This window comes from Vanessa cardui, chromosome 17 (assembly GCF_905220365.1).
Source record: "Vanessa cardui chromosome 17, ilVanCard2.1, whole genome shotgun sequence".
Taxonomy (NCBI): domain Eukaryota; kingdom Metazoa; phylum Arthropoda; class Insecta; order Lepidoptera; family Nymphalidae; genus Vanessa; species Vanessa cardui.
The window spans coordinates 12,657,017-12,801,195 of NC_061139.1; the positions used below are offsets into that span (position 1 = coordinate 12,657,017).

The 144,179-nt window shown below is 33.7% G+C and overlaps 8 protein-coding genes across 10 annotated transcripts in view; 5 read left to right on the forward strand and 3 right to left on the reverse strand.

The window, feature by feature from the left end:
- LOC124537107 (probable 3-hydroxyacyl-CoA dehydrogenase B0272.3) overlaps nt 1–3,417 on the forward strand; it is a 6,093-nt gene extending 2,676 nt beyond the window's left edge. Inside the window, exon 5 of one of the 2 annotated variants that reach the window (XM_047113834.1) lies at nt 3,120–3,417. In XM_047113834.1, coding sequence (XP_046969790.1) covers nt 3,120–3,355 — 236 coding nt within the window. In that variant the 3' untranslated portion in view covers nt 3,356–3,417. Of the gene's footprint in view, nt 1–394; nt 679–3,119 lie in introns of those variants that run through there. The other variant, XM_047113833.1, reaches the window with a different exon arrangement.
- Nucleotides 1–9,366, forward strand: part of LOC124537072 (inositol polyphosphate multikinase) — a 12,212-nt gene extending 2,846 nt beyond the window's left edge. Inside the window, exons 2-7 of the mRNA XM_047113786.1 lie at nt 4,800–4,875; nt 5,429–5,567; nt 6,422–6,667; nt 7,276–7,464; nt 8,048–8,231; nt 8,883–9,366. Coding sequence (XP_046969742.1) covers nt 4,810–4,875; nt 5,429–5,567; nt 6,422–6,667; nt 7,276–7,464; nt 8,048–8,231; nt 8,883–9,366 — 1,308 coding nt within the window. The 5' untranslated portion in view covers nt 4,800–4,809. The remainder of the gene's footprint in view (nt 1–4,799; nt 4,876–5,428; nt 5,568–6,421; nt 6,668–7,275; nt 7,465–8,047; nt 8,232–8,882) is intronic.
- Nucleotides 9,367–12,174: 2,808 nt separating this feature from the next.
- On the reverse strand, nt 12,175–17,899 carry LOC124537108 (AN1-type zinc finger protein 4-like). The gene is made up of 7 exons (XM_047113836.1): nt 17,429–17,899; nt 15,424–15,628; nt 14,004–14,125; nt 13,366–13,524; nt 13,081–13,286; nt 12,872–12,992; nt 12,175–12,699 (listed from the first exon to the last, which is right to left on the reverse strand). The coding sequence occupies exons 1-7, from the start codon at nt 17,607–17,609 to the stop codon at nt 12,206–12,208; spliced, it is 1,488 nt and encodes a 495-aa protein (XP_046969792.1). The 5' UTR covers nt 17,610–17,899; the 3' UTR covers nt 12,175–12,205.
- A 264-nt stretch (nt 17,900–18,163) lies between these two features.
- LOC124536846 (40S ribosomal protein S26) lies at nt 18,164–19,227 on the forward strand. The gene is made up of 3 exons (XM_047113484.1): nt 18,164–18,314; nt 18,516–18,693; nt 19,030–19,227. The coding sequence occupies exons 1-3, from the start codon at nt 18,219–18,221 to the stop codon at nt 19,194–19,196; spliced, it is 441 nt and encodes a 146-aa protein (XP_046969440.1). The 5' UTR covers nt 18,164–18,218; the 3' UTR covers nt 19,197–19,227.
- A 345-nt stretch (nt 19,228–19,572) lies between these two features.
- LOC124536845 (PEST proteolytic signal-containing nuclear protein-like) lies at nt 19,573–21,517 on the reverse strand. The gene is made up of 4 exons (XM_047113483.1): nt 21,347–21,517; nt 21,067–21,234; nt 20,531–20,786; nt 19,573–20,436 (listed from the first exon to the last, which is right to left on the reverse strand). The coding sequence occupies exons 1-4, from the start codon at nt 21,372–21,374 to the stop codon at nt 20,274–20,276; spliced, it is 615 nt and encodes a 204-aa protein (XP_046969439.1). The 5' UTR covers nt 21,375–21,517; the 3' UTR covers nt 19,573–20,273.
- A 340-nt stretch (nt 21,518–21,857) lies between these two features.
- LOC124536948 (mitochondrial tRNA methylthiotransferase CDK5RAP1) lies at nt 21,858–29,936 on the forward strand. The gene is made up of 7 exons (XM_047113617.1): nt 21,858–22,501; nt 23,455–23,605; nt 24,277–24,491; nt 24,572–24,702; nt 28,061–28,217; nt 28,833–28,960; nt 29,524–29,936. Exons 1-7 carry the CDS (start codon nt 21,967–21,969, stop codon nt 29,911–29,913), a joined length of 1,707 nt encoding a protein of 568 aa, XP_046969573.1. The 5' UTR covers nt 21,858–21,966; the 3' UTR covers nt 29,914–29,936.
- A 590-nt stretch (nt 29,937–30,526) lies between these two features.
- LOC124536778 lies at nt 30,527–121,399 on the reverse strand. 2 transcript variants are annotated; one of them, XM_047113371.1, is made up of 5 exons: nt 121,208–121,399; nt 51,481–51,594; nt 34,650–34,748; nt 34,090–34,284; nt 30,527–33,932 (listed from the first exon to the last, which is right to left on the reverse strand). In XM_047113371.1, the coding sequence occupies exons 2-5, from the start codon at nt 51,577–51,579 to the stop codon at nt 31,269–31,271; spliced, it is 3,057 nt and encodes a 1,018-aa protein (XP_046969327.1). In that variant the 5' UTR covers nt 51,580–51,594; nt 121,208–121,399; the 3' UTR covers nt 30,527–31,268. The 2 variants fall into 2 exon arrangements, with proteins under 2 accessions (XP_046969327.1, XP_046969326.1); XM_047113370.1 differs by having other exon boundaries at nt 34,647–34,748.
- Nucleotides 97,899–99,108, forward strand: LOC124536779 (3-oxoacyl-[acyl-carrier-protein] reductase FabG-like). Its single transcript, XM_047113372.1, has one exon. The coding sequence runs from the start codon at nt 98,013–98,015 to the stop codon at nt 98,772–98,774; it is 762 nt and encodes a 253-aa protein (XP_046969328.1). The 5' UTR covers nt 97,899–98,012; the 3' UTR covers nt 98,775–99,108.
- Nucleotides 121,400–144,179: the final 22,780 nt, after the last annotated feature.

Here is a 144,179-nt window from a genome sequence, read left to right on the forward strand (position 1 = left end):
CTCATTGCTTGAATGGTATGCTTTTTTCTGCGTACAAGTTTTACCTGCACATAACATAATATGGGTAGATCAGACAATTTGCAAACAATACCAGTGGCTTTGGTGTGTATTTTATACAGATACAGGATTATACTACAAAAATTATAATATGTATATATGTATAATGTAAGTATATATTATGTAGTTCATTTGGATTTGGGGCTTTGGTTGAGTGATTTAAAAAATATATATGAATGCATGATTCCAAATAAATATTATATAATGTAAGTATATTTATTACTATTGTTTTGTATTGGTCACTTATACATAACATATAAACATCAATTTATATTTATATTTTAATAAAATATTGGAATATATAATTTTTAACATTTTATTGTATTTGTTTTCCCAGGTGATGCGTCGAAAGAGGATATAGATATTGGTATGAAGCTAGGTGCATCATTGCCTATGGGCCCACTTGAGTTAGCAGATTACACAGGCTTGGATACTAACAAATTTGTCCTGCAAGTTCTGTACGAGAAGACAAACAACCCCGTGTTCAAACCGATAGACCTGTTAGAGAAGATGGTCGCTGATGGAAAACTTGGAATCAAAACTGGGGAGGGTTTCTATAAATATACGAAATGATTGCGATATTTGTAATTTTTATCATAAACCTATTTTTATATTGAGATATTTATAATGTATTTTTTTTCGTTAAAGATTTATATATTTTTTATCTTTGTTTTTTTTTTTATTATTAATTTAGCAAAATCCCCTTAGTTTTCGTGTTAGTTAAGTGTGTTATATGTGTACTGCGATTAAAATAGCACCATCAATAGATGGTAAGAACGACTCGCCAACAAATCAACGTAGTAGTAATTTCAGACACAGTGAGACATACTTTGGGCTAAATCATTTACCATGTTTGCCAACGGAAGTGATGACAATGCAAGTTCGTAGTAACGCAACCGCGTTTTTAGCTCTACGACCACATTCTGAGATGTGATTTCAAGTGCAGTCTCTTGAGATAACAAATTTAAAGCTTCGAAATATGACACTATAAAAGTGAATAGGGTAATCAATATTAAGCATAAACAATCAGAAAACCGACACGCAGTTTCCTTACCTTACATAGTATTTTTTTTTATTTCGGTAGAATTTTAGCTTTCATTTATTGGTGAAAAAATTTAAATTATCGTTTACTACCCACGGGTGTAATACTGATTCTAAATATACTACAGAATTTGTTTATTTACGACATAACATTAGAAACTTCTGAAATTATCAGTGTTTCTTTACTATATTGTCCATGCATTATAAACAAAAACCTTCCTCCCGAATCACTCTATCTATTAAAACCGCATCAAAATCCGTTGCGTAATTTAAAAGATTTAAGCATACATAGAGTCGAGATGGCCCAGTGGTCAGAACGCGTGCATCTTAACCGATGATTGCAGGTTCAAACCCAGGCAAGCACCGCTGATTCATGTGCTTAATTTGTCTTTATAATTCATCTCGTGCTCAGCGGTTAAGGAAAACATCGTGAGGAAACCTGCACGTGACAAATTTCATAGAAATTCTGCCGCATTGGAACAGCGTGGTGGAATATGTTCCAAACCTTCTCCTCTAAGGGAGAGGAGGCCTTTAGCCCAGCAGTGGGAATTTACAGGCTGTTGTTGTAAGCATACATACGGACGGATAGCGAAAAGCGACTTTGTTTTATACTATGTAGTGATACACATCATCACATGATATCAAGTTAGTTGAACTTTTATAGCCACAAGGGATAATGTCCCTTCATAAGGATTTCATACAATGTAGGTGTTGGTGACCACTTGCCGTCAGGTGGCACCTCACATGATTTAGAAATTTTAAATTTAAAAAAGTGCTTAAGTATATTATGTAATTATCGCACCTAAACGTAAATAAATAAAATAAATTCGGTTGTTTTATCACCGTTTTTATCTGACCTTGTGCATTTTAAATAATTTGTTTCATCGTTTGTCTTATCGTGACGTAATTATATATTTGCCTTTATATTAAACATATTTTAATTACATGCTGGCATTATATATGTATAATGACAGTAAATGTGTATATCTAACTAACAATTAAATCCAGTTTATTAATTTTAAAATGTTTTTGATAAATAAAATTATGCGACGCACGACCGTTATCTAGGTTGGTATATTAGTCTATTAATAATGCATGATTGAATTAAATTAATGAATAACAATTGTAGCATTCATATTGTAACAGTAATTCAGTAACTGTTACTTTTGCTAAGAATCCAAAAAAAAGTTCTACGACTATACATTGTTATTGCGTTCGGTTTTCCAGGGTGAGTGACTCAGTTTAATTCGGGGCGTAAGGAAAAAGCGTTGTTTGGTGGTAAAAAACGCGGAGATTATTAAAAAAAAGTCTCACGTGTATAAGAAACGATTAATATCCAGAAATAAATAATATTTTAATATTGATTTTGAAGGATGAAAATGATAATGAATTTAGATGATGATCAGTCTTTATAAAAGGAATTAGTCTGTTGTAACAGATAATTTATGTCGGAAATACGAAAATAACATTGCGTATGCAACAATTTTAAAATATATCTGATAAACAAGTTTCTTTTCAAATGTTGGTATCATTTAATATGATTGAACAATCAAACATCACAGTTTTTGTAATTTGTTTAGATTATTATGGTAACACTGATTAAAAGTATTAAAATGAGTAGAATAGCTCGTATTTTTTCATTGTATTATCTTTAGGTTCGTCCGTGTGTAAGATTATTATTGGGTGGGCTATGTTATGGCTGATTGTTTTACCTATGTACAATTATATATTACACATAAATAAAAATAATAAAAATATACTTTATAAGTATATAGTGTAAGATTTACCTATAATAAAAGGTAATATGGCCAATGACTTTTCTATATTGTTCATGTTGTACGTTAAGTCCTTTTCGTAATTTAAATTTGTATGTTGATTTGTAAGTACTATGTGCATTTATTATCCACGGTAATTAATAAGTATGGAAAATAATCATAAAAAAATGCTTTAACATTTTTCTTAAAAGTTATTCCAGGCAAGTATTTATTAATTAATTAACCTAAACCATAAATATATTTCAGGTGATGCCTCAGCCCGTGATATTGATACAGCTATGAAGTTAGGTGCAGGTTATCCTATGGGTCCATTGGAATTAGCTGACTTCACTGGCTTAGACAACAAGAAATCTATTTTAGCTGTAATGTTTGAGAAAACTGGCAACCCCGTGTTTAGACAAGTTATGCTTCTAGATAAATTGGTTAGCGAAGGAAAATATGGAAGAAAGACTGGGGAAGGAATTTATAAATACAATAATTAATTGATTTTGTTTCTAAGCTCAGGCTGATTAAATCCATTGCATTACATTTTGGGACCAGTATTAAAAAAAAAAAACATTTTATTTGTAATATATTTTTTAACTTAAGTATATTATTTAAACCTTGTAATTGATTAACGAATGAAAAAAATGTATATGATTTTATTTAGCTATATTAATAAATATGCATTTGATGGAATAGTCTTTTATTTATAAGGCAAATTTAAATACAGATTTTTACTTTTAGTAGTAGCATTATAAAATAAGTGATACTAATGCTAGACTTCGTAGTTCCGCTACATTTTTTTTGACTCTTGATGCCAATGTCACAACTGGAAAAGTTACAAAAATGTAAATCGTACGAATAGTTTCCGTATCATTACGTGAGATAAAAACATTTATACGATGAGTACTAAAGTTCTGTTAAGTACTTTATTATTTATATCGATAAGAGTTTACAATATTAACTGGTTATATTCATTATTATAGATTAGATTTAATTCGTGGAATTTTAAATACATAAGAGGAAAATTGAAGAAAATTCTATAAACGTACGTGGTATATCAAACAATGCGTTACTTTTTCATATTTTTTAATAACAATTATTGTAATATAGATAATTAAAATACATATAGTCCACACAATACTTCATGGCCATACTTCCCACCAGATTAGTCATTTCCTTTGATCTCTTATAAAGAAATACTTATTCCAAATATTTGAAGATGATGTTGATAAAAAAATCAGTAAGACACGGTAGATACATTTCAGAATTTCTATAAAATATCCTGTTATCGATGAGCGAATTATAAAACCGATAAATTTCCGACAACGTTGATTTATTGCAGATTAGATAAAAAATATATATCATTCGTTTATCAGTCAGTTTTATAAAAGAAAACAATCAAAAGTGTCTAAAAAATAGTAAATTCAACGTTTATAATAAGGTATATCGTTACTTTGAGTTATTTCTATTTTTTAAACTGTAACTGTGTAATACGACTCATATTTGATTTAGCGATATTTTAAATATTATAAATTATTTTGTATAATTAATATAAGGTACTTTATTTTACTAAATAACCTTCATTTAAATAAATAAATGCCAAACATATATTTTTAATACATCTATCAATTCTAAAGTTTTTTTTAATGTATAGAGACTGTGGGTCGAATTTCACCTGACCGTTACAGTACTTTATTTTTTAATTCTAAAATCGACAATGTATCATGACATCATCATTATTATAACTCATATGTATTAGTGAATATTATCACAAATAAAACCTAACAACATACTCATCGATAAACATTTTTAACTTCTACCTACCCGAATTTTATGGAATGTTATGAAATTATATTTTGCACACTTTTTTTTACTCTATTCATTAAACTGTGTTTGACAGAAAAAATAAACGTTATTTATATTTTAACGTGTTAATTACAGAAAGAAATAAATGAGTGATGTGGGCGAAAGACCGAAGGCTCGAAGACCGGTGCGAAGGCAAAGGTCTATTTATCAGGTGACTACAGTTTTTTTTTTAATTTATGTTTATAAGGCACTTTATACTAAATAATTTATTCTAATGAAACTTAACATATCACATAGTTATAAAAAATAATAATTTTGTATTTGATAGAAGGAATCCCAAACGAGAATCGAAAAGTAGGAAAGTTATTATTAATGTATATTTTTAGGAGATTATTGTTAAATGTACCGTTACGATAAATTAACGAGTGAGGTGAATTTGAAAGAATGACATTGACAAGGAATTCTAAAATACGTGATACCGTAACTAACTCGCTTTTGAATTGACCTCTTTTGGTATTATGTAGGTTTGACAATAAATAGAAGAACATCACAATAGTTTTCTAGAAAAAAAGAAATATTAAGTAAAAAAATATTTTATAAACATTTATATCATAAATATAATTTGTTCCGAAGTAAACTTGGTCAAGATTAGAGTAAAAAAGTTAATTGAAAAACGCTTTAGAAATCCAACACATTTCTGGCGCAAAAAGTGGTTTCACTTCAGTCACGAGTGTTGCTCGTATTAAAAATGAAATATTTCTCAGGTGCATTACAGTCTCCGCCCAAGAGACGACGAGATGATGGCCAAGCCGCTCGCCATGCCGTCGGGCCCGCTGCAGGTGCAAGCCTACGAGCTGCAAGTGGCTGGGCACCAGAATGACAAGTCCGACACGCGGTACATGGGTAACGACTTTTTTTTTGAACAGTTCTAGCATTGTCTATATCGAGGAGTTATTAATATTCCTGATAAAACCACCAGTTAAGCGTAAAAATGTAGGGGTAGGAATACAGGAGTGGAGCAGACAAGGGTTAGGTGTTAGGGTTGTCATAAATGAGCATCGCATTTGCGGGTTTCGTGGCGTTGAATCGGAAAATTGTAATTGTCACTAAAAGATTGAACCAACCTTATTTTAGTTTCCTTTTAAAAAAGTACATAATAAATTATATTTTTTTTATGGTATAGGTTGGCGGACGAGCATATAGGCCACCTGATGGTAAGTGGTCACCATCACCCTTAGACGATGACGCTGTAAGAAATATTAACTATTCTTTACATCCTCAATGTGTCACCAAGCTTGGGAACAAATATGTTATGCCCCTTGTGCCTGTAGTTCACTGGCTCAATCACCCTTCAAACCGGAACACAACAATACTGAGTACTGTTATTTGGCGGAAGAATAACTGATGTGTGGGTGGTACCTGAGCAGACGGGCTAGCACAAAGAAAGAAAAATAATGAATATGTATTACTTTTATATAGGCCCTTAAGACCTTCACCATTGGTGGCTTTAATGTACCGCACTGTTTTTCCCTGTGGTAGCTACTTCAATGTTTGAGGATTTAACGGAAATTATATAAGTATGAATAAACGATTGTAAAATTGACACGACTTAGGAGGTTCTTAAAATTTCTTCTAGTTATTATTTGAAATTGTTTATAACTTTTAAATAGGCAATCTATTTGCCTAGTAATAAATCAAGTATTAATAAAAAACCTCATAACTATATAATGTAAAAAGAACAATATAATATCACGCAGGATTACTCCAATGTAGCAACGGCAGAGTCCTCAAACCGATTATAAAGGAATGCCAGAAGCGAGAAGTGGAATTCTATTCCCGGGTGTGGTCTTCCAATGATCCAGATCTGGTGGAACTTAGGAAGTTCATCCCAAAGTATTACGGCTGCAAGAAGTTCACTTACAATGGATACGAACAGGAGTACATCATGCTAGAAGACTTAACAGAAAGGATGCTGGAACCGTGTATTATGGATGTGAAAATTGGTAAATATTCCTATGTCAGCAATAAGAATATATTATAAAGTAACGTAAGATTACAGCCTGGGCGGATGATCTTCGTCGAAGATGGCCGTCGTAGGGTTTAATGGATATTTTTAGGGTACCCCATGCAGGTTCACTCCCCAATCAACCTGGATATTGTTCTGAAGGTTCTACTGGTTAATAAATAGATTATGTACAAATATAAATAGACGCAAAAGTCCTCATGATTTTTCCCTTCATCGCCAAATATAAAAATATATTAAATTCATGACAGCTTACTGGTGTTTACTTTAGTTTGGACAAAAACTCGTATTAGACAGTATTGACACCTGCATTGAAAGTGAAGTCATCCGGTTAGGTAGAACTGGAGTGAAATTCAGTTGCTCAATAACATTTTAGATATAATGTTTCAAGAACAGTTTGGCCGGCAAAATAAAGGCATAATAAATACCTCAGTTTATTGTGATTTCATATTGATAATTTAATCTTATAGGAAAATACGCAACGAAAAACTTCTTAGTCTTATCTACATTTATGGTCTCAATAAACAAACTTTGTCATACTAGAAAAGATTAACGTTATAATATAAATCATATCTGATAAAACTATAGGCAGAAGAACTTGGGATCCGCTCGCAACGGAAGAGAAGATTAAGAAGGAGCAAAGCAAGTACAAGCAGTGTAAAGAAGAGTACGGTTTCTGCATACCCGGCTACCAAGTGTACAAGCTGGCCACGGGCAAGCTGCAGAAGTACAACAAGGACTACGGGAAAAAGTTACATGGGCCCATGGTGAGGACAGGTGAGTCCGGAAACGAATAGGTGGATCATTGGTCCTATTTTTGGACCTTGCGAGGAAAGCCTGCATGGACCGTTACGAAGTAGAGAGTTAGGTAGCAGGCTCGTATTAGCAACGTTCATACGTTGGACTGGGAGGGAAAACATATTATATCGAGGCCATCCGAAACAGAAATCATACAAATAGAAGTGGTCTATGAATCCTTGCTGGATCTTCTGGTATTTCTCCCCGGCAGCCTAATAATTCGAGCACAGGTTTTCTTTTTTATGGTATAGGTTGGCGGACGAGCATATGGGCCACCTGATGGTAAGTGGTCACCATCACCCATAGACAATGACGCTGTGAGAAATATTAACTATTCCTTACATCGTCACTGCGCCACTAACCTTGGGAACTAAGATGTTATGTCCCTTGTGCCTGTAGTTACACTGGCTCACTCACCCTTCAAACCGGAACACAACAATACTGGCTACTGTTATTTGGCGGTAGAATAACCGATGAGTGGGTGGTACCTACCCAGACGGGCTCGCAAAAGAACGCTCGTGCGTAGCTCGTGCAACGTGAACTAACGGTTCTGTGGGCGCAGCCGTGCGCAACTTCCTGAACGGCGTGGGCGCGCCCGTGTGCCGCGCGCTGCTGCTGCAGCAGCTGGCGGCGCTGTGGGCGCTGCAGCGCTGGGCGGCGCGCGCGCGCCCGCTGTCGCTGTTCGCCGCGTCGCTGCTGCTCGTGTACGACGCCGCGCGCCTGCGCGCCTGCTGCGAGCCGCCGCCGTGAGTGCCGCCTGTACCGCACTCGACGGCCCGGCCGACTCGTTCACAAATCAAATCAAATCAATTTTATTCAAGTAAACTTCACAATCAATGGCGTAACTATCGTAGGGCAGGCGGTGCAGTGCACCAGGGCCCCCGAGCTCAGGGGGGCCCTCTAAACTAAATCTTAAGCTTCTTTAAGGGTAATTATTAGTTAGAGAGGGATGGGAAAGAGGGGGTGAAGGCCTGATTCTTTTTCTGTGCACCGGGGCCTTTCCTCAACCAGCTACGCCACTGTTCACAATGAAGCGTTTTTGAATCGTCAATAATCAAAAACTACCACCGTTTCGGGAAGCAGCTTCTAGCGAGAAGAAACGGCAAGAAACTCGCATAGTTGCTCTTTTCAAATGAACACATTTACAATGCTGTTATTGACAGTAATTAGCGTCCTATGATGGAACCCGAGCCTAACTCCAGGCGTTTCTTTCTAAAAAGTACTCTTTTAATGAATAGTATGATTTATTTATTAATTTAGTCTTAATAATATTTTTAAATTTTGAAAATGGTATATTGATTATATTTTCCGGTATCTTATTATATATGCGTATACCATTGCCCAAAAACGTTCTATTTACCGTATGCAAACGGAAACGCAGGAGTTTATTGTTTCAGGTCGCGTATGCAGTGCCGCCCACCGTCGATACCTCGAAGGAAGTCCATTCATTCCATGCACAGCCCCGTGACGGGGTCCAACTTCAGCGGCCAGATCTCCTCGAAGGGGCCCGTTTACAGAAAAGTCAGCTCGGTCCCGATATCTCCCATGAGTCTCGCTCGTGAGACGTTCTCCTCGCCCCCCCCAATCAGGTCGCCCTGGACCGAGGCCCTGGAGAAGCTGAACAGCAGCCACTCCTTCGAGCATAACTACGAGGACAAATTGTCGAAGATCAAGATGAATTACAGGGCGACGCTGGACCAGCTGTCGAGCGACTCCCCGACCCCGAACCCGTGGGGGACGGTCAAGATAATAGACTTCGTGCACGCCTTCTTCAACGACGAGGACGAACCGAAGGTTGACACTAATTTTAGGGATGGAGTGGACAGTCTGGTTGAAATTTTTGAATCTTTGTTGAGGGAAACCGATGATCAAGTTTTCTGATAATTATTTTCCTTTTTACCGATTTTTCGGGACGAAGGGTGATGCCATGATATTTACTTAGTGGCAATAAAATATCTCTGATATGCTCATAAATGACATAACCGACAGGTTTTGTGTTCCAAGCCTTAAATAGTAATGTATATTAAACCTTATCAAAATAATTTTAGGGTCATTTTTCATAATGTGATAATCAAGTTATCTGTGCTCCAAGATATATTCGAATAATGGTTTATTTTAAACGTCTTCGTTGTGCCAAATTTGTTTGTACAGTATTGTTCGAAGAAATCCTATAAATGAAAAATTTGTGCCAATTTTATTCATACAATTTCTAACGACCGAGAAATGTCTCTCAGATTATATTTTATAATTGTTATTTTATTATATTAAGTTGTATTACTTTGTAAATTTTAATATTTAATAATTAAGCCATCGTTTCTCAAACTTTTACTTTAAAATGTGACCATGACATTCTGCCACATGTGTATCCACTTAAACAAGATGAGGTTAGGTGGTGAAACATTTATTGGCAAAAACTTATGGCTCTTATAGAATGGGAGCCTACGATGCTAAATGGGGATTTACTTTAGCGTATAATCCATTGGTTTTTTTAAGATTAGGCGGATAGAAAATAAAAGGTTATATTATGTATATATATTTTTTTACTATTCTGGCCAGCTGTTTTTTGTTTATAAGATTTCCAGTGCGTTAATCTCGCTTTTTCGAGGTAATACCAAATTTGAACATCCCCAGTATAATTTTATAGACATTTGCTTGACAATGAGTTTGAGAAACGATGAATTAAGGTGTATGACGTCATTATTTAAATAAAACAATTGTATATTTATAAAAATCAGTACTTAATATTGTAAATTGTTTTAATAAAAGAGGTGATATTTCGCTTTCGCATTTAAAATATTTATTTTCGAAATCAGCCAAAACTATTATTCAAATAAAATGTATAAACATAAAATACCGTCTAGAATGAAACCGTGGCGCCGAACGGTCTAAAATGAACTCTATGCATATGCAATAAGGGTCATTCAATACAAGGTATTAGACGATTCCTACACATCAATATACGAATATTATCTGTAGAGATAAACAATCCTTAACGGAAAAACAGTACGGTGTTATATCGAATTTATTTAAAAAAATATATTCGTATAATTCATGACTTATATTGATACATTTAGGGTTGCCATCTTAGTTTTTTTTTAAATATTTTGAGTTCCTTAAAAACATGCGTCAAAGTAAGTCTTTTGATAGCAAATAGTAATAAAATTTAATTATTTCGAATTCTAAAGATAAATAATTCAGTAACAACCAAAGATAGAACTGCAAAGTATAATCAAATGATCTCTAAAAATTAATACTATTATCACTTTATAAGATTCTTTAATCTCTTATCTATTTATAAGCGAAAGAAACGTTAAGTTTCCGCAAAACCTACATTATAGTTCCACTGACTGACTGAGTAACTTTTACTCTGACATTAATTAAAATTGAACATATGTTGATTTATTTAATAAAATAAAAAAAATTTATTACAACTTAAAGTTTTTTTTCATTTAAGTATTTAAACATTCCAAGATAGTATTTTATTGTAACGATTTTGAAAAATACTCTACTGTAAATCTTGTAAGCGGCATATTAAAAAAAACAAAAAAATAATATGACAACTAAAACAAAAAGATGGCAACCCTATAAATGCTTGAAACAAGTACGTAAAGTAACATGTTATCTTAAATAGGATTTTAAGTAATTTTAAGTTTAGGAATAGTCGAATGCCCCGTACATAAAATATTATAAATTGTACATTTGTCAACAGTCTTGTTACATTAAATCGTGAAAATTCAATATTTAAACAACAGTAAATTCTTTCGTAATACCATCAAACATGTATTCGTCGTGTGGACAATTTAGTTATGAAATAGGAACTTTTTTGTTGCCTTATTAGGAAAAGCATATTGTGTTGAAAAAGAAAAAAACGTTTTGTAACTAGGTGTACGATTCAAAATATATTTTTATATATAAAATATATTTTTAATAACAGCAACCTTCAAGCATGACAATTTATAGATTTGATTTCGTCATTTATAATGGTTAGTGAAAACGATACTATAATACACATTACAAAAATAAATTTCCTAAATACGATAAAGTAAAGATTCTAAATTAATACAAATCATGAAATTTCTAATAATAATAATAATAATTAAAAAAATAACCACAAAAGTATACCACAGATAATAATAAATTTGGCCCATTCGGCACCCGCGGAGCGACCGGCCGCCGGCCGCGACTGGCGCGGACGTTCCGCTACACGCAAAAATTATAATCGTTACAAGCAATTAATCTAACATTACATTTAATATACAACAAAATAGAAATCAGTGTTCTAGCACAAACGAAGCACCTCCATCAACTAAGGGCGACACGGAGGATTTGTAACATTAATTTTCTATTTATATAATTTTTTTTGATAATTTTTCTCAATTACATTTCATTACGAAAAAACACACATGGCAGATGATTCTTTAACATTTTTTTAATCTTAATTTAGGTCAATTATATCACAATTCGTTCAACTCCCACGGACTCGCTGCAAATTTTAAATATAAAATCGAGCGAGTGTCCGTCCGAAGCCCGACTCAAATCAGTTCAGACACACTCAAATGTTCGAGAAGGACGCTCAAAGTGTACAGGCCGGGTACGCCGACTCGCCGCCTCCCAAAAGTTACATGAAGATGATTTACAACGAAAATGTTACGCGGCGACGGCCCGCGGGGCGGGGGGGCGCGCGGGGCGGGGGGGCGCGCGGGGCGCGGGGGGACGGCGCCTAGATCTTGGGCAGCTTGGGCGCGCTCACGAGCGGGTTGTCGCGGCGCAGGTGGCGCGGCGCGTCCGCCTTGTAGTCGTACGCGCAGCCGTGCACCTCGGCGTAGCGGTGCGGCGCGCAGAACTGCGCCCCGCAGCGGCAGCGGTGCTCCGTGGCCACGCTCAGGCGCTTGCGGCACAGCCCGCAGCGCGCGCGCGCCGCCTTGCGCGGGGACGCGGGCGCGGCGGGCGCGGCGGGGGGCGCGGGGGCGGTGGGTGCGGGCGTGGCGGGCGCGCGTCGCGCGGGGCGCAGGTCGAGCCCGTCGTCGCTGAGGTGCAGGTGCTCGCGGTTGCGGTGGCGGCTCAGCGCCGGCAGCATCCTGTTGCGCTTGAGCTGCTCGAGGTCGGACGTGGAGGACGAGAAGCGCGCGTGTCGCGGCGCGGCGGGCGGCGGCGCGCCGGCCAGCGCGCAGCTCGAGCCGAAGCCGCGCGCGCGCCACGCGCCGCCTGTCGCGCCTGCGGGGGCACAGCGGGATCTTAGTGACGAGGCTTTTACTTTGGCACCGCCGACGCACCGAGGGTGCCCCTCGTTGATTTTTATAAATCAATTTTTGAATCCAGTTTGAAATAAATACAAGGTAGCTCAGCACTGGAGGTGTTTCACAGGGTCTATGAGTGTAGGGCTCACCGTATTCGGAGGGCAGGTCCGCAGCGAGCGGCTCCGGGTCGTCGCACTCCTCTAGTATGGCGGGCTCGTCCTCGCGCGCCTTCACCAGTATCGAGCCCGCCAGAGCCTCCGACAGCGACGCCTGCGACCACGGACGAGTCGTTACGTAAAAACATTAAAATGACGATCATGATGACTCATCGAGGGTGGAATCGCTGGGCGCTACGCACCTCGACGACGGAGTCCTGGATGGACTGGTCGGAGTCGGCGCGCGTGGCGATGGGCGGCAGCAGCGTGTAGCGGTCGGCGAACGAGCAGTCGTAGTCGTAGCGCGTGTAGCGGCCGTCGTAGAGCGGCGCGTAGTGCGCGTCCTCCAGCAGCGACGGCGCCGACAGCGTCTCCTCGCTCCGCGTCTTCTGAATGTCGTGCGGCTCGCCTGCGGGTGCGACGTGCGGATTAGGTTAGGTTAGGTTAGGCCGCAGTCGCAGCCCCCGACCGGAGCCCGGAGCACTGACCGTGGCGGTGGTCGGCGCGGCGGCGCACGGAGAGCGTCTCCATGCGTCTCCGCAGCTCCAGCATCTTGCCGAGCGTCACGGCGTTGTCCCGCAGCGCGCCGCCCTCGCCCCCGCCGCTGGTCGCGCCGCTCGCGCTCGGTCGGTTCGGGGACGACGAATCTGTGACGAGCACATTATAAGTATTATTATTATTATATATTCATATAGTGTTACATATCCCTGATCATTATTAAATGATTGTTATAAGTCCTAAAGTAAAAAAAGTAAAGTAACAGCCTGTAAATTTCCCACTGCTGAGATAAGGCCTCCTCTTCCATTAAGAAGAGAGATTGGAACATATTCCACCACGGTGTTCCAATGCGGGTTGGTGGAATGCACATGTGACAGAATTTCGATGAAATTAGACACATGCAGGTTTCCTCACGATGTTTTCCATCACCGCCGAGCACGAGATGAATTATAAACACAATTAAGCACATATATATAGTGGTGTTTGCCTGGGTTTGAACCCGCGATCATCGGTTAAGATGCACGCGTTCTAACCATTGGGCCATCTCAGCTCAATTATATATTAGTAGTATAAGTTATAAGTCCTATTCTTTTCAAAATATACAAAAAAATAGTAGTAATCGACTCACACTTGGCGCGCTCGAGCGGCGAGTAGGTGCCGTCGCGGTTTTCGCGCACGCGCACGAGGTTGACGCGCTCGCCCTCACGGAACACGAGCACTGTGGCCTTGCAGCCGCGCTCGCCCTCCTCTCTGAAGAGATACAAGGTATACAGTCACATATGTTGTATGATATATACTTGGGGCCAAGCCACTCATCAGGTATGAGCGAGTCAGGCAGTTTAACTACAGGCATGAGCTAAGTATTTTTTGGTCTTAGAATAACGGTTTTGTTAAGTCCAGGAAAAGCAGTTCATTACAAAATTTAAATAGCATCACATATGTTGTATGATATACACTTGGGCCCAAGCCACTCATTAGGTATGAGCGAGTGAGGCAGTTTAACTAGAGACATAAACTAAGTATTTTTTTTTGTCTTAGAATAACTAGAATAACGGTTTGGCACAAAGTCCAGGAAAAGCAGTTCATTAGAAAATTTAAATAGCAGTCACGACCTGTAAACGTTAAGAATTATAGACCAGGAAACTGTGGCGGTCAGATAGTTTTTTGGTCGAAATCAATTGAATTCTTACGATATAAAAAAAATGCAATGACTTTAATGTTAAGTCATCCACACAGCTTACTGTGCACACAAATAAAACATCCATTGTGTTGTATATTCATCAACAGGAAGTAGTAGATTCATTCTATTTCACCGATAAAATTGGTGAAGAATTAAATTAATTGTTCCTCTATTTATCGTTATATACTACAAGTTGATGTTATATGCAGCCAGGGGCAGTTGTAGGTAACTTACATGCCAATCTCATTAGATATGAGTTCAAATAGAAGACCTATACATACATATTAGTCAGTTGACATTTATGTCATCTGTGGGTTTTTTACTTGCTCTTAAAGAAACCAAATGTGATTTTGAATTCACAAATAGTTTATAAATGCTGTAAACATTTTTGTCTATGGTCTACTTTCAAAGGGTTTCAATGTGACGTTTGTTTTTAAATTTCAATATATCCTGTAGCACTTAGGAATAATAAGGCTTTCAAGCAGTGTTTTTTTTAGGATTATTAGAACCAAAAAATACCCCCTACATTACAAACCAAATTTTAAGAAACAAACAAGTGTTTTAACATTTCGGTTTTATTACAAGTTGTAACAAGATCTTAAATAATACTATAAATGTGAAAGTAACACAGGTGTGTGTCATCATGACTAATCAACCAAACATAATAATGTAATATGATATTAAGGAGGCCACAGGCTTGGTTAGACATAGTCAGATATATACGAAAAACTAACCTTGAGAAACAGCAAATAAAAAGAAGAAAACTTCTAAATAAATATAATTCAATGTATACATATATATAGTACATCTGTCGGCTATCATATGTGTCATTACATTTGAATGATGTGATCAAGTGTTGGAAACTCACTCATCTGATCTGTTGGGGTAGAGGAAGCGCTCGATGTCGCGCAGCGGGTCGGCGGGCGGCAGGCGGCGCGTGGAGACGGGCCCGCCACGCAGGCCCAGCACGAGGCGCAGGCGCGCGCCGTCGCCCACCGCGTGCTCCCGCAGCGAGCGCGCGTCGTCCAGCTCGCGCAAGTTGTACAACAGGTGCTGCTGCGACACCGGGATGCCTGCAACCACCACAGGGAACGCTCAGACTTCATCAACAACTTTTACTGACTTGACCCAAATTAGACCTAGTGCAGCAATGTTAGCCAGTTAGTAGACACAGTACAAAATATTAACAAATATATGCAGCTAAAAAAGAAAATAAAGTACTTCAAATAAATAACTTATTCGTTTCATATTATATCTGTCAACATCATTCAATCATTTATCATACACAAAACATTCTACCACATAACAAGAAAGCAATGAGGAAATAAATCCGAATGAATCATTGACTCACATCTGTCATTCATATTATTATATTGTTTCAATATGGTTTTACACATATTAAATAAATATAAATAACAACACTATATATATCTTTATAGCTTCAGGTTGATAAACTATAGTTTATTGATATATAAACTTAAATTATATTTGTTCATACTTTATATAGCTTGTTTGCCTGCAGCTTCATTTAAAAATATTACAAATACTAGTATTTATATTAAGAACAAATATTTTCGTTTCCTAGTGGTGTACAATTTGAAACAGGTGAATTGGCACTCATTCAATCTTGTAAAAATAAGGCATGAAATCACAGTGACCTTTATATAAAAAGTCATGAACAAAAAATAAAAAAATCGAAAACCAATTACCAATCATCACTATTTGATAATCAATTAACTTTTACTGTTAAGTTTGTTTCATAAAACATATTATGAATCAAACAAATGTTGTAGGATATATGTTAAGCAATGAAGAGAAGTGCTCTTATAAGTAGATTGAATCTGCCTAATAACTATAAAGAGCTCAATTGTCACCACACGGATGGCCAATTTCATTAATTTAGCAATTGAATTTGACTTCATGTATTTGGCTAAAACACACAGAATTCAATTGCCAATCTCTTTAATCTTGTGTGGTGTAAGCTTAAGACTGTTTATTGCAGGTGGTAACATTATAATTTTGTCTCTTTTTATTTTAATATTAAAGGGAAAACAATAAATAGGGGAAACTAGCAATTAACAATTAAATTCAACGTGAACAACAAAATGAGGAGAATTTAAAATAAAATTTTAGTATCTTTATTATTTGAGTAAGTTTTTTACTACAGTAACTAAACATAACATTATAGCTTTCTTAGTATAACAAATTTATGAATATAGAGAGTATTTTCGTTTCAAAATGTTTAAAAAATTAATTGAGTATTTGTAAGACATTCATTTATAGAACACCAGTAGTTTTAAGCCATTCTTTTCATGTGCTATCAGATATCATTTACAATATATGACAATATGAGTTGGGACATATGACAACAATTTGCACGAGTAAAAAATTTTAATTGTGTTCATTTAATACTGCAATCAGGAGTTTTAGTATCATAAGCTTGAGAGTAATTATTGAAACTTACTGTGCAGAAGTTATCCAATACAAAATAACACTAATAACAATTATTAATATTTAAAAAAAGAACACCATTAAAATATGTTTAAAATATTATCTGTTATCAGCTATTGTTTTTTTTTTTAATAATAGTAATATGATGTTACTATCTTAAATGTAATTAATGACATTTTTTTCAAGATTTCCAAGAAATTAAAAATAAAATGAAACTCTGCTATTGTATTGGAAACATCTGGACTTATGTAGAAAACATTAAGTTTCTGAGGCAATAAACAAACACATCAAATATGATTTGAAAATTTGTTTGTTTAAATTTACGCAGCACAAAGCCATCCTTTGTTGGAATGACGCATAATAAACAAGTCGTTTTCTTACCTAGAAATAAGATTGTGTAATACTAATATGCTAAAACCCACCTTCTACTCTAAATATCTTGGACTTAATCGCGAAAATGGTATCTGAAGGCGATACGGTCATTTCAAAAGCGGTGCCAGTGAGGGTTTCGACCAAAACTTCCATCGTGGGCTGGCTCGTCCCATCTTCCTGAAAGCCCTTCGATCTATTCGAAAGTCTCTCCGGGCATCCATGTTGTGACATTTCACACGCGGTTATTAATATTAACTACCTGCGCCACATCGCAATTTAAAGAATTTTTATAGCACTGATTATGATAAAATGGATATGCACTCAGATGATCACTCAATGACGACACACAAATATTTTTGCACAGCTTTAAAATTCGAAGTGAAACTATTAGTAATATTATTCGAAATTCGAGAAAAAGCTAAACAAATATAATTTATACAAATCTAGCTCTATTTAGCAACAAAAATAATATTACATGCAACGACTGAATGAAATATTTTTTTAATGAAATGACGACAGAATATACAAAAACGTAAAATAAAAAGTAAAAAGAACAGATAACTTATAATTTTCGCAGTTCATAAGTAGAATGAACGAATGGTTTAGCATTTAAAACTTCATTACCTCATAACACGTATTAAAAAGTATTGTAAAATTAAATCAATGTCGTGTTATAAAAATACATTAATTGTGATAATTTTAATCTAATTCATCAGCATGTTATCATTATAGTCTAACGTTAATATTACAATATTTAAAAAGCTTTTGTATGTATAATAATGCTAATGGAGTGATAGACAAACTTTATAGACATAGACAACTTACAACCAATAGAACTCTATGACCGGAAATTTGACATCGTTCATTTGCAATTGTCTTTGTCAAAAGATTCTTTTCCGTCGTTCTTCGTTTACCGTATCGGAGGTTATAAAAATGGTGCGTAACTTTTTATATAAAATATTAATATATTGCCGATAAATTATCTTTAAAAAGCTTATTAACTAAATGGAATTTTAATATTAATAGCGTCTAGTGGAAATTAATAAGAAATTGTAGTGATATTGATAAAATATTGAACGCGTGGAGGTTGTCGTGTACTAAAGACATGTGGCTACAAGGAAGAAATTTTGTTTTCAGACTCGCAAACGCCGTAACGGAGGACGGGCCAAACACGGGCGTGGGCACGTTAAGGCTGTAAGATGTACCAACTGCGCGCGTTGCGTACCAAAGGACAAGGCTATCAAAAAGTTTGTGATCAGAAACATTGTTGAAGCGGCTGCTGTCAGAGACATCAACGAGGCCTCCGTTTATGCTTGTAAGTATAAAAATGATCTACTGTAATTATTAACGTCAGATTGATGTAGTATATATAGACTAATTCTTAATGAACATTCTTTAAAATAGTATATTTTCTTAGTGATCATATTTTAATTAATATTTCAAACAAAAATCAGCGGCAATAAAACGATAGTTGTTTGAATTAAAATCTGAGGCTGTAATTCTCATTTATTATCATTAGTGCTTAATACATATAGTAGGATAACCTAACAATGAATAAACACAACATTAGTTATAACTCTTTCTACAACTGATATAATGTATAGATATCATATATTTATAATTTTTCTATAACAATAACTTTTGCTTTCAGCATTCCAGCTCCCTAAGCTGTATGCAAAGTTGCATTATTGCGTGTCATGCGCTATCCACAGTAAGGTAGTCCGTAACAGGTCTAAGAAGGACAGGCGTATCCGTACACCACCCAAGAGTAACTTCCCAAGGGACATGGCGAGACCGCAAAATGTGCAGAGGAAGTAAATTTTAATTAAAAAATTAATGTAAAACCCAAGCAATTTGTTTTATTTTTACTTGAAACAAATCTCGCACTTACTATTAGTGCAACATATCAAATTTATATCTGATACATAATTAGTATTAGTGAAAAATCCCGTTCTTTTTAAGACTTCTTGTAATTTATTCACTGCACAATATACAATAAGTAATTTTAACTTAAAAATAGTAAAAACTTGTAATTACACATTTACTTAAACAATTCCTCACATTGAGTACTGAGGAGACTAACAAGTTCTACCCTAATGAGTTTTAGAAACTAAAAACATTTCTCTTCTCAAAAGTCAAAACAATGAGTAGGAAATATAAATCATGAATTGGGTAAAACAAATAAAAGACGGTATTCATTTAGAGTCTTATAATGAGTCAGAATTTCAAATAATATACAATAATGCTTACAGAATAACCATTGCTTTCCAAATTTTACTGTTTTTTAATTCCTGTTTCAAAATGATTGAAGTACTTAAAATATGTATTTATTTTATAATAACTAACAGGCAATTGCTTTACTATTTCTACACTTAATATTGAAATGTTTAATTGGTGCATAATAGTTAAAAATTATAAGATTTCAATTCAATACACAACTCCTCAATTTTAGCTTCAATTTAAAATATTAATACTTTATCCATTATACAGAAAAACTATATTTAATGCTACATTGTAAATGGTTTGATTATCTCTTTAAAATAAAATATTGGGTTTATTTTTTGCAAACAGAAGGAATTCTTTCAAGATATTAAGATAAATTATTGACAAAGCTCTATAAAAATCAATGTAATTTTTAAAATAAAAAAAGGAATGTAATAACATGATTGCAGGTAGGATTTTCCAGAAATAGATCCCTTAAAATTATTTTATGAATAATCATATTCTTGAATGATTCTGCTAATTCATCGGAGACTGATTTGCGCTAAGTTCCTAGTATGTCGTTGAAATAAGGGTGTTTTTTTAGTCAGAAATATATATTATTAAAATGATTACATTCTAATGAATAAGATGAACAAATTATATAAATTCTACATACAGACTATAAATTAATTATCATGGCCCTTTAATCTTATAGATTGTCTGAGGAAACTTGATTTGTGGTTTATCTGCAGTTTCTAATGCCTGTTTCAGGTTCTTCTCAAACACTTTCTTGGCATCGCAGAAGCCTTGTTTGGTTTTTCCAAATGAGTTAGGGCCCGCTGAAGTTGGTGTCTCTCTGTGGATATTATATTTTGAGTACAAATTTGAGTTAAAATTAGTTAATAAAAATAAAATATTCTCATTAAGTTAGCACTTGAAGAAATACAAACCTTCCAATATTTCTCATCCTCATCTTTGCTTCAGCTGGCATTTCCTCAGGTTCATCATCATCATCAGCATTAAACACAGACGCTACTGTTGCCTTTGGTTTATCAATGGGCTTTGATGATGCACCAAGAGTCATCTTAATTGGTGCTTTAGATTTAGAAAAACCAATGGAAATTTTGCTGATACGAGGAGGAGGCGGCGGCGCTGGTACTTCTTCATCAGATTCTTCCCAAGTGTCATCAGAGTATCGTCTCTTGTCTATAATAATAAATTTGGTCATTATAATCTGAATTTTATACCTTTTACATTATTCAATTAAATTGTGTGGAGGTAAAAATAGGATAAAACCTTTTGACTATAAATATAAACTTCAATTACAGTGAATTTCTTCTTTTCATAGAAAGAAATACTTCACAATTTATAAATAAAACTTTAAAGTTCTTTAAAATTCACACTTAAAAACTATTGTCTTGATTCTATTGAATCATTCTAACTTAATAATTCATTTAAACAAAAAGATAAATTGATAATATCGTACCTTCATATTCTATGCCTCTGTCGCGACTTTTGCTAGGTCTTTCAGATATATTTTTGTAGGCAGGTGGCGGCGAACGGTTTCGCCTAGGAGACCTCGATCTGGACTTCGACCGCTTCTCATCTTTCTCCTTGTACTTTCTATAATCATCACGCGTTGATCGCGAAGACCCTGCCAATGCGAAAACACTGGCAAAGATAAATAAAAATATATATATTTAAGTAAAAGAACTAGTGAAAGGTTGCTTTAATTTTTACATTTTACAACATCTACATTCGAATACCTTTGTGTTCTTTGTAGCGACTGCTCATCTTAATTATCCTTCTTATTTTTCAATCATTAAAGAAAAAGAAACAGATTGGTATTTGCATTTTCTACACAACGCAAATAAAGATTACAGATTGATAACTCAACAAACGGCCATTTTGTTTTTTATTTTTAATGCGTTTTACATGACATGAAAGTTGCATGTTTTTATTGATTTTTTGTAAATATTACAAAATAACTCTGACCTCTTATTTAATTATACAAATACATTATTTTGCTTAAATTTTATTAATTTTACTATCAATGAAAATATAATATACAATACAGAGAAATATTATTATTTCGCCTTAAATTTATTTAATTAATTTGACGACCTTATATTAATTCGTAGACTATTATTTAACACATATGTGAAAATATTATAAGTAAGTAAGAAAATAAATGAAATTAGTTTTATATCAAAAAAGATTATGCGTTGAGTGTAAATACTTATGACATAATATATCAATTCTTGTATTAAGTGTCAATGTCAGCTGTTATGGTTTTAGGTTATTTTGATTAATACTTTTTGTAATACTTTTTATAGAATAAAGGACACAAATATAATCACGTATTTGTTTGAATACACAAACCACCATGTTATTTTTGCAAAATGGAAAGCGACTTTTAAGATACGTTAGGGCATCATATAAATGTCGGTGCAAATCCGATGCACCACTTAGTACTTTGAAAAATAAGTTAAAACAAGGCCCTGGATTGAAAGAATTTATTGTAAATTCAAGTGAAGTTCCAGAAGTGATTACATATCCACCCCATATACCTTATTTGCCGGATAGCATTCAAAATACTTCTAAACGAAAGGTTTATTTTGATGTTTACGGTTGTCAAATGAATTTGAACGACACTGAAATCGTTTGGTCTATATTAAAAAATGAAGGATTTGAGAAGACTGAAGTAGAAGAGGAGGCAGATATATTCCTAGTAATGACTTGTGCTATCAGAGAAGGAGCTGAGACTAAGATATGGCACCGCTTAGACCATTTGAGGGGTTTTAAGAATAGACGTGCCTTATCCAAAAATCGAAACAACCCTGTGAAGATTGGGATTCTGGGCTGTATGGCAGAGAGATTGAAGGAAAAGTTAATTGAAAAAGAAAAGGCTGTGGATGTGGGTATGTTTCTCTTTTCAGGTATTATTGTTTCATCACGGCAATATATCATAGTACCATAGAAACTATATAGATTTTAATAATTCCACAAACTCAATTTAGCTATATGTTATACAAAGTTATATTAGCTAATTGTATTTAGCTCATATAACTTTTATATGATATTAAATTTTATTCTAGTTTTTCTGGGTAGAGTCTACAAACTAGTTGTAGCTTTACTTAACAGAGTTTTGTAAAATGGTGATTTAAAAGTGCATGTAAATGCCTTCTCCAATAACAAACAAATCTTAGATTTATGTATTCTGTAAATTGCTTATAACTCAGCTATATTGTGCGGTGCAGGCCGTTTTTGATGATTATATCTCAATTTATAAGACTCACATATATAATCAATTTAATTTAATTCTTAAGTTCCCATAAAAAAATAACATTTAAAATGCCATTGTTTCCCTCAAATTTTTTATTCAGACTGTTAGTTAGAAGTGCTAATTATTCAGGGTATTATTCAGGATATTTTATTAACAATAAGTTATTTCAACCAGATGAGAGCTGAGATGGCCCAGTGATTAGAATGTGTGCATCTTAACTGATGATTGTGGGTTCAAACCCAGGCAATCACCATTATATATATATGTGCTTAATTTTTGTTTATAATTCATCTTGTGCTTGGCGGTGAAGGAAAACATTGTGAGGAAACCTGCATGTGTCTAATTTCATTGAAATTCTGCCACATGTGCATTAAACCAACCCGCATTGGAACAGCTTGGTGGAATATGTTCCAAACCCTCTCCTTAATGGAAGAAGAGGCCTTATCCCAGCAGTGGGAAATTTACAGGCTGTTACATTAGTTTTTTACTTTACTTCAACCATATAAAATCATACATTATTGTTATGATACGTAGATAGTAAGTATTTTGCATTATTTCTATGTTCTATATATATTTGTTTATTTTTAGTTGCGGGACCAGACAGTTACAGAGATCTGCCACGCTTGTTAGCATTGACTGAGAGTGGACAAACGGCAGTCAATGTGCTCTTGTCGTTAGATGAAACCTATGCTGATGTTGTTCCCGTTAGATTGAATCAAGATAACATTTCTGCTTTTATGTATGTTGTTCTATATTTATAAAACCTCTAGTTACTTTTACATGTTACACTACCCACAGTACACTGATCAATCTTTATCTATAGTAAGTAGTTTATTCTTCCCCAGGATTCAAACTATCTCCATACCAAATTTTATCTGAATTGGTTCATCAGTTTTTATGAAATGAGTAAAGATTTGTCAAACTATTATATCTAGAAAGATGATATATGGATGTAAGATTTTTCACCAACTTTTATGAAAGACTTTATGGGCGAAGAGTGACTATATATGTATTTTACACATATAAAGTAGGAATAAGAAGTGTTGGAATAATACAAAAAGTCTCCTCACAATCAATACTTCATCTCTCCTGAAGTGGTTCACGATCCTTCCAATTCGACGATTAAAGTAAGAATGACCATTTCTAGGCTTACTCCTAGTATTTAATGTTTACACGCCCCTCCTCCGACTGTAGCAACATCCGGTTTCGATCCATTTTAAAAACAATTTAGTTTAGTCAAAACTGGATGTTGACAATCAACGCAAATTGTAACAACTATTTAAATCGAATTATTTATGCTGATAATACTTTAATACATTAAAACAATAAAATATGATCATATTAAAATAAATGTGCTAACAGAAGTATGAGTTAAATAAATATTGTTATATTTTTTCATATATATTTCAGCTCAATAATGCGTGGCTGTGACAATATGTGCACATACTGCATCGTGCCGTTTACTCGCGGCCGGGAGCGATCGCGTCCCGTGTCCTCCATAGTGGACGAAGTGAGACATCTCTCCGAGAGCGGAGTGAAGGAGGTCACCCTCCTGGGTCAGAATGTGAACAGTTACAGGGACATCACCCAACCTACTGAGAAATTTGACACTCACTTAGCTGAAGGTAAAAAATCTTACTTAAAGTGAAAATATAGAGTAACTATGGAATCCCATTTATATTAAAAACATTTATTATTTTGTCAGGTTTCAAAACAGTGTACAAACACAAGAAAGGAGGGCTCAGGTTTGCGGATTTATTAGATAAAGTTGCATCAGTTGATCCAGAAATGAGAATAAGATTTACCGCTGCACATCCCAAAGATTTTCCTGATGAGGTAAGTTTGATTCATGTATGCATTATGAATATAAAGCCATACTGGATGCGCACTGTCATTTATTTTCCTCTCATTACTGATTAATCAATCGCAACAAGAGTACAAAGTATTGTGTAGCTTTTAAGTCGTGTTTTTTTGTCATACATAGGTAGGTAGAATTGGTTTTGGGTCACATGATGCCACGTGATCTACACTGTCTGTTTACATTTTAATTAATATCAACCAATTTTCAAACTATTAACATGCACATGTCCCTGATGTATAATTATTCTGTTGGTTTCTTGTGACTTTTATATTTTCATATAAGTGATATACAACCGATAGTCCAGTCATTATAGACATTCGAAATCGAAAATTTTACTATAATTCCAAAAGTTTTCAAACTTCGGTCAAGTAAATGGTACATTGGGACGACAATAAATCTCATTTTGCAACCTTGTCCGCAGTCCGAAACATTGTTAAAATCGCCATTAAATTAATGTTTGCTGTATGGTCATGAAAAAATTCCAAAAGTTCTGCAAACTTGGGGAAATTTTCGATATAATATTTCTTATCACATATTTAATTTGCAACCAATCTAAGCGTGTTATTGAAAATTAATGTTTTTTTTTATTAAACTGAATGAAAACGTTCCAAAAGTTTTGCAAACTTAACACATATGTCGAAAAAATATACCGAACAGTTGTATAAATTTGCAACCTTTTTCGTGGTTGTTTGTTTATTTATAATTCTTTTTAATTCGTGGTAATTTTTTCGAGTAAGGTGGTCACGGAATAATTACAAAAGTTTTGAAACTTGTTTGCAAACTTCGAAAACATCTATTCTGATGCATTTACAAATTTGCAACTTCAAACGCGATCCGGAACTTTATGCAATTTGCAAAAATGTAATTTTGTAATTTTTTCACCTTCAAGAAAATTTCAAAAGTTCTGCAAATCGATTGGACTGTTTAATTTTGGGATTAATGTCAGGATTTGAATTTGCAACCTCTCACGCAATCCGGAATATTGTGTGATGTCGGAAATTTAACTTTATGGCATTTTTCATTTTCGAAAAAATTTCAAAAGTTTTGCAAATCGATTGTTTCTTTGAGGTGCATGTCAATATTAAATCAATATCAAGTATCATCAACCATGGCGGTTGGTCCGGGATGAATGCCGAGACAACATCTAAAACTATGTTGAATAAGAACGGGCTAAGAGCCGAGCCCTGGTGGACCCCTACAGTGATCGGGAAAGGCTTAGTATCCCCAACCACGGAAGTTGAGCTGCGGTATATGTCCATGAGAATGTCAATTTAGCCCTCAGGCACACCTTTGAACCGCAACGCTCCCCAGATACATTGACGAGGCACACAGTCAAAAGCTTTCTGCAGGTCTAAGAATGCTCTATGCAGAGCTCTTACTTTGTCCCTGTAAGCCTCGACCAAAGTTCTAAGGGAGAAAATGGCTTCCATGGTGCTGGATCCCGGCTGAAATAATACTGACACCCAGAGACAGTAAACTCTTGGCCGAGCCTGAGGTGATTGACCTCAGGCTCGGCCAAGAGTGACCACACGCTCGAAGAGCTTCATGGTGTGACACATGATCTTGATCTCTCTATAACTACCACAATCCTGAACACTGCCCCTGCCTTTTATAAAGGTGTAATGTAATTGGAACGTTACTGGTTAGACATGCTTCCAGTATTCAAGATACAGTTAAAGAGATCAGTAAGTAAGCGCACACCAAGAGAGCCCAACGATATCCACGCTTCGATCGGTATGTCGTCAGGTCTAACCGCTTTATGTTTCTTCATGCGGCTAAGACCCAACATTGATTGCGGCAACAAGTCCGAGGGTAGGGGGCGGTTCGGGTAGCATTATCGGTGATAAAGTGCTTTCTTTTGGAAGAACGTGTTCACGATGGCCAGAACAGACGCAATACAGCTTGTTAAATGTGTGCTACCTCTGCATTACGGTGACCATATCCGAAACCACCGTGGACACGATCATACCCGTCGTCAGGGAAAAACCAGGATAGGGATATAGAGTCAAGAAGGAAAGAAGGAAGGAAAGGTCAGGAAGGGGGATCGGTAGAGAGGGACACCACTTCCATGGACTGGGAGAAAGTGCCCTGGAACATCGTATCGTATCGGACAGATACTTGGCAGGTCACCCTCTGAGTGTCTATTTTGCGTGAATGTGTGAAAAAATATTTCCGTATTCCGGATATGGTTGCAGTTCCGAATCGCGTATGAGGTTGCAAATTTGCAAATGCATCAGAATCGATGTTTTGTTTGCAACCAAGTTTGAAAACTTTTGTAATTACTCCGAGACCACCTTATTCGAAAAATTACCACTAAGTAAAAAGAATTATAAACAAACATGTTCCGTTCAACGTAAAATGTTGCAAATTTATACAATCGTTCGGTATATTTTTCCGATATATCTGTCAAATTTGCAGAATTTTTGGAACGTTTTCCTTCAGTTTAATAAAGAAAAACATTCTTTTTTTAAAAACTGAGCAAATTATCATTTATTGCATTTTTAACATGTTCCGGACCGCAGAACAGGTTGCAAAATTTTATAGTTCGTTTTAATACCATTTCCGACCTTACATCAAAATATGAAAACTTTTGGAATTATAATGAATTAATTCTCTTGACTGAATACGAATCAGCTTTCATATCTCCTAGAAATACTAAGGGAAGCGGATAAAATATAATATCAAGAGCTATCATGCCCGGTTTTATAAGAATCAGTCAGCGGTTTCTTGATATTTAACCCTATATTGCAGAGTTCCCATTTTGTACTATATATTTGGGAAATACACCAGCGAACAAACTACACTAAATGGTTACATGATGCAAAGCCAATCGAAAGTTGTAGAGTTTCGAAATGGCATCTAGAATTCTGGATATGTCTGATGGCATTAATGTTTCGCTACCTTTTAAGTTACTTCGAACACAAGCGTCTGAGAAATCGTACAAATTGAATTGTTGATTGATAATTATAATTTCAATCACTAAACGGGAATTAAATAACGTAAACGGGATTACTAACTTTGACATTCAAGATAATCTGCGGATCATGTAGCTCAACTCTTTTCTTGAGTCTTACCCTTTAGGGTGCGATTAGTTCGGTCGTATATTTTTAATATCCGCTAATGTGTTCCTTAAACCGGTCGAGTATGTTTAGGCCAATACACAAACATCAACAGTTCATCTCATATACGTCCGATGTAAACGTCCCTTTGGTATAAAGAAACACTTCACAATAATTGTCAGATATACGTCAAACCCACTCGGTTTGACGTATAACCCGGGCAGTGCGGCATGTAGTCTGCACCCTCGTGCGGTAGTGTAGCGTGTGCGCGCAGGTGCTGCAGGTAGTGCGCGAGCGCACCAACGTGTGCAAGAGCTTGCACCTGCCGGCGCAGTCGGGCAGCAGCGCCGTGCTGGCGCGCATGCGGCGCGGCTACGCGCGCGACGCCTACCTGCGCCTCGTGCAGCGCGTGCGCGCCGCCATCCCCGGCGGTACGTGCCCACCCTAGCCCCGCCTTCCAGCTTCCAATGCCGAGCCAGACAAATCTCGTCCGTATTACCGCAGCATAAAGAAAAGCTACCAGTGGACAAAGGCCGCTTTTCGTCGCTACCGCAGAATTGTCACATTTATGAATAATCTGTTATAAATTTTGGATAACCCCTGACGACATGTCCCAGGCGTCTCGTCCGTATTACTGCAGCTTAAACAGGAACTACCACTGCTACTACTAGTGGGCCATCGCTTTGAATTTTCAGCAAAAGGCTGCTTTTCGCCGCAGCGTTGTCACGTTTGCTAATAATTTGTTATGATAAATTTATGATGATGACTCCTGACAACATGTCCCAGGCTAGAGTTAGACGACCTGGTCTCGCTACCCGTGGAGCCCTCGCGATTGCCCTGTCTAGACGAGATCGTTGGCCCACTGGCAATTTTTTTTAAGCTGCGGTATAATACTCCTCACCTCTAGAAGCACATTAATGGCTTTCATATACCTGTTCATCTCAGGTCGTTTGAATTGCCATCCCATATCAAGTTAATTATGAAGGTTTCTCCGGCATCTAAAATATATTCACATAATGTAACTAATGTTTAAAATCAATTGTCAGTTGGTTTATCCACGGACATGATCTGTGGGTTCTGCGGCGAGACGGACGAAGAGTTTGAAGAAACGCTCTCGTTGATGGACATCGTCGAATATAACGTGGCGTTTTTATTCCCTTACAGCATGAGAGAGGTAACTATATTATTTAATAAGCAAATACGTGTATAACTTTACCTGTCAGAATATAGTCACAAGTGGTTACTACTTACATAAAAAAGGGGGCAGAAACGAGCAAAATGTTGCATATTCAACTATTTTTAGAAATTTAGATAAGGACGTCAAAATGTAACGGTATTATGATACTTTTAAAGTCAAGTTGGATCTATAAATCTTGATCTAGGATGGGATGGAATTGAAATCCTAGGTCGAGCTACTAAAAAGTTTTGCTTTTTTTTTTAAATTGAATCGACCATTGGCGTGCCTTGGGGTTTTATCTTGACGGCATCTCTCTTATGCCAACTTTCCTATGTTTACTCCATATTTAAGCTGGTGGTCCTTTATTGTAAACAGCCAATAACCATCTATTTCGAATTTTCGTAAAGTTCTGCATTTTTCTTAAAGATAAATAGAGAGAGCTGTACATTCATGCAGTATAACTCTTTAAATATGGGCATCATAGCCATTATTATTATCTAATTTGTCATTGGTACCTAAAATCAATAAGACTAAAACTACCGACACTTTTATATTTTCAGAAAACAACAGCGTATCGGCGTTATAAAGACGACGTGCCGGAGGCTGTAAAGAAGGAAAGACACAGTCGAATGATCGAATTGTACCGGCGGAAGTGTCAGAAATTAAACGACGCGGAAATAGGGAACGTTCACTTAGTTCTAGTCGAAGGGGTTGTACCGAAGACGGGACAAATCATGGGCAGGAATGAATACTACATAAAAGTGGTTTTCGATCAGACCGAAATACCATCGGAGGAAGGTCTGAGGCGTGCGAAGCCTGGGGATTACGTCGGGGTCAGAATCGTCTCAGCGAAGTGCTCGGTTTTAACAGGCGTGCCGCTATATCACACGAGTATTAGGGAGTTTTATAAGGAATATAGTTGGGGGGAGCGAGCTGCTTTAAGAGTATAATTATAATGCTATATTTTAGGTATACTAAATCAATATCATGTAAATATTTCCTGTAAATAAATAATTTAGAACTACAGTGTTTTTTTTTAATGTATATTTCCTTGTTTCAGTAAAAATCCGTGTATGTATTAATATTTAACTCAGGCAATAATACTATATACTAATTTGAACACTCAGAATGCAGGTAATTCAAATGTTGCCATTTCCACTGTGATTTCATATTTTGGCGGTATTTATGTACTCTTTGGTTAGTATGGAGTACGGGTATGCGATTGACGATACTTGCGCTTAATTTATATATTGCTGTCTGAAACTATACTCTTAAAAATGCCCTCGGACTTTTAAAGTAAAATTTTATCAGAAAAGAAACAAACTTAATTACCCAAATTTTTGTTTGAATTATATGAAATGAAAAAATTGAGTTAAACCCTATTTTCAAGATGGCGCGAAATACATAAGGAAATATTGGTCGAGATTTTGAAGATCAGCTTTTCCAGTCAACCAAAGCTAAATTTTGGATACCACACGTAGTATCCAAAATTTAGCTTTCGGTTCAAATTTCTAAATGTATTTAATGACGGGAATAAGAACATAAAAAAAGCATAAATTCCAGATGTGTCACTCAAAGTGCATTTATTAAAATAAAATCAGTACAAACATTCACAGATAATATAATAAATATAAGTATACACAAAAGCCAAACACTTAAAATGGTTGTCGTCGATTTCAAGAGAATCTGTACAACTTATAAATTTAGATTTCTAATCTATGAAAATATTTTTTTGTCGATGGTAGGCTGTCACCTATAGACGGTCTCCAATCTGTATAATCGATTTCAGGTTCCGTTGTCGACATAAATAGCGAAATTTAAGACGCAACGAAGGAAACGATACCATAAAATTTGTTGTTTCAACGTCTATTCGCAATCTTTTATTATTAGTTATTTTTTTAAATCTGAACATATTGAAGTGATTTGGAATTTAAATTGTTCAAATTCCTTTGAAATTCGAGAAACAAATTGACGTACAAAACAATAATTATTTTACATTTTTTTACAAAACGTATAAGTCACTATACCTACTTATTATATTAATTAACTTAACAAAGTATTGTGAAACATGGCATCTCTCGTTTCTAATTAAAATTTGTACTTTAGTTAAAATTATATAAAAAAATGACGTTTTTTTAGTAATTTCAAATTTTTTAATTTCATTGTATTAGTATATGTCACTAATTAAAATGTGCGCGTGCGATAAAAATGGTTGAATTTATATTTTTTTATATTTAAAAATAACAAATGTATTTTTTCAATATGGCCGGCTCAGACTCTAACATTACGTATATAATTTTGTCTTTTAGACTAAGCTCGAAGCACCCAGTTGTCCGCCATCTTTATTAGGCAGAACGCTAATTCGCTGCCCTGATAAGTTGTCGTCCACGTGACCAGATAGACTTGGGGACGGTCCCTGTGAACTGCCATAAACTTTCGTGCTGTATCCAGAATCGTTATGAGACTCTCTGTCAGTTTGACTTTGTGTTTCCGTCAAATGTGTATTTATGGCCAGAGATTGAAGACGGCTATGCAACAAGTTATGATCTGGTGCTGGTTTTCTCAGACCATGTGGATTTCCTCTAAATCCTGGGTACATTGGCGGACGGTTATCGTAGTAATTACCGCGAAAGTGATCATTCTGGTTAGCAATCTCCACCTCTGTATTCTGATCTAAGTGGTCACTATAACAATGTGGTATTCGTTCTATTTCCCGCATTATGTGGTCTTGCATCATCGCGTTGAAGACTCCTGTCTGGGGATGGTATATGGGATTTCTATTTCGACTTTGGACTTGATTTTGTTGTACTCCGGGTTCACTGTACTCGTACTGATTCTGACAAGGGTATTGTTGGTACGGTAGACCATTTTCGATATCTCTGTAAGGCATCTGATGGTGTACAGGCCTGTTCGATATGTCGTGGAAATAAGCGTCTTTTGGAATCATCCTAACGTCATGCGGATAACTTTGAGGTTGTGCTTGAGGAGCCGGTGATTGAGAATTTGTAGACATAGTCTCGTAGTTCGGTAGAGGTAGAGTTTGGAGTAGGTTAGTGTTTCTCATGGGACCGGGTTGATTTGTACTTCTAATTGGATTGTCTTCATCGTCGCTACTTTCCGAGTTGTTCCCATTTTCCTTGGGTGGCGTTTGGAAAGTTTTTCTCGTTGGGAATGGTATGAGGTTATGTAGGCTAAATCTTTTGGATTTCGGTGGTTTTTCTTTCAATACAGGTGCCGGTCGCATTGGTTGTTGAGGCATTTTTAAGACACTTGGCTGAGCAACCTGCATTGGTATCTCTTTTTCAATAACTTTTCTTTGTAAGGGCAGACGTTCTGGTGAAGTGCACCTCTGTTGATGTTCTACTTGTGCTACTAGCTCTTGCACCGATTTACGAGGTTCTTTTTCAACGTTACTTTCTTCTCGATAATCGGGTTGTTTTGGAAATTTTATGTATCCATCTTGAGATATGTCCAATGTCTTTGTATGTCTTGATAGCACATCTGCCATTTCTTTTTCGAGAATCACCCTTTTACGGATATCATCCGCAGTCCTCTGTAATACTTGACTTTTCCATGTAGTTTCATTACGGGTTTCTGATTGCTGATTTAATTTGGGATCGTCATCAGGATCGTTAGCTTTGTATTCCGAATATCGGTTGCTGCTACTCGGCGATATTGTGACAGATTGTCGACAAGGAGCAATGTATCTGTCATTATAAATTGGCACGTCTGATACCGGAGATTGTGAAAGTGAAACTTTATTTGATTTGACGTGTATTTCCGCTGTAATATTATGAGATAAGTCTTGGCTGCAATTTGCATACGGTGTAAGGTTGTATGGAGATCTGGAGCAGCCGCTAGATCCTGCATCTAACTGATCACTACTTTTTGAATTTTTCAGCAAATGCTTCCGTCTTGGACTGGGTGGCGACCTACTGTCAAGTCCATCTGAGCTCTTAGAAGTTGGTTTTTGATCCAGGTCTTTGGCAATACTTTCACATTGTTCTACATTTTCGTTAAAACTCTGAATAATTCTATTAACATCATTCCATTCTTCGTTATTTGCATCTAAGAGTTCTAAGCTTCTTGTTCTTTTTATCGGTGGTATATCTACAGAGCCTTTTGGACTAAAATCTAACTTCTTAACTCTCTCCGATGCTCTAAACATCATCCCTCTTGTCAACCACTGCTCTAGGTGTTTATGTCTTTCTTTACACATAGCTCTTTCTGCAGCTACAAATCTAGTCAATTCAGATATCTGCCCTTGAGTTTTCATTTCCAAATCTGTCACTTTTTGGTCTAATTTCTCATGAGCTCTATCTATATGGCGTTTCAAATCTTTCTTGTCTTCATTTAGTTTTTCTTCCATGTGCCTGAAAAACGGTGCACAGTAACAAGTATACCCAGCTCCGATTGGGCCTTTTTTGATATTACCCGCTAAGTCCAAATAGTATTGCTCGCCTTTTTTTAACGGTTCGGTGGGTAACGAGCTTAACTTCGGCTTCGGGAAATATTTAGGATCCGGGTAGTAATGACAGCCGTACGGAGACCAATGAACTTGGGCCGGATTCTCGAAGTGAACGTTCTTTTTCTTTTTATCTTTACTCTTGTCCCTTTTCTTCGCATCATCCGGTTCATCAATTGTCCTTTCTTTGCTTTTGTCTCTATGCCTCTCTTTCTTTTTGGGCTGCTTCGCTACAGGCGTGTTAAGTATGTTGATGATTTCTTCCAGCCCTTTTCTTGCAGCGATGTCTCTAGCGGTTTCGCCCTGATGGTTTCTTAGGGACTTGTCGCAACCGGCCTCGAGGAGTATTCGAGTTAGTTTTCGCCTTCCCATTGCTGCGGCTATATGCAAGGCTGTATCCCCGTTTTTGTTTTGCTCGGATACGCGGCATTGTGCAGAGATGAGGATACGAGTGACTCCAGCGTGGCCGTAGCGTGCCGCGGTATGGAGAGACGTGTCACCGTACTGTAACGTGAGAAATATATCTTTAGAAGTTTCAGATGTTTAATCATATCTGACGAACTTTATAGGTAATTTGGAGCCTATTTATAAGAATTATTTTTATGTAACATAATCTTTTAATGATATAATACTTTATAATCAAGATTATATGATGACTTACGTTGTTCTGCAAATCCGGCGGCGCGCCCGCCAGCAGGATCTCCCTGGCGGATTGGTTGTGGCCGTTCTGAGTTGCGAGGTGCAGTGGCACGAAGCCGGCCGCGTTGCGCACGCCCAGTTCCCCGCGCCGCGCCAGTAGCGCTACCGTACGAGAGTAACCCTTCCATGCCGCCTCGTGCGCTGCAGTGTTGCCGTGCTGAGAATATGTAAAGCTTAAATTTATAAGTGCTTCATTTTGGCCCAACATTGCCCATTATCCACTTATTTCGAATTATGATCCTTATTTCGAAACTTAATTGGCAATTGACATGAAAAAAATTTAGTCATTAATTACGATTTTACTAAGCTAAGATAGATAATTAATAACTGTCTGCCTTGTGTATCAGTCAAAAATGTTCCGTAATAAATAGTTCTACAGTACAATCTCACGATGTATGCACAACATGTTTTTAGTCTGTTGATAAATTCATATTTCAAAATATTGTGTGTATCTATCTATCTAATAAAATAGGCATCGTTTACAAAGCATTTCCAAAATTGTTACAATGTTCGACTTACTACGTTATCCTGTTTGTTGGGATCTGCACCACTTTCCAGCAGAACACGCACGACGTCCACATGCCCGTCAGCCGCGGCACGCTGCAACGCGCTGCATCCATTCTGTGAAACACGAAGAAGTATTTATTAGTCTATAGTGTTTAACATTAAAACCTCTTTGCTTAAAAATTAATCTTTAGCTCTTTTTACATTTAGTAAAAAAAAACTCGGATTAAATTGACGTGATTGGTCCTAGGATTCACAAAAACAAAATGGCGTTTTAAAATTAAAGTGATATATTATACTATATTTTATAGTAGGTATAAAATTAAATGTGATAATATAGAAGAGCTAATAGAAAAACGCATGGACTATATTGACGTAAGATTTGTTTATATTTATAAATTTGTTTTTATTTTTAAACTTTTTAGTATATACGGTGCTAATAATAGCCTTATCAAATGTGCCTGATATTGTTTAAATATCCATAAAGGTTATAGTAATTTTTATTCGTTTTTTTACTTTACATAATGGACACCTTGCGTAATTATTACATAGCTGAGAAAACGTTACGAAATGTCATTAATACGATGTTGTTGGTAGTAAAAAACAAAATGGCGTTTTAAAACAGTTGATCTATTGGCGGGAGCTTTTCGAATTGTTTTTATTATTTTACTGTTTTGAAGTTTACTTCAATAAATATTGTGTACCGTTTTAAACATGTGAATATGTATTTCGCAACCGTTATTTTATGTTGTAAAGTTAAATAATTGTAATGTTAAAAAAGAGTTTAGTGCATATCACAGATTATAAAACAATAGATGGTGCGCTTGGGACGTTAAAATAGAGTAAGATGATCAAAAGCGAATAATTTTAATTTTAATTTTAGAAAGAAACAATTACAATGTATTAAAAATACGATGTTTCGCACTAAATTACTATTTTAGATTTTCTTGGTTCACTTAAATGTTTCGTGCGTGTCATCTACCTTTAGTTTAATACTATTTTTGGTTGAGAAAAGCAGACAAATATGCCACCGAATAGTAAGACCGTCAATAAACTCGGGAACTAAAGATAGTAATGGAAAATTACTTCTTGAACCGTTAACTTGATGTGCCTGTAATTACACTGGCTCACTCATTCTTTAAATTGGTAAAGTATACGTAGTGTTATTGTTTGATGGTAATTGACAAGGTATTCATCGAGACCAGTCTGCTCGAACCCGTCTGTATACATAATTATAATACAATAATAAGTCATGGTAAATTGACTAATGATAAATAATTTTAAAGCACGAATATTACGATTATTTAATGAGGTTAGGTATTAAATTATTATATTTTAATAAACATAGATATTAAAATAATAGGATTTTATACACATCAATTATATGTAGTATGACTAATTTTATTGTCGGCCTGTTGCCTAATGTATCTTTACTGAGCAAATGCCTCCACTCTTAAGAACGTTTGGAGCTTATGTTCTAGCTTAGAATATATATGTATATATATTTAATTTAAAAGCATCTTTATATCAAAGATGCTTTTAAATTATATATCAATTTGTTTTTATATTTTGTAATTTTAAAATGTACAAACGAACGTAAACTTACAATACAATATTACATTGATAAAAATGATGAAATGTATCGATACCATTCAAATCATATAAAATAATGGAATTGTATACTTTCGTTAGTAAATTATCAAATTAAAATTACAAAAAAGCAACAGCAATGTTTATTAGCATTACATTTGATCCCAAACTGCAATGCGGCTCCCATGTTAATGGATTAGCGAGACTGCTCTGCAGCATTCGCGGTTAAAAAAGGCTATTTACGAAGTGGATACGGCTTGCCTGGTATTTTTCAGTTTCTTTCATGGTATAATACTGTACTTATTTTATTATAATATTGTTCGTGCCTAGGGACTCCATTATCAAGGGCCCCCGAAAGCCATTACTGACAAAAAAAATTTGTAATGTTTCTGACGGTGCTGCTTAATTTCCCCGTCTGGAAAGGGTTTGAGTGAAGAAAGGTCGTCCAGTAATGAGCCCATGCCCTAAGGCTCCGGAATGGGCTATGACGTCCCTAGTATGATTTCTTGTTTTTATGAGATATTATATTATTAGTGTGTATATAATTATATGAACAGTCATTGTTTATTACTATGAAGATGGGTGCAAACCAGCCAATCGCCAACTGGAGGTGATGCCAGTCGTGACTACGCATCTATAAACCTACTGATTTTATGAAAAATATGTCTTGTTGTTTAGGAGGAATTCTCTACGTACATGTATACTCGTATAGAAGATGTATATATATATAGATAGTTGGGGCCAAGTCGTTAGTGAGTAATGTAATAAAATTACGCTCTAAACAATATTTGCAATTTTCAAAGTAATAAGTTCCATCCATGAGTCGTTGAACTACCGTTAGAGTTAGACTCATCTCGGAATCACATTTGCTGTAATAATCTATAGTAATATTTATACAGGGTGGTCCCGTAGAAAGATTTGATCTGCAAATGTTATCGCGGATTTGAAACATTATCCAATATTTTAATTAAATGATTTCTGTTCATGAGCGATATATTGCTTAACGGTGACGTATACTAGTAATCTCCATGTTAAAATTCAAGAGGAGTGAAACTTGTATTGTAGTGAGCCTTGTACTTAGTTACTAAAACAACAAACAACAATAACAACAACAACAGCCTGTAAATTCCCACTGCTGGGCTAAAGGCCTCCTATCCACCACACTATTCCAATGCGTGTTGGTGGAATACACATGTGGCAGAATTTCTATGAAATTTGTGACATGCAGGTTTCCTCACGATGTTTTCCTTCACCGCTGAGCACAAGATGAATTATAAAGACAAATTAAGCACATGAAACAGCGGTGCTTGCCTGGGTTTGAATCCGCAATCATCGGTTAAGATGCACGTGTTCTAACCACTGGGCCATCTCGACTCTTAGTTACTAAGTAAGGATAAAAGCAATGATGATATTTTCTTTACTAAGGCTATGTATACAAGGTGCTGCAGCCACACCTGGGATAGATCTCATAATATAGTAAGTGTGTTATGAATAACGGAACGCGAACGGAACCTAGAGATAATTATGATGTCATCTCAGGAACGTGGCGCCCTATTCTCGTTGGAGCCGGACCGCCAGCTTATAAAATATGAATAAAATTATTAAGAAATAGTATCGTATGGCACGCTTACCGACTCGAAATGTACATTCAATAACACCTGAATCTAACATTGAAAAAAGGGGGCCTTTGGTTTCAAGAAATTTTAGTTTTGGAGAGAATGGATTTTGGAGAAGTGGTAGAGATATATAATAATAAAAATATATAATAGTATACACTATTGGATTTCCTTTTCTCAATTGATTTATGGTACTGCGATCGCAAGTGATAGCGAATGGACTCAATAGACTCTTTAATCAAGCTATCAATTGCTATACAGCGTAGTAACTCAGTCAGTTTGGTAGCTTCCTCTTTTCAAGTCTGCTAAGAGTGTTAAGTGTTCATGTTTTAGACTCACTTGTGTCCTAAGTATTAGATTCCTGTCCCATCAACTGTGAAAGATGGCATACATTGCATTAGTATTCTACAAAATCAACCTCCTGTGGAATTGTCTAATTTTCTTCTGGATTTTCAAGGATTACGTTTTTCATCGTAGTTCTTCAGTCTGATTACTAATTCTACTTACTTATAACGGTTATCTTATATTATCGATTCTATTCCAGTTCAATTTCTGACCACAACTGGATCGAATTGTTACTAGAATAGAAAACAACAATATTTGCGTTACATTTCGACTGGTATATCAATTATTATAACTTGTTAGTAGAATTTCCCCCTGATAACTTCAAATGAACGTTTATTTTTTATTAATTAATGGTAAATTAGTATGACTGTGATACTGAAGTGACTATAATTAATTATTTAGGGATCAGCTGTTCTGATTTAAAATATGAGTTAGCCAGTGTTACTACAGGCATAAGGGACATTTTTTTTTTTTTTTTTATGAGATAACATCACATACATTACTCTGATCCCAATGTAAGTAGCTGAAGCACTTGTGTTATGGAAATCAGAAGTAACGACGGTACCACTAACACCCAGACCCAAGACAACATAGAAAACTTATGGTAATCTACATCGACTCGGTCGGGAATCGAACCCAGGACCTCAGAGTGGCGTACACATGAAAACCGGTGTACACACCACTCGACCATGGAGGTCGTCAAGACAGACATCAGACATTAAATCTCAGTTCCCAAGGTTGGTAACATGCAGGCTGCCTATCTGCCAGTGCTTACTACTTATATAAAATAAAGAATGACTCGAGATAGAGTCGTAGGTTATAGCACTGTAGAGTGTACATAATATATTCAAACGCTTCGTATAGCGATTCGTTTCAATGGACAGCCGGCTTAATCGTACTTTGCATATTATGTTTTATAAATTAAAACACGTCTGTACAAAACGCCGCTCCGTTAATTAAGGTGACATAAAAAGTACGAAACTCGCTTATAACATTTCTTGCTGTTTCGATTCGCATTTGTAACGAGCGCGAACCTGTTATCTGATTATGATTTTAAATAACTTAATGATTATTGTGTTGGTAAATTAGCCTGTATTTGTGTGTATTAGCGTGTATTTGTGTGTATGGTTTGGTTTTTAGTGAGTGACGTTTTAAGAGAATTTTGAGATATTTGTAAAATAATATCGACTTGTTTTTTGCACTGGTGATTCATATTTTAAGTATTTTAAATATATGTAAGACCGTATCTCTTTTTATCAGAGTAGATAATAACCTCGTTTCTCCCATGGTTGTCGTTCAGAATTTATCAAACTAGTAGTCGCACGCGGCTGCGCTCGAGTTCAAGGGTGTTGATTGTCATGTGTTAGGCAAAAAAGTATATATACATTACTTTCTTGCATATCAAGTTTGCTTTGTACCAAATTTCATCAAATTCGGTTGAGCGGTTTGGTCGTGAAGAAGCGAGAGACAGACACACAGAAAGAGTTGCATTCACATTTATAATATTAATATAGATTAGTAAAAAATATCATCCTTCTGTGGAATTATCTAAATAATAAATACTTACGACTGCTTACTTTGTTTAAAAAAAAGTAAAAAATATTTAAAATTATTTAAAATTCTATGTCTCTTATTATCTTTGATCAATTGTAAATGGAAATAATTAAGAGCTGATACGGCCCAGTGGTGAGAACCAACCGACCCGCATTGAAAAAGCGTGGTGGAATCTGTTCCAAACCCTCTCCTTAATGGAAGAGGAGGCCTTACCTCAGCAGTGGGAAATTTACAGGCTGTTACTTTACTTACTTTAAATGGAAATTACACAAAGGCTCACATAAAGTTTTATGTAAATTTCTGAATGATTTTTCTAGTTTTGGAAAAAACTTTAATTCCAATAATGATCATTATGTTTAACTTTGGATTTGTCATTGCAAGTCATGTGCTTTTAGGGGAAACTTATGTATGCTAGATCCCCTTGAATGTAACACTAACAATATACTAAGTGCTTAGCATCTTATATTCTACCGCCAAACAGCAGTTTTATATCATACGTGCATCCACAAACCTGTTCCAATCTTCAGACCCTCAGCTTTGAATTGAGACATAGAAACATAAGATAGGTTTACGATTTTTATTTTAAAATAAACTTAGTAGTAAATTTAACTGCCGTCAGTTATCAAGAATCCGTTGAGTTGTGAAAAAGCGTTTAAATTTAAAAACGATTTAGTGAAGCTTCATTAAATTCTCGCCTTTTTTATTAAAGTTTTAAATTATATAAATTAAATATGAATGTTAAATTTCGTAGCTGTTAATATAGTCGTAATACTTTCGATTTCTCGTTTAGAAGCGTGAACGGGAAGTCCGACTGACCAGTGAATTATAGCAGAGTATAGCGTTCATATAGAATATATTTAGGAAAATATTGTATGAATTAAAAGATAATTTGATGAGATTGAAATAACTTTTTTCAACTATTGATAGTTTTCTATTATTTAATTATAATGTGACATGCTCAAGGAAGTTGATTAAAACGGTACAATTATGACGATTAAGTAAGCATAAGTATATGTTTTAAGAAAATTGCAAAAAATTAAATATGTAAACAATGCCATCTTAATCCATTCTGGAAACGTAGGTTACATGGAATTGTAGGGTCCCAGCAACGATATATTTATTTCTTGTTCTATGTTACTTCAAGAAATATAATTCTTTCGAGGGGCCTGTGGACGCGCCCGATATACCCATAAGTTGCGGACGGTAATGCATGAAAAAGGCGGGAAATAAAAAAGTAATCTCTACCAGAAGCCACAGAAAGATAGTTGTGAAACATAGCGGGCGAGTGATATTTAAATATTATAATAATATATCATTAATGATTCTCATAAGAAGAGTCGAGATTGTCCAGTGGTTAGAACGCCTGCATTTTAACCGATGATTGCGGGTTCAAACCCAGGCAAGCACCGCTGTTTCATGTGCTTAATTTGTCTTTATAATTCATCTAGTGCTCAGCGGTGAAGGAAAACATCGTGAAAAAACCTGCATGAGACAAATTTCATAGAAATTCTGCCACATGTGTATTCCACCAACACGCATTGGAACAGCGTGGTGAAATATGTTCCAAACCTTCTCCTCAAAGGGAGAGGAGGCCTTTAGTCCAGCAGTGGGAGTTTACAGGTTGTTGTTGTTGTTTGTTGTTGTTGTTGATTCTCATAAAAATAAGGAATGTTGTAGATTATGGTAATATTGTAGATTATGGTAATATTATCTTAATGTGACAAACAATAATAGTTACGTTGCGCACAGCTATCGATGGATGTTTAGCCTAAAGACATAATTCATAAAGATAACTTCATAAGAGCGACACCACTAATCTAATAATATGGGTACAAATTGAGTTTTTATTAAAAAAAGTAATTGAATTCGTCTAGAAACGAAACTAGTTTATGCCATCTTAATTAAGTGGCAATTACAGGCGTATTTGTAACGCTCCAGAATAACAAAGACGTCTGTGGCATATCGAAATATAAATTATTTTTCGCATCTATAACTGGTAGGACTATACTAGTTTTAATTAATTTAATATTACTGAAAGGAATTATATTGCATTGATATTAATGAATGTAAATTTTACGCGTTTTTTATCATCTATATATATCGATTATATTATCTGTTAGGCTTTTTTTGTGGTCTTGTTTTTAAATACCAATGCCTGGCAACTCTAGAAAAAGTAATTTGGTATACAAGCAGTATTTCCAGTGTTTTTACTGTTCGAAAATTAAATTAACATTTATCATAATTATTAATAGAATTATTGAGGATGTAAATTTTACTCGAAATATTGCAATGGTTATTTTTTATATAATCATTATGGTTATTATTACTGAATTATAATTCTGAAGAAGTATTCGTTTTTATTATTGAACGGCTCAATGCATACTTGTAAGATTGACTCATTAGTGTTTCACACACACTCACTCACACTCGCATACACACAAACGAAAGTTCACAAATATGAAAGAGTACGTCCATATTCAAATGCACAAATTATTATTTTTAACACGCTTTTATAAGCTTGGGCTGTATGTAACTATGTAACGGAATCTTTGAGGGCGATTTTCAACTATTTCCAGAAGTCTTATTAATTCGAAACTTTGGATAAGTATTAAGTGCCAATAACAATGCAATTAGCATGTTTTTTTTTACTTTTTTTTTTAAACTATTATTATTTAATTCCATAATCTTAAAAAGTATTTCTTTAGTCTTCCTCCTATTTACTGTAAATAAATAAAGAAGTTCTTAAGCTAGAAGTTGAGCAAGAAGACTTGAGACAAGGAGACTAGTTTAACTACAGAGAAACCTAAGGCACATGCCTCTCACACACAATTATAGTCATTAAAATATTTAATAAAAGAAAGATGTAAACTGTAATGTTTGTAACTCATATTATTTATACATTCTCATTTATCTGATTGCATTTTATTACATACTTATTTCTGTTTCTTATTAAATAAAGATTGATACTTTATTGTGTACCTAGTTACACTATAATAATGTTTTTGTTTGGTTTCCTTTTTTTTATTGAATATCTAGAAGAACAGGGGGGCGTCCATCAAGCAATGGGTCACTAATACTCCTAGAAATTAGTGGAGTATTATAATCATTTTACATAACCAAATTGCAACCAACATAGATAATTAACATTTAGTAACGCTGGCTGGCTAACTCGCCTTTGAAAATGAAGTAGAAGCAGAAGCTGTACTAAGTGAAATAATTTAAATGTACTTTATATGAGAATAAAGGTTATTCAACCATTTAACCGATGGTCTTGGCAATTAGTAAATATACACGGGCTGGAAAACGTCTGCCGGGTTCTACTAGTTTACTATAAAATATAACGTTACTGAATCGAGGGTTAGCGCACGCCTTACTATATATATTTTTAATTGCAATACAAATATTGACAGGACTATGATTATAAGGTACACCCTACACTTCAGTGGTTTTCTATTCCGGTATGATTTATGAAGGAGTGAGCCAGTGTAATTAGAGGTGCATGATACATAGCATATAAGATCCTATTGGTGATAACAGGGAACAAAATAGACTATAGTAGTTAGTAGATGTAATTATTTATAATTCATGCAGTGGTTGGTTTTTGAGCGAAGCTACCATCACCACGTAAATCAGTGGCCTTATTTCTTGGCTTGCAAAAATATTAAAGAAATTTTATGTTTAACAAGTTATACCGTTTAAAAAATAATTGTTCTAACGTTACTAATGGTTTTAAAGCAATTAAATAATCTTCCAGGAATCTACATAATAAATTACGTTTTTACCCCTTTAAAATAAAAAAAAATGTTGATCGGCATTTACTATAGTTTATTTGTACGAAACGAATTTTAATTGATCAATTTTACATTTGAATTCTAATTTTAAATTGTATTTTTTGTTTATAATTACGGCTCGTATCGACAATATTTATGTTTGAATCTGTGGTTAGTTTTAAAGTAGTTTAAAATATTAAAAAGTTATCCGAATAAAACTGGCTATAAATATAGATTTTTGAATCTGTCATATTGCATAATAAATTATACGTGTACTTATATAATATTTTGTTTATAAAATGTTCGTAGCACTTATAATAAGAGCTACAGAACAAATACTCAAAGAAAAAAAAAAACAGGATTGTAAAAAGTATTTCATAAATTTATACTTTATTCACAAATGAATGCATACAAAAATAAATTTAAAAGTGCCTTAAGCTCTAGTGAAATTGACTAGCACGAAATGTGTCAGTCGCTGGTTAAATCCTTCTTTATTTCTACCTGGCACTTAAACCTATAGTTAGGGTTACCGTATTCCACCATATTCATTATGAAAGATGTATATATTGGAAACAAATTAAAAATATTCAATTTTATACCACAGTCAAATTATTAAAAAAAAAGTTTGACGTTTTACGAATAAGTTAGTGACATAATTTGAAAATTCACACGTGCCATTTGTGTATTAATAATCTGTGCTTTTTGACATAAACAACAGCCAAAAATAATAAATTATTTGAAAATGTGTTAAGTTCGGCTGTGAGTTTGGTAGCCCTAGCGTCAATACAAGAAAAAGTTTAACAAGAGTCAAACCGGTCAGCGTTACTGAACTAGTTTTTTTAATGATCCCGGTCCCCCTGATATGGTCTCAGTTGCGCCTAGATGACATATGATAACATTTCCGATATCGAATAAATAAACGTAACGTGGTTTTGAACGAAAATCGTTACCTTTTTTGATGATTGCAATCATGTACAAAGCTTATTTGATTTCAGAAAAACATTTAACCTGTTTAGTTATCGATTGTCAGAATTTAAAATGAATAATCAAATCAAATCAAAATAAACTTTATTCAAGTAGGCTTTTACAAGCACTTCTGAATCGTCATTTTACAATTAAGTGAAGCTACTACCGGTTCGGAAAGTAGATTCTACCGAGAAGAACCGGCAAGAAACTCAGTAGTCAGTAATATAATTACGAGATAATCGATATTTATACGGCCGTGTAAGTTTGTGTATGTGCATAATATTTTTGACATATTTTTTTTTAATCTGCGCAATAATACTATTTCAAAAAATGAAAATATTAAAATAATTGTAATTGCATGAGAGGACATTAAAAAGTTTTATTTATAAATTTCAAACGAATATATAATTAATCGAAGATAAATTATATTTTTACTATGTATAAAAAACACAGCAATAAAATATTTTTAGTCTGTTCTAAAACATGAATTCCACAGATTCAATATCGACAATCGCAACTAAATCTGAAAGTTAACGACGGTGTAGGCTAGAAAGTAGAAATATCAACAAGTTTCTTATGCAATCAAATAAAATTATTATTTTTGATGGACGTCAAATAAATATTTTGTAACGTAATCTGTTCATAAAGAGCAGGAAACAGGAACTGCGTATAAAACATCCATCTTCTGCGATATATAGATATTTTTATTAAGGGATTAGCTAATTAGATTAGCTAATTATGCATGATTAAATTTACCGCCTAATATAAATACTTGGATTAACTGTATTCCGATTTTCAGGGTGAGTAAGTCAGTTTAATTAAAATAATACTAAACAAAAATCAAAAAATTAAAATTGACGGCACATTGATATTGTAAGTAGTTAATCTCCTTTCGTAATCAAAATAAAATATATTTTATTCATGTAGGTTTTTTACAAGTACATTTGATTCGTCATTAAGCTACCACCAGTTCGGAATGTAGATTCTACTGAAAAGAACCGACTATAAACTTAGTAGCTACTCTTTGCTGCAGATAAATACGACATCACGTTAGGTAAAAAATATTTATGTGTATAATATATCCTGCCTGGACTTTTCATGCGTAATATCGGCGGGCGATATAGGATGACAGCTAACCTAAATGTGAAAGTAACTCTGTCAGTCTATTTGTCGCTCTTTCACTTTAAAACTCCTGAACCGAATTTGATGGAATTTGGTATGAAGCAAATTTGTACTCTCAGGAAAGACATGCTACTTTTTTTGTGTAACACATGACAAACAAACCGTAAAACGCGAGTGGACCCGCAGGCGACAGCTAGTAAAGTATATTAAAACAACAAGGTTCAATTATGTTAATAAGAGGCACTTGAAAGCTTCGATATATCTAAATTGATACATATAATCAAAATCCATTTGAATAGCCATCATCAAAGTAAAGTGAAAGTTAATCTCGATTCGACGAATTTTAAATTAAATCATGTGATATGCAAATTATTTCGATATAATTGTAGTGTTTTGCCGCCGTATATTACATGGCCATCACAATTTGTCGACAGCGCGCCATTAATTATGTTAGGAAATTGTTGTCGTTAGTTGTTAAAAATATTTATATTCAATATTTTATTTGTTTATGAATTAAATTAATATTAATGATATTAGAGTAGTTCTTTAATAAGGCAATATATCATTTTAACAACACTGCTAAACTTTCTAATTATAAAATATATATATATTATTAAACAATAAATTATTTTTAATGTAATTTTTGACGATCGTTTCGAGAGCTTCTCTTCACGGATTTTTTGTCGAATCAAGTTTTACGAAATACCATTTTACCAAAGTTATTTTATCTATAAATTACTAATTAAATAAAGGCGTTGTATTTTTTAGAAACGAAGATCTAAAGTTCCATTTATTATATTTTATGTTTAAAAAAGGAACAATCGAATTATTTTAAATTATCTGTAGTCGACAGTTCTTATTTATGGCTTTGAATATATTTGAACGATGGCAACACAGCGCTTGTAAGCGTCGACTTAATGATTGATGAGGAACCCGCCATGGGAAAAATGAGCGACCGACAATTATAGATCAACAATTAACTTTGTTTATTTTTGTAATAACCATCCCGAGTTTCTCAGTCAGTCACGGTCTATTAATATAGCTAGTATTTTTTTGACTCCGTGTGTCCGCCTGGACAGGTTTCATTCGCTCATCAAATATTCCTTGAGACAACAGCATCTCAGCATCAGGATTCAATCTGGATGTATTTTCTTAGCTACTGGTGTGAAAGTGTTACAAATATTTTATTGTTTAGAGCTATGTAAATGTTGTTAAAATAAATGATTTTTTTTTTAATATTATTTTTCCAGATCACACTATTTTTTTGTAACTGGTTTGAACTTCCAAAGGCTTACCAGTGAAAAGCTCGTCATTTGAGCCGGAATGATTGGTAAAATTTTGAAATACTTTTTTTGTTATTCCAAATTAAAATATCTGTTTTCGCATATGAAGATATGTGTTATTTTACTGATATGTTAAAATATAAATACCTGTTGACTTCCAAGCAGGATATATTAATTTAAATAATTGTATTTAACTAACATGACTTTGTATTTGTTAAATGTTAAAAAAGAGTAACTACTGAGTTTCTTGCCGGTTTTTCTCGGTAGAATCTACTTTCCGAACCGGTAGCTTCATTTAATTGTAAAACAACGATTCAAAAGTGCTTGTAAAAGCCTAGTTGAATAAAGTTTATTTTGATTTGAAATACAAGCAGTATTTTCATATCCAACACGGATAGTTTTAAGCATGTTATAAAGATATATATGTAATCATTTGCCACTATTGTTCTTTTTTCATAACACGAAAATTACCCGATCTAAGAATTTTTTTCAGGCTGTAGTTAATAGTTGATACTGGTATACAAAATATACTACACGTTATTCGTTATAGTACATGTAATAAGTTAAATCTTATGTACATAACTCGATAACTTACATTATTAAGAAGAAGCTTATTTAAATACATGTAAAATCAAATTGGTTCAGACCAATGTTTCGCCCCGAGGTTACATTTGATCGGAGCTTCTTTTCATTCTCACGAGCGTATTCTAGGTTTCATCCACTACGTGGTTGATTTATTCATTGCAAATATAAACTATAATGCTTTTACGAACTTAATAAATGAAACGTCTTTGCAATTGCCTTTCAGATTCAGTCCAGGAATTCATTTTTACAATTGTAGCATAATATTGTTTTATTTAATCTTATATAGTTTGTTTGATTTTATTTTATATAACTTTAGACGTAAAAAAATAGTGTAACCAATCCCATTTTTGGACAGATTCTTAATCATTTCCATTTATTAAGATTAGTAGTTTGTTTTATTAATTGTTACTACTTTTGTTGCCTGTAATTTACATGGATATTAAATCATATTAGAACATGTGTTCAAAGATGCATGGAAATTGAATAGATGTATAAAATTAGTCACGTTAACATTATGACGTCATAAAGTTTATTCTCCGTGACAATTTTATTAAATCAGTTGAAGTGTATTGTGGAATTTTTCTGAAACTTAAAAAATCATCATCTTGATTTCTCTGCACATCCCTAAAAGATTAAAATAATGGTTTGCAATTGTAGTCTTTAAAGCAGAGCTTATAAAATAGATTTTGTGATATATATTCGAATGCAAGACTATAAAACTCATTCGCCACGGGGCGTCTGTGCATTAAACATGTATATTGCTACTAGGTAATTGGTTTTGAGGCATCTGACAAAGCAGAATTCAGAGTAACATCTCGTTTTATTACATGTGGCAAATTATATGTGGTAATAAGATTCATGGACATGTTTTGATGTGGTTTTTTTATTCACTCTTTATATTTCGATGAAAGGATTAATATGGCGTATGCGTTTCTTTCTGTAATGCTCATTATGGTAATAATACTTTTGTTTATTAAACATGAACCTTTACGATTGCAACTATGTTGCAAATTTTGCTGTTTGTGTAGTTGTGAGAGCCTGTGAAAATTGTTTCAATATATATTTTTTTTTTTTCCATGAAATACATTGTCAGTTTATTTAGAGGTCCGGCAAACAGCTAATGAAACTTAGCGTATTTTTTTACTTCTAATATGTCAACAGTTTAGAAATTAGATTAGCAATAATTATTGAACGACTGTTCGCCTACGAAAGCAAACTAAAGCCAAAATCGGCAAATGAGTATATTTGCACAAGTGTGCAATGTGCTCCTTAAAGCGGCGGGCCGGTTAGATCAAAGCTCTGTCTCACAATCGCGCGCTCGAAGCATCCATGCAGAGATGCGGAGACGTAAGTACAGTCGGGGTAAGAAAAGATTCGTCACTTTTAAGATCAATGTTCCTGTGCTCAGTATGAGCGATAATCTGCTTTAAAAATCGAGAATGACATTGCGTCGCAATGATTTAATACTAAGAGTCTAAGACTTGATAAAGGAATGAACGTTTTCTTATTCTGACAGTACCTATAACCTATTCCAAAGGCGTAAAAGATAAACACACCTTGGCTTTCATATTCCATACGATTTTGTAACAGATCCTCTATGATATGTACTATAACTGTTATTGATCAATATATCTGTATACATAAAATGTTGACTTAAAAATATTACCGTCAAATAGCTATTCTCTTAAGATAGTAATTATTTAATTACAATATTTTCTTTTTATAGTTAAAACAGTTATGTTGTCAGTGTAAATCACGAAATAAATTGACTTGCTTTAAAAAACCTGTATTACCAATGTTTAACAGAACATGTCGCCACTCAAATAATTACTATATATTCTTTAATTTTACTTCCAAATTTTCGATGATAATTCCACCGACTTAAATTTTTTTTGCGCGTTCATAGTGAAAACCAAAGACTATTCCAGATCTTGACCAATGCGAATGCGTCAATCAAATGTCAAAATTGTTTATTTTCCTTTACTCCTGTAGTTCGAATGTACTCTGTAAGAACTCACTATAAATATCTATCATATCTCATGTTAAAAATAGCTTTACAATAATACCTTAGCAATTTTGATGCGTGTAGCTCTAATATTATGTTATATTTATTGTTGTCAATGTCGCATATTACTTTTTGCACTTGACGATGTTATTCTTTGGTGTATTTTTAGTTTGTGCATTGTGTTGCTTTATTGTGTAAGCCTACTCGACGCCGTTCATTGTGAGAAACGCGCTGGCTTCCAATCTAACTACGTCAATGAGGCAGAAAGCGGTGGCAAAGGTCAAGCGTTTCAATTGTAAGCTGAACAATGATATAATTAGGAATAAGAGAAGATATTTACGCCGTTTCTTCGCAACGACTTTTTCGTTACGGTTCCGACCTTTGAGATTGTTTTCCTGATATATATTGTTTATATACTAGTTGTTGACCGCGGATTCGCTGGCGTTTTAGGGGTTTGGATGGATGTGTGAGCTAAGAGTATCTGTCATCGGTAATTCATTAAGAACGTATAATAAAAACGCCATAAGTGTCATCATCCATTTCTTTTTTTTGTCTGTTCGCTTTACGACTCTACCTTGAAATGTTTTTTTATCGTTATGTGGTTCGATGGGAGTTTTCTCTTCATACGCTGATGTCACTCTTGACTTAGCACGAATTGTATCATTATTTGTGTCATAAATATGTCACTATTTATCGCCCACGGCTTCGCTTGCGTTTCACGGGATTGATTGTCATGTGTTAGGCAAAAAAGTAGCCTATATCCTTTCTTACAGTTCAAGTTTGCTTCATACCGAATTTCAACAAATTCGGTTGGGTGGTTTGGTAGTAAAAGAGGGACAGACAGAAAAACAGACAGAGTTACTTTTACATTAGTATAGATTTTGTGAAGTTAATCTATATAGCTTACGACGATACATGTATTATAGAGTACATTAGAATATAGCCAGGCCGTCTATACTTTTGAGTTTATCTTGAGAAGTACTGAATAGGCTTTGATCTAGATTAACTAAAGAACGCGCCATTTATAGATAGAGGTGTGTTTGCGCTATCAATTTGCACGCCATTCGAAGAATGCGGCATTTAAAGTAAGTCTATATGTCTGACTTTCGATGGAGTTCGTGATGATTAAAAAATACATAACATAAGATCATTCTTATGTTATGTATTTTTACAATAGTAATATAATTTTTACAGTAGTATGTTATGTATTCGTACAATAGTACGTTGATTGAGAGAACAAATATTCATATATTTGTTCTCTCAATCAACGTACTACTGTGGTTTAAATTTGGAGATAAGTTGGTTTGGACGGTCGTAATTTAAGAAATTAGAGGATTTTGATTAATTGCTTTGGTGTTTTATAGATTTTATATCCCAATGGAATACGGACGGTACAGAATGTGAATCAAGAACTTACAGACTACTTTCTTCTTTACTAGCCTTATTTCGTTTATTCGTATTTAATTGCTCGCTGCGACCAAAGACTAATTAATACATAGGATTATTTAAAAGGTCGGATTTTTCCCATAATATTGAAACGTCAATAGAGCAATGTTTTATGGGTTGCCAAGCGATGTAAAGGTAGCAGGATCGATCCCGACCTTTTGGGATATTGTCGTCCCCACACATACAAGTGATATGCTCAAAATTGTAAATAGGAATATAAGTAATTGTAAAAGTAAAAACTTAATTAATTTGGGGCATTCCTACTATTCTCTCCTATTTATATATTAGATGGAAAATCTATTGAATGGTACAGTCGGGGTAAGAAAAGGTTCGTCACATTAAGATCTATTTTCGTGTGCTCAGTATGTGTGATAATCTGCTTTACCGATCGAGAATGACATATTGCTTCGCATAGATTTGATGTTTAGTTTCAAAAGGTACTAAGAGTTTAAAACTTGATAAAGGAATGAATTTGAAAACTGACGAAGGTTTTCTTACTCTGACTATACATAGTTAATATGGGAATTGTGTGTATTGTCTTGTAATGTATAGGATTTAATGGCTTACCTCGTCAGTCGCATCGACGTCAGCGCCGGAGCGGATCAGACTGGCGACGCGGCCCGCGTCTCCGCGCGCAGCCGCCTCGAGCAGCGCGCCCCCTCCCATGCGGTCACGCCATCACTGAAACAATCATATTAATGTTATTTAAATTATCTTACCTTATTATTATTGATTAAATATCACATGACTTAATCTTAAATGAATATTATCTAATATTTAAATGGAAATAGAAAAAATGGCACACCCGACTTTGTGAACTAAAAAACTATCAGTGTACAATATGTGTAAAATAATGATAGTCTAGTATTGTTAAGTATTTGATTATTCTCCATTAAATCCAATCCCGAGAATCGATTGTCACTAGGTACGTTTATTTTAAGCTATATTTTCAAACTGATAAACTACATTATTGGACGAAACCCAGGTCGGGCCGTACATAATGATGCATGTTTTCTTTGTGTGTCAATCACGTGATTTACTACCCGTATCGGTATGGGACTATGACCAATAGATTCGGGAGCGTCTTTAGGCCGTTCCGTTGTTCCTTCTCGTTCTTTTTTTCATTTAATACCCAGCGAGTTAGTAATATATTAGACTAGTAGTGCGCGGCATCGGTAGCGTTTTAGGGAGTTGGTTGTCATGTGTTAGGAAAAAAAGTATGTTCTTCCTTGGAATTCAAGCCTACTTCATACCAAATTTCGGGTTCAGTGGTTTGGCCGTAAAAGAGCTAAATACAGACAGACAGACAGAGTTACTTTCACATTTATACGATAGATTTACTGGTACTCGCTCGTCAAATATCTACACAACATACATTTGTTATAATTTGTATCGTTTAGTTTAACGAATGCACGCGTTCTCTACATTCCTACCGCCGACCGCCTGCTATTACATTTAAATTCATAACACATACAGTATTTGGAAGCGCATTTATTCTTCATATGACCGACTTGCGCATGCGCATCATGTTAAGACCACCTGTGATTGATTTTGTTTATTTAGACTTTAGTTGTAGACCGTTTCGAGTAGTAACTGTCAGTCCTGGATAAAGACTTTCCTCCTGTAAGTGTTGGAACTTTTTCCACCAAACTGGTCTAACGTGTTTAGTTGAGTTTTGACGAGGAATATTTTAGGTCGCTTAATTACATTGAATTTGAATCAAATTAATAACTCATTAATTATTTTGTGGTTACGCAAACTAATTTACCTTCAACTATCGATTAAGCTATTTTGTTGGAAATGACAAATTATTAAGGTTCGAATAAAATCGAGAGAAGTACGAGGTAAAGATTTTCGCTAATTTTTAAAACTTAAAAACTGTTGTTTATGGGGATTAAAACCCATTCAGTCTACAAAATGAAATGTACAATTATAATACTGTAAGATATAAGTAATTTTCAACCGACTTCAAAAAGGAGGAGGTTATCAATTCGTCTGTATTTTTTTTTATTTTTTATTTTTTTTTATGTTTGTTACCTCATAACTTTTTACCGGGTGGACCGATTTTGATAATTTTTTTTTGTTTGAAAGGTAGTGCTTCCCGTGGGGTCCCATTTTTTTTTTATTTTTTTCCGATGATGGTATCCGTATGAAAACGACGTAAGTCTTAAATTTGCATTATGTATGTGCGCGATAAATAGGTGAATAACTCAAAAATGGTTGGCACAATTTTGATGAATCTTTTAAAATTATAAAGGACATACTTTAAGGGTAGTTTGGTGAAAGTTTGGTAAGGTTCTGAGTATAGGATCCATGACAAATTAAGGGAACGGGAGGGAACGGAACAATTCTGAGGAGCACGTTAGCAATACTCGGTCGAATCTTTTATTTATGGGTTACTTGGATATTTAAATCACCTTCCGGAACGTGGTTATGTTCATGTAATTGTCATAATCGAATATTATAATTAACTAGCGATTCGCCCCGACTTCTCACGGGTGCAAAACTGATACTAAATATACTAAAGAATTTGTTTATTTACGACATCACATTGCAAACTTCTAAAATTGTCAGTGTTTCTTTACTATATTGTTCATTTATTATATACACAAACCTTCCTCTTGAATGACACTACCTATTAAAAAAAACCGCATCAAAATCCGTTGCGTAGTTTTAAAGATATAGGGACAGAGAAAGCGACTTTGTTTTATACTATGTATTGACGGAACTCCTAAACAGCTTACACTTAGGGTGCGATTTGGGACAGAATTTCTTACTGTCTTTAATCAAATTTTGTGTATATGATGTGATGTCATATGATGTACGACATAGCATACGAATAGCTCTTTTGCAAAGTTTTTTTACTGAGGTCGATTACAGCTCATTCGAGGGTGGTACCTTGTAGTTTATGCCGCATGACGTATTAAAGCCGCATTTTCGAAAATCTATTTTTGCTTTATTCGAAAGTTTCTTTTGAAATTGTCCCCGAAGTAGTTTCTGATTCATATAAACGGTACGCTTAATCTATCCATATTAAGAATAAAATGTTAGTCTACATCAGCTTCACTTAAAATCAAAAAATAAATAAAATTTTAACAAAAAGAAAAACCGACTTCAAACAGAATACTATTTTAAAACAAATAAAAATGCACTAAAAAGTAATAAAAATAATTGCATATTTAACATATTTTTGAGAGTCCTCCTAGGTAAAATGAAATGAAAAATATTAGACTACTTAAAAGTCGATTTACAATTATATAATGTAGTTATAATTATTGCTATATTTGGAGTCGGTGTCAGCCAACCTATACTATATCTATCAAAAAACAATACGAGAATACTTTAAGAAATATGTTTCTTACAAATTACCTTTTATACGATATTATACTGGGTCAATCAAGAGGCTCGTATCGCTTCTTTCTTTTGATTGTTGAGGCGTGTGCCCGTGGCTGACACCGGCTCCAAATATAACAATAACTATAACTACGTTATATAATCGTAAATCGACTTTTAAGTAGTCTAATATTTTTCATTTCATTTTACCTAGGAGGACTCTCAAAAATATGTTAAATATGCAATTATTTTTATTACTTTTTAGTGCATTTTTATTTGTTTTAAAATAGTATTCTGTTTGAAGTCGGTTTTTCTTTTTGTTAAATTTTTTTAGGATGCTATATCGTGAATGAAATCGATCTGAATTTATTGAATGAAAATGAATGAAATCATACACGTTGCCAAGGCTACAGAAAACATAGCGCTCGTAAATCCTGAGTTTTTTATCTACATATTATAAAGAGTTAAATTTATTTTTTTGTCAATTGTTATGTAATTTACGGAACTGATAATCTAGTTTATTATTAAATTTCACTGGCATTAGGCATATTCATTTATATTTATATCAAACCCTTTTCTTTATAAATATATTACACTCATGGGAAGCCAGGGTTTACTACCCTAACTAACTAAGTAACTTATGATTGAATAAACTAGACGCTTAAGTACTTTACCGTTAAAAATCTCTTAACACATAATCACATACGCGGCTATATAAGCGCGTTAAATGTCGATATGCGATATCGCATTAAGTTTTAAAAGATTTATGAACTAATAAATAATGTTTTGATTAATGCGCCGTTGTAATTTATCTTGTCGGTTGAATGCGGTGATGGCGTTAAAGAATGTACTGCGCATGCGTTAATAAATCGTTGGGAACGATTTGTTTTGATTTTTTCTCATAACGACTGCGGTTACCGTGACTACTATATACGGCTGGGTATGTCGTTAACAATTAAATTACATAATACATGATGTATAGTTTTAATTAATTTAGAGCCGCTTCGCTATTAAGAGCCTCTTAAGACGTATACATTTAAAGAAAAGTTTGTTTGAAAAACAGTTTTGTATACCACTATAACGGTTGTTTCAGACTGATTTTAGATACAAAGTCTTTTGTATTGTTGTGATTTTTACAGTTTTCAGGTAGGAATAAAAATTCATTATGGCTCAGTGGACAACCATTCCCATGTTAACATCGGAACAGTATTATTAAATTCCTAAGAGTCAATTAAATATGGTATGTTAGAATTAAAAAACTTCAAATATACCCGTGTAGCCAGCATTATGTATCAGCATTGTGGACTATGTTTCAAAACTTATTTTTCTTTTATAAAGTTGGAATGAAAGTGTTATATCTCTTGTGCCTGTAGATACACTGGCTCACTCACTCTTAAAACGGAAACACGACTTAGCATTGCTGTTTGGCTAAAGAATTTACAGGCAAGGAATATTTTTATTTGTTTGTTGTAGTTACACACCTATCACGGATCGTAGAGATTTATTTACGAGGCCAAGTATACAAGAACGACAAAGCTACTAAACACAATAAAATAGTTGTGCAACAAAAACAAACATTTACTTAATGTAAAGAAATTTGAATTCCGCGTATTTTGTAACCACAGTATCACAAGGCTCAATTATTCGAACTTACCTCGTATTTAAAATTATATGTTGTCATATGCAAAACGTTACGAATGTAATCGCGCGCGCATCTCGATCGATACTGCTATTGTTTCGATCATGTTACATATTTATCGATTATCTTTCGTTGTAATTAGGTTGCGGTTGCGTACAAGCGATAGCGATTATATTAACTGTCAAATGCTTTTAATAATCGATCAGTGACGTCGATTTATTTATATGTAGGTGAATTAAGTCAAATGAGTCTCTCTATTATGTGTTCAAGTGTCTTTTCGCTGCTGATATTGCTCTATTCTGGAAATATCATATTTCATCTGCCATGTTGGTTCTCAGAATCTTGTATTTAACGTTTTATTTAGTTTACTTCTTTGCAATTTATATTTGATTAATGAATTTATGTATGCCATCTTGGGTGGAATGAGTCTTGAATATGAAACTTAAATGGTGTCATTTACCATTTAAGTTTCATATGAATAAAAAAAAAGATGAGTTTCTCTCCCCGGTGTTAGATCTGAGAAATTTCTTTTCAAACATGATGCTTGTTTTTACTTTTCTATCAAAATGTATATTGCTTCCATATTGAATAAATATAGAATAAATAATTATTCAGTGATCGAGTTGTTTTTGTAAATATTGTATATAGTTGTGAGACCAGCTTGTAATAAGCAACTTTTAAGCCACATGACGTCGCTTTATACTTTTTCTTCGTTAAAACAACAGTGGGGGGTCACATGGTAAAATTAACACGGGGCTGTATGAGATACGATATTGATACGATATTAAACCGATGATTAATCGGAGTTTTATAACTATTTTATATGTAATTGAATCTTTATTACCTCGACTTGTAATTCGTGTTATTAATTTATGTTTTATTACTGTCACATACATAACATTTTATTAACTTTGTGAAATAAAAATAAGAACAAAATAAAAATATGAAATTAACATTGTTTATGCAATTAAAACGCTCTCGCTTATGTCGCAAATGCACACCCTTAGCTACAGGAAGACTTAACTTCTCAACAATAAGGTATTATGTACGCTCGAGTAGACCCTAGCCCTTCCGTGGTATAAAATAGAGCAAGACCATCAGGTCACGTCAGTCACAAGACAATACAGAAGAATCACTATTAAAATGTCATCAAAAGAACTGTAAAAAAGTAATGTATAGATATTTATGTGTATCTCAAAAGACAAATCAAATCAAATCAAAATAAACTTTATTCAAGTAGGCTTTAACAAGCACAAATGAAGCTACAAGACAGTTCGTATTATTGATATAAACCTTTATTCAGCAGAAAAAATTATGATCAACTCAGCATAAAATGGGTTCAACCAACTTTATACTCAATTTGCTTATCGTAAAAATTCTAAAAGATAAGAGGTAATTTTACTAGATTGTACTTAAAAAAAATAATGTTTTTTTTTTAAATGTAATACAGACTGTCATTCTTCATATAATTAAATTGTTTCTTAATACTCTTTCGTTTTCTTAAAGTTGTTGCATTGACTGAAGATTTTTTTTTTAATAATTTTAAAATTAATATTCGAATTCACACTAAAGTTAGAAAAAAATAATAAATAAAAAAAAGCCTAAAATAAACCTAAAATATTATTCTTAATTATACAACAGTAATAAATACGGTGATTGCTAAAACTACATAACCAACGCGATTTGCATCATTTACAAAAAAAAATAAACCTTATCAAACAAAATATAATGTTTATTTGACAAAAAATAGATGACGAATGTACCTATTTGTTGTAAGTTACATTGTGTTTAAGCAATTTATCAATGTAATTTCAATAATTATCAAGTTTAAGTTTTTATATGTAACATATTTTATTGCAATAATAAATAAATAAAAATTGGACAACATCACAAACATTACTCTGATCCCAATGTAAGTAGCTAAAGCAGTTGTGTTATGGAAAATCAGAAGTAACGACGGTTCCACAAACACCCAGACCCAAAACAACATAGATAAATAAAATTTTAACAAAAAGAAAAACCGACTTCAAACAAAAAACTATTTTAAAACAAATAAAAATGCACTAAAAAGTAATAAAAATAATTGCATATTTAACATATTTTTGGGAGTCTTCCTAGGTAAAATGAAATGAAAAATATTAGACTACTTAAAAGTCGATTTACGATTATATAACGTAGTTATAGTTATTGTTATATTTGGAGCCAGTTACCTAGGAGGACTCTCAAAAATATGTTAAATATGCAATTATTTTTATTACTTTTTAGTGCATTTTTATTTGTTTTAAAATAGTGTTTTGTTTGAAGTCGGTTTTTCTTTTTGTTAAAATTTTATTTATTTTTTGATTTTAAGTGAAGCTGATGCAGACTAACATTTTTTTCTCAATATGGATAGATTAAGCGTGCAGTTTATATAAATCAGAAACTACTTCGGGGACAGTTTCAAAAGAAACTTTCGAATAAAGCAAAAATAGAATTTCGAAAATGCGGCTTTAATACGTCATGCGGCATAAACTACAAGGTACCACCCTCGAAAGAGCTGTAATCGACCTCAGTAAAAAACTTTGCAAAAGAGCTATTATATGTCGTACATCATATGACATCACATCATATACACAAAATTTGATTAAAGACAGTAAGAAATTCTGCCCCAAATCGCACCCTAACTGTAAGCCGTTCAGGAGTTCCGTCAATACATAGTATAAAACAAAGTCGCTTTTTCTGTCCCTATATCTTTAAAACTACGCAACAGATTTTGATGCGTTTTTTTTTAATAGATAGTTTAATTCAAGGGGAAGGTTTGTGTATATAATACATGAACAATATAGTAAAGAAACACTGACAATTTTAGAAGTTTGCAATGTGATGTCGTAAATAAACAAATTCTTTAGTATATTTAGTATCAGTATTGCACCCGTGAGAAGTCGGGGCGGGTCGATAGTTGATTATAATATTCGATTATGACAATTACATGAACATAACCACGTTCCGGAAGGTGATTCAAATATCCAAGTAACCCATAAATAAAATATTCGACCGAGTATTGCTAACGTGCGCCTCAGAATTGTTCCGTTCCCTCCCGGTCCCTTAATTTGTCATGGATCCTATGCACAGAACCTTACCAAAATTTCACCGAACTACTTTTAATGTATATCCTTTATAATAAAATAAGAATAATCAAAATTGTGCCAACCATTTTTGAGTTATTCACCTATTTATCGCGCACATACATAATGCAAATTTAAGACTTATGTCGTTTTCATACGGATACCATCATCGGAAAAAAATAAAATTAAAATGGGGCCCCACGGGAAGAACTACCTTTCAAACAAAAATAAATTATCATCATCGGTCCACCCAGTAAAAAGTTATGAGGTAACAAAAAAAAAATACAGACGAATTGATAACCTCCTCCTTTTTGAAGTCGGTTGAAAACTAGAGAACTCTACATAGACTCGGCCGGGAATCGATCCCTGGACCTCGAAGTGGCGTACCCATTACTTGACCACGGAGGTCGTCAAAAATAAGCTAGTTTCCGTTTTCTTTTGTTTTATTGTCAAATATTGAAGTTTCTGAACGTAACGTAACAAAACTAAACAGCATCACAATATATATTTCAGGTTTTATAATGAGTAGGTACTCTAGTTTAAATTGAACTCTACGCTAAGCTGTAATTTAAGCTGTTGTCACTATAAGTATTTATAGTTAAACACATCCATCGTCAACGCTACGCATAAACAAAATGATAAGGTTATGATTATTTATAGAACTTGTGCACAGCGATGACCGTATTAAAAATGTTTTTGCACAGATCACAAAAACATTAAGAATATAATTAATACACGAGTGACCCAAGCATTAAACAAGAAAATGAAATGTCATACATATACTAGCGTCCTACCCGGCTTCGCACAGCTACTTGATACGTATCGTTATATTATGACCAAATTATATAAAATAATTATAAATTGTAGCCTATGTCTTGTTCTGATATATAACCTCTTTAACAGAGGGGGACTAGTGCAGCTCATTCTTGCTGTCAGTACTAGTCAGCTTTGCGTTTGGACTCCACTTCTTACCCGGATAATATAAAAAAGCATGATATACTTTCGCATTTATAATATTAGTATATTAAGATACTGAACTAACCTGTTAAATAGTTTTGAATTAGTAAATTTTATCGGGTTATTATTTACATAAAAAAAAAAACAAATTAAATTTATTTATAATATAAGAATATATTTAAGAACAATTTAAAAATGTACGAATTCTTAGTGTCGGAAATATACGGTTATAAGTTTCAAACGCAATTTGTCCCAATTCATTTTATCAGCAACATTAGTGCACATTTACATAGAGATGATAATAGTGCTTTTATATTTATCTCATTATAGTATACTTAATGACTCTATTGGCTATGAATTTTTCACCTTTTAAAGATTCCACGAAGGAAACAAGTCGCACGGGACAGGTTTAACTAGATTATACGTGTAATTTGCGTCTAGGTGGATGCTTGTGTCGGCGATAAAATATAAAATTCTGTTTTAAATTATGTCTAGAGTTTATCAGCGGCTCCGCTTTTATTTATTTAATTGAATTAAGGGCGCCTTTTTTCGTCTATTAGCAGCAGCGTATAAATATTCCAGTTGAAGAATACTAGCGACCCGCCCGGCTACGCACGGGTGGAAAGCTGATACAAAATATACATCAGAATTTGTTTATGACATCACATTATAAACTTCTAAAATAAATAGTATTTTTTGCTATATTGTCCATGAATTACATACAAAAACCTTCCCCTCGGACAACTCTATCTATTGAAAAAAACCGCATCAAAATCCGTTGCGTAATTTTAAAGACCTAAACATACATAACGAGAGACAGTGGTAAGCGACTTTGTTTTATACTCTGTAATCATAATGATGATAAAAAGAAGCACCTCGATGAAGCGTTTTGGTTCCAGCAACGCATTCTGTTAAGACAGGTCGGTAGAAATATTATAGAAAACTAGTTTAATTAGTCATTTAATTAATAGCCGAGTCATTTTACTCAACAGCGCCGTTAAACCAGCGATCTGAATAACATTCAACAAATACATTTTGCGTTTATATAAAAGAGTAATTTGTTTTAGAATTTCTGAAAACAAAAATATTAATGGTTAGTTTGATGTTTAAATATTCGGTTGATTAAAATTATGTACAATTATCTTTTAGCATAATTTGAATTTCAATTTTAATAAGCTGACAACCTCCATGATCTAGTAGTCTGTTACACACCGGTTTTCATTTCACTCCGAAGTCCCGGGCTCGATTCCCGACCGATTCTCTTTCTCGAGAGTTTCTTGGGTCTGAGTGTTAGTGTTACCGTCATTACTTCTGATTTTCATAACACAAGTGTTTTAGCTATTTACATCACAGTAATATCTCCGATGTTGTTCAATGTTTATTTATTATTATTATTATTATTTTTGAAATCAGTAGCTTGCCGATTCAATTACATAGGATTTTGTACGAATAACAATACATAATATTGTTAAATTTTGCAAGGATAATGACTGTAGTTGTGAAAGCAGTAATCGCGATCAAAATACCTTCGACATTTACTATTTCACAAACTTCTAATCAACTTCACCTGCTGGCATGTGTCGGTTAAAATATGCAATGGAATCTTAAGCAGTTTCGTTCAACTGATTACGATCGAATTTAGCACATAGATATATTGAATTTTAGTTTAATTAATTTAATTCACTTTGCTTTTTAATTGAATTTATTGATGTTTACCGTGTCGTGTCCAAAAATATACAAGTACCTAACTATACACTGATTTTTTAAAGTAGTGGTAGGTAAAATGGTCTACGCATCGTAAGTGGTCACCAGCTCCCGTAGACATTAACGATGTAAGAAATATTAAGCAGTTCTTACATCGCCATAATGCCTGTTGTACCACTGGCTCACCCCTTCAATGCGGAATAAAACAATAGAAAGAATTGGTGTTTGGTGGTAAAATGTCTGATGAGGTGTGATGGCAGACAGGTATGCATAAAGCGCCACCACTTTGTAATGATATATGATAATATGTTCGTAAAAGCAGTAGAGCTTACGTATGAAACTGGATACTCACCGCAGAATATTGCAAAATATCAGGCAATGGTATGCGAGGTTGGCTAAAATAATTATTACATTTAAAAGAAACGTTATTTATGTATATATTATTTACTTATTGACTTTATTCTTGACTGCTACGCTAATAGGATAAATTACGTTTATATGTCGAAGTGTCAAAAAGTTTAATTAGGAGTTTTTTTATCGTACATACTGGTGACGTCAGTATGACGTATAACGCATGACAGGGAAAAAAGGGATGTTTCAAAGAAGATCGAAAGGGAAGTTATTACGAACGTGAACGACTAGACTTGTATTTTGAATATTATCTTGTCTGATAACGAGTATATACCTAACCACACGTTATATACATATATCATTGTATATTAATAAATAGCAGCTGTGCCGTTCTCAGAGAATTAAAGAATTTCTTATTATTAGAAAATTATATCTTATGTAGCGAAACAGTCAGGTTTGACTTCTCTAATGTAATAAAAAAAAGCCATCTATAAAATCCGTTGAACAAATATCACACATCGAGATCAATACATTAAATACGATGTTTGCATAATAAAAAACCTATACCGATATAATCTGTGTGTGTGAATGATGAAAAAACTCATTTAAATTCCACGGCGTGGCACGCGGAAGCTTTAATAAATGACAGCAAAAACAATATGAGAACTAAATCGGCCATGAACGTTTCATATTTGACTTTTATTGCAAATTGTGTGCTAAGTAACGACTTTTACCTTAAACGTAAAAGCGTGCGGTGTCAGTAAACATTGTCCCGCTAATGACAATCGATTCGAAACAGTCCGCATGGGTGGCACGATTGTTTACAGCTCAGGTTCAACAGCTGTATCATTAAGCTGGTTCTGAGTTTCAACTCTTTCAGACTTTTAAGAAGTCATTGAGTTTGTCTATCTATAGTTAGAATGCATCTTGAAATTCCCGTTTCGGAAAGCGTGAGAAAATATTGGTACTGCTTATATTGCTGATATGAACTCGGTTGCAAATTTGCAATAGATGCTACACGAATTTTTAAATTTACAATTATATTTCATTTAATTAATTCTAAGGGGTCGCACGTGCAACTTCGCCTTAACCTATGACAGATTTTGTTCATTGTAAACTGATGACGTCTGTTCGCAGGGTGTCCATTTGTTATATTTAAAACAGCGATAGCGCCGCAATCTGCTGCGTGGCCAGTAACTTTTTTCCGTTTCTTCAAAATCATATCAACTTTATAAATGGGAATCAAGGATCCTCTTTATTTTTCTGTACATCTACAACTGAAGCTTTTCAAAATGATTCTATAACCGATTTTGTATGTCCAGCTATCGTCCCATAATCACTAGGACAATCGGCTTACGCATATAAGTTGATGGTGTCCTCATCGATTACGGCCACGTCAGACAATCTCTCCACCACATTGGAACAACGTGGTGGAATATGTTCCAAACCCTTTCCTTCATAGAAGAGGAGGCCTTATCTCAGCAGTAGGAAATGTACAGGCTGTTACTTTACTTTACTTTACTTTACAGACAGTCTCAAGAGTGACCAGGCAACTACAAAGATTATATCATAGTGCCAAAGATTTGTGCGTAAGACAGATGTCCTCTATCCGAAAAGATGGCTAATTTGACACGACCGGAAAGAGTTTAAGCTCAATACCAACGGTTACGTGTTGTCCGAGGCATGGGATTGTACAGCATTACCAGCCTGTAAATTTTGCACTGCAGCCCTAAGGCCTCCATTCCCTTTGAGGAGAAGGTTAAGTATATTTCATCGCGCTGCTCCAATGTGGGTTGCTGTGTACATATGTGGCAGAATTTCGTTGAAATTAAACTCTATCAAATTCCAGACTCGGGCTGTAACTAAGAATTTTTGATGGAAAAATCAAATAACTTTTTATCGACCCTATCTTTGGTTTGAAGATCTGCGGCCTAATATCTAGACCAATTAGGCCGTCAGTTTTTTAATACTAATAAAATAATATTAAGTATGTATATTTACTTTACCCTTCATTTATAAACTCATAAATATTTTTATTGCGTCCAACTTACTTTAATCCAATTTATTTAAAAACGCCCGTTTACAAAACATTATAATTTATGTGACCACATTCTTGCGTTACAATCGTATAAATAATGCAAACTACGATACTGTGACGTCATAAATATCTGACAGATGTGGGTGAGACGCGGTGGGCGTGACGGCCATTTTGAATTAGTAGGTAAGCATTAAGTTTGTAACACAATAAAACTATTTCGAATGATTAATATACGATAAGGTTTAGGTATAAGAAGATTTACGGCCTATGTCTATATACATATTTATTACTATTATTATATTTATTACACATATTTTTGTATAATAGTATGTTCATATTATCTGTGTAACCGACGGGATATATTGTTAACGCCTGCATTGCTAATAGACTTATTTCCATACTAGTTATGCCCGCGACTTTACCTGTCTGAAGTTTATAAAACGAACTTTAGCACACACACCGTCGGTAAATGTAAACCTACCGTAAACGGACCGTTTGTTCCGTAACCAGTATTACACGTAGTGGTGTATCACACCGTACATGAATATTTTTTTAATTTTTCTTAATATGTTGTGTATATGCTGATGATGTTTTGAAAACTATAAATAAATAATAAATAAATAAACGGTTGAAGCGTGAAAAGGTAACAGACAGAGTTGCTTTCATTTCAGCATTTATAATATTATTACAGAATTGAAATTTAAGTGTTGTATCATATATATCATATATATAGGCAGATTATTTAATTTAAAAAAAAGTGTTAATTGAAAAAAGGGATGATATCGATAACGTAAAAGTAAACGTTTTGAAAAAAAAATCCTGGCCTGATCGCGAAGTCACTGTAACAAGATTTAGTTCCATGGGAACTGTAACAAATTTTGGACAACCCTTACAATGATAATGCTCTACCAACTTGAAGGTCTAAAAAATGGACGAAAGTAAAATCCAATTATAATGAAATTAGTTTTGATTTATTACGTAATATTTTTGAATTAACCCTTTGGGGAACATAAGTTTTATTAACACCGTGCTAAGTCTGGGTGAATGGCTTTCATGAATGTTTGAAAATAAAATCTTATAAATTACATTATAGGCGATAAATTTACACATAATGCGACAGATACATACTTCAAAAGGCTTTTGCTCAAATTTATCGTCGCTGTCGAAAAGTTTTAGCGATTTTATTACAGACTTAACTTATTCAAAGCGTAGGTTTTACTGTTCGAATGGAAACAGCGATTGTTGATGCTGTTTGTTAAAGTCAAAGTTAAGCCTATCGAAATATAAAAACAGATTAAGGCAAACAGTAAATACGTAAATGGAAATTATCGGCGGCTTCATATAAATAATGACTAAAGCAAGTAGTGCTGACTTTCATAGGATTAGCCTGTGTTACAAGAGTAACCTTAGCCTTTAATACGGAGTTGTGACATTTGATTCTATATCATAATTTATATCACATTATTATTGCATATTATGAATATAGCAGAAGCTATTGAATTTACTTTATTACATACAATTATTATTGTTATTAATTGATCAATTATTTGTAAAACTGTAATTGATTTTATTTTATATGGCATAGCATTTAATACTGGGCTGTAACACTATTTCTTATTAATGAAATGTGATTGATGGTAAAACGATAATATTATATTGGCCATCCCGAACTACTGAAATTACACTGGCGTTATTTAAAAGACGATTAATCAGGTGTATATTTGTTAATTACTAGCTTATTCTGAAATATGCTTTCTATGTATATTATATTATTTACGATTATTATTGATTATTTTTTCAAACTCAAACTCAAACTCAAATATCTTTATTCAATATAGAAACATTACACTTTCTTATTGATGGTCAATTGAAACACTACCACCGGTTCGGAAAGAAAATACCCTGACCTGAGAAGAACCGGCGAAAGAAACTCAGCGGGTTTTTTTTTTGTTTGTCTTATGTATTATATAAATAAACAATTTAATATGAGATGAAATAGCCAGGAGGCGATCGTATCATTCCCAAGGTGTGCTATCGATCATAAACTCATTAATTGTATAATAACCTTTTGCACACAAGCGTTCCTTAATATTTTTTTTTAATTTGGCAACAGAGGCATTTTGAACGCTTTCTGGGATCCTGTTGTAAAACCGTATACATTGCCCCACAAAGGAGTTACTGACTCTACGCAGTCGAGTAACAGGAGTGAATAAAACACCACTCGTTTCCAAGACAAAGACAGTTTATTAATGTGTATTTTCCAGTGTAACATATTTTCCTTTGACAAAGGATATCGCGATTTAGAAAATCAAACTTTTTGAACAGCGACATCTATTGACACATGTTTAAAAATTATACATTCCGCCCACCATGGACAGAATGTCCATTGCTCTCACTCACCTTGATCTAACTTTTTATTCGAAAAAATGGACTGTATAAGTTATAATCGTATTTTTTTTCAAGGTGGTTAAGAACAAAAACTTAAAAATCTTAACCCAAATTATGGTACTAAAACAAAATAACAATTATTTATAACAAATAAATAATCTTACTGAGTAATAGGCAAAACACAAATTTTAGTTACTGGTCGCTTCAACAAGACACCTTTACATTTTAACGTAACCACCCTCGTAATATCGTCTAAACCAGGATGTTTTTCTATAATTCTACCTAAAAGCCATTTAGCTGGTGGGAGATCATCCTCTTTTACTAAAACTAAATTACCTATCTCAGGTTCAGGATTTTTGTTTGCCCACTTGTAACGATGTAGAAATTGAGTAAGATATTCTCTCGACCATCTACGCCAAAAATGTTGTAGCATTTTTTGTGTTAATTGCCACCGTTTTAAAGATGAAATAGATGATAATTCATAATTTTTCTCTGGAACAAGTTTTATCGGTTCACCTATCAAAAAATGTGCTGGAGTCAGAGGTATGGGATCTTGTGAATTAAAACTTATTTGTGACAAAGGCCTGGAATTTAAGCAAGCTTCGATTTGATAGAGCAAAGTCGTAAGTTCCTCAAAGGTTAATGTCGCATTACCTATTACCCGTCGAAGATGATGCTTAGTAGATTTAATTCCAGCTTCCCAAAGTCCGCCGAAGTGCGGGGAATGCGGTGGAATAAAGTGCCAAGTTGTACCGTTGTTTGCTAAAGCCTCAGCAATATCTTTTGTCAATGTCGACTTCTCTTGAGTAAACAGAATTCTGAGTTCCCGTGCGGCACCAACAAAATTTGTTCCGTTGTCGCTATATAAGTCAGCACAATGACCGCGTCTGGCAACAAAACGTTTGAACGCAGCAATGAAACTTTGTGAAGTGAGATCACTCACAGCTTCCAAATGAATGGCTCTTGTTGCCATGCACACAAATAAACATATGTAGCCTTTATAGGCCCTCATACCTCTACCTTTAGACGTTCTGATCTGTATAGGGCCTGCGTAATCCACTCCACTACGATAAAATGCTCGAATTGGCGTTACACGAACCGGTGGTAACTGCCCCATCAATTGATTCCTTGTCAGTGCAGCGTGTCGTGCACAGACCACACAGTTACGAACAACCATTTTAACGCGATTTTTTGCATCAAGAACCCAGTATTTACTACGAAGATAATTTAACATTAATTGTGGTCCGCCGTGTAATGTGTTCATGTGAGTTTCTGCCAGAATTAGGTTGGTAAGATGAGATTTTGAAGGAAGTATTATTGGATGTTTTGTGTCAGTTTTTATTTCAGCTTGTTCTAGTCGCCCACCAACTCTCAAGATACCTGCTTCATCTAGAAATGGATTCAAAGAGGTAAGTTTGCTCTTCTTGAATACTTTATTGTTATCTTTAATATCCTTTAATTCCCGCTGAAAGTTCACTGCTTGACATTGCTTAATACAAATATTCAGAGACTCATTCAATTCATCACTAGTTAGCCATACTGGAAATTGACTAATCAATAATTTTAACTTCTTTATAAATCTTCTGCAGTATGCTAAAACCCGAACTAATTTGCGCAGAGAAGAAAATTTAGTCCATAATTCTAATTGATTTTGTTCTATTACGCAGTAAACTCTATTAGCCTTTTCTTCTAAGTTAGTGTCTATTAAACTTGTTCTATCAAATTTTATTGAACGATTTTTCAACCATGCTGGACCTGATTTCCACTGCTGAAATTCTGCTACTTCAGATGGATTTAACCCGCGCGACGCATAATCAGCTGGGTTGTCATCAGATGATCGATCTATTTAAGATAATAGAGATCAATGGTCACACGTATCATCGTTAAGGATTTCTGAAACTCGGTTGGCTACAAATGTTTTCCAACGACTTGGATGGTCGCTTATCCAGGCTAGCACTACGGTAGAGTCTGTCCATGCGTGGATACAAGTTGTTGATATTTTTAATACTGCTGAAACTTCCTGTAATAATTTAGCCAAAAGAACAGCTCCACACAATTCAAGCCTAGGAATTGAGATTTGTTTAATGGGTGCTACTCTTGTTTTTGCAGTCAACAAGTGGACATTAACGTTTCCAATATCATCTACAATACGCATATAAACAAAAGCAGCATACGCTTCATTGGATGCATCGCAGAATCCATGTAGTTCTGATGTATTATTTGTCTCGCTAAAATTAATCCATCGTGGAATACGAAAATTTGTAAGTTCAATGAGTTCTTCCCGATACTGAGTCCAATAATTTAAAAGCTTAGATGGTAATTCATCATCCCAATCTATTCCGCTTAACCATAGCTTTTGAATAATTATTTTTGCTTTAATTATTGCTGGTGATAGCCATCCCATAGGATCAAACAGTTTTCCAATATCTGAAATAATTTTTCTTTTTGTTACAGGTTTACTGATAGGCGGCAGTTGTAACGAATACTCAAAGTTATCAGTTCGTCGGTTCCAAGTAAGTCCTAAAATTTTTACTACTTCATCATTTTTTAATTCGATATTGCTTGTTGTTGCTTTATTCCCTTTGCTTATTTTATTAAGTAGTTCATCATTATTGCTTGACCATTTTTGTAATTCAAAACCTCCTTTTTCTAATAGTTTATTCATTTCTAGGAATATTTGTTTTCCTTCGGCTACAGTTTGACATCCGGTAAGTAAATCGTCCATATAAAAATCATGAAATACCCTTGAAGCTGCTAGTTGGAATTGGTTTCCTTCATCATAGGCTACTTGATGTAGTGTTCTCACAGCTAAGTAGGGTGCTGACGCGGTTCCAAACGTGACTCGGACTAAACGCAAATGTCGTATCTCCTGGGTATTGTTTTCTCTCCACAGCAATCGTTGATAGTCTGCATCTTGTTCTATCACTTTTATTTGTCTATACATTTTGACTATATCAGCTGTTAAACAAATGGGATGAAGTCTCCACCTCATAAGGATGTGCCTTGAATCCGATTGTAAGGTTGGACCTACAAGGAGATTGCTGTTAAGGGACACACCATTGTTCTCACGATTTGAAGCATTAAACACGATTCGAAATTTAGTAGTTTTTTTGTCTTCTCGTACTACTTCATGATAAGGTAAGTAAACCGCTGTAGGATTTTTTATTTCTTTTATAGGTACTTCTTCCATATGACCGAGTTGTAGATATTCCGAAATGACCTGAGTGTATTCAGACTTCAAATGTGGTGATTTAATAAATCTTCTTTCTAACATTAGAAATCTTTTCAATGCAATCTCACGTGAATTTCCATATTTACAGCTCGGATCAGCTTCCTTAAATGGTAGTTTGACAATATACCTGTCAAAATCATCGCGTTTGGTTGTTTCTTGAAATATTTCTTCACATCTTTTTTCATCCGGAGTTAATTGTTTCTCCAGCGTGAAATTATCCGATTCTAGTTCCCAAAATTGTTTAAGGTTAAACTCTTCGTTAGTTATGTTGGTATGCAAACTTGCGATAGTACAGGAAGTATTGGTTTCACTATCACAACTAGCTTGTCCCGATAAAATCCAACCCAGTCTGGTGTTTTGTGCAATTGGTGTTCCAGGTGGGCCTCTCATCAATCCTTCAGTTATAATCTTACAGTAGACTTCAGCGCCAAGTAAAAGATCGATTTTATTTGGTATATTAAACATTGGATCCGCTAACTTCAAAACTGGTAAAGTTGGCCACAGTTGGACCTTGAGTTTTCTTACAGGGAGAAATGAAGTTAGTTTACTTAGAACAAGTGCTTTAACTTGTATGGTAAAAGTAGGGTCGTGGAGCGATTGAAGCTTTATAAATACTACGTATTTGAAATTAAGTGAGGAAGTTTCCTCACCCCCCACTCCAGTGATAACACTATTACATTGTGTTTTCTTAAGCCCAAGCAACTGAGCTGCAGACTCCGTAATAAATGATGCCTGCGATCCCTGGTCTAATAAAGACCTTAATGTAAAGTGCGACCCATTGCTAGCTACAGCTTTCACTAAAGCTGTTGCCAATACAACTTGACAGTTAGTGTTAGATAAACAAGTGGTAATGTTGTTGATTTTGGTCTCGTCTTTTGGTGTTTCGTTAACTAACATATTGGTACTGGTGTTATCAATTGTTGCTTCATGCAGCAAGGAATGATGTTTCCGTTTACAAATTCTACAACGCGTGGGCAAACGACACGATGTTACAGAATGATTAGCTACTAAGCAATTGAAACACAAACCTGATTTTTGCACGAAGTTACGTCGTGATGGCAAGTTTTCATTCGTAAACTCTTTACAAGTCCCGAGCTTGTGATTTGTGTCAGAACAATATATACATAATGACATTTTATTTCTACTGACATTATTGACAACGTGATGAGACTTAGTGACATTACTTTTTGTAAATTTACTACATAAAAATTCAAGCGACCTGAATCTATGCTCTATAAATTCTAAAAATTGTTTTAATGTTGGCAATTCATTATTAAAACTACAAACCTTAGCTTCCCACTGCTTGCGAGATTCATTATCTAATTTAGAACACAATATGTAAATTACAATGAGATCCCAACTGTCTACATTAACACCTTCATTTTTTAAACCATAAGACATTCGTTAGTGGTATCAAAAAGCTCTTTTAAACAGTTAGACGATTCAGTTGTTACAGTTTTTTGACTAAAGAATCTTTTAAAAATACAATCAGTTATAAATTTCTTATTATTAAATCTATGTTCTAAAGTATTCCAACAAGTTAGATAGTTTTCACTGGTAACCGGTAGATGTCGCAACAGTTGCTCAGCTTCGCCTGTTAGATAACTCTTCAAATAATGGAGCTTCTGTACGTCATCCAACGAATTATTCTTGTGTACCAGAGAAAGAAACAGATCTCGGAAGGTAGTCCACTGAGAGTAATGACCAGAGAATGTAGGTATAGAGATTCTAGGTAACTTCACGCAATTCTGATTACCGTCAGCTTTCACACAATCTGAAGTGGTTGTATTGATATGATAGTATAGATGATCCTTCATTGCTGTTTTATAATCTGTATACAAATCTTCACCCTTACTATACATATTACTTGTGTTGTACTCCGACTTCATGTACTCTTCCTTCTTAGACTCAACAATTAATTTACGATGTGTTTCTTCAAATGAAAACCATTGCTTTTCTAAAGATTCCAGTCTTGTTTCAATGTAGCTCATTGTAATTCTATCTTTTGGAGATTTCTTAAAGTTTATATAGCTTCTTTCTATTTTTTGAATAATGTCATCTTGTAATCTGATCCAGGCATCCATTTTATTTTTTCAAGAAAATTTCTTTGACAGTTAAAATTTGCTAAGATAAAATTGCTCTAGTTTTTTCTAAGTCTAAAATTAGCAAATTATTCTAAGTTCAATTTTCACGTTTTTTTTAAGTCCAAAATTAGTAAATTATTCTAAGTTCAGTTTTCACGTTTTTTCGAAATCCAATATTCACAAATAATTGTAAATGTTTGAAATTAAAATGGATTCTTCAGACGTCACGATAAGTCAATTTTTTCTAAGTCCCAATTCACTATGCTTGCTTGGTTGTACACTACTTTATTATTAGTTACTTACAGTTTGTTCTTCTCTGACACAATCACATTCACTTAACTGCCATTTTTATATTGACACTTCATCCGACTCGATACGACCATGAATAAAACACCACTCGTTTCCAAGACAAAGACAGTTTATTAATTTGTATTTTCCAGTGTTATATATTTTCCTTTGACAAAGGATATCGCGATTTAGAAAATCATACTTTTTGAACAACGACATCTATTGACAAATGTTTAAAATTATACAAGGAGTAACAAGTTTGTGTTTGTTCCTTGTACCAATGTTATGAGTATCACATTTTCTCATGAAATCATTAATATTTTTTCGTACATACATAACATTAGAGAATATATATTGAGAAGCAACAGTCAATATCTTGATTTCTTTAAATTTATTCCTTAACGAGTCTTTAGCTCCTAGGTTGTAGATTGCGCGAATAGCCCTTTTCTGTAGCACAAATATGGTATGGATAGCGGCTGCATTGCCCCACAGCACAATACCGTATGACATTATACTATGAAAGTAGCTGAAATATACTAAGCGAGCCGTATCAACATCGGTACATAATCTAATTTTTTTGACCGCGAATGCCGCAGAACTCAGTCTACACCATTGCAACTTGGCATCAACAGTAAGGCCAAGAAACTCAGCAGAATCAATTGGATCCATCGATTCCCCATTGATGAGTACATCGGCTTTTACATTTTGTACATTTGGCGTACTAAATTTCACAATTTTAGTTTTATTATTATTTAGTTTAAGATTATTTACGCTAAACCAATGTACTATATCAGCTATAGCATTGTTTACGTCGTCGTACTGTACCTGTTTTCTATTAATTTTAAAAACTAAGGAGGTGTCATCAGCAAACAATACTATATCATGTTTGTTCCCAACAAGAAAGGGCAAGTCATTTATATATGTGAGAAACAGAAAAGGACCAAGAGTTGATCCCTGAGGGACCCCCATACCAACTGAGACCCCAGGAGACCTTTTTCCTTTAACGTCAACCCTCTGAATTCTATTGTTAAGATAGGAAGTCAGAAGGTCGAGCGCACATTTTATATGTATTTAGCCGATTAACATGCCACATCGTAAACACAACCACAAATAAATACCACTCATTGACTTTGGCACCACCATATAACAATATATATAATAAAAAAATTATCACTAACAGCAATAGTTGTACTCTGAATACAACTATATATAATGATAATAATAAATATTGGACAACATCACATACATTATTCCGATCCCAATGTAAGTAGCTCAAGCACTTGTGTTATGGAAAATCAGAAGTAACGAAGGTGCCACAAACACCCAGACACAAGACAACACTGAAAACTAACCAACTTTCTACATCGACTTGGCGGGAATCGAACCCGGGAGTTCATCCATGAAAACAGGTATACACGTCGTCGATATATAAAACCAAGTAACAGACCAGTCCGATGAGTGACCTGTTTCCCATCAGAAGGAAATTATCGTTAAAAGTTAATTGATCTGTCAAATTTCCATTCATCTCTATTACCACAATACGTATTACAGTTGTCAAAATCGCAATTTAGACAATTTAGTCTTCTACTTATAAAAACGTTAATCCGGTCGGACATAATACGCCTTTTTGATAATTATGTTATACCGCTATTAATTTATTGCGCGTAATTTATGTATTTATATTCGTATTTATGTAAATTAAACATAAAATTACACAGAACATGGAAATTGAGACCCAATAAATAATTAGAATGTATTGGGACGGATTTATTTATGCATAATTAATTTGTCTGTGTAACACTATTCATTTGACTAATTTATCTATTTAGAATTTTGTTGTTGTTGATTTAAAAGAAACGAATAATGAAATCGGACACCTTTTAAAGAAATAACTTAGACTTTATTTGAGACATATTTTTGCATATATATATTATAAAAGGGAAAACTTTGTAATATTTGTTTTTTTTTGATACGGACTGGTATATGGGCCATATTATGTTAAAGAAGTCATCAGCACCCATAGACATAGTGGCTTAAAAAATAAACACCATCTTACATCATCTTGTTTAAGATGTTATGTTATGTTATGTTTAAGATGGGGGTCAAAGTTGCTCACGTCCGTAGGTATCACCAAAGACAGGTTTCATCCCTCATTACCCTACACGTGGCCCCTGGGTGGTGCTAATCGAGCATATTCTAGGTGTGAGGCTCCGGCCGTAGCTAGCATTACCACCCTGCAAACAAAGCCGCACCGTCATAGCGATTTGTCAAGTGGCTTAATTTACATTGTCGCGCAGCATTTCGTGTTCCGGTGCGAAGTTTGCAGCAGCTTACCATGGGGGATTGGGTCTGTACAGTTGTGCTCTGCATTTGGTGACAGGTTCTGACCGTAGTCACAGTGACGCCGGGCGGCTCAATCTGGAGGGCAGCGGGATCCGAAGCACGGTGCACCGCTGGCCGACCGCAGTTAGTAGGGGGCCCAATTAGTAGGTTCGCCATCTCCGAAAGGCTGCCCCGCCAACTTGCGAAAAATCCTGGGATGGTTTCCACCGTGCTGGTTGGCGACCAGAGAGAGGTCCCGGTGGCGATTTCCAGGGGGGTTCGGGCGTCCCCGCGGTCTCCAGTTGAGTCTACCATCTCTGTCTCTGCGGTAAAAGTCACGGTGTCCAAAATGCGGCACCTCGTACAACTTCCATTTCCCCACCTATTCACGCCCACAATCAATGACTCATAAAAAAAGCAAGAAGAATGTTTCACAGCGGCTGCACCACCTCTCATTTTCAGTGCATCTCTCTAATATACGAGGTTTGCACTCCAATCTCTTTGTGGTCCACCACCACCTTCAGACCGCCATGCCGCACTTGCTCTTTCTCACGGAGACACAAATCACCAGTCCAGCGGATATAGCGTACTTACAGTATCCCGGATATTCTCTCGAGCACAACTTCAAACCTCGTGCTGGGGTCTGTATGTACGCTCGTAATGACGTCTGCTGCCGACGTCTCCGAAACTTGGAGGTGCCCGATTTTTCGGTAATGTGGTGCATATCGGATACAGGTTTGGAGCAGATTGTATACGCCTGCGTCTATAGGTCGCACAAAGGTGACCAGGAGACAACTCGGATGATTGAGTATCTCAGCGTGACGGCTGATGCCGTCCAAAGTCGTTACCCGACTGCTCAAATGTAGAATGATAGAACAAAGTCGTTACCAAAAAGATTAATTTAATGTGCATTTAATTTTCTCCATCGCCGTTTAGAAATTATATATGACCAACATTATTTATAAATAAAAATGAATGTCTTTGAATGTATCAATTGTATGTATCAATTATTATTCAATACTACGAATATTGTGACGTATTTTATTTAAAAAAAATGTAAGTGTAGGCGGTTTTTATCAGATCTGAGGTGTTTCTTTTCAAAGCGGTGATCGATTTTTTCCTTGAAAATCAATAAGTAAGTATAAGTTCTTCATTGAAGATGTATTTGATTCGTTGAAGATGAAATGGACTGTCTTCTTCTTTAGGTCAAAGCTTACTTGAACGACCTTTTTTTTCAATTTAGATATATATGAACTATTGCATACGCATACATCCAGTTTCGAAACGGCTTAAGTGACTAACGTATATTCCCAACCGGTATTTTAAATACCATAAAAAGTGTATCATCGAATAAGTTATGACGAACTTTTAAGAGGCTTACTTGTTTTGACGTAAGCAGTAAAACTGGTCGTTAAGATGATAACGTCTTAATTTGGTAAAATACAGATTAACACCATGTGGGGCCGAGTCCGAGATGTTGTGTAACATCGTTAACTGTAACACAGATTAACTGCACACACAGAATAATCTAGATAAATATTTTCTTTTATAGCTTTATATAGAGCCGAGGTGGCTCAGTGATTAGATATGAATGGTGCATTTTAATGACGATTTCGGGTTCAAACCCAGGCAAGCGCCACTGGATATTCTGGATGAATATTTACTTGGTGGTAGGGCTTTGTGCAAGCCCGTCTGGGTAGGTACCACCCACTCATTAGTTATTCTACCGCCAAATAACAGTACTCAGTATTGTTGTGTTCCGGTCTGAAGGGTGAGTGAGTCAGTGTAACTACAGGCACAAGGGACATAACATCTTAGTTCCCAAGGTTGGTGGCACATTGACGATGTAAGAAATAGTTAATATTTCTTACAGCATCATTGTCTATGGGTGATGGTGACCACTTACCATCAGGTGTCCACTTGTCCGCCAACCTATACCAAAAAAAAATATTTAAATACTTAGTTTATTTCGTGCTTTGCGGTGAAGGATACCTAATAATGCCAGATCAGCTACTTTTGTCTAATTTCAAAGAAATTCTACTACATGTGTATTCACCAAGTCACATTGGAACAGCGTGTTGGTTAAAGAGCGAGGAAGCCCTTAGCAATAAGTCATTAACAGACTGTTATTTAATTTACTACTAAGTAAATAATATAGCAGATTTAAGATTTACAAGCTACAATTTTAAAGTAATTTTAAGTTTTAGTAACTTAATTAACTAAAGTGAAGAATACATAGCAGAATAGATTATAATTTAATATATTTTTAAATATACCGGTAAGATGAATAAATAAAAGTATAACGTAAATATACTCTGTACGAAGACCATGAATATGAATTAATAAGGCCTTAGGAGATTGCGTCTCATACGGCCGGTGTTAATGAGTACATCATCTTATCTGATGGTAATATGTCCCCTGAGTTATTTAACACGCCTTACGACACGTTAAGGCGCTGTTTATCTAGTTTACATTATTTATATAATGCTTTAACGACGTATTTATTCAATTATATTTTAAATTATTATTAATATATATTATATTTACAATTAGTAAATTAAGTTTTTTATTGGATTTATTTAGTTACTAGCGACGGTTACGCACGGGTGCAATTATGATACAAAATATAATACAATTAGTTTATTTACGACATCACTTTAGAAACTAAAATGTTGACTGTGTTTTTCTACTATATTAAACAGCTGTAAGCTACTTTGTTTTATAGTATGTAATGATAATGATGTGTTATGAACGTGATAAATTATATTACTGAACTTGATAATTATACTATTTAATGCTTTATTTTTGAAATGATATGTACAAGATATTCTTTAGAAGTAATGTTAACTTTGTTACTAATAAATTAAAGTGAAGAATACATAGCAGAGTTGATTACAATTTAATTTAATTTTAAACAATTATTTATATAATTAATACATTTTTAATGTTATATAGTAGTTAATCTCTAATCTTTTAGTAGTATAAAAAATATACTTGTGTGGTACAGTTTGTGGCCATCTTAAAGAGTACCTACACTTTATATTAAGTATGTTTTTATATAATTATATAACATGTGTAAGTGAAGTGGTTGCTGAAGGTCCTTAATAAATAAATAAAAAAAAATATGTAAGGAGTATCTGCTAATAGCATGTAAGATTTCTATGTAAAGGTTTTTTATTAACTTCATTAATAAAAAAGAACGCTATTCAATTTGAATCTAATGAAAATGTTATTTAATTAGCGTAAAAAAGTGACTACTGAGTTTCTTGTACCGATTCTTTTGCGTTAAATCTACAAAAAAGTGAAGCTTATTTCGTATAGAATGGCGATTCAATTTTTTTTCCAATAAATATCGTAACAATCAATACTTCCTACAGCTAATAAATTATCGTTTTTATTATATGCTATTTTTATGATATATTTATATAAGATTATATAAACAGCGTATTTATATATATATATGTTACTAAAAATTCGCAGACAAGCATAAAATGAATGATATTGTAATCTATATTCATATTATAAATGTGAAAGTAACTCTGTTTGTCTGTCTGAAGTTCTTTCGTGACAGAACCAACTAAATTTGATGAAATTTAGTGAGAAGCAAACTTGAATAAGGAAGGACATAGGCTACGTTTTTTGCCCAACACTTGACAACCAATCCCTATAATATGAGCGAAGCCGTAGGCGATAAATAGTCTCATATTTATGACACAAATAACGATACAAGTCGTGCCAAGTCAAGAGTGACAACAGCGCATGAAGAGAAAACTCCCGTCGAACCACATCACGATAAAAAAACATTTCAAGGTAGAGACGTAAAGCGAACAGATAAAAAAAAGAAATGGATGATGACACTTATGGCGTTTTTATTATACGTTTTTAATGAATTATCGATGACAGATACTCTTAGTTCTATACTATATAATAACGAAATAATCTGTGTTAACTTTGTAACTGAAACTAACATTATATATTGAAAGGCCATTATATAAGCAACTTTAAATCATGATTTAACGTATATTTAGAAGCTACTTCGTAAGTGTTGCAAATACTTCCATTCTTCAGAAAGTAATTCAATGCAAGCAGCAGGTGGTGCTTCACTTATCAATAAAGAAGCTTACTTATCTATAAATTACGTCATTGTTGATATGGGTAATCTATTTCCGTCCGCCTGGCGAAATTTAGCCACGCTGACTAAGTTGGTCACGGTCGCAAGGACCAATGGTTTTATATTATCCGAGGTATAGGAATTTCAATTATAGGCTACGGATTGCTAATGAATATTTTACCATAAAACAACATAATATTTAGTTAGTTTAGTTACTGGCCCAAGTTTTGGTTTGCATCCGGAACCACAGAGTGTCAAATTTGACGGATTTAACGGCTAGACGATGAAGCCGATTGCTCATAAATTATCGTACCGGTAATAATTAGAACTATACAAAATTAAAGGCGGTAATGATTGATCGATTGGAACAGACAGACTGACTGACCGGATGGCGATGGCAACCATAGACATTGGCTCTATGATAAAGATTAATCATTCCTTATACTATAGCCACACAACAAGTAGGAACACAAAAATATTCAATAGTACTGCATAACATAGCTGAGATGGCTCAGTGGTTAGAACGCGTGCATCTTAACCTATATATATGTGCTTAATTTGTGTATATAATTCATCTCATTCTCGACGGTGAAGGAAAACATCGTGAGGAAACCTGCACGTGTCTAATTTCATCGAAATTCTGCCACATGTGCATTCCACCAACCCGTATTGGAACAGCGTGGTGGAATATGTTTCAAACCCTCTCCTTAATGGAAGAGGAGGCCTTATCTCAGCATTGGGAAATTTACAGGCTGTTACTTTACTTTTTTGCTTTACTTTTACTGCATAACATTAGAACGAGTGCTGTAGTAACTACACAGACTCGCACACAGCTCTACCAACTTAAAAAGGCTTTAGATCAATAGAAATACTTTACGGTTGATTCAATAAACGGAAACTCCACTTAGCGTGTCCTTTTAATGATTCCTATACGTTAAATGTCAAGTTGACGTGTAGGGAACTTCAGTGCACGACAACAGATCTAGGAATCGATTAAGTTCTAAGTTATTCTAGTCATAACAAGATCTAGGTTCCTAGTATGAAAGAAACAATTTATACTATAGGCGTGGCATCTTTCCTTATAAGTCAGTGATGCCTATAGGAAACTATTACAACTGTCGATGGTAACTATATGGTGTTCATAATTAAAATTAATTAGATTTCAAAGCCGAGTTCTAATGGTTATTTTCATTAGTACATTTGTAATGTATATTGTCGAAAAATTGTTTTCATTTTTTTCTTTAAATATACGCTGAGATGGTGTTAGTGTTTAGAACGCGAGCATCTTATCACCCATGATACCAGGTTCAAACCCAGGCAATCACTTTGTAATATATCCTGTGCTTAATTCGGGCTTACAATTTATCAAGTGCTCGCATATGAAAGATCTCATCGTAAGGAAACGCGCAAGTGTCTAATTAAAAAAAGGCCACCTGTGTGTGTGTCTACCAATCCGCATTAGAATCCTGTGATATATAATAAACTTGAACATTTATTCCCAAAAAGAATAAGGGAAAGTCTATATGTCTGTCTGTTTATTTTTGTATAAGATATATATGTATGTATATATATGTAGTTAAAATATCTATCCAGTGTCAGTTTTCGAATATTTTTACGGTAGAATTTTTTAGTAAAGGATAAGGGAATGTTAGTTCACAATTGTTTCTATATTGTTCTTAATCATATTTTTAAATTTTTTAAATGTGTTTACAATACATTCTTGAAATTTTATGCCAGTGCCACTTCCATCTTTTCGACCCGTCCATAAATTGTAGTTATTTACTCTAAAACGAGTTGGCTATAATATGACAATTCCATAGATTGTTTTTTTTTTCATAATGTAATATAATTAGCACACGACACGAATAAGTCACGGTATAAATTAGTATAAATAAATAGAAAAAAATATTGAATAACTTATTCTGATCTTATCTTATATCTATTTGAGAAAACACGTTTGATATTGTAAATGCCAAAAACGTTTTTATTGATAATAAAATGGCAATATTTATTTACGGATATGTTTAATATTATTTCGTATCATGTTAAATTATTATTATTTTTAGGCACAATCCCAGACATACTCCGAGACCTTATTCTTTGTAATCGAATCACGAATTAAACACTTGAAAATTCATTGAGGTTTACCTGAGCTTACCATAAATAAGTCGTTTTAAAGAAGCCGATTATTTTTGTATACATATGTAATCATGCTTGTTAATATTTTTATTTTGTATGTATTAATTCACATACTTTATTTACGATACGGTTTGAAGTATAGTAATCATAATTAATTTAAGTGTTTGAATGAAAAATGTGATACTTGTTACAGTTTAACAATCTTGTACTGTTATTTGTACTTGAACATCGTATTAACGCTCATATGAATATTTTCTTTAACTGTTTTTAATATAAAATATATAATAAAAATCATATCTTCTATGTATTGTCCAAAATATTGAGTTTAAAATATGTCAGTTCATTAGTGTAATATGTATAAAAATATCACGCAAAAACTACTAAATGAAATGTGTTTATTACAGCGTGTTTCAGTAAAAGGTTTTTGGCTGAAAATGTATCTGAAAAATTGTTGTAATCGAGATGTTTCAATATTAAATAAAATGAAATGAAATGACGGTTCATTAGGCGGCCATATTTGACGTTTACGGATGCGTTCGGATAGAAGACAGATAATACTGTAGACTTGACGGAAACTTCATCCACAATTTAAGTTATACTATATCAACGTTTATGTGAAAGTTATTTGCTATATGAAAAGTAAAGGACAAAATTTAGTTGTTTATTTTTATTTATTTTAACAGCCATTCAGGTTTTTATCTATTACAATATAATTCAACGTATAGCGGAGCGGCAGCATCGCGTGGTTGGTTTCCTAGTATAATATATGTTAATCCGACAACTTGAATGATAAGTTATTGTGATGTCAAAGTATCATAACGACTGACGTTTTATTAGATTGGATTTTATGTCCGGCGAAACAAACGAATGTTTATTCTTAGTACATTTTAAATTTATAAATAACTCGTTGCTGTCCGCGTCTCCACTGTAATTTATTGTATCTCTGATGACGTGTATGTCAAGTTTCGTGATGATCGGTTGAATAGTTTAGACGTGAAAGCGTAACAAATAAACAACCTTCATTTTAAATTGTTGAAGATAGAAAATAAATTGTAGAATATATATAATGCACTAGCAGACCCGTCCACGCGTTGCTGTGGCTGAGTGATTAAGGAAGGATTTAAAAGGCAAAATTTAACACAAATTAACATAGCATTTTAAATTTCATTTTATTTATAAATACTCTGATAACCTTTAATTAAAATAAATCACAGTTTATCACCTTAAAGTTTACTGAAGAGCCAGTCGATGTTCAATATTTTTGGTCAACCTGTCTTTTGTTAGCACAAATAAACTTGATGGTCTTCCTACACGTGAACAGGCCACGTATAATTGCCCATGGGAGAAACATGGATTCTCTAAATCTAAGCCGCAAATAGACATTGTTTGGCCTTGTGACTTATTTATAGTCATCGCGAAAGCTAAACGAATAGGAAATTGCAGTATTTTAAATGGTATTGGAGAATATGACGGTATCATTGGAATGCGTGGTAACAGAACGATTTCTCCTTTAAACTTTCCTGTCAAAATAGTTGCTTCGAGAACATTTCCGGTGATTTTTTTTATTACCAAACGTGTACTGTTGCATAGTTTAGGGGGGTTCAAATTACGCAGAAGAATAATCGGTGATCAAATTTTGATTCGAAGATTGTGTGGAGGCATTCCTGTTATGTCTAAAGAATTTAAAAATTCAATTGGAAAATTCACTGCTTCATTTTCATCAACAGTAGTGTCGATTGACTTGAACGACATCAAATCACCTGGTAATAGTTGTTGTATCTGGTAGTTAATTAGATCTACATCAACATTTTTCGCTGCCATAATAGCACGATTACTAAGCCAATTATGATTTAGATAGTTATTTATTATATCTGGGAATACACTTTCGATCAGTTCATTTTTAGTTTGAACAACAGTACAGAATTGTTCTGGTAATCTTATGCATTGGGTATCTTGATAAAATTGTACTTCACCGTTTCCAATATCTAATAATTGCTGAGAAAATACTTGTGCTGCCGGATCATTTTGGAGTTGTACTCGCATGTTTTTTGACAATCTTAGAGTTTTGACGTTTCTCCATAAAAATGATTGTTTTAGACATGCTGATTTCATCGGCAAAAGTAGAGCGAGGAATGACAGGCAATTGGCATTGGCATCAATGACCCTATTTTATGGTACACTTGTCCTTGTATTTTAAATGTTGTTTCAAAATTACGACCATCAGTTGAGAGATCGCAAATTTTTGATGCTCCAAATGATGTCATTTGAAAGCAAGAATTAAACTTTCGTGTCTTACGCAAAAATAATTTTGAATCATTTGAAATGCCAGAAAAAAGAGATTTCAAAGGTTCAGGCGGAGTAGGGAGTGGTAATAATACAACTTTCCCTGAGGCACAACACATGCCAGGTGATTCATTCCGAATTTTTAACGCCTGACAATGTTTGCATATTTTGTTCATCGCACCGATAGTAACTTTGGGATCAGCTGAGTAATTAATGTCTGGTGCATAATTAAACCCAAGACGAACAAATGATTCACGTGTTAATGCACGACTGGTTCGCTGCCTTTCTCGGTCTCGTTCTCTAATTGAATCTATGTGTTGTCCACGTGCAGCTCTTGTTCTTAATAAATATTCTTGGAGACGATTATCACGCTGTTCTCTTGATTCATGCGCACGAATATCAGCTATGCGAATTCTTTGAGCTTCATTTCTTTCTGCTCTTTGTTCGACTGATTCGTGAGCTCTTTCAAGACGCCGTTGTCGAGCTTTTTTGCTACGGGCATTGTTGAGGTTAGATTATTTTAGTGGCATTTTACTGAAAATTTTATGTGAATAAATTCCTTGTACTATTATTTTGTTGTTCTTAAAAGCGATGTCACAGAGAGTATCGATCAAAAAATGGCCAGCACCACGTGTAGTGGAAAATGAAATCTAAAATTCAACGGTAGCGCCATCTATGATAAGTTAATGATAAACGGTCTGACAAATTTCTGTAAAAAATCCTATGTGAGGCGCCATCTGTTCGAAATTTTCGTAACTTACAATTAATAACAACAATCAACTTTGATAATCAGTTTATTGTTATTTATAAATCATTGAGGCCATTAATCGAAATGAAAGCTATCCTATCTCTTAAGTTGGACCAAATTACACATAAATGCCAAATTTCATCAATATCGGTTGAGTTGGTGAAGAGTTCACTGGGAACATACATTGTGACACTGGATTTTTATATATTAAGATGTTATTTACGATTTTAGTATGTCTGTTTTTAAAGTTTATTTAAAATAGATTGAGCTGATAGATCACGGAGATGGCCCAGTAGTTAGAACGCGTTCATATTAACTGATGATTGCGGGTTCAAATCCAGGCAAGCACCACTATATAAATAGAATAAGTTATTCTGATCTTATCTTATATCTAATTGAGAAGACACGTTTGATATTGTAAACGCCAAAAACGTTTTAATTAAAATACATACACTAATTTGTGTTTATAATTCATCTCGTGCTCAGCGGTGAAGGAAAACATCGTGAGGAAACGTGCATGTATCTAATTTCATCGAAATTCTGCCACATGTGCATTCCATCAACCCGCATTGGAACAGCGTGGCGGAATATTTTCCAAACCCTCTCCTTAATGGAAGAGGAGGCCTTAGCTCAGCAGTGGGAATTTTACAGGCTGTTACTTTACTTTTGATAGATCACCCGAGGATTAATGCTAGCTCTGCAATAACGACCCACTACTCATTACATAGTTCATGGGACCATGAGATGTTTCCCTTTTTCTTGTACACGAGGATTGGATGACTAATCATAGCATAGATCATACTTGGCAGAATTCTCTAAGTTCTTTATACAACATAAAAGGCTATACAATGCACACAGAGTTAAGAAACAATCGCAAAGGTGGAGGCATTGTTATTTACGTTGCAAATAAACATAAATTTCGACCCATAATTTCAAACACAGTTCATTGTGAAAGCCTCGTGGGTAAACTGACAATACAACACAATTATAATATAACTCTGTGCACAGTGTACAGACCTCCAAACAAACACAAGTACTCTTTCATACGAGAAATGGAACAGCTTCTAACAAAACTAAATAAGTCTGATATTATTTTACTAGGTGATATGAATGTGGATATAAAAACTGAAAATTCTATCAAGCGGTCGTACATGGACATGTTATACGGCTGTGGGCTTGTGTGTGGGATCACCGATTATACCAGAATTGAATCAAAGCTTCAAAAAGTGAGTAAAAGTTGTTTAGATCATATATTTATTCGATGTCGATCCCCCATACAAGTGTACACAGCCGCGCTAGGTACTGCACTAGCTGACCACAACGTCGTGGCATTAACATTGTGTAATAATGTTATAAATGATATACAGAGTGTTCCTAAATCATATACAAAGTTTAATAATAAAATTTTAAAAGAGCAAATCGAAAATATTAATTGGAAAAGTGTTGAAAATATGGAATGTCCAATTAAAATATATAATTTTATAAAAAATGAGTTAAATAATTCATATAAAAAAGCTGAATATATACAAAAAATAAATAATTCAAAACGTAATAAATACAAATGGATTTCAAAACAAGTTATTAGTGCATGTAGAAAAAGAGATGAATTGTTTTTAGAATGGAAAAAAGAACCAAATAATATGATATTAAAATGTAACTATAAAAAACAGCGCAATAAAACAAATAAAATAATAAATATAAATAGAAACAGATATCATAAAGAGGATATTATAAAAAATAAAAACAATATTAAAAAACTTTGGGAAATTTTAAATGACATATCAGGTAGAGTAAAAAATTGTATAGATGATCTTATATTAAAGTCTTTCCATACAGTAGGATCTGATAAAAATATTGCTACAGTAAGGCTTTCGATACCTTGCAACATGATATTTTAATAAAAAAACTGGATAATACTAGAGTTAGGGGGCCATTACTTAAATGGTGTGAGAATTATCTTAATAATAGGTCTTATAAAGTCAAGATAGGTTCATCGTATAGTGAGAGTGTATGTGTTAGTGAGGGAACGGCTCAAGGATCTGTGTTAGGCCCCTTGCATTATCTTGCCTATGTAAATGATATAAGCCATATAGTACAAAAATGTGAAATTTACCAATTTGCTGACGATACTTGCCTTATATCATCTAATAAACATATAAATGTTGCTGAATCTGAAATTCAGGCAGATTTTGAAAGAATTTGCATGTGGTCACACGATAATGGACTTATTCTAAATGCAGAAAAAACTAGCCTAATGCATGTCCGTTCTAGTCATAATTTCACAGATATAATACCTCGGGTCATTGCCCACGATCATCACTGTTTACACACTCAATGTAATGGCACTAAATGCTATTGTCCACCTCTAAAATTAGTTGAAGAACAAAAATATCTTGGCCTAATTGTAGATAATCGTTTAAACTGGAGTAAGCATGTTGATAAGGTATGCGATCAGTTACGTGTTTTTATGGCAAAACTATACATAATAAAGCATAAGGTACCCTTCCCCATATTACTCATGATGTATAGGACCCTAGCAGAAAGTATCATATCCTACGGCCTGGGTAGTTATGGACGTACATTTAAAACTTACCTAGACCGAATATGTAAAATACAGCAAAGAATATTAAAAAATATAGTACCCCAAAAAATTCAAATTAAAATAAAAAACAAAATTTCTCTTTTCAAATATTGTAAAGTCTTACCAGTGTATGATCTAATTAAACTCGTTATACTCTCTAACAATTATTTTAATAATGAACTAAAAAATCCTTATATTCATAATATGACTACCAGAAATATAACCAATAAAAACTTAACCTTTCCAAGAACCAAAAATCTATACGGGAAAAAATCTCTTAACTATGTCCTACCTATGTTTATAAATGAGTTACCAAAAAATATTAGAGAAAAAATTACAGAAAAAAATATCAAAAATGTCCTAAAAAAATCAAAAATTTTATCAAAAATTATAATATACTATGTATGTATATATATATATATATATATGTATATATATATATATATATGTATATGTGTGTATGTGTATGTATGTGTATGTGTATATGGTATGTATATAAATAAAAAAATATATATAATTAAATGAGACATTTGGGAACAGCCTGTATTGTTTAGTTTTAATAAATAGTATATGCGAATACTTTTCTTAGCCAATACAAACCAGAAAATGGTTTAATGGCTTGTAAAATATATTAATATGTATGTTTTATTATAAAAAGAAATAAATAAATAAAAAAAAAATAAAAATATATCTAATGTTCAGAGAAATATCTCATGATCAAGTTCAATGGTAGCTTTATATTGAAATACCAAGTTGCAGTTCATCCTCGCAGTGTATCCTGCCCCCATACTTATATTATATTTTTTTATTCAATTTAATATAGGTAAATAACAGTTCAAAAATAATTGTTTGAAGCGTCTACCTCATTAAAGTATATTTTGATTTAACATGTTTACAACACTGGGTTTTTACTTATATATGTTGTATGTTGTTGAAATACGTTCACGATCATAGCTTCGTTGGTATTTCAATGTGTTTACACAAATACATTTAACTATATAAACATACACCCACAACAAAACCGTTCATGATCGTTTTAAAAAATGTTTACAAAAAATAATCCTCCTAGAAACCCGTAAAGCGTTAGTAAACCGTTGCTGTTTGTATATCAATTAACCTTAGCCTTAAAGTCAGCGTGCGCCCGCGCACCCGGTAAAGAGATCTTTAACTTTCCTCGCCGTATTTGGACATGCGTGCTTCAATGATACTCGTATTTTGTTCTCTTTTGTACTTGAAGAAAGTGAAAGAGACGAATGAATCGGCTGCAGGTCGATATAAACTTGTTTTCGAATAAATAATGGTACGAGAAAAATTTTGCCTTTAAAAATAAAATATAATGCATGTTTTTCACATTGTATCAATTATATAGAATTGTAACAGGGATTATTTAGCGTTCGTAAGTATGAAAAGCCGTTTTATGAAGATTTGTAATAATTAATAGCCCAAGTTTAAAACAGTAGCCTACGTTTTATCGCCTAATGAATTACCCTAGGCGTTGTATGATTATGATATTATTTTCAATTACAGGAGAGGTATAAATGTTTAAACAATTTTGACTTTAAGTTGAGATTATATCATTAGATGGTTAAGATTACATCTGCAATGTTCATTCAAAAAAAAGAATGTCGCTGAAGATGTTATCCGTCTTTTGGGAGAAAAATTGAAGGGATTATAAAGTCAAGAAAAATACATATTGTATTATAAATAAATTACTAGTCCATAACATAGCTATCATATTTTATATGTATATCTAAAATATATTTTTCCATTGAGTGAACTATATACTAAGTTAACACTTTTACAGATTTTTTTGTGCCTTCCAGTTTTTCAAAGGGTTTATTCTTTTAACAGGATATATATTCGTTAATCTATATTGATCCAGACTCAGTATAAACTTTATTCGATATTCATTTTACAACCTAATTAGTACTTTATGGCTACCATTTTATTAGTGTGAACAATAAAGCGGCCGCTAAATCTTTGCCGGTTGTAAAATTATTTCCATTTCGTGTGTAAACAAAAAACGAGTATAAAATATATTTCTTTATAGCTTTGGTAAATCATTTGTTGACCGTTGCTTATGAAAAAGAATAGTTGTGTAATATTTTTTGTAGGCTCGTAAATAAAATCAAAAATGTTAGACATTACATAAACTTCCCTTCAGAAACAATTTTAGGCCAGCATAGCGTAATCTACTGTTATTAACTTTCGTTTTTCAAATATATAACTACGCAGCAACCCGGCCGGCTTCGCACGGGTGCAATAGTAATACTAAATACAGGATTTGTTTCATCAATTAGTAAAATTATTAGTGTCTTTTTTACTTTATTGTCCATGAATTATATACAAAAATTTTCCCCTCCAATCATTGTATCTATCTGTACTAAAAAAACCGCATCAAAATCAGGACAGGCAGGGACAGAGAAAGCGACTTTGTTTTATACTATGTAGTGATTATACAATACGATGATTTGCAAATTACCTACATTAGGTTATAGTGTAATGTAAATTCGTACAAAATCAACTACAAGATATATTTTAACGACATTACTTGGATAGTGAAAAAAATATGTACGCACTACTGTTTTATGTTATTTTGCTCGACGTTTTTACAGTGTAACCTGTCATAGTCGAGAGCACTCGTGTATATCATTTATTAGTTGTTAATAATATAAATACGAATGTTTAGATTGATGGATGTTAGTCATTCAAGCAGGTAAGAACAGCTGATCGTATTTGAATGAAATTTGGCGTATATGTTGTCGGTTGTCTGGAATAACACATAGGGTTCTCCTTATCAATCGACGAGTCCCGGCTTCGATTCCGGGCCGAGTCAATGTAGAAAAAGTTAACTAGTTGTCTATGTTGTCTTGGGTCTGGGTGTTTGTGGTACCGTCGTTACTTCTGATTTTCCATAACCAAGTGCTTTAGCTACTTACATTGGGATCAGAGTAATGTATGTGATGTTGTCCAATATTTATCTGTAACATCTGCGCCCCTCTCTTACATCAAACAGGGTCAAACACCGGTGTATAGTAATTTATTAATCTAATCAAACCTCTGATATTATAAGTAAGGTAAATATAAACGTTATCGCCCCTTTTTAATTTAGGTACGCAATGTACATATAAAATATATTAAATGATGTAACATTTTTATTAGTTATTATGGGAACAATATTCCTTTATATTCGCTGCGGTATTACGTTTGATATATTAGTATTATATTGCGGTCTACTAGTTATTAGTGGTCTTCGTGCAAGCCTATCTGGATAGGCCCACCCACTCATCAGATAATCTAACACTAGACAGAAATACTTATTATTGTTGTATTCCAATATGAAGTTAGTGAGCGAGCAACTACAGGAATATAAATTCTTAGTTCCCAAGGTTGGTGACGCATTGGCGATATCTGGAATGGTCAATATTTCTTTCAATGCAAGTAAGCAAATTTGCATGACACATGACAGCGGATAATGGTATGGGTAGTGGTGACAACTTAATATCTTGTGGCCCATATGCTAATCAGCCTAACTATATACTAAAAAAAAAATACAGATGAATTGATAACCTCCTCCTTTTTGAAGTCGGTTGAAAAATGAATCAAACCAAACATTTAGTCGTTTAAAACTAAATATATTAAAAAAAGTTAATTAACACTCAAACGAATATAGGTATTCGTTTCAGTGTTAATTAAGTTATTATTAAATAAAAACTTGTTTAATGTTTCTATGGTGATTGGCCGGTTATGCCGAAAAGTCACTCCCATTGTTAATTAGAACACATACTTCATTAGCGATCGACCGAACGTTCGCCGTCGGATTTGATGTCCGCCAAACCGACGGAAAGTTTTTGCCGAAGCCGAAGGATTTCGATCAATTGTTTTTAAAATTCAATGCAATTTGATTGTAATCTATTTGTTTATTTGAAACACCATCAGCATCTTCACGAACACAAAGTTATCAAAGATTATATACACCATTACAGGCATTTACAATACTATTACTACACTTAGCAAAAACATAAAAAAAATAATAGCTAGCGGCTTTAAGTTTAACTGATTAAGTTGTTATTAAGGTTAATACAGTCACCATTAACTTAAAAGAACATTATTTTATTTACTTCTAGCCAATCTTGTATTTAATTATTCTCTGTTTTGAAAACTTCTACCATCGAAGATCATGGCTATAGTGGATTAATTGGATTTGACTTTTACCAGAACGACTTTTGGTCAGATGCTAAACATGATCGCTAATTTGTTTTAAATGCTAACTCACCTTCACGTAAGCGGAAAAGATATCTAGAGAAACGCTATTTAAAATACGTTATAGACACGTTTCTTCATCGATTAAACGCAAGTAATTTTTGTGTTTGTGACTCCCATAACGGACACGGTTTGAATCGTAAAACGATCACCGTCGAATCTCAAACGTATTTCGAAACTCACATCGATCGTAGATATACGCGTGGGGTCAACTTGTTTTATTGTAGAATCAATTTAACAGACTTATTGTTATGGATTTGTATTGTTTTAGTTCTTACATTATTCGTTTTAAAATAAATAAGCAATATATAATCTGTTTTGTGTTCTCACATTAGCTGTAAAGATAAATTTGTTTTTAGAGAATATAAAGTTGAGTGAATGATACTTCGATTCGAATTTAGATCAGGTGGGTTGAGTTGAGATGGCCCAGTGGTTAGAACGCGTGCATCTTAACCGATGATTGCGGGTTCAAACCCAGGCAAGCACCGCTGTTTCATATGCTTAATTTGTCTTTATAATTCATCTTGTGCTCAGCGGTGAAGGAAAACATCGTGAGGAAACCTGCATGTGACAATTTTCATAGAAATTCTGCCACATGTGTATTCCACCAACCCGCATTGGAAAAGCGTAGTGGAATACGTTCCAAACATTCTCCTCTAAAGGAGAGGAGGCCTTTAGCCCAGCAGTGGGAATTTACAGGCTGTTGTTGTTGTTGTTTATGTTCTTACATTAGCTGTAAAGATAAATTTGTCGTTAGAGAATATAAAGTTGAGTGAATCATACTTCGATTCGAATTTCGATCAGGTGGGTTGAACGGTTATGGGATGAGATGTCGACATGATCGTAAAGAGATGAGAGGATTTCAGGCCTGGCGAACCTAATTGAAGATCAATCTTAAGTCTGCGTGACATTTAATGTTTATTTCCATTTTTTATCTACATAATCTTGAGAACTGACCTGTACTTCAACTATAAGGCTTTGAATTTTTGATCTTGGAATGAATGTGAGAGATCTTCGCTTCTAATCCCGGGACAGGCCAGCAAAAATATGAGCCTTGTCTTCGTACGCTACAGAATCATGAGAGCAGTACTTTACTTAAATACTTGCGATTGGGATCTTGGGATTAACGGATTTTAATCCCGGGATAATATAATTTATCTAACAAGTTATTTTTAGCAGCAGATTGACATTTGAAGATGTTTCTTGCGAATTAATAAGTTTACCATGTTGATTTTGATACTGAGGTAGTTAAATTTATTGTTATGATTTTTTCGAAATTCGAATTTAAAATCCTTTAGTTAATTGGTTTGCTGCAAGATTATCTGTAGTCATTTCATTAACACGTCATATCAAATCTACCTGGTATTACCATCGCTTCGGAATGCGTCTAAAAAAGTTAATATATTAAAAAAACGGTTCGAAGTTTGAAATAAGGACGCGGACCCCTAAACACATTAAAATAATACCAATCATCTTCTGTCAGAGAAGATCACATAAAATTAAACGAATATATATTTTATCAAAGAGATATTAAGTGCAAATTTCCATGACACATCATGACAGCGGATAATAGTATCCTATCATTGGAAGAGCGCCTTGTAATTAATGCGAGGTGTATTAAATGCATAAAGGTTTATTTTAATGTAGGGTGATGGTGCAAGATCGTGTGTCAAGAATATTTCGGCTTAATAGTTTCATTTTATCTTTAGCATATTTATTTTATCTTATATCTGATACACGCACTCACACATGTACAAACAAACACACCCACGCGCAGACTTACCGAGTGAAGACACATTTGTTTTACTTTTTAAAGTGAAGTGCATTTATTAAAAGTGAAGTCTGATTGTTGATCTCAATTAAAAAGTTTAATATTGTTGATTTAAACATGAATTTTTTACATTAATGTAGTTTTAATTTTCTTTTTCATTCATGTAACTAAACAGCTCCAAATTACATATTTACACATAGTTTGTCTTTCTGACACATTAAATAAGTGAAAAATGAGCATTTTATTACCGGGTCCCATAGACCCACCAGGCACGCCATGTGATTTTTACCCACCAGACACCCGAAGGGTTAATATGGATAAGCTGTGAAGATGGTTGTTAGTTATCTGAAGAATAATTTAAGAAGAATTGTAAAAATGTTACCGATTATTTTTTTATATTTGCATTTGTTTAAATATCATGGTAGGTGGCTTGCAAATAGGGCAAGTGCTGGTAAGTGGTCAACGCTGTCCGTAGACATTGGAACTGTTTGAAATATTTCTCATTCCTCATGGTAAAAATGCGTTGTCAACCTTGGGAACTAAGATGTTATTTTTATGTCTCTGATTTAAAGTATGGTTGTATGTTTGCCTAACTTTTTTATATAAAAAGAAAAAAAATCGTCTTTATCAGTTGTTATAACACTGGATAGATAGATAATAGATTTGTATAATACTTCAACCATATTTTATATGTATTTAGTGTTCATATCTGTTAACATATGTATAAATATTTAAACGAATTATCAATCATAATTTTTATCAAGATTGATTTCTATCTCAGGAGAAAGTGTTTCAACGTGTAAATATGAATATTAGTTCGGTTCAAGTCTGTCTGTTGAAACAATATCTTAGTAGACAAACTCGAGGTATTTAAACAAACTATTGAAATCCGTAAGTGTTGTTTAGCTTATATTAACGCGTGTAGCTTTTGTTTTAGATAACCGAAGAGAGCCTTCCTTTGTTTGTACTTGATGATACATGGTTTTATATGTACAATATCAGAATTATCTATAGGTAAAAACATTGGGATTGTGATATAAAATGAAATCAAATCAAAAAAATAAAAAAAATTACAAGCACTTTTGAATCGTCATTTTAAAATTAAGTGAAGCTACCACCGGTTCGAAAAGTAGATAGATTCTACCGAGAAGAGCCGGAAAGAAACTCATTAATTACTCTTTTTGAATATTTAAAAAATACAAAGTCATATTAGTTAATACATTTATATAAATTCATATATCCTGCTTGATAGAAGATATAGAAGCAAGTTAATTTTTTCTTCTTTACACTTTGAATTGTGAGTGAGCCAGTGTAAAAGTCACATGAAAAATAATGCTATAGACGTATGTAGTTTGTCGTTGGCGATTCGTTAAAGATGTGTGAAGTTAATTCATATTCTAGAAATTGCCAATGTCTAATGGAGAAATGATAGATACTACATAGATTATTAGTCTACTTTAATAAATGAAATGTAATGCATAAAATGTAGTAATTTATTAACATAAGAATGAACAATATTAAATGCTAAAATATATACAAATATGAACTAAAACTAGTTACTGTATAAATCTTGACCGCGTGGATGTAATGTAATGCTGTGTTTAATTGTAGTCCGAGTCTGTGTTTCCCGATAGGTACAACGTTGGTATCTTCACATCTAGAGTAGGTACATTCTAGGCAAGCGTGCTATATGGACTGTGTCGATGTTTAAAACTAGACAACTGCCAAACGCCAGCCTAATAAAACAGTTGAATATTTGTTTCGAGTGGCTTTCTGGAATGTGGCCCAAAGCGATGTCGAATATTATAATTAAAGAAGTGTATTGTTTGGGATATTTGTTTAATTACAAAACACTCGTCGGTTTTGATATGAAGAGAATACTTAATTAAAGATATACAAACAATCAGATGTAATACATTATAAATGTCATGGCTTCGTCAGATGTAACCACTAGTAAAACGATATCTTCACAACATCTAGTAATGTTATGTATAGATATTGTTTTATTTTTTATGTGTGAAGTGTGCGTAATAAATTTTCTGTTCAAGTTAGTATTGCATTGAATTCAAAGATTCTTACGTTTTATGTCTGTCAGTACGTAACCGCGTTTGTTTTAATTTACCGCCTCAAATCCGGAAAGTTCCATCATTTCCTACTATTAAATCAGACACGAGAAAGTATCCGCTAAATGATGCAATCGACTGGGGCATTGATCTAAGCTAAGCTTTTATTTCTTACCAGCGACCCGCACGGGTGCAATCCTGATACGAAATATACTACAGAATGTCTAAAATGAATCTACGAAATGTCTTCAAAAACATTCTCTAAAATTACCTGCTCCAAACGACCATTTTGATCTATATTAAATGCACTTCGAGAATAAACCATTACCAAAAACTTCTCGTCAAAAGTAATGGATAAAAAATGGTTATTGTGGGTTAACCCTAAGAGATAGACACATATATTTTGTACTATTTTGAAGGCCCTTTTAGGGTGTACAATACTGTACATGATTTTGATCTATCTCGCAGAGTTCAACCAGCGTTTTTTGCAAGTGAACCATTTTTTGTATGTATGTATTTATTTACGACGCAACTTTAAACCTCTAAAATTTTCCATCCTTCCTTTCTCTCGAATCAATCTATCTATTAAAAAAAACACATCACAATCCGTTGTGTTATTCTTAAGATCTATGCATACAAAGAGACAGACAATGGTAAGCGATTTTGTTTTATTTTATGTTATGATTTACTGTTTTGATGTATTTGTATTTTTTTATTACCATTCCTTTCACGAGTCTAAAGGTTGATGGACAGAAAACCATTTCTAAAGTAAATCGCGTATCATATTGTAAACATATTTAAAAATATACTTTTAGCATAACAAAAAACAGTACACAAACAAATACAACTGCTATTGCTAATATCACAAAGTCGTTTATTAAATCAAAATATTGTCCACTGCTTACCTTTTCGTTCTGTTTAAGTACTTGTGACTCTTTTGCGCAGTAATTGAGGGCCTCAGCCGTGTGCGCACTCATCTGTCATATGCTCGTATATCATTCATATTGTACTCTCTGTTCTGAGGTCAAAGAAATATTAACTACTGCAAGCAAGCGCGTGGGTGGAGGACACAATGACCATTTGTACATAATGTATTTTAACTGTAATATCCATTAACATGAAATATACGTATGGAAACTTTACAAGTATCAAGATTGTTCAAGTTGAATCGACGTATGAATTTACATGCTTCGAACATATTTTTCATTCTCGTGTAATTTACATTTTTCTTATTAATAACACTAAGGTTTGCCTTAATTTACCGTTACTGACTTTTTTACTAGACTGTCAAAAAATCTCACTTGTGATTGTCTCAGACCTAAGAAGAATAAAAGAAAGAAAAAGTAAATACATACATGTATATAGGATTTTGTTACTCATAGTGGTTGTAGTACTGTTGGTTCTGCTTTTAAAAGTCGTCTATATAATATTAATAATGGGACAGTAACTGTCTGGCTGTTGCACATTTTACATGAAGCGAGCTTGAACTTCCAGAAAAGCCTTTTTATGTCTAACGCCTGATGGATTCCTAAAACGTGAGCGAATGCGCGGTTGGCAATTAGTTTAGTAATTAGACAGCAGTCATCACTCTTGTTATAGCTTAATTGAATTACTTCACAATACATTTCAGTAAATCCGAACAGCATACTCCAGTAATATACCACATAATAAAGATTACCATTGGATATTTATTTATAGGTATCAAAGTCGGCACTAATTATTCCTTCAAAGACAATATTCTCTGCGGTCGGAGATTTTTTAATTAACAATGCCCTTAGTCTCGTAGGAACAAATTAATTCTCTTGTCAGACGATTTATTAGGGTTCATAAGCCGTTATCAAGTTATTTAATCAAAAAGTGTTGAAGTTAATAGTTGATGTGATCAAAAAAGGTTCTGTATATATTTTTTAATTGTTTTCATAATGATAATAAAAAAGTATTGATATTATTATATATCATTTTCAAATTTCGCATGAGTTATTATCATCATAATAAGAATCATTATGAGATAAGGTTTATCGATTATAGAAAATGGTTAGTTGCAAAGCCGGCGGGTACCACCCACTCATCAGATATTCTACTGCTAGGCAGCATTCAGTATTGTTGTATTCCGGTAACTACAGTTACAAGGGACATCATATCTTAGTTCTCAAGGCTAGTGACGCATTGACGACGTATTCGTAAATCAAATATATATAGTTAAGATTAAAGTCGGATTTAAAAGTCTTAAAGGCCCTGTGAGATGACTGCAGGACTATTATTAAATTATGAATATAATTTATTTTAGTAAGTTATAATTTATTTACTTGCATCGGTAACTTTTAAAACTTAACTTTTAAATAATAATTATTAATATTATTATACTTTAACTATATCGAGTTATTCGTTAGTTAACAAATACAGATACGAGATCGTAGGAATCTCTATGGCATCACCATGACGATCTCGTAAAAAATTCGGTTGTGGGCCCCACTCATGTGGAGGTCTCAGGGTAGTTGCCCCGGTTAACCTCCTCTAAATCCGGCCCTGAAAGCGTTCAATATAAATCATAGTTGTTAAAACTTCCCTAATTTAATTCACCATTTACTTGGTGGAAGGGCTTTGTGCAAGCCCGCCTGGGTAGGTACTACCCACTCATCATGTATTCTACCGCTAAACAACAGTACGCAGTATTGTTGTGTTCCGGTTTGAAGGGTGAGTGAGCCAGTGTAACTACAGGCACAAGGGACATAACATTTTAGTTCCCAAGGTTGGTGGTGTATTGACAATGTAAGGAATAGTTAATATTTCTTACAGCATCATTGTCTATGGGTGATGGTGACCACTAACCATCAGGTGGCCCATACGCTCGTCCGCCATGCTATTCCATAAAAAAAACCATAATGATCCTTTGTAAACACAGTCGGTATTTGTTGTACATAATAGAGCTACATTCTAATGTTATATGTTATCACGCAACGTAAGTCAGTGATAATAATTACATAAATTTAGTTTTATCTTATCGCATAAAAATATGAGGTCATGGGTTTAAGTTATAATACACAACCAAGTCATCAAAATAAATAGATTAACTGTTTATTTTTCAATTTTTGTGATATAAAATAGAAATGCTTCGAATTTGTCTGAAGGTATTTTTACTCACTAACTCATTAAATCCAACAATATTTTGTAGAAGATAAACAAGCATCATCCAAATAATGATAACCGATCCAATTTTGGAAAAGTATTTCTAATCAATCAATGCGACTGAAGTAAAAAAAAAAGCTGACTGGTTTACTTGGTCGACTTTATCGAAAGCCTTTGGTAAATCAGTCGGTATAAAAAACATATCGGTTTATAAATATTGTTTTGTTACTAGCAACTTTTTTTTAAACGAATTTCGAGTAATGTCTTTTCTATTTATAATTCTTCTTTTATTACTAACTTTTATTAACGTAATGTTAACTACATAAGTGCTGGCGATTACATAAATATACAGAGATAAAATCAATTATATCGATACATAGTACGTGTGATTGCATAACTAATAAATTTAGAATCGAGTTATTTAGTGTGTAATTATATTTATCTACAGAGTTCAATTGACTGTACAGTGTGTGATACGTGTTATCACACATACGTTGAAAAAGATTAATAAATAGGACAGATCCCAATTGATGACATTTATTCATGCTCGAAGTATCGCAGTAAATTCATCACAATGAGTTTCAAGAACAAAGTTGTGATCGTGACGGGAGCCAGTTCAGGCATCGGTGCTGCCGCTTCCAAAATGTTCAGCAATGAGGGCGCTCGCGTGGTGATGGTGGGTCGCAACGAGACCAAGCTCGCAGCCGTGGCCGCCCAGTGCAATTCGCCGCTCGTGGTCCGCGCAGACGTTTCAAACGACGACGACGCAAGACGCATTATTGACCAAGCCGTTAAGAAGAATGGCCACATCGATGTATTGGTCAACAATGCTGGAATGACTGTGGCCAACAGTGGTATACTCGGTACCGATATGATGAAATCTTACGACACTATTATGAATACTAATCTTAGAGCTGTTGTTCATTTATCTAACTTGGCTGCACCACACTTGGTGAAAACTAAAGGCAACATTGTGAACATATCAAGTATTGCTGGAACTATACCTCCCATTGGTCCAGGCTTAACGAACTATTACGTCGCAAAAGCAGCCGTGAACCATTTCACAGTTTGCGCCGCGACGGAGTTGGGACCACACGGGGTGAGGGTCAATGTGATAAGTCCTGGACCCGTTCGGACTGATTTTATGGACAATGTTAAGGATTCCTTTGGAACGACTGGGTGTTGGGACGATTTTGCGCCGAAAACTATTCTGAATAGAATATCCGAGCCGGAGGAAATCGCAGATATGATTTTGTATCTGGCGAGTGACAGAGCAAAGTCCGTCACAGGAGCGAATTTCGTGAACGATAATGGCATGCTTATTAAACGGACTTGAGTGTTCAATTCAGTGTTGTATTGTAGAAATAAATATAATATTACATGATTTATATATCTAGATACAATGTCGCACTACAAAAGAACTAAAACAGAGTCAAGTTTATTTTCTTGGTGTGCGTGACAGCTACACTTGGTATACCATACGTCATATTACTTGCTAGTGTGCGTGTTTTTTGTGTTCAACTGTTCGCCACATTTCGACGAGTTCTCAGCTTAGAGATTCTAGCTAGATATATAAAAATATTCTATATTAAATATGTGCTAATAATAAGAACGGATATGACTTATGAAAGTGTTTATGTGACTGTGATGTTTTACCAAGTGAGCATAGTACTCGTATTCACTCGTACTCAATCTCACTAAATATACCTAAGTAATAGTAGGTTAGAGGCCCGTTTCCGCTACCCTGATCAGATACTGAGCCGAGATGGTCCAGTGTTTAGAACGCGTGCATCTTAACCGACGATTGTTTTTTCAAACCCAAACGAGCATCACTTAATTTTCATGTGCTTAATTTGTGTTTATAAGTCATCTCGTGCTTGGCGGTGAAAGAAAACATCGTGGGGAATCATGTATGTGTCTAATTTCATAGAAATTCTGCCACATGTGTATTCCACCAAGCCGCATTAGAACAGCGTGGTAGAATATGTTCCAAACTTTCTTCTGAAGAGGAGAGGAGGCCGTAGCCCAGCAGTGGGAAATTTACAGGCTTGTTGTTGATCAGATACGTCCAAAGATTCAAAACATTGTAACTTTCAATATTAAGAACTGTGTGTTTATATACTTTGATTAATAATTACAATGTTGGTGGAACATAGATTACATAAAAAGATTGGTTAACATTTGTTATGTATATAGTAAATGCTTAGTAAAAATATGTCTACTATATGTGTCTGTTGTGTTTAATTTGCAGTATAAACTTCTCTTATTTACTTTATGAATTGTTTTATTAGTATGTTAACAAAATTACCAATTGCAACCGTTATCGAACACGGCATAAACTTATTGCCTAATCACTAAACTGTATTGAAAAGATTTCTCTTTGCTTTAGAGAGTTCGAATGTACACGCAATGTGTATGTTTGTTCATTTTCTCTAACACTGTAATGTTGTTCTGCCATACTTTCTTTATGACATGATAATCGTTTATGTCCATCTTATGCCTAAATATTAAACATTTCATTGATTTACTGCACAAATTTCGTAATTACCTAATCTTTCGCTATATTCACAATAAAACTTGTGTATTTTTTTAAGGTTTTTATATACACGGGCGCTGCGTAAAGATAGCAATATATTTATGTTGCGTCTGAATAAGATTACCGTTATACTTTAACATACGAAAATAACATTTTATTGACTAGAGTTCGTTAATTGCGTAAATAGATAGTAGGCGCCCGCGGTTTCGCTCGTGTTTGAGTGTGTTGGTTGTCATGTGTCAGGCAAAAAAAGCTTATATCCTTTCTTGAGTTCAAGTTTGCTTTAAATTAAATTTGGTTCATTTGTTTGGTCGTGAAAGAGTAACAGACAGACAGAGTTACTTTAACATTTGTTTTTTTTTTGTTTTATGGTATAGGTTGGCGGACGAGCATATGGGCCACCTGATGGAAAGTGGTCACCATCGCCCATAGACAATGACGCTGTAAGAAATATTAACTGTTCCTTGCATCGTCAATGTGCCACCAACCTTGGGAACTAAGATGTTATGTCCCTTGTGCCTGTAGTTACACTGGCTCACTCACCCTTCAGACCGGAACGCAACAATACTGAGTACTGTTATCTGTCGGTAGAATAACTGATGAATGGGTGTTACCTACCCAGACGGGCCTGCACAAAGCCCTACCACCAAATATATTTATAAATATTAGTATAGATTGCTGAGATTATATAACGTTACAATTGTGTCAATTTTAGCCGTACGTAGTCGGGATGATCAGTTAGTCAAATAGTAAATTTCAGTTCCCAAAACTCTGTTTGTCATAAACTCCGGAAATTTACGAAACGTACCGTCTTTTTTCCGTGAGAATATGCTTCATTGCATTCGTAAACAAAAGTAAACAGATCGTTTCCAAAAGTCTGTGCCGTTTAGTTTCTAATAAACCTTGATAGGAGTAAAGTTAATAATTATATTATTTGAATCTATATCTATAATATACCTATAGTTGATATTGTTTTATTATAAATGTGAGTTGTGTAATTGCGTTGATATACTGTTATTTCTCTTTTTTGATGACTTCAATAGAAATGTTAAAACGATATTTGTTTATTTTATTTTTGTTATCACAATTAAAAGGTAAGTTTCTTTTTAATTCCATGTATTTAAAAAAAATAGTATAAATATGGTTTTTTATTATTACTTAGTTTTTCAAGTCTATATTTTATTTCTGAACAAAAAAATTAGTGTTATAATTTCAGAGTTAATGTATATTTTATGTGAATTTCTTTATTCAAAGTGTACGTTTAAATGCCTCAGCAGATTTGGATGTATGTGATGTATAAGGTAAGTGTTACGTGATTGGGTATCAACTAAAGCCGGTGACACTTGATCTCTCCGACTTGTGTAGGATTGTCGTACCATTTGAATACGAAAGCGATTGAACAGTCTTTTTTAGTCACTTGTATACTCTTAAACACATACCTATAATCTTTCATATCGATCTCCAACATCAAAATTTGTTCAGGAATACAAAATCGTTAACATTTATTAATATCTAATTTATTTCTTATAATGAAATTTACGAAAGCTTTTTTTCTTATTTTGAAGCAATACACATATACTCTTAATAATATCATATAATCTTGTCTCGTAAAAAATAATAATTAACAACGTAATTGAAGATCTAATATAACAGACACGATATTTGAATAAAACGAGTACGTATCAATACGTCAGGCCATAAAGGTCAAAAGACAACCTTGCTGGTCTAGTGACTAGGTTACAGGAGAGGTCCGGGCAGCAATCGGTCAGATCAATAAAATAGTATGCGATTTTTCCTTGTCATCAATATATATTAAAACTCTTCCGTTACTGAGTGTCTGAGTGACTGACAGACAACGCACAGGCTAAACCACTGGTCTAAGAGACTTGAAATTTAGCACACGTATACCTTGAGTACCCTAGAGGTGCCCTAAGACGGGATTTTTCCACGGGATAGGGAATAAACGGGACTTTTAATTCAATAAGACAGCAGTAGGACTAGAGAGTTGTTAAGCGAAGTTTTGCGGAAGTATAGAAACTGCCAACTTCTATATTATGTACCACTACCGAGAATTTATTAAAAGAAAAACTCAATTACTGATCTGACCCAGAATTTGAACCCAGAAACGCAAGATGTGAGCCCATAGCAACTAAACCAATCACCGATTTAATGTTTCTTGTCCCTAATTGGCAGAAACTTAGTTATTTTCTAGAAAAGAAAATAGTTATGCATTTAATTTAGAGACCAAATAAAATTTAATTTTTGAGGGTTCAGTAGATCCGTTTACATTATTTTAGACGATCGAGGGCTTTTTTTAATGAGAACATAACGTCAGCCCTTACTTACGCTTCTTGACAGTTTGATGCCAATGTGATGAGGCCCATTTATATAGGAATACTAGTGGTGCCCACGATTTTGTGCACGATTGATATAAAAAAAAAGTTATTGCTATAGCCTAAGTTACTCCATATTACATTAGCTTTCTGTATATGAAAATCCCGTCTGAATCAGTACAGCTGTTCCAGAGATTAGTCAGAACGAACATATAGACAATTGAAAAAAAATATTTTGCTATTATACGACATTTAGAAAAAAGCAGTTATTTTAATATTACATACGGGCACTCCAATTTTATTATAAGTATAGATAGTAGTGGAACCGTGTATCGTTTTTCTGTTAGTTGCACCCTTACAAAAAGGTTCCTATAGAGATTTTATATTGCAGCGAGTTTGTGTGCTGTGAAATGGGAAAGCATGCATTGTGCGCCAGATGCCGTGCGAGCAACGCCAGAGGGCAAAGTTCCAGATATAGGTCGATTTCCGTGGTTTGGAATAGTTCAACACTCATTTTGTAAGTTTATTTATAGAGAAGATGTATGTTATTATTCTATCTATAGCCTAATTTAATAATGATAAGAGAAAACAATTACTGTGTCAGGAAATTGGCGCGATATCATTGGTTGAGATCTTGATTGATGATTAAATAAATGGTATACAAAACTGGCAAATTTCGATGCCACTCGATGGCATGTGGTACCACCTATAGGTATTGGCACTGTCAGAAACAGTACCCATGCTCTACACCTTCAACAGGCCACTAAACTTGTGAACAAAGATGTGATATCACTTTCAAATATATTACAATTATACTAATTATTTTTTCTACTATAAGTTTGGTAGCATGAGTGATGGGTAGGTGGTACCCAAACAGACCTGCATGCTTTGGTTAGTATTTATAAGACGACGAAACATATAAAAAGCAATTATGTAGAGTATATTTTGAATTTCAAATCTTATAAATGATATATCTTTGTTTCTGCTCTCTAAATTGTATTCTCGCCTTCATCATCATTAAGATGATGAATTTGGAGGCGTCAAAGCGTTACTAATTACACCAGTATTGTGGGAATACAATTGAATAAAAAAGTCCATGTAACAGCCTGTAAATGTCCCGCTAAGCAAAAGTCTCATCTACTCTTGAATTTTCTCACAATGTTTTGCATTACCAGCGCCCAAGTTTGAATTTGCAACCTTCAGCTAAGTTTTACGTATACCACTAGACCTTCTTGGCTCAAATTGATATTCTTATACAATGAATTCAAGTAACCTTAATATCCAAGATATATTAATAGTGACAATTTTATAATAATTTATCTTCTTTTTATTTATGATTTTAAAGTTTTGGGCCAGATTTAGCAATTGATGTTATATAATATGTCACTCGGATAAGTATGCGCTGGAGCTTACTGAAAACCATAGCACTGCGTGGTTATACTTCTTAGTAAAAGATGTTGATTCTTGATTCTTTATGATAATTTTTCGTCGATTCTAAATTTGTATTTCACAGAAGATTAAGAATAAAGTTAGCTGCTAAGACACGGAATTATATGATATGTGGGATATGTTTATTTAATTTATTTACTTTTAATTCTAGATTTAGGAGGTGAGACCAGATTTGCAGTGACCAATGGAGTTCTTATCCATCCGTTTTACGTAATATCACCCGCTGAAGATATCGCTCGTATACAGCCTGAACGCCTCGTGTAAATAACATATTTATATACATTTAAATTCCATTGTACATATGTCTATATAAAATGTCCAATTTGAGAATGCGTCGAGTAAAATAATGCTCAACGGTTGTCACTAAACGTTTGGCGCGTGTCAAGTGCAGTTGTCCCTCACACTAGGATAATAAAGTTCGGTCGTTTGTTTTAGTTCTTTAGTAGTTAGTGGCGGATTTATAAATGTGCCGCTAGTAGGCTATTCAATTTTTGCCGGCCAACTGACTTTTAAAATTCGATACGTAATTATAATTTATTCTGAAAATGAAAATTTATGATTTGTTTTCTATCAAACTCATTACATCGGCTTTCTCCCGATATTAGTATGATTACGAACGGTGATATTTTTTCAGTTAATAGATTATTTTTGCAAACCATTATATAGTGACAAGTATACGGATTACGGACGTAATGTGTGTACTTAAAATTATAAGATATTTTTATTACTGTAAGATAAAGACAATTTGGGCTAAATTTGCCGCCTCTATAAATCTGCCATGAGGCTCCAGCCTACTTAGTCTATTGGTAAATCCGCCACTGTTTGTAGTTATAGGACAAATAATATAAGACTTTTACTTTTAACAACTGTTAGACTACACTGCGGAATACGTGAGTTTATTTTCACTTATTCACAGTTCTGATCATAGTTGTTATATAGTGATTATAAAAAAATGTGGTTGGCACAGACATATAATCTGACTTGATTTTATACACTGCGGTTTCGCTTTATAGATGTTGATTTTACGGAGCGGCCTTAACCTCAATAAATTTTATCCGCCATGATTCAGTAATTTTTTTTACCCTCGTTAAGATTCAATGGACACAAGAACTCATTTTAACTATTCTAATATTGTTAAGTTATAATATTAAAAGTCATGCCATTAAGTTCTTAATTATATTTAAATTAATTATTTTATCTTTACCAATTTTATAAAGAAAAAATATAAAAAAATAGGAAAATTTATTTTAAAAAAATTCGACAATTCATAACTGTCCTCTTCCTCTTCTTCTTCTCTCCTTCTTTTGAAGTCTGTTTCAAATATCAAGCATATATTTGTTAAGGAGGTAGTATTATATAACGGGTATTAAGTACATTCATTATATATCTTGCTGTTCCTTCATTGATTTGATATTAGACAGAAGAATTTCAGCTGCATTGGTTCAAAAATCTAATTCTAGAAACTCCGTACCTAAACTTTTCAAACAAAATTTAAACAAAACTTTGGGTATATCTATATATACCCAAATATACTAATATTCTGTAATGATAACAGGAATAATACGAAATTCATCGTATGGCAGAGGAAAACTGAAAAGTATTCTCTGGACTTAGAAAGTTACTATCTCCCGCCGGAGTACACCGAGGGAGTCACATTAGCGAGCATAGCTCTGTTACAAATACAAAAGTATGGAGAAGGAGGCTCGGGGGGTAAACATACTTACTAATTATATTAATAAAAGCCATGATGATCCAGTTATAAGATCTTAATCGGAAATTGCAGGATCAAACTCAGGCAGGCACGAGAATAGCGTGGTTAGCTTATAATTGATACCATGCTCGTTTGATTACTATCGTGAGGAAACCTGCATGTGTCGAAATTAGTACCAAACATATATTTCCGCATTTGTTTAGCGGTAGGATAAGGTCAAAACCTTATTCAAAAGACAAGAAAAGGTTGTAACCAGCTGATGGACATTTATTTATTGTTACTTTGCTGTCATCAAATGACCTACTAATATTATAAATGCGAAAGGATGGATGTATGTTTGTTACTCATTCCCCAAAAACTACTGAACGGATTTGGATGAAATTTGGTCCTTAATATACATATCAAGTACCCATGCGAAGCTGGGGCGAGTCGCTCGCCTTTAATAAAGGCTTGATGAAGAGGATGGAGGAAATCTAATAAAAAGGTGATGCCAATTTAAACATAAGGTTACTAGAATATCTTTAAACATTTTCAGCACCAGTGCTGCCAGTATGTTTGCCGATAAAGGGCGCGGGGACTTTCACGGATTTATTTATAGTCAAAATGTCAGATGGTAAGTAGTAAAAAGATGATTTTAAACGTCGTACTCGCTGAGCAGCTCTCTTGCCTCTATTGGATTCTTCTCCTCCTTCTCCTTGGGTTTCCTAGAATTAATTAATAATGGAAAGAAACCTAACAGTTTAATCAATCAATTAGAATGATCTTGGTACGTGGTGCTTTGTACAAGACTGTAGGGGTAGGTACCCAATAATCTAACGCCAAATAGCAATACTTTGTATTATGTTTTCCAGTTTGAAGGATGACTGACCCAGCTTAATTACAGGACAAGAAACATAACCCATTAGTTTCCAAAGTTGATGTAGTATTTGTTAAGTAAGGAATTATTAAAATTTCTTACGATACAAATATCATTGCGCAGTAGGAACCAATTAACATTAGGTGATCTATTTTCCTGTCAGAATGTTTGCTATATAAATAACTTCAGACGTCAGTAAAATGGAGTAATCTCATGTCACAGAAGAGGCGTTAAAGCAGCAACGATGCAATTTCTAAAACGAGCAAATGGTTCAAATAAAAATATGTATGTTGTAATAGCGTTTGTTGTAAGGATTCTATCTTCTGAAATTTAATACACCATTCCTTCGTAAGGTAATCGGTTTAATAATAAAATATCAAATGTACTTTTGACGATTTCCGTGGTCGAGTAGTGTGTATACCGGTTTTCATGGGTACGCCACTCCGAGGTTCCGGATTCGGCTCTCGGCTGAGTCGATGAAGATTATCATTAGTTTTCTATGTTGTCTTGGGTCTGGGTGTCTGTGGTACCGTCGTTACTTCTGATTTTCCATAACACAAGTGCTTTAGCTACTTACATTGGGATCAGAGTAATGTATGTGGTGTTGTCTCATGTTTATTTATGAAAAAAAAACTTTTATCTTTGGCCATCAATAAACTTGAATCTCATGTTAAAAATACATTAATAAATAAAGCGTATTGCCCAATAAAGATTACTCAGACGATAAAAATGCGTGTTTGTAATGCAGGATATATAATGATTTAGGTAATTGTATCTAATTAACATAACTAAATAATTTAATTGGTGGAAACGAACTGCGTTTCTCGCTGGTACAATTTTTTTTACATTCTACAATTTTATAGCATCGAGCATAAGAAATTTTAAACATTCATCAGATCGTCAATGCTTCATCAGCTTTTGGGAATTGAGGTATACCTTGTGCATGCACTTCCTGGCTCACTCACCCTTCAAAACCAAACATCACGAAGTATTGTGGTGGAAAATTTGACTGGTGCATATCCAGACTTGAGAAAGGCCCTTTTACATTAACTGAATCTTCTAGACCTACTCGTATAAAGTATGTGAGTTAATGTTGTTATAGAAGCAGGTTTTTTCTTCGTGGTCTTTTGTAGATGCTCGCATTATCAGCAAAATTAATGCTAATCTTTTAATCGCAGAGACGGGTGAAGTTGAGAAGGAAATGTGGAAAATGAACTACATGAGCAATCAGGAATGCGCAGAATTTTACTTTCAGCACAAGGTATTAGAAATATAATAATAAAATTTAGTATTTTTATCTTTATCTTAAGTATCTCCTGAAATTCCAATAATATTCGGTAAATATATTTTCCAATATTATTCGATATTTTATTATTTCACTTATTATACTTATACTATGTATGTGTTGTTGTTTTTGGGACTTATTTATTGCTTTGCAATGATTTCTTCCCTGGAGTGTTATTAGACTTCCTGATATTCTGGATTCCAACGCTTAGTTGGATGTTATTCCTTGCCTGGTTTTTTGCTTTTTACTCGAAATGAACTCCAATATTATAATATAAAAAAAATCTTGAACTAATTTGAATTTATTGAGCTCTGAACAAGAGATTATATTCTCATATTAATTAATATACTTGCAAATTGTTTCCTGTTATCATTCAATTCAGTTTAATACTTTTAGTATTCGATATCATTTACAGTTGAATCACAAGCTAATGTCTCCAAAGAACCCGCTGTGCGCGGTGTCCACTCAGACAGAACCCTGCGTGTGGGACGGCGGCGCGGCGCTCGTGACCAGACAGTCTTGGGGCTACTGGACACTTGTAGGTATTTTATATAAAGAGGCATGAAATTTAAGTCTATATTATCTTAAACTCAAATTTGAGAGATCGTACTTAATGGTTTATTAAGGTACCATGTTTGAAACGTGACGTTTTTGCTGTTCTTTTTTTAAATGTTTTATACAGATGGCAATCTAGTATGTAAGGAAAAGTCGGATCAGTTGATGGTGGATTATTTTTTTCACGCATTTGTATTTCAACGCCCGCATTTACATGGAGTAGCGTGTTAGAATAAGCTACAAGTTGTCTGCTTGGAGAAGCTGTAGCAGTGTAACAAAATTGATTACTTTAAAAGTAAACGAGTGCATTTGAAATGAATTTTTCGTGTGCGCGCATGTGTTCTTATGTGTTTATGTTTACCCAAAAGTCAGGAGCCATCTGAAAATCAGTGCTGTGCATTACCACGGCTTATATTGATTTAATTATTTTCTTGTATACAATCGATGTAATGTATGTGTATGTGTAGCAAAATAATTTAAATTGGTTTAATGGTTTAAATATTTATACATTAATATTCAGACCAGAAGAGTGTAGAATAAAGTAAAAGTAATTACATAGAATAGATTAAATATGTTTTTAAAGTTGTTACCTATTTTTGTGCACCACCCGATGGTAATTGGTCACCACTGGCCATAGACAATGAGGCTATGATAAGCATTAATAACCATTCATTAAAACGCCTTCACGTCACTAAGCTTAGGTATGATGTTGTGTTCCTTGTGTCTGCAGTTACACTGGTTCACTTACCATTCAAATCGCAATACTATACTGAGTACTGCTGTTTGGTGGTAAAATGTCTAATGGATAGGTGGTGTCTGCTAGACGAGCTAATATAAATAAATAAATTCGCTCTAAAGCAGTGACAGTGCTTCGTTTAAATTCCTTGTTACGTGTTTTAATTTATTATTGCTCTAAATTTATGCTCTAAATGGTAGTTGGTTTTTCAACGAAAGCCTTCGAGTGTTACATCATAAGTCAGTGCAGGTCGACGTTTCATTGCCAGCGCACTCACATAGTGCTTTGGATAGCAGTATTGACGACCTCCATGGTCGAGTGGTGTGTACACCGGTTTTCATGGGTACGCCACTCTGAGGTCCCGGGTTCGATTCCCGGCCTAGTCGATGTTGATTACCATTAGCTTTCTATGTTGTCTTGGGTCTGGGTGTTTGTGGTACCGTCGTTACTTCTGATTTCCATAACACAAGTGCTTCAGCTACTTACATTGGGATCAGAGTAATGTATGTGATGTTGTCTCATATTTATTTATTTAGTATATCTCACTGCAAACGAAACAAGCACGATAACTTTGGCACGCTGGAATATTTTAGCAGACGCGTGACGTGTAACGCTCTGTGATATATACGTGACGATAGCAACAAATGTCGAGTGCAACACTGTGATGGAATTGAATGATGTGTCATTGTATCTCACTCATGTACCGAAATGTGAAATAATCCTAAGGTTTCGCTTCAATACCCTACTCTCCAGATTCACGGTTTTTCATATCCAAAAAACAATTAGTTTTGCTCATTAAGAGTATATACTATAATCTACATAACATTAACTTTTATTAAAATACTAATATCGCTTAACCTATAACCTAACTTCCTACCTTTTCAGTAAAAGACAGCCATTAGTCAGCAGCTTATAAATACCCTCCTAGAAAGATTTTCTATTCGTAAACAAAAAAAACTTGTTTAAATAATAAACGTCAAAAAGTACGTATGCATAAGATTTTAAATTAACATGGTAAGTTATTAATTACGGGATATTTACCATGTTTTTTATTTTTATTCGTTGGAGCTCGATATTTTGATATTATCTACGTATATCTTATTCACGAGACTGTCCAAGAAATAAAAAAAGTAAAATAACTGTACGTATAAATAATAATAAATAATAAATATGAGATAACATCACATACATTACTCTGATCCCAATGTAAGTAGCTAAAGCACTTGTGTTATGGAAAATCAGAAGTAACGACGGTACCACAAACACCCAGACCCAAGACAACATAGAAAGCTAATGGTAATCTACATCGACTCGGCCGGGAATCGAACCCGGGACCTCGGAGTGGCGTAACCATGAATACCGGTGTACACACCACTCGACCACGGATGTCGTATACATGTTAAATAGATACTCATTATTTATAGTTGGGATTCAGCGTCCGCGGCCCAGGCTGCGGAGCACCCACGCGCTTCCTCTATATCCACGACTACCTGCAGTGGATCGATCAAATTATCTCATATGTTCCTCACATACTGAGGGGGGAGGAACAAGCGCTTGTTTTCAGAAGAGTCTCACCAATCAAACTTATTATGTATAACGGTAAATATCTACATATATTATTAATAATATACGTGTAATTAACTGTCTGTCTGTCTGTCTTGTCTCTTTTTCACGATCAAACCGCTGAACTGAATTGGTTGAAATTTGGTATGAAGCAAACTTGAAGTCCAAAAAAGGACATAGACTACTTTTTTTGCCTGACACTTATAGCCTAAAACGCGGGCGACTATTAGTAATTGAATATAAAATTAGTAGAGACCCACTAACATGTTCAGTGGTCGAATAAACTGTAAAGGAGCGATACTTATCTAGTCTGTAGTAAGGATTGGGATACCATATGTATTTGGTGGTAAGTGATCACTCACATTGCCAACTTACGGCTTACCTTGCATTTCACCTTGCCAATAAGGTGTCGTGTATCGTGTACCTGTAGTTACACTGGCTCACTTACTTTTAAAACGGGGACATTATGCTTTATAAACGGTATTATTGGTGGTGAAATATATAGATAGATAGATCATCTATCTATCTTATTGAGAATATACATATGTATGTTTTTTTAAGCTAAACTTCAAGTCCCGAAAGAAATTGGTGATTGTGATCGTAGGACGAGAGGCGCTGTACTTTATAAGGATAATTCTGAGTTACTTGTCAACAAGAATTTTGTTCAAGGATTTTTCTTTGTAAGTCAAAAACAAACGTAATCTTTTTATTAATGCTATTACCGATTATAATCTGTTTCTTTCCCAAATTGTATTTGAGGTCCGTCATCTGTTCTGACGTGATGCAGTCACAAACATCCACCCAAATTTTCGTATGTATGTTTCGTTATTTAAAAATACGGTTTTTAATGTGATCTTTTTTAATTGATAAATTGATTTAAAATGAAGGTTTATATATATAATACATGCATATTACTGTAGAGAAACATGATGCATTTAGAGATTTCGTTTGCGATGTTGTACATAAATATTTTTTGCGAACGCTACATGCAATAATGTATCATAATCATATCGCCGAAATAAGTATAGTACGATACAACTTAGATGTAGCATCAGCAAAATTCGTAAAACCGATCACATCCGAATTAAATAAGCTATCTCAAATTATCAATGTTTATTTCTAACGTGAATATGATCTTTAAACGAACGTAATAACTTGCAATATCATATGGACTAATATATTCGTCAATTTGTCACGTCGATTTATATGCACTTGCTTTCTCGGGTCGAAATGACGCAAGAATCTATAGCGACGAATAATGCAGTGATAGGGAGCTATTTTGTAAATCGGCAGGAATCGTTTTTATTGAATTTGCCGATGCCACATCTGGGTTGTGTATCTAGAAAGGTAAATTGATATTCAATTCCTCGTGTAGATGTCTATGGCTCAAGTGGCGCAAGTGAACTGCGCGACTGTCATCTTGGACGTGAGCTCGCGCACCAACGCGGCGGTGTGGATCGAGCACCACTGCCACCGAGACTACACGGGCGACCGCCAGGGAGTGCATTTTAAGGATGTTAGACCGTTAGTTGCCATTATTTTATTCAACCAATATTGACCCACCAATCACTGGAGAGCCGAGTTGGCCCAGTGGTTAGAAAGCGTGCATCTTAACGGATGATTACATGTTCAAACCAGGCGCTTGCCTGGTTACCACTGAATTTTCATGTGCTTGATGTGTTTATAATTTATCTTAAGCTCGCCGGCAAAGGAAAACATCCTGAGGAAACCTGCATGTGTCTTATTTCAACGGAATTCTGCCATATGTGAATCCAACCCGTATTGGAACAGCGTGGTGGAACATGCTCCAAATCTACTCCTTAAAGGGGGAGGAGGCCTTAGCCCAGCAGTGGCAAATTGGCAGGCTGTTGTTGTTGTTGTTGTAATCATCGGTTAAGATGCACGCGATGGGCCATTCCGGCTCGTGATATTTATAAATATTCTTTATGTTTTACAGACGAGATTGTTTCGTTTACTTCAAAAGCGTAACTTTCATCGAGTTCCGTTTCTACTTTTCATTCAAAGCCACGCTAGAGGTCACTCTCTACGGCAAGGAGGAGGTGCCGAAGTTCATACCAAACCCGTACCCCGTTACCGAGAGCACGTACAACTGGCTACCGACCTACTCGTACTTGAGAGATACGTATTTTGTCCCAGGAACTTCCTGGTGGTGGAGCATGTAGTATAAGTATTTTGTGTAATATTAAAATATCTGTCATGTCTGTCTGTTTATTTCAGTGTAAATATTCTCTTATATGTATGTATATAATACTAAAAAAATATGGTTAAATATTTTTAATACTAATATTTCAATAAATACTATGTAGTAAAAGAAGGTTCTTTTATTAAAAGGTTATATACGTAAAATAAACAGTCGAGATGGCCCAGTGGTAAGAACGCGCGCATCTTAACCGATGATTGCGGGTTCAAACTCAGGCAAGCACCGCTGCTTCATGTGTTTAATTTGTCTTTATATTTCATCTCGTGCTCAGCGGTGAAGGAAAACATCGTGAGGAAACCTGCATGTGACATATTTCATAGAAATTCTGCCACATGTGTATTCCACCGCATTGGAACAGCGTGGTGGAATATGTTCCAAACCTTCTCTTCAAAGAGATAGGAGGCCTTTAGCCCAGCAGTGGGAATTTACAGGCTGTTGATGTTTGATACGTAAAATAAAAACAATCTTCCACATAATAACTAAATTGACAATATTAATAGTTGATATGAATGGAATTAAGTATGTACTAAGTTTACTCGTATTAAGTACTTCATTTACCAGTCTATACATATAATAAAATTGGAGTGTCTGTTTGTAATATTAAAATTGCCTTTTTTAACCCAATGCATATGAATGTATACACGGTACATACCAAAACAACATTTTTTACAATTTTTGTCTGTTTGTTCCGGCTAATCTTTGGAATGGCTGGATTTTGACGGGACTTTCAATGGCAGATAACTAATATAATAAGGAGTAACATGGGTTATAATAATATTTTTTTTTGTTAAATTCAAACTCGTAGAAGGTTGCGGGCACAGCTAGTATAATATATAATAATATATTAGCTGTTATCCGCCCGCTTCGCTGAGTCTTAAACTGAAAAGGGGCCTTCCCCTTCCATTAAGTTTCCATTAAGTAAATTCCAATTCCATTTAATATACATAACTTGTGAACCATCGACGAACGATTCACGTCGATTGGCCAAAGTTTAATCCGCTTTGACCTGGCCGATAAGTTCAAAACTTTTCATGTAATTTACGCAAAACAATTAATATATACATACGTACAAAATACATTGAGGATATAATATAATAACATTATTAGAAATAGCTGTCGCGTGGAATGGAATGTAGCCAATTTTTTTTAAATTTGGTTCTAACAAAACAATGCCATACAATAAAAAACGGGCCAAGTACAAATCGGACTGGGGGCTAAGTTATGTATAAAATCGGTAATGTTTTTTAATTATAGCGGTAACAGAAATACATTATCTGTGAATATTTCAACCTTATTATCACCGTTCATGAGATACAGCCTATTGGCAGACATCAGCGTAGTCGTAACAGGGTCCTGTTTACCAAATACGTACAGAACCCTAGATATGATCGATCCTATCACCCATGAAGGCTATTGCCTTCGCGGGATGTTACATTTTGTCGAATATGTTAGCACGTCAAGTGATTTAACTGTTGACGTCTAATATATATTTCGGAATTTGACATGAATATTTGAATAACACATCCATGTAACCGGGTATGTAAATTAATTTGAGTGCATAAATTTACAAGACTTTGTTACCGACTGTACGATATCCCAACTTCAGACACATTATGCAAAACTCGTCGGAGTACTGGTTTTTCGTTCACATCACTTCGAATTTCACGACGATGACGCGTGAAGCATTAATAATTCCCTGAGATTAATGAATGCCACTATTATTTCATTTATTTAAGTACTACTAGTCGCTTGGGGCTTCACTTAGGGCGTTGACTGTTATGTGTTAGGCGAAAAGTAGCCTGTGCCTTTCTTGGAGTTCAATTTTGTTTCATACCAAATTTCATCAAAATCGGTTCAGGTTTTGGTCGTGGAAAAGCGACATAAATACAGACAGAGTTACTTTCGCATTTATATATTTGTATGTATGTGTATGAGTGGAACACAATTAACAAACGATTGAATATAGAACATCATTGTGGTTTTTCAGAGTCAAGATGACTTAGCGGTTAGAACGCGTGCATCTGAACCGTTAATTGCGGGTTCAAACCCACGCAAGCATCACTGAATTTGAGATTAATTGGTGTTTATAATTCATCCCATCCCACGGTTAAGGAAAATATCTCGATGAAACCTGCATGTGTCCAATTTTAACAATGTTCTGCAACGTGTGTATCCAATAAACCACATCGGATCAGTGAGGCGGAATACGCTCCAAATCCGCTCCTCAAAAGGAGTTCAGTAGTGGAAAATTTGCAGGCTGTTATTGAATCTACTTCGTTTTTATTAGGATGTATTCCAAGTTGTTAAAGTGCGAATTGGTGGGTAAGCATGTGTGAAAATTTTATTGAATACATGCATTATTATTTACAGTATTGCTTTTAACAACTTAGTGGGAAATTAATGAACCCAATCGTGTTTCATCCACTAGCAAATGTTGACTAGAAAACTATTTATTTCAAAATGCATACTGAACAATCACATATTATAAAAAAAATTAAAGTTCTGTAAGAAAATTAAACATAACGAAAATGTTTCGTTTTATATAACGACACGTTTTGGATATTATATTCTTTATTCAAACTACAGGTGGTAAGGCTTTGTGCAAACGACGCCAAAATGGCTGTTTGTCTGTATTCCGGTTTAAATTACGGACACTGGCTCGTGTAATTGGCATAAGGGATATTACATCTTAGCTATATGTTTGGCGGCGCAGCGCAGTACGTGTGAAAGTATTTTACTTCTTACAGTATCAATGGGTGAAAGCTATGAAGTATAATCAGTACTTTATTAACAGATTCATATTTTTTTCTACATTCCTTAAACGGATTGTAAAAGAATAAATATTTTTTTACATCAATTGGAAATTAATGTAATTAACATTAAGATAACAGGTGCAAATATTGTTTTTAAATATTACATAGGTGATAGTTATATTATAACCAGGCAGGTGTCAAATAAGATAATTGGTGCAAGAATTATAGAAATAAACAAGTTTTGGTCTAATTAATACGGTGATTTGTAGAGAGATTTATCGTACACACGTGTGCTTGTTAAATTATCTAAATAGTAACATGCCATTTTGTTTCCTATTACCAAGTAGCAAGTATTGTAATTGTCTGTTATTATTGTGGTGTTAATATCGTACGTACATGTGGCTGGTTGAAAAATGTTGTCCGAACAGACGGACAAAAAGTGGACAGGGTCAGTGACCGTGTAAGCGAAATGGTTGTATTAATTGTGGCTCGTTTTATTGGACCTTATCGTTTCGTTTGGTTCTTGTTTGATTTATTTTTGTATTGAATTATAAAAGCAATTGGATTATTGTATTTATTGGAATTAAATGCAGTTTTATTTTGAAATGAAAATGCTGCCCTATCCAATTTTTGATGAGAAATAACGACTTATCATACACTTATCAGGGCTGCTGATTTATTCGAAAATGATTTCAAGAATAAACGCAATCAAATGTGTTTTCTTTTAATTTAAGAATATTCATTAAAATACAAAAAAACTTACGAAATTGCCACCCAATACGTTGTTGAAAAGACAAAAAGATGTATAAAAGATATTTATCAAGTTTTTTTTTATTTAATTAACTTTTAAACGTTTCAGTTATTTTATAATAAAAAAGCTCATTGAACTATTAATAAAACATAAGCAAGTTAAGTACGAATAAACGTTTTCCTCTTGTATTTGTTTTTTACTTAAACTTGTAAATTATGAATGGAACTATTTAATCTTCGTTAATATTTCTGAATATATTATTATAAAAAAAGCGATAGATTGCAGTGTGGAATATTATAATGATTACGTGTATTTAATTTACTGTAATTAATGTTTTTAACAATTTATCTAAGGTTTGACAAAATCTATATTCTATAATAATACTGTAAATGTGAAAGTAGATCTGTCTGTCTATGTGTCGCTCTTTTACGACCAAACGGCTGAACCGAATTTGATGAAATTTGATATTAAGCAAACTCGAACTCCAAGAAAAGACATGACAATCAATACCCTAAAACGATTACTAGCTATAAATATTATATTTTATATGTATTAATATACGATTAAACACATACAAATGGCTTTCTTTTCTTTTGATTTACTTAACAAAACCAGTACATCAACGCAACAAATAATGAGCAGATTAATTAATGTATTAAGTAAGTCAATCAGCTAGCAGCATTATCATATAATTGCGGAGACAGGTGTCTTAAATCGTAGATCCTATACATCCGATATTCAGGCCCTCAACCCAGAATTGATGCTATGTCGTTTGAATGTGTAATAAGAAATTTCTATACTATCATTTGAACATATGTTTGTAAATTACACACATAAACATTTAGGCGACAATTGTGTTAATAACATATTCAAATCAAATCAAAATAAACGTTATTCAATAGGCTTTTACAAGCACTTCTGAATCGTCATTTTACAATTGAGTGAAGCTACCGCCGATTCGGAAAGTAGATTAAGAAGAACCGGCAAGAAACTCAGTATTAAAGCATACATAGCTAAGGTTGTGTGTGCAACAGCCTTATGTCCAAATATTGCAATTATTTATTTAGAAAATTTGCTTAATAAAAGAAACGCTGTTTGTTGCCTGGTTGGAATTTAATAATATATTTCTTAATTATCTGCTCCAATTAACACAACAAAAAATTTAAATTTTATATAAATATTCTATGATGTAATTAATAAGTAATCTCTTTAATGTAATAATACAACCATTATTACAACAACAGCCTGTAAATTCCCACTGCTGGGCTAAAGGCCTCCTCTCCCTTTGAGGAGAAGGTTTGGAACATATTCCACCACGCTGTTCCAATGCGGGTTGGTGCAATACACATGTGGCAGAATTTCTATGAAATTTGTCACATGCAGGTTTCCTCACGATGTTTTCCTTCACCGCTGAGCACGAGATGAATTATAAAGACAAATTAAGCACATGAATCAGCGGTGCTTGCCTGGGTTTGAACCCGCAATCATCCGTTAAGATGCGCGCGTTCTTACCACTGGGCCATCTCGTCTCTTACGTCTCAACCATTATTAATAACCTCATTATAATAATATCATCAGAAAGAAGATTTAAAAAAGCAAATAAAATACTTAAACTCGTAACTCAAATTCAACTAGAATAATATTATAAAACTGAATTTACTATATATAATTTATTTTGTACGTTTAATGAGTTATTAAATGATTTAATACTAAAATAGGACTATATCATTTCACTACACAGTTGGTTCGGTGGCTAGATATAATGGCACTAAGGTAATGGGTTCAAACCTCAATTCAAGCCGATAAAGTGTTACTGGATTCTTCATAGAAAAAATCTCAGTTACTGAAGTCAGGAGGTTGGAAGTGTGTCAGAAAGCACGCAAAACCGTTAATTCTGCACCAGCTTCTATCCGATCGTGACAGATTTTTTTTTCAACAATATATTATAGTAAAAACCGTCACAAATAATTAAGTTTCTAATTTCATTGCAAATAATAAAATCACAGTCTATAATAACGATTATTTGAAATCCAGAAATTAATTTGAACCTTATCGTCTACTATATAAGGACCTATTTAAAGTTAGATGTGTTGAACTTTAGTCATTGCAAACGATATATTTTCTAATATTAAACGTACAATATTGAACCTTATTCCCTTAAAAATAGAATTGAAAACGCGAGTTGGTTTTGAATACATATTTTAGAATCGTAATGCGTTTTATGGGCGACTGCGACGTTTTCATGTCTTCATATACATTGGTCACGAAAAGTTTTGTTAAAATAAAAAGCCAACGTATATTTTATTAGGTGTGTGGTGTTTGAGATAAAATTGATTTGTTTATGAGGTTGTTTTGTGCTAACATATTTATTATAGTGTCTGCAATCTGGATTATATGGAGCAAGACTTTTAGTTTTTTGTTCATTTAAAGATATAACCTTTATCATGATTTCTAGATATTTTTTTTTTTAATAAATAAATGAGTTTGGTTTACGGCTCTTAGGGTTTAAACTAGTGTAGGTTACTAATTATATTGTCAGCTATTAAGGCTGCTTTGTCAGTGACAGATTAGAATAATTACAATATTTGTTTTAGTACATAAAGTTGAGTTATATATATTTATTTTTTGATTTTAAGTGAAGCTGACGTAGACTAACTAGTTTTTATTAATATGGCTAGATTAAGTGTTTTTTATTAGTCAGAAACTACTTCGAGGACAATTTCAAAAGAAACTTGCGAATAAAGCTAAATTAGACTTTCGAAAATGCGGCTTTAATACATGCGGCATAAACTCCAAATACCACCCTTGAAAGAGCTGTAATCGACCTCAGTAATAAACTTTGCAAAAGTACTAATGTAATATGTCGGATATCATATGAAATCATATCATTTTGAGCATAGGATACATGACAGATTAACGGAACGGAAGGGAACGGAACAATTCTGAGGAGCACGTTAGCGATACTCGGCCGAATCTTTTATTTATAGGTTATTTGAGTCACCTTCCGTAACGTGGTTATGTTCATGTAATTGTCATAGTCGAATATGATAATCAACTAGCGACCCCCCCCCCCTGGCTTCTCACGGTTGCAATACTGATACTATATACTACAGAATTTATTTACTAACGACATCACATTGCAAACTTCTAAAATTATCAGTGTTTCTTTACTATATTGTACATATTTTATATACAAAAACCTTCCTCTCGAATCACTCTATCCATTTCAAATCCATCAAAATCCGTTGCGTTGTTTTAAACATTTAAGTGTACAAAGTTTGTTTTATACTATGTAAAGATTACACGATAAAGGTTTAAAGTTTCTAAGTCTTATAATTGGGTCAGTAGTCAATAATTTAGAACACAGTTTATTTGTATAGCTATATATGTTATATAAGTATTACATAAGTATTTTTAATCTTTTGAAAGTAATTATTTTTATTATATAAACTTCAACATATATATTACATTACAAATAATAATAAACAAAAGCCTATTATTATATAAAATTATATAGTTTCAATATTTAATTTGAATATTACGAGTATAAATACATAAATTACCTGTAAATCAGGCATTAATTAAAGTCCATAAATAATATATTAGCAGTTATATTTTATTAGTGTAAATATTTATGCAAATAAAATAAGATTGTTATCTTAGTGTACTATAATTTTACGATCGCGTCGAAGACGGAAATTAAATTTTAGTAAAGATTATTAATATTCCGAAGTGTTTTTACTGTGTGTGAGTAGTATCAAAGTTAATTGAACGCAACGTTTTTGATGCAAAATGTAACATAGAATTGCAGATTTATCACATAAAAAATAGTTGTATTTAATATAATTAATCTAAAAAAATATAGCACAAAAATATGGTAGGAGAACATAAAAACGTCTTTATTATAATGCATGTCGTATTATGATAGTAAAATAACGTTTAGTATTTCTGTGTTATAACATATATTGTGTGACGGGACTCAAGCGCGTTGATGTCTTCGCTATGATCTTAGATTATCTGATAGTGTAACGAGTATAATGTATAATGTCATTTATTCTTAAAGATCTTTAAAGATTTTATATATGACTTTAACATATTATAATGATATGAAATAAATACCGCGTGGGCGTTGATTTGTTTGGTTGAAATGTGTAAATTGTAGAGTCATTAGTATTTATGTTTTTTTACAAGAATTTGTAGCATATCTTTTTGTCGAACGAATTAACGTTGGTGTATGAAAAAAGTTTTTAGTATATCCATATTCTTATCAGAAATACATACGGGCAAGTAACGTTAAATCTATACATAAACATAAGTCCTGCAAAAAGTTCGAACTCTAGTACCTAAAATGTAAAGTACATTGCGTCACCTGGAAGCATAGTAGGAATATTGCGGTTAAGCTCGTTTGATAGTATATATTATATTTATTTTACTATTCACTGTAACATAACAATAGCCTACAAAACTCACAACAAATTGTGTCGAAATATAAAAGTAGAGCAACACCATGAGATGTATATCTTTATAATATATAATAGAGTCGGTTGAATTGAACATTCACAGGTTGGTGATTTATTTTTATTGCTTATTTTAACTTTACGACCTCTACGATATTACGATATCATCAAAAAAACATAAATTTATCAAATTATATATATGTATATCATTTAATATCATATAAATAACCCAAATTAAAAAATGCGTCGTAGATTTTAACCTCCTTCTATGGGTATCGTGCCCCGTGTCTTATTGATATATTTCTATCTATTTGAACAGTACATTTAATTTCATAATGAAACTAGAGATTTGTTTATTATTTTACAAAAGTAACATATAACACGCTTGTTGGAATGAATGTATTTACGCTTGAGCATAAAACGTGTGTGTTAAATTAATAATAAATTCTATATACGGCAAACTTAATAAGTCTAAAGAAGCCTACGGAAAAAATATAGTTGGAACGAATTAAAACATTTATCGAAATATACGAAGCGATACAAGACAACACATAACCGCTCACCTGCCGCACATCCAAGGAAACACTTTATCACACTGGAACACTTCACAATAACACAATCACTATAATATCACCTCTCCATATCAACACTTGTATTGTATCACTTTATATCACTTTTCTAGAAAATGCCGCAAAAACTTTAACAATAGCAAATAAACGACAACCTCCTCGCGGCACAGACGGTTGTAAACTGAGGCGTCGCTAGATATCCCTTCTCCCTCCCACGGGCTATTGACACGTGCGTCTGAAAGAGACAGAGAATAATGGTTAGTTCGTATAGCGATTTTAGGCTTCGAAAAAGTTGTAGGGACATCGCAATGTTATCGAGTACAATGTACTTGTGAGAATGGATTTCTTATTGCGATATAAAAGTCGCCTTAATGTGACATAACTCAGAAAGTGCATGTATTCTTTTTTCTTGTTTATCATTTTAAATTTGTATTTTACTATTTTTTTCTGTCTATTTGATGATAAAGATTAAAATGGACGACTCTTTTTTAATCAAAGTCTCTACTATAATAATCGCTCAACATTATACGTAATTTTATATTATATTTAATTATTATTAATATTACTTAAATAATCAATCAACCAATCCCTTTAAGACAAATTGAAATAAGCTAGGCGAAATTTGTATATTATTGAATTTTTATTAGAATATCTTTTCGTAATTTTATATTTAATATATGTATAAAATGCTCTACAGCTTAAGCTTCAAATATTATATATGATTCTATAAAAGTAAATCAATAAACGAATTGTTATCATTTCTTACTTTTTAACAAGGATTGTCGCTTTAAAATTCTATTTTTACGATATTCATTTAATCTTGCTAATACATGAAATTAATGTGCGTGTTTGCATATTAATAATTTGATGTAGTAATAAAAACACTTACAAACCACACGTTAACTTTTCCGCATTAACCACACAGCTGAAATAGGTTTTACTTAAAGCTTTGCATATTTATGATTTATTTATTTTCAATTAAATATATTGTTATATTTAAACACCATTAATAAAAACGATTAATTCAAAACAGCAATTTCGGTAAGTAAACTTAAACTTATATTATGAATATTCTGTCTGCAAAACAATAAATCTTTCCTCAGGCTACAATTCAATTGGTCGATAAATATAATTATGTTCAACAATTGGTAGTAGCTTTTCATTTTAATGAAAGCTCATTAAAATGATGGCCCAGTGGTTAGAACGCGTGCATCTTAACCGATGCGGGTTCAAACTTAGGCAAGCACCACTATATATATACATATATATATATATAGTGGTGCTTGCCTAAGTGCTTGCCTATATGTATATATATATATATAGCCGAGCACGAGAGAGAGATTATAAACACAAATTAAGCATATATATATGTATATATAATATAATAATTTGTGTTTATAATCTCTCTCTCGTGCTCGGCGGTGAAGGAAAACATCGTGAGGAAACCTGCATGTGTCTAATGTCATCGAAATTCATGTGCATTCCATTAACCCTCATTGGAACAGCGTGTTGGAATATGTTCCAAAACTTCACTTTAATGGGGGCCTTATCTCAGCAGTGGTAAATGTACAGGCTGTTACTTTACTTTTTTACTTAACTTTTAATTTTAATTAATAATAAAAAATGTCATAAATGACTATTCAAATATTGTAAATATACTATAGAAATACCGAGCAGTCGATCAAGCGAAAATTACGGGAATCCCTGGGAACAGGCAAGTGAGAAAGACGGGTCGGGAAATGATTGTCTATCTGTTTGTGTAATGCGAACTGTGATGGAGCGTGACGATATGAATAAATAACTTGCCTGTGATTGATATTCCGTAAAACGATTATTAATGTGTGAATATGTAATCAGACTTTATTAAGATATGCTTTTTAATCTTGCTTATGTCATAAATGTCAACTTTATCACACCGAAACTGTTTATGCACTTATAACATTTTTTATGTTATTTTTTTATTTAGAATATTTACGATGGATTAAATTTTATTATCTTCTTCTACTAAATTATTTTTTTTTATTAATCAAAGTGTATGAATATAATAATATATATAAATTATAATATATATGTACTCGATATCGATTAGCAAATACACACCTAAATATATTTGGTCACCTTTCCCCCCTAGATATTAGCGCTGTAAGAAACATTAACTATTCCATAGATGCCTTATCAACCTTGGAAACTAAGATATTATGTCACTTGTGACTGTAATTACACTGGCTCACTCATCCCTTAAACCGGAACCACAATACTTAGTAATGGCGATGACGTTGGAATATATGATGAGTGGAACTTATCCCTAGCACACAGTCTTTTTTTATTGTTATAGGTTGGCGGACGAGCATATGGGCCAACTGATGGTAAGTGGTAAGAAATTTTAAGTATTCCTTACATCGTCAATGTGCCACCAACCTTGGGAACTAAGATGTTATATCCCTCGTGCTTGTAGTTACACTGGCTCACTCACCCTTCAAACCGGAACATAACAATACTGAGTACTGTTGTTTGGCGGTAGAATAACTGATGAGTGGGTGGTATCTATCCAGACGGGTAGATCTTACCATCAAGTAATTAGTCTGTTATGTTAAAATGCGTTGCAGTGTGTACCTGCATGTGTGATGTTTATGTGTGTGTTTTGCTTGACTGTAAACATTTATTATCATAATGAATTGTGTACTTAATAGTATAAGATAAGCTTGTATAATTGTCATTTAAGATAATATAACTTGTATTACATCTATAAAGTTATCTATCTATCTTAGTATTAATAAATCTCTTTAAGAAGCTTACCTTCGTTTGGAAAACTATTTCTTGTAATTTGTCAGTAAATTTTTTACTTAGACTTTTATGAGCTCCTAATCTAATCCAAAGCTCTGACAGTGAAGAATTATTAAAGGCAGTCGTATATATTCTACGCTTTATCCTTCTGATTCGTTAAGTAAGTACTACTCAAGTACACCGTGTTATAGAAGACCATGTTTAAAGTAGAACAAACTAAATATATCAAGCATGATAAGAATTAAAATGAAATGGCATCATAGAAGGCTATTATATATTTTTCATTATAGTATATAAATTCAGTCATTTGTCAATGTTAAACATCGAAAGATAACGTCGTGAGAAAACCTGTATGTTTTAGATAAAAAGCCGAGATGGATCAGTGGCTATAACGCTTGTGCTTAACTCATGATTGTGGATTCAAACTCAGGTAAGCATCACAGATTTTTCATTTGCCTAATTAAATTGTACATTACAGTGTACATTATATGCTTTACTATGAAATAAAACATCGTGAGGAAACCAACATCTGTCTAATTTCAATGAAATTGTGTCCACATATGTAACCACCAATCCGCATTGGAGTAGCGTGGTGGAATAGAGTTCCTAAGACTCTTCTTAAAGGGACTAAGACCAGCAGCGGGACAATTGCGAGCAGTTACTTTAACTCAACTAAAGACATCTACATCAAATATTATAAAGACATAGCAGGGATAAGCTTCACAATTATAATACCTTTTTAACCCTTTGTATCAAATACTGTTTTTATATTTCCTTTTCCCAAAAGTCCGAATCGTGATACGGCGCGCGTCAAAGGTTATTAAAATGTAAAATAAAAGGGATATCCTATTGAATTGAAAGCCATTCATTTATCGTTCATTCATCATTCATCGAGGCGTCTGGGACGTGATCGAGAGGCGGTCCTCGGGATGAGGGTACACGTAGCATCAATAAGTATCATCGTAATGTGTTTAGTAAAAATAAAATAAGGACACATTCTAAATATAGTCTTACATTTTAATATCAACAAACGCCCAAGTCGTATTCTATATTTTGAATTAGAATGTAATCTTTACTATGTGTATATGTATGTATTATTTAAATTTGCATTACTATATTGGATGAAATTGTGTTATATACCTGGAGTTATGAAACGTGACTTATATACTAAATAGTATATGATCATAAGTTATCATCATTTTAAAGCTGGATGTATTCTTTTTTACTTGGTGGTAGGGCTTTGTACTTCGTGGTAGGGCTTTGCCACTTGATGGTAGGGCTTTGTCACTTGGTGGTAGGGTTTTGTCACTTGGTAGTAGGGCTTTGTGCAAGCCCGTCTGGGTAGGTACCACCCACTCATCAGTTATTCTACCGCCAAACAACAGTACTCAGTATTGTTGTGTTTCGGTTTGAAGGGTGAGTGAGCCAGTGTAACTACAGGGACAAGGGACATAACATCATAGTTCTCAAGGTTGGTGGCGCATTGACGATGTAAGTAATATTTCATATTTCTTACAGCATCATTGTCTATGAGTGATGGTGACCACTTACCATCAAGTGGCCCGTATGTATATCGTCCGGCGAGCTATACCATTAACAAAAAATCTATTCAACGATACTGTTATTAAAAGTTAGTATATAGTTAAAAAGAGTATTACTTATATATATGGTATTTTATATAAATAGGTAATATAGAGAGGCAGAATAGTAAATAGACTGCATAAAGGTATGTGGTTACCACCTGTAGTTGATAGACAGTGTGCGTTCCTACGCATCACAATCAGTTGTTATAATTATTATTACAATTTATCAAGACGTTGCTTAGTGGTAGGGCAACTCATCATATAGTCTTCCACCAAATAGAAATATTTAGCAGCAACAGCCTGTAAATTCCTACTGCTGGGCTAAAGGCCTCCTCTCCCTTAGAGGAGAAGGTTTGGAACATATTCCACCACGCTGTTCCAATGCGGGTTGGTGGAATACACATGTGGCAGAATTTCTATGAAATTTGTCACATGCAGTTTTCCTCACGATGTTTTCCTTCACCGCCGAGTACGAGATGAATTATAAAGACAAATTAAACACATGAATCAGCGGTGCTTGCCTGGGTTTGAACCCGCAATCATCGGTTAAGATGCACGCGTTCTAACCACTGGGTCATCTCGACTCATATTAATAAGAGAAATATTTAGTACTGTTGTGTTTCGATTTGTTGGGTAAATACCTTAACCATGGCGATATTAGAATAAATAATTTTTTTGATTCGTCAACGTCTATGAGCAATGGTGACTGTTTACAATTAGGTGTCTCATAAATACGACTTTCTACCTATGCAAAAAATAATATGTGTTAAATTTGTCTTTACAGAATATATCTACTAAATACTTCTTGTATGAAATTACTGTAGAACTTACGAAAATTACTTTCTATTTTATACCTTGCAGTATTTGTTTGCCAGTTTAAATAACAAAAATTATTATACATATATATATTTCTTCCAAAAACATAATATTAATTACTTATAACACGCAAAATTGACGTGATCTTAAAACAATTATTTTTGAGTGACATAAAGTAAGTCTTAATACACATGTCATAAAGTCTATTTTAGTAAAAAAATATTTATGTATATTTTAATCAAAATCGTGTATTGATTTCCTCTCACCCCTCACTCAGGGTGTCAAGTATGTGGAAGGTGAGTGAACAATAGATTCAAGGGTTTTCTTCTTTATTCCATGTCCTTGGGTTAAGTTTGTTATCTTAAAAAATGTACTTGCGGCTTTTCAATAAGGTCTATGTAGGTACTGTAATTGGTGTCTATGATTCAACCTTAGTCATCGTTATTATATATTTTTTAATTTAGTAGAATAAAAACCCTGATAAGACATCCATCCACGATTCACATATTCCCATATACTCTTATTATTATTAAACTATGTTAACAAGACATTCAAACTCAACTCAAATAACTTTATTCAATATAGAAGTATTACACTTTCTTCTTGATGATCATTTGAAACAGTACCACGGGTTCGGAAAAGAAAATACCCTGCCCTGAAAAGAACCGGCGAAAGAAAATCAGCAGGTTTTTTTTCGTAGATATTTTCCAAATATCGAGTTCCAACGAATAAAAATAAAAAACATGGCAAATATCCCGTAATTAATAACTGTAATATACTAAGAACAAATAACGTAATTATATTACCTCCTCCTTAAAAGGGAGGGCTTAGTGCAGCACTAGGAAAGTTACAGTCTAAGTAAGTATAAAACATTCAGCTCGTTATCAAAATTAAGAACTGTGTAATTATAGTAAGGCGCTTGAATCACCCCTGTATTTATTTTTATTTCCACCAGTACTTTTAGCCCTAAACACGTGCCCTTTGTATAACGATGAATTTTAATTGACTACGAAGGCTTGACGACAGCAATACTATAAATCATTAGACTGATCAAGCAAAATAATGTTATATTACTAGTGAATATTGTAAATAAATAAAAATTTTAACAAAAAGAAAAACCGACTTCAAACAAAACACTATTTTAAAACAAATGAATACGCACGAAAAAGTAATATAAATAATTCCGTATTCAACATATTTTTAGAGTCCTCCTAAGTAAAGTAAAATGAAAAATATTAGACTACTTAAAAGTCGATTTACAATTATATAATGTAGTTATAATTATTGGTATATTTGGAGCCGGTGTCAGCCACGGTGCCCTTGCCCAACAATCAAAAGAAAGAAGCGATACGAGCCCCTTGATTGATCCAGTATATTAATTGTGTAAAAGGTAATTTGTAAAAAACATATTTGTTAAAGTATTCTCGTATTGTTTTTTGATAGATATACTGTAGGGTTTTATTGGCTGACACCGACTCCAAATATAACAATAATTATAACTACATTATATAATTGTAAATCGACTTTTAAGTAGTCTAATATTTTTCATTTTACTTTACTTAGGAGGACTCTAAAAAATATGTTGAATACGGAATTATTTATATTACTTTTTCGTGCGTATTCATTTGTTTTAAAATAGTGTTTTGTTTGAAGTCGGTTTTTCTTTTTGTTAAAATTTTTATTTATTTTTTGATTTTAAGTGAAGCTGATGTTGACTAACTATTTTTTATTAATATAGATAGATTAAGCGTTCCGTTTATATGAGTCAGAAACTACTTCGAGGACAATTTCAAAGGAAACTTGCGAAAAAAGGAAAAATAGACTTTCAAAAATGCGGATTTAATACGTCATGCGGCGTAAACTACAAGGTACCACCCTCGAAAGAGGTGTAATCGACCTCAGTAAAAAACTTTGCAAAAAAGCTATTATATGTCGTACATCATATGACATCACATCATATGCACAAAATTTGATTAAAGACAGTAAGAAATTCTGCCCCAAATCGCACCCTAACTGTAAGCTGTTTAGGAGTTCCGTCAATACATAGTATAAAACAAAGTCACTTTTTCTGTCCCTATATCTTTAAAACTACGCAACTGATTTTAATGCGGTTTTTTTTAATAGATAGTGTGATTCAAGGGGAAGGTTTGTGTATATAATACATGAACAATATAGGAAAGAAACACTGACAATTTTAGAAGTTTGCAATGTGATGTCGTAAATAAACAAATTCTTTAGTATATTTAGGATCAGTATTGCATCCGTGAGAAGTCGGGGCGGGTCGCTAGTTGATTATAATATTTGATTATGACAATTACATGAACATAACCACGTTCCGGAAGGTGATTCAAATATCCAAGTAACCCATAAATAAAAGATTCGACCGAGTATTGCTAACGTGCTCCTCAGAATTGTTCCGTTCCCTCCCGTTGCCTTAATTTGTCATGGATGCTGTGCTCAAAACCTTACCAAATTTTCACCAAACTACGCTTAAAGTATATCCTTTATAATAAAAAAATCATAATCAAAATTGTGCCAACCAATTTGGAGTTATTCACCTATTTGTCGCGCATATACATAAGGCAAATTTAAGACTTATGTCGTTTTCATACGGATACCATCATCGGAAAAAAATAAAAAAAAAATGGGACCCCACGGGAAGCACTACCTTTCAAACAAAAAAAAATTATCAAAATCGGTCCACCCAGTAAAAAGTTATGAGGTAACAAACATAAAAAAAAAAAAAAAAAAAAATACAGACGAATTGATAACCTCCTCCTTTTGGAAGTCGGTTGAAAACGTTAACGAATTAATTAATTACCAGTATTTTATATTACTACTAGCGACTATTTAGCTGATACTAAATATACTACCGATTTTCTTATTGTTTCTTTACTATATTGTCCATTTATTATATACAAAATCCTTCCTCTCGAATCACTTTATATATTAAATAAAACGCATCAAAATCCGTTGCGTGATTTGATAAATTAAAGAATACATAGGGACAGACAGATTCGAATTTGTTTTATAATGTGTAATGATGATGACTAGTATTTTATATTACTATGTAAAATCATGTTAACTTAGTATTGAATTTAGTAAGTTTTTTTCATGATTTTATATGTATTACTATATCATGAAAAAACCGACTATAGCTGGTTCAAAGTCTGGTTCCTAATGTGCTTATTTACCTCTCAGGTTAAGAATACAATTAGAGAAAATGCATGTGCTAAATGATATTCGGCCTTAAATTTATTTATCAATACCTCATCGGCCCACGTAGTGTTTCCAAGCCAAGGTTCAAATCTTCAAAAAGACTTATGGACCAACAGTGGCTCATTTGGGGCTTTTCAACCGACTTCCAAAAGTAGGAGGTTATCAATTCGTCTGTATTTTTTTTTTTATTTTACTTTATGTTAATACGTATAGTAAAAACATATCGGGTTATAGTAATTTTATTTATACAGGAGCGAGGTACACGCTGCTATAATTTTATTGTATTGAGTATGAATTTAAGTTCGTACGTGTGTTTACGAAATATACTGTATGGCGACGTTCATTGCGACATACCTCATATAGAACGAATTACGAATTTTGTAAATAGCCTTGACACCTGACATTTTGTCTTTACACAGATTATCTATAAACATTTCAATGTACAACCTTTTTGTATTTATTTGCTAATACTCATTTATTAAAGTTGATTGGCATATACAAAAATCCGCAAACTGAGAATGTACTTATATACACACATCAACATTGTCTAGGGATATTTTGAATTTACTCAATTATTTCAAAATTTATTAAAGATAACATACAACATGTTTATATTTTTATAAAGCCCATTTATCTGACTATACTCCAGAATAAAAAATAAATCATATTATTTTGCGTAAAAAAATTTATCCTTAAATAAAGAAAAATCGTAAAATAATGGTAAAACTAACAATTAATGTTTGTCTCAAGAAAATGTGAAAAATTTAGAAAAGTTATTGTTTTTAACAGTCATATGAAAAATCAGTAGTCTGTAAAACTATCCAGGACATTTATAACGTCCTGCAACAATTTTTCATACTTTGGATTAAGTTATCCAAGTCTTGCTGCGGTATATTGTCCCAGGTCCGACTAAGATGCAAAAAAGTGGCTCATCCGTCGCAATATTTGCAGGAAAATTCCTCGAAGCCCTTCTTTGGAGTATGGCCCACGCGTGCTCTATGGGGTTTAGGTCAGGTGATTGAGTGGGACAGCCTAAGACCGATACGTCTTGTTCCTACAAGCATCTCGTCACCACTCCCGCTGTGTGCGGACGGGTGCTGTCGTGCATGAGCGTGAATTCTTGGGCCATTTTTAGTCTATGGGGCTAAATTATTGGCACAAGCATCTCGTTACGACATTTTTTGGCCGCCATGGTGTTTCTGATCCAAACGAGGCCTGTTCTTCCACCAAGATAAATTCTCGCCCAAACCATAATTATGCCGCCGTGGTATGAATGGACTTTCTGAAGATGTTGCAAGCGGCTACCATGACCAGGGAATCGCCAAACACATACGCTACGTGTATCGGGATGGAAACCGAACCGGGACTCATCGGTAAACAGCACTACAGACCACTGGTTATCATCCGAGAGCAAATTTACACGAACCCACTCTAGTCGTCGTCCACGATTTCCTCGGCGTAGTGCTGGAGTACGAAATGGCCTGCGAGCATGAAGGTTAGCTTCATGCAGCCTTCTCCTTACAGTTTGGTCACTCACAAGCAACTGGTCCTCTGGCTGAAGCCTCTGAACCAATTGAAGTGCCGTAACATTTGGTTCTCATTTCGCGGCAACTTGCAAATATCGGTCTTGTCGCTGATCGGTTATGCGCTTCCCACCTGGATATCTTTCAGTCACTTCACTAGTAGCACGGTAGCGTGACCATAACCTAGATATGACGTTTTATCTTGTTCCAATCTCCTCAGCAATTCTCTGTTGAGTAGTCCCAGCTTGGAGCATGCCTCCTGCCCTTAGCATTTCTTCTCTCGTTAAATGGCACCGCTGCATGATGCACACAATAGGTTTAACTCGAAATTAATCGATAACTTGTTATAAAACTTAAATTTGACACAAAAAAATATCTTAATATGACGGTAGGTAAACGTAACCTTCGGCTATCGCTAACATTATGTCGCGTAAAATTTTTATTTTTATTTATTTTTTTCAAATTCAAATTTAGAATCGTCCAAGAAGGTTTATAAAATAGTCTTTCATCAAAACATTTTAAAACCGGATATGATTTTTTGAGTTTAAGAATTTTATACAAAATATCCCTAGACGGTGTTGATGTGTATAGTTGTGTTTCGTTTATCTGATTTTATTTAGTATTGGACAACATCACATACATTACTCTGATCCTAATGTAAGTAGCTCTATTAACATAAGAATTAACAACATTAAATGCTTAAATATAAAACTTAACTAAAACTAGTTACTGTATAAATCTTGACCGCGTGGAATGGTGGCAAGAATGCTAGCAGCATTTCCCCGTTGAATCGCAATTCCGATCCTCTGGGCAAAAAACGAACCAGCCCTCCTGTCACCAGTGGAGGCAATGAGGCGATGTGTTATACTTTTGATGAAGCTTTTTGCACCACTACTCCAAGGGCCAAGCGTTTCGACAGCAGCTCTGGTGTTATGGAAAATCATAAGTAACGACGGTACCACAAATACCCAGATCGAAGACAACATAGAAAACGAATGAATTTTTTCTACATTTACTCGACCGGGAATCGAACCCGGAACGTCGAAATGGCGTGCCCATGAAAACCGGTGTATAGTTTCGACTACGGACATTATCATTTGCAAACATTGAAATTAATAGTCAAGATATTCTTTACTCAAGGAGACTCATTAAAGCACTTTTGAATCGCCATTTACATAAAGAACATTCTATCGAGAAGAACCGGCGAGAAACTAAATTAGTTACTCTATATACGTTTCATTGGCTATTATAGTTTTAGTTTTATTTTTACAAAATTAAGGAGGAGTTCAATCATTCGTCGCGTGTTTCCGTCATTAGAACGTTATTGGTTAATGGCCACCTATTACTCATAAGCGACCAATGAAGGTTTAGATCCGATCTAAATAGTTAATCTAATTATTTATGTTCAAATGTTTGTTAATTTATTTCATAAATGTTTATACTAAAATTTCGACACACTTATAAACACCAACTCGTTATGGGCCAGCATGGTGAATATTTCTAACTGCCTAAAAGGTCAAGGTTGTTTGGTTGGTACCATTAGTACGTTTTTGACCGTTAAACTAATATTGTTGTATTTTGTTTTAAAGAGTGAGTTAACCAGTACAATTAGGCATATACAGGCACAAGGCACATAAAATTATATTTCCCAAGACGGGCGGTAGGTGGTTATAATCAACAATACCATCAGCTAACTAAAAGAAGTATTTTTTAGGCTCTGATATATTGTTTAGCAATGTTATAAAGCTATGCAAAGTGTATCAGTATTCCTACTTTTCCTACTAAGTGTTACGTTTGGCGTAGTGGGCTATAGCTTAGGGGCTCGGAGCGGACCTGCGACCCAAATCAAATCTGCTACTTTCACATCTCTTGATCTCGATCCTATATAGATGAATTGTTGACAAATACGTTTATGTTCCAATAAAACGTGTTCTGTATTTATTTAAGTTTAGTATTTTCAGACGAAATAAGATGTCAATTTCATTGAGATTAAGATTTCCTTCTAAATACGTATAAACTGTTTACAGAGTTGCATTTTTTGTAAGATATCTATCTTAAATACAAATTGAAATCCTCATTGGTATCAAAATACAAGGATATATATATTTAAAATAAACAGAATCAGAATACACTTAATCAAATAGACTTTAGAGTCGAGATGGCCCAGTGGTTAGAACGCGTGCGTGATTGCGGGTTCAAACCCAGGCAAGCACCACTGATTCATGTGCTTAATTTGTCTTTATAATTCATCTCGAGCTCAGCGGTGAAGGAAAACATCGTGAGGAAACCTGCATGTGACAAATGTCATAGAAATTCTGCCACATGTGTAATCCACCAACCCGCATTGGAACAGCGTGGTGGAATATGTTCCAAACCCTCTCCTTAATGGGAGAGGAGGCATTATCCCAGCCGTGGGAAATTTACATGCTGTTACTTTACATTTACGTTTTAATAAATATAAAAAAAAAAATAATATACACAAGTAATTTTTCTAATGATCGACTACTAACTTATTAAATTATCATTAAATGATATAAAACAACAATGTACGTTAATTATAAATGTTTATTACGATGTAAACTTATTTCTTCCTTCCTAACAGGCATCTAATCTAGATAAAAGCCTACACAGCCAGTCGAAGTCTTCCATTATCTTGATCAACGATTCGTAGCCATCAATTAACCAACCTGTCTAAACATATATATATTTACTTAACAACTAAAAAGTCGTATGTAAGTAAGTATATATTTTTGGTTTGTTGTTTTAAAGTAACAAGTAAAACTGCGATAAATGATTTTTTTTATGACCTTTAAGAAAGGAGTGCGCTCTTTTCTTGAAGGTTCCCATGTCGTATCGGTTCGGAAAAACCGCCGGCGAAAGCTGGATCCACAAAGTAAAGCTGAATTTATAATCGCTTTACCAGTATGTAGGTGTTGTTTATATACTTGTCATAGATGATGGTACCTCTGACTAGTTACCATCTATCATCGTATATTCTAACAAAACAGCAATACCTCGTATCGTAGGGTTCTGGTTTGAGATGTGAGTGGATACAGTGCCTTAAGAGTATTTAAGATATAAGCATGGTTATTTTTTTTAAGCAGCTGTATTTTTGACAGCTTGATCATTTTAAGTTGGTTAGACCATTAGCTCATAGATATTATTTACGATTTTTACATATTTGATACGTTGGTTTTTTTTTTATTGATGTTCGTGGACAGGCGCTTAAAAAACATTGGCGTCTTCAATATTAACCTTTCATTAAAACAACAATGTGCCACAACCCATTACAAAACTTATTACAATTAAAATGATTGTAGGTTAAATTTAATTTTAATAAAATGTCTAGAGTCCGTTTTTATCAGATTGTTGTTTTGCTATAACATTCAATTCTGAACTATCAACGCATCTCCGACAACATCTATTTTTTATATGAATTCCATAATATATTTATCGACCTATTTCTAAGTACTAGACTGTGTGTATGAAATTTAATTACGATCGGTTCAGTGGTTTAGTCGTAACGATTAAAAATTCAGTGTTTTTTCATTTATAATATAATTTAATGAAACTTTATTAAAGTATGTTTCTTACGTAGACTTGAACATATTTTATCGGTTTTCAACCGACTTCGAAAAGGAGGAGTTTATCTATTCGTCTGTCATTATTGTTATGTTTGGAGTCGGTTTCAGCAGTGTACCTATCAAAATACAATACGAGAATACTTAAAGAAATATGTTTTTTACAAATTACCTTTTATACGATAATATACTGGGTCAATCAAGGGGCTCGTATCGCTTCTTTCTTTTGAATGTTGAGGCGCGTGCCCGTGGTTGACACCGGCTCCAAATATAACAATAACTATAACTAAGTTATATAATCGAAAATTGACTTTTAAGTAGTCTAATATTTTTCATTTCATTTTACTTAGGAGTACTCTAAAAATATGTTGAATACGCAATTATTTGGATTACTTTTTAGTGATTATTTATTTGTTTTAAAATAGTGTTTTGTTTGTAATCAGTTTTTCTTTTTGTTAATATTTTTATTTATTGCAACTATTCCAACGACCTATCTAATTCCACACTGAGTTTATGTACTACTCAATCGTAGTTGCCATGGTAACCGATATTTATTACTTAGGGGATTTCTCTTTAAACTTATATTAATAAATAAAATGATATGATATGCATACAATTTACTCAGGAATAATGTAGGTTGGATATTTAGTCTCGGACATTACCCTCCACCCACCCACTACCCACTACGCACTACCCACCGCCCCCTTCACATACAAACAAAAAAAATACCTATTTATTAGTATATATAGAATAGCAATTTGCAGTGATAGGTTGAGATATTTTTTTTAATTAGGCACATAATGTTAGGTTGAATTCATCTGATACAGATCTACCCACATGTATACATAATAAGATGTCATGGCTGGCAAATTATTCACAATGTCATGGCTAATGCTTCACAATATCAATGTCATGGTCAACGGTGACCACCTACCATCACGTAACTCATTCCCTTATCTGCCTACCATTAAGAACAAAAGAGCAACACAACGTTCCGTATAATAAGCACTATTTATAGAATATGAGTCTATAACAATACTGTTAATTCTAGATAAAAAAGATAACGCAACGCTGTTATATTGCGGCTTGACGGATAAAAAATTTACCTCCGACAATATTTCGAAGCCATACAGAATGTTTATGGAGAATTAAACGGTTTTTATTAATTATATACATAAATTCCTTCCGTGGATTTGTATAACTTTGTGTTTACAAAAATCATATTGTATCGTTAATTATATGTTTTATTGTACATTAATACATAATGAAAAAAATCGTTTTTATTTAAAAAAACGTAATACAGACACTAATAAATAAAACTGTTTATATATCATTGACTGCGAAATCCAAGTATTAATTATTTATTTACTTATATACTTTAAAAACTCTTCGATATCTGACATACTGATTTGATATGTTATGTTGCTTTGTTCAGTTGTACATATTAATTGCTTGTGATGATATATCTACATATATTATACATATAACCTTCCTCTTAAATCACTCTATTAATATAAAATGCATTTAAACAACTTGTTTTGCGTAGCTAAAAGGATCTTAGCGTACAGACGGCGGGAAATAGTTATGATTTATACTTATCTGCACGATAACATAAAAACCTTTTACTGAAACTTATTGCTACTTCTGGCATATATTTATTTGTATATTTATAAATAAGACATTTCTTAATTAAATAATATCTAGAATTCTAGACAAGAAATATTGTTTTTATTAATTTAATTGATATATATCTTTAACATATACATATGTATGATAAAGATATAACAATTTTGGTTCCAGCATCAAGAATAGTTTTCGTAATTTTCCCGCCAGTAATATTTTTTTAAAGTGTTGCCAACTTCAAAATCATAACGAACAAGTGAAACACATATGTATTATTTTATACAGCCATTCTTTTTTCCGCTCCGTAAAAATATACATCACACTAGACAGTTTCTGATAGTGTTGAGTGAAAACTGCAATTAAAAGTGGCACGTCGCGTCCCCGTATCTCTCGCAAACATCTGCACAGCATCCGTCTCGAGCGAGAGCCCACCTGAGAGGTGAATACAATGACTTGAATTTATTTAAGATTTTTATTTTCTCATTAATAATTATATTAGAGTATAATATATATATATATCAATATTCATATTGGTATTTGTGAGGTAAGACTGGACTATCCATCTGGTAAATAAATTAATTACAATCCATATACGCATATGTATTGATTTATATATTATTTTTTGTATACTCTGTATAAAATGTTCACTATTCAGTAAACCCTTTGATGTAAAATATTTAAACATATTACTAACTAGCTGTGCCCGCGACCTTGTACGCGTTTAATAACGCGTTTAACAAAAACATATATTATTGTAGCCTAAGTTACTCCCTATTATATCAGTTATCTGACAGTGAAAGTCAAATCATAATCGGTCCAGCCGTCCCAGAGATTAGCCGGAACAAACAGACCGACCGACAGACAGACCGACAAAATTGTAAAAAATGTTATTTTGGTATATGTACCGCGTATAAATATATATGCATTGAGTCAAAAAGAGCTACTTTAATATTACAAACTGTCTCTAAATAAGTATTTATATTAAGCTATGTTTATAATGTAATAATTAATCTGCTAGTAATAATCAACTATTAATCAAATAAAATATAAAATAAATTTATTTAACATTAACTATAAAAAACTCATCGTGATATAATCAAAACATAATCAATAATTTATTAATTTATGCATCCTTTTCTCTCATAAATAAATACTATTACAAGGTATTTGTTTTAAAACAGTCGCAGTAATGATAATCGTTAAATTTAAGTACCATTTTATTTCATTCTGTTAACTTAGTGTCGTACTGTATGATGTTAAATGAGATAAAATTACGATATCTCAAACATTGTTTGTTTTGTGAAGGTGTAAGGATATAATATAGCTATCAAAACATACCAGTGATTTGGTTATAATTATAGTAAAATAAACATAGTAATTTTAAAGACTGGCCATCCCACAACTGGACGAAAGTCCTGTCTTTTTGAGGGGAGCCTTATACTACCTGGCAATGACAATACGGGTTGGTGGATAAACAACTTTCTTTTTGAATGTATTTCAGGTTTTTTCGATGTTATCCACAACAGTGCGATTTTCAAGACATTTTCTACCTCGCACAACCCTGTGGAACCAGCTTTCGTCCGTGGCTTTTCCTGACCGACCTGATGATAATACGACCTGGGAAACTTCTAGCAAAGAGCGTACTCGTTCCTTAAAGCACACTCATTATTAGGGATATAGAAAAAAGGACATAAGCTAAATAAACTTCCCAGCTAAAAAAACAAATATATAGAAAACTAGTTTCGTTAAATTTGATTCGTTTTATTCTTCAGCTTTCTATTTAAGTTACAGATGTAATAAGTATCAAAAGATTTGATAAAAACACAGTGCCCTCGTGTTCCCGGTGGTCTTATCTTCACATATCGTCTCGAGTTACACTATCGGACCCAACCTACGCTTCCATAAAACTGTATCAATAAAATTGACAGAAGCCGAGTTTTTTTTACGTTCATTCTATATTTTTAATCTGTGCTCTTTAATTACGAAGTTGTTACATCAATATGATAGTACAATATTGAATAGATAAACTTAATTAATAAGAAATGTTCCGATATGTTTGTGTGTGGATGACAAAATCAAAATCGAAATATACTTCATTCAAGTAGGCTTCTTCTCGATAGAGTCTACATTGAATCGGTGGTAGATTTTGAGTTTAATATAAATATATGTAATGAGGCTTAAATACCTATCTATTTATTTAATAAATATTCCAGAAATAATAGTCTCATGCTTCTAAATTAAAAAACGAAGGACTTCCGAGTACAAAGTTTCAATCCTCATTTCACTCCTTAGGAGTAAAATTTCCTAAATTCCTTTCTTAGAAGTTAGTTTAGCTTTAGTGGTGTACTCAATAAATCGATTCTACTCACCTAATTTTAACCATAATAGTTTACGTTCGGCTATGATGAATCAGTCAGACAGGACTTGCTATTTCATAAACATATATATAGAGATATACACAATAAAATATCCGTCTTTTTTATTACTCAATAAGATTTTCGCTATATAAGATAATGTTTTATTGTTTTTAAAGTAAAAAATAATCGTTATTCGAAGATGGCGGCACACGTTTGAATGTTATGTAGGAATTACATAACGACGGGTTCCAAGAAACTTGAACAACATAGCTCCTGGCCACATGTGAGGCCGTGACTGCTGTACTAATATCAATTATATACATATATGTCATGAATTTAAATAACAGAACATTTACTTATACTGTAAATTAATAACTTATATTGTAAATTAATTAAGATACTAGTTCCACAATATACTTAATCTATATTAATAGTATAAACCTGAAAGTAACTCTTTCTGTCTGTCTGTCTGTCGTTCTTTCACTACCAAATCGCTGAACCGAATTGGATGAAATTTAGTATGAAGAAAATTTGAACTCCAAGATAGGGAATAGGCTAGTTTTTTGAGTAGCACATGATAACCAACACCCTAAAACTAGTTTAATATAAATTAAATTGATAAAAAATATTTATTAACATTATGTCCTATAATAACTATGACCAGTAATCATCAGGTGTTTTTTATACATATAGTGACCCTGGTAGAACACCATGGTGACTATATATAAAAGATACGACCGAAAGTAGAACAGTTGCACAACCTACAATAAGGCACGTAATGCTTATTTAAGGTGATATCAATTTCTTGTCAGAGAAACCCGATATCTTTTGGGGGTCTTATTCGGGATACGAGCCTGGAGTCTGCAGCTGTAAAAGCTTTCCACTAATCAAACTAGTAGATTATAGTATTGTTGCTTCTATCTGTAAAGGTAAAGCTTGTTATATTAAGCAGTTAAACTTAATTAAATTTACTGTGAAACTAAATAATAATAAATATTAGACAACATCACATACATTACTCTGATCCCAATGTAAGAAGCTGAAGCACTTGTATTATGGAAATCAGAAGTAACGACGGTACAACAAACACCCAGACCCAAGACAACATAGAAAACTAATGGTAATCTACATCGACTCGGCCGGGAATCGAACCCGGGACCTCAGAGTGGAAACCCATGAAAACCGGTGTACACACCACTCGGCCATGGAGGTCGTCTAATAATAATAATATTTAACACGATAATACTTTGATATTTAAAACAAAAAAAATAATTATACAATTTATATATTTTATCTTTGATACTGTGATCAGACACACGTTAAGCAATATTTCTAAAATTCAAAAGAATAAACAGTTTTTAATCCCTTTTTATTACACAGAACAGACTTATAAGAACGTTTTATTAATTCAACCGCTTTGGCAGAATCGTGTTACACCCAGAGCGTAAAAAAAAAGACTCAATTTATAAAAAGCTAACATCACAAATCGCTTTAATGGTTCCTTATCGGGCCGATTAGCAATACTTAATTGCCCACAATAATTCATAAGATAACACTAAGGCTTGTATTTCTTTTGATCATGCGCCGTATATGTATTTCAACGATATAAGTCGCGTGGACTTAAGTAACAGTTAGTATCCCATACCTTCTTAACTTAACAGGATTACATTGCTTAACTAGCTTTTGCTCGCGACTTCGTTCGCGTGGACTTCAGGTTCGTCCCGTCTAGTCTAGTAATCGCTTAAAATCGCTTCGTAAATAAGTCATTATTTCTCGTACAAAGTAAAGGATAAAAAATGGTTATTCTGGGTTATTCGTAAGAGATAAACATAGACCATCACGGACTTTTTTGTAGACCTTTTTAAGTTGTACAATACTGTAGTACATTGTTTTGATCTATCTTGTAGGATTCAGTCAGCGTTTGCAATGTAAGCGCAAAAAATGTGTTTTTTTACGACCTCACATTAGAAACCTCAAAAATTGTAGCCTATGTGTTATTCTGATGTATAAGCTATATTGTGGTAAAGTTTCATTCAAATCTATTCAGTAGTTTTTACGTGAAATAGTAACAAACATCCATACATCCATACATACAAACTTTCGCCTTTATAATAGTAGTAGGATGATTGCACAATTCGTTATGGATGGTTTATTCTATAATGTATTGTTTATACGTTGTCATTGTAACTATATTGCTGTTAAACTTTGCGTTTCAGTAATTAAGCTGGTATTCAATGGGATCTTTTTCTTTTAAGGAATAATTAGAGTATTTTATATTATTTCAGGGACTTACTAAAATACATCATTGTTCTCTATATTATATTACTAGAAATATAATTTAAAATATATATAAACGTTTATTTGTACATATTGGTGTAACTAACATTAAATTATATTTTAAATGTTGAAAAAGAGTACCTACTGAGTTTCTTGCCGATTATTTTCGGTAGAATCTGCATAACTGTTGGTAACTTCACTTAATATAAATAGTAAAAGCCTACTTGAATAAAGTACCTAAATTTTGATTACGATTTTGTAGGTCAAATACAATAGTATCAAATACATTTTGTGAATTTAAATGAGCTATAATTTCTGTTTTATACATCGTTTTATGTCCTGCAACAAAACAAAATATCTTGTGTTTAAGAATTTTAGTATAAGCTTTAAACTATATATTAAAAATTCGATCTTAAATTTGTTTACACATATCTAATGTCGTATTAACTAAGTTATATGCCTGATATATATAAACAAAGGCGTGCAAATATGTACGTGTATAAAAGCTATAATGGCTGAGAGTGCCTACAGGCACGATAGGTCAGCCGATCACAAAGGTCTAAGGTTCGATGACCGGTGCTGATCTCGTGGGCTCTTTGCGTACAATGGCCAATATGTACATGTATACTTGCATACTTGTATATGCGAAAGTGTTTCTTATTCTTTTGTTGAAATTATCAATACAATTGAATATATATTTATTTGTATTGAAAGTAATTCAACATATTTATGTAATCTAAAGATAAACGTTTAATTCGGTCATTATGTGTGAAACAAATAATTGAAGGTAAGAGATATAGAAGTATGAAACATACATATTAGTCAAGAGTTAAACATATATATATATTGTAATAATTGTGCACTTAACTGAATATAAACGGATCGAAATAAGTACTTCATCAACAGAAGCTGGCTGGGTAGCATTTCTCTCTTGAATTAAAATTCCCTGGGCGATAGAAATTGAACCAGATTCTTTCACTAGTAGAAACTTATTATATAATAAATAAAACTACATATTTGTAATAATTTTTTCAAGGTATTTTAATTAATAGAATCAAAATATACTTTATTAAAGTAAGTTCAATAGTGCACTTATGAATCGTCATGAGGTGTTGAATTAAATGTAATGCTATCACTGGTTTGAAAAGACTACATTTTCTACCCTATATATCATACAGAGATAGACAGACAATTTGTACTTAACGAACAAAAATTGCTATGTATATATTGTTTCAATATGATGTACAAATTTTTCATGATATGATATGATGTCCAACTTACTAAAGGAGGTTCCCAATTAATTTGTAATTATTTGTAATATGTATATTATATCAGTACTTCGTCTCATTTTTTGTCAATGTAACAAAATTGAAAAGCAAATACCACCCTAAGGGTGAACTTTTTTTATGTTCTCATTTTTTTTCTTATTATTATCTTATAATTAACTTTCGGGCGCGTTTGAATTTAACAAAAAAGTAATTGTACCAGTGAAAGTCCCGTCAAAGTTGGAACAAAAAATCTTATTTTGGTATATCTACCATGTACATAACATATATACATATGCATTTAATAAAAAGCGGTATTTTTTAATATTAAAAAGAGACACTCCAATTTTATTTCCTGTATATATATACCAATTATATGAATTCTTTTTTTTTTCTTTTTAATTATTTAATTTGTAAGCACGAGATGCAAATCCCGATCGAACCTTTGTCAAAATGTAACGCGACCCTGCTCTGACCACACAGAAGCCACACCAATCATTTACGTTTGTAAGAGCTCGCGTCAACTTCGATAAACTTGGGAGCTTGGAGTTTTTTACCGATTGGTAAAAAAATAATCGTATTTTAAGACTCTCCTTATATAGACGTGTATGGTGTCGATCGATCTCCCTTGTCACGATAAGAATTCTGCACTCTGATATACGATACGATGTTTGAATCGAATATTTCGCAGCTCCTTTTGTTTTGGGTATATCGACCAACGTGCATTGATATAGTGTGCTTGTATTGGCTCAAAACTATGTCATTAATAAGACAAGGGGGTGATATAGTCAATTTGATGACTCCCCAGGTAAAATAAAAGGTTAAATAAAAATCAATAAGGGATTAGGGGTTGCTCAACAGTGGGACACTACAACTTACTAGCGATTTTTACAATGATTTTTCACAATTATAATATTTACTTACACTTCACACTACGTTTCACAATCTTAACCTTTAGTTTCTTCGATTAAGAATAAATGCTACGATAATATTTATTAACTTACCACACTTACAGCTACAAAGATAATTAAAAAAATATATATTAAACATTCAACTAAATGATAATAAAAATAAAAATTATAAAGATAAACGGACACTAAATCCCAGATACAGATAAAAAGTAATATCAATCCCAAGCATTTATTATACACGAATAATAATTAACAAAAGAAATGCTTGATGCGCATAGAAGACAATCTATAATCGGCAACGCTTTCCACTTTATCAAAACTTCTTACTTTTACACTATGCTTAATTTAATTGGCAAACAAAATAAAAAAAACTTTGTTTTTCTATTGAAGACGATAGGTACCGATTAACTTACTGGTACTTCTCAGTAGTATCCACGCTATCGTTGTTTCGTATCGAAATTCAATCATTTAAATGCCGTTTCGAAAGCTTTTAAGAGTAAACTTGAATAGTAAGTATGTTTTGATTTAATTTTAAGTAAGCCAGGGTCATATTTTGCAACAGAATTTTACTTACTTATTTTTCTATAGTTCTGTAATTGACTGTAATTAAACTGTACCGTACAGTCAAAGTCATAATTTTTTATACAAAATAGAAGTGATTGCACTTTCTTATTGATTGTCAAAAAATCTACCACCGGTACGGAAATTTAACTCCTCAGACCTGAGAAGAACCGGCGAAAGGAACTCAGCGGGGTCAATATTTTTTTTTCGTATCATTTTACATATACAATATATATTTTTAATAATAATTGGTTCTCAACAGACATTTGTAGGATATAACTTGTTGCGTTCAGATCGCTAGGTTCCCATCATTTGGTCGGTGCATAATATCACGTGATGTCCACCAAAAAGTTTCGATTTATTTCTACAATAGAATACGAATCAATAGTAACGCTAGCTATATTCAAATAAGAATTTTAATTGATAACTTTTTCCTACTTTTTATTTTTTCGTTACGACAGAAGTG

Bases quoted from the DNA above. Each gene is read 5' to 3' on its own strand.
- LOC124537108 (XM_047113836.1), bottom strand. From the start codon at position 17,609: ATGTCACAACATGGATGCCCGGAGAGACTTTCGAATAGATCGAAGGGC. The intron at 15,629-17,428 runs GTGGGTTTTAGC...TGGTGGTTGCAG, and splicing joins CAAGATATTTAGAGTAGAAG to GCATCCCGGTGTCGCAGCAG. The intron at 14,126-15,423 runs GTGAGTTTCCAA...GTATCTCTTCAG, and splicing joins TACCCCAACAGATCAGATGA to AGAGGAGGGCGAGCGCGGCT.
- LOC124536846 (XM_047113484.1), top strand. From the start codon at position 18,219: ATGACCGGAAATTTGACATCGTTCATTTGCAATTGTCTTTGTCAAAAG. The intron at 18,315-18,515 runs GTGCGTAACTTT...TTTTGTTTTCAG, and splicing joins TATCGGAGGTTATAAAAATG to ACTCGCAAACGCCGTAACGG. The intron at 18,694-19,029 runs GTAAGTATAAAA...TTTTGCTTTCAG, and splicing joins CGAGGCCTCCGTTTATGCTT to CATTCCAGCTCCCTAAGCTG.
- LOC124536845 (XM_047113483.1), bottom strand. From the start codon at position 21,374: ATGAGCAGTCGCTACAAAGAACACAAAG. The intron at 21,235-21,346 runs GTATTCGAATGT...TCGCATTGGCAG, and splicing joins TCGCTACAAAGAACACAAAG to GGTCTTCGCGATCAACGCGT. The intron at 20,787-21,066 runs GTACGATATTAT...TTATTATTATAG, and splicing joins CAGAGGCATAGAATATGAAG to ACAAGAGACGATACTCTGAT.
- LOC124536948 (XM_047113617.1), top strand. From the start codon at position 21,967: ATGTTATTTTTGCAAAATGGAAAGCGACTTTTAAGATACGTTAGGGCA. The intron at 23,606-24,276 runs GTATGTTGTTCT...TATATATTTCAG, and splicing joins GATAACATTTCTGCTTTTAT to CTCAATAATGCGTGGCTGTG. The intron at 24,703-28,060 runs GTAAGTTTGATT...GTGTGCGCGCAG, and splicing joins CCAAAGATTTTCCTGATGAG to GTGCTGCAGGTAGTGCGCGA.
- LOC124536778 (XM_047113370.1), bottom strand. From the start codon at position 51,579: ATGGGAGGGGGCGCGCTGCTCGAGGCGGCTGCGCGCGGAGACGCGGGC. The intron at 34,749-51,480 runs GTAAGCCATTAA...CGTGTTTCACAG, and splicing joins ACGTCGATGCGACTGACGAG to AATGGATGCAGCGCGTTGCA. The intron at 34,285-34,646 runs GTAAGTCGAACA...ACATATTCTCAG, and splicing joins CCAACAAACAGGATAACGTA to CACGGCAACACTGCAGCGCA.
- LOC124536779 (XM_047113372.1), top strand. From the start codon at position 98,013: ATGAGTTTCAAGAACAAAGTTGTGATCGTGACGGGAGCCAGTTCAGGC.